Source organism: Mastigoproctus giganteus, chromosome 2 (genome assembly GCF_048544385.1).
Source record: "Mastigoproctus giganteus isolate SK-2022 chromosome 2, ASM4854438v1, whole genome shotgun sequence".
Classification (NCBI taxonomy): Eukaryota; Metazoa; Arthropoda; class Arachnida; order Uropygi; family Thelyphonidae; genus Mastigoproctus; species Mastigoproctus giganteus.
In genome coordinates, this window is record NC_143576.1 from 263,072,002 (window position 1) to 263,174,722 (window position 102,721).

Below are 102,721 nucleotides of genomic sequence, written 5' to 3' on the forward strand. Positions count from 1 at the left end.
TTCATCGAAGCTGTCCAGGAGATGGTGTTCCCGGTCCTGAGGTAAGTAAGTTAGTCTGGTGATTAGGATTCCACGTAGGTCGTCGTACAGTGGACATTGGTGCATCAAATGTTGCCAGCTCTCGCGTTCCCCACATGGACAATGTGGGTCCTCACAACCGAAAGGCTGCAAGTTTTTCATTGAAAGGTCCGTGACCCGTCAGGAGGTAAGTGGAGTGCAGTCCTGGGTGGAGCCAAGGCGGTGATTTAGGGTACACTTTGTGTATGTCCGGAAGAAATTTCCTTGTCACTTCTCCTTTGGTGCTGTTTGTCCAGCGGGTTTGCCATTCTTGTTTTAGATGCCCCAATAATCGGGTCTTTCCTGTCTTTCTGTCATTTGTAGGTTCGATTGTGTACCCCATGAATGTGACGAGCATCCCTTTAGATACATAGTATGACAGGCCACACGTGACAATCTCCAGGTCCAGCGGGAGAACCCCCGCCAGCACCTGGAGCGCATGCGTACTGACAGTCCTGCATGCGCGGGTTATTGTTAGAAGGATTGATTTATGGATTGAATCAAGAATTCTTTTATTTACGGCCATGGCTGTCTTGTGGAACCAGATTGGAGCAGCATATGAGATTGCTGGTATAAATGTAGCCTTATAGTAGAGAGAGAGTGTTCGCTTTTTCAGGCCCCAGTCACGCCTTGTAACACCGGCAACCAGTGCAGAGTAGTTTCTAATTTTTATTCTTAGTTGCTTGAGATGAGGTTGGAAGGAGAGATTGTTGTCAAGGATGACACCTAGATATTTCATTTGGGTGGTAAGCTTTATCGTTTTTCCTTTTATTTTAATTTGCGGAGGTCTTCTGATATTTAATGATCCTTTGAGAAGGATCGACGTTGTTTTTATCGGTTCAATTTGTAGGAAGTTTTCTAATGCCCATTGTTGTAGGATCTCTAGGGCATGGTTTGCCTGTATCTCCAGTTGGGCCCTGGAGTCTGCCGCCACCATCAGTGCAAGGTCATCTGCGAAGGCTTGACACTTTACTTCCCCCAAGTTGGTGTCAAGGAAGTCGTCGAAGACTATATTCCAAAGCAGGGGGCCAAGGACGGACCCCTGCGGGCATCCTCTATGGATATTTCTTGTTATTCTTTGGAAGGGCGCTACGACTTCAATTCTTCTTTGGGACAGGTATGCTTTGATAGTATTGTAAAGGTTTATGGGCGCATGCGCTTTGCGGAGTCTGCCAAGGACGCTTGGACACCAGAGAGAGTCGAACGCCCTATAGTGAAGGAAACTGTTCCTGAGTAAATGCATAGCAAGAAGAAGGCCGCTGCGATTGACAAAATAAACTGTGGTGTTCCGGTAATCGCCTTCCAAAATGAAGGTCACCACGACCCAAGGTTAGGCTATTAAGGGAGCCAGGATGACACCTAGGATGACCCCAGGTAAGGCTATTAAGGGAGCTAGGATGACACCTTAACGCCCGCAAAAATAGCAGTGTTTGGCCTTGTGTCACACATCAGCCGACAGTATCTTAACGCATATACATATCACATAGAAAAATTTTCAAATAAAGATTACTTGATGACAATCTGCATAATGTAAGTTGAAGGACGAGAAGAACACCCGATAAGGCATCTATTAGTATAAATTTAGATTTAATAAGCAAGAAGAAACTCTATAAATTTTTAAAAACTTGAAGAACATACAAATCACTTGATAACACACTACACGCGGACGCGCCCGGCCGTCTCCTTCGCAGACATAGCACCATACGTATATCTGGTCCTTTTACAGAGTGCTGTATTCATAACAGGGTACCATGGCGGAGTTGAACTAATGTTTAGGTGCAGCCGTACATAAGACACAACACAACACAACACACATGGGCGCCTCCGTAGCCAGGTGAGCAGGAGCAGCAGTGCGTAGCACACGCTTCTTGATTAGTCAGGGGTTCGATCCCGTGACCCCCAAATACGGAGGATGCGGAAAGGCCACCGCATATCCCCGGAGCAATATGGCCTTAGTTGCTAATGCTCCTAAAAACCAAATAACAAACAAACAAACACAACATACACCTCATTCGTGATGGACTATGCCGCATAGCTCGCAGTATAAAATGCCTAACAGCTTCGTACGCTAGATCAGTGCAAATGGATCTGGTCGTGCAAGCCAAAATGATAAAGTAGCAGGTATGGGATGTTGTAAAGATCACAGAGTTTCAAAATAGCATGATGGTGGGAGTTCATGTGTCGGGTTCTCTGTGAAGGTATCATCCATCTTGATTGATCACCTGTGGGACAAGAGGATCCGCGATTTCTGCCGTCCAACAACATACAAATCTGGCGTTATTTTTGAACAAATGCTCTCCTTTCTACTGCACATAGACTACCTGCAAATAAAGTTCTGTCGACTCCGGTGGATGATTAAACAACAACTTTTGCACGTCCATGGCCAGGCTGTTGGGTGTAGATACGTTAAGACGTGTATATCCGGTCATACTCTATGGCGCCGAAGTCCGGAGTCAACTGCTACGACGCATCTTAGACGGATTTTCGCGGAGGAATTCTTACTCGCCTTAGCCGTCAAAATGATGGTTGGCATTATTTCAGTACCAGATTTCTGGGCTAACTGCGAATGGAGGATCCCGGTCCCAAGCCTTAGGGCCAATCCAATCCTTCAGGCCATTTCAAACCGGTTAAAGTTATCTGATCGGTTCTTACCTGTGCGAATGCTGCAGGATATACACTCCTTGGACGGGACCTCTACAAGTTCGCAGTCGATAAGAAATATAGGCAGAATGTACTCGATTGACTTTCTTCTCAGAACCACGTCACAGGACATTAGAACCTGCTCCCGAGTATCTATCCATCACTGCCATGGATCATCGCTGCAGTGTTCAAACCTTTCTGGAGTCATAACGCTTGGGTTTTTTTTTTCATCTTTGTTTAATAAGTTGTGTAATTTCTTTTATGTAAACCCCTGGCTTGTAGCCATGAAGGGAGTTGTATACAGCAATGTGCCTTCTGTATACAATAAAGAGTTCTTCTTATAATTTGTAAAGGGAAGTGAAGCGAATGGACACGCAGCCGTCATCTATTCTGACACTGTGGAAAGCCTTGCAGACATAATGCAGATCCCTTCGGACATCTTCAGACATCTAGTGGAATCAATGCTTAGGAGAATAACGGCTGTTATCGGTGCGAATGGAGTCCCAACACAATATTAGGTATGTGGTCATAATTCAGTGAGGGCGCCTCCGTAGCCAGGTGGGCAGGAGCAGCAGTGCGTAGCACACGCTTCTTGATTAGACTGGGGTTCGAGCCTGTGACCACCAAATACGGAGGATGCGGAAACGTCAGGAAATGACCACCGCATATCCCCGGAGCAATATGACCTCAGTTGGTAATGCTCCTAAAAAAAACCAAATAACAATAATTCAGTGATCACTCAGTGCATATAGGTTTAAATCACTTTGTTTTCCAACGGACAATGAAAACATCAGTGTCTGTATGTTTTATTTTTCTGGTTTCCAGTGTGTTTCTAAATATGTATTGGTTATGTTCCTAGGTCGAGCAGGATACTGCATGAACTATAATATCATGCTTAGGACACTGATGAACAATATTTTTGAAATGACCCAAAAAAATAACAGGAAAGTTCAACTTTCTTTATTAGTATAGCATACAGCTAAAGAACGATAGTACATGAAAACAGCATTGAATTTAGAAATTAAATCAGTGCTTAGCCTTGCAATACATTGATCAATTTTAAGTATCATTCCGATTAGACTGAACTGACAGTTCCTAGTCGACTTGTAAATCAAGATATCTCTGAAGACTTGGGCGGACAGGAAGTTTTGTAATGCCTTCTGGAAGCTGCCAGCTATTGTACAGGGTACTCCGGATGACGCATCTACAAAGGTGGGTTAGTTCCGAGGGAATCATACATCGTCGTTTCAACATAGGAACCCATCGAATAGTCTTATCAAGAACATTGGCTGCAGAGAATTCCCAATCACATTTTCTTCTTCGCCAAGCCCAGATGAAGCTGTCATTGATAATTGTTTGTAAATTTCCGACTGTGAGTTGCTGAGTAACCCGCAGAAGAAACTGAGCGCACAAAGCTCTTTCCTGGAAGCGATTCTTTGCCTCCTCTTCCGGATTGTTGCCCTCGCTAAAAATGAGCTCTTCCACGAAGAACAAAATCAGCCAACATGGACGAACCTTGTAGGTGTTTGCGTTTAACGTACTTCCAAGCCTGAGAAGCAGTAGCAATAGATTGGGCTTAAATTTCAGGATGCTGTACAAGAATAATCCAGGCATACGATGGCACATTACATCAATAAATCTGTCGCTGTTGCCAAATATCATCTTATTTCTATTGGCAACACGATGAAAATAGGACACTGGAGACTCCTGGATACTCCTGACTTCGGGGAGATCTTTACCAGGCCATGTCCACAATGGCTCGATCTTCTCAGGATAACTTATCTCTTGAGAAGAAATTCCTAAGAAGTGATCGCAGTTGTATAAACTTCTTAGAACCTCTCCTACGATGCTCATGTTCTCAATGTTCTTCCAAAAACACACTTTAGCGGGAGTGTAAATCAGGTTTTCGAATTCAGATTCAACGAATTCTGTACCACTTTCTTTCTTCCATTTGTGATATAACTCCAAGAGTGTTCGAATGTTTTGTTCATCAGTATGGCTTTGAAAATATTCTTCATTTTTAGGATATTTTAGGAGTACCTTAACCGCCGAATGGATTTCCTTCTTTAAGTTCCGAATGTTTACTGAGCGATCGTTGCAACCTGGGGGTGGAGCCATTCTAGACTTGTATGAACAGCGTTCCCTGCTGCCAATGTATTGCTTGATATTCATTTTTCGAAATGGTCGATTGTCTGGAAATTATTTCGTAACAATGCGTTCAACAATACTGTCCTTTAAAATGTTCATGTTACTATTTAACAGTGTTCGGCTTACAGTTTGTTCTGAAATCCGTATCTAGAAATGTTTTGACTATTGCCAGAGATTTTCGAATTAATACCCTTTTCCCTTGCTTTTTAACAACTATACATGCCACTCATTGCACAGTAACAATTTCACCTCCCCCACCCTCCGAGACGAAAAGTGGTTATGCCACTGTGGAAATCAGTTATTTTGATAAAAATACAATAGTTCATAAATCATTTGGTAATATGAAAAAATTTAAAAATCCTTCACTGTTACCCTACCCTCTTGCTAATTCCAGCCCCTCTTCTGTGGATGCGTATCTAGGGAGGAATGAATCGATGCAGTTAAAAAGGGAAGTTAGTAGTTACTCATATACGAGATGCCAATGATGATTTCCAAGGCTAGGCTGTTTCTCCTTAGTCTGCGTTTTGCTTTTTTTTTTTTTTTTTATTTTCCGCTTAAAACACAAAAGTTAACAAATCCGTTATAGACGTGGTATATACATTTTTATTATATATATTTCTCCCTGAGTGGAGGATTCCACTTCGTGACGGGTACTGCTACCAAGTACACAGAGTGGTTGTAATGTTGATCGATTGTATTAGTATTAGTATTACTGCTGATCGAGGAAATCTCTGACTGACCTACAGGTGTTCAGGATTGCGACTTTCTGGAGTTACTTGTGGGTGTTCTCTGGGAAACCTATTGCTGCTAGGCTGCTATGAAGAGTCTTTGGTACCATACCGGTAGTTGACACGATGATCGGGATGGTCGATACATCTTGCATATGCCACATCTCCTTGACCTCATGTCTCAGGTTCGTGTACTTCCTAATTTTTACCTCATCGGTTTTCTGGACATTGCTAGTGTTGGGCATGGCTATATCAATCAAGTAGGTTGCCTTTTCCATCTTGTCCACAAGGGTTATGTCCTGTCTGTTGTGCGGGATGGCCTAATCCGTTATTATGGCGCGGTCCCAGTTCAGCTTGTGGGTTCGGCTCTCTAGTACTGCCTGGGGTTCGTACTTGTAGTATGGTACATTTCTTTGGTCAACTGGTATTTCCTCGCTAACTTCTCATGTATTATTCTGGCCACCTGGTCGTGTGTATGAGTGTACTCAGTCTGGGTGATCACCTTGCACCCAGCGGTGATGTGTTCGGATAGTTTCTGAGGCCAGGTGGCATCGTCGACATGTGTCATCTGACATTCCGAACTCCTTTGCGATGTATTTTTATAGTTTCTGGTATTAGTATTAGTAATAGTAATAGTAATGGCCGCATGGTGCAAGAACGCCTATGGCTTATGCTGTACTAGCTAAAAAAAGGAAAAGGAAAATTAAACCTATCATCCTATGCACTTCCCTCACCCGAAGGTACTGTCCAGATGACCTTTGAATTTCCCCAAACCTGTCAGCCTCTACCACCCATGTAGGCAATTGATTCCAGTAATCTATAACTCGCTGGCTAAAATAAAACTTCCTGCAGTCCAATCAAATCATTTCCCTCCATAACATGAATTTACGTCCCCTAGTTCTAGCATCATTTATAATCTTGAAAATTTCGTCCTCATTCATTTTACTGATGCCTCTCAGAGACTTAAACACCTCAATCAAATCTCCTCTAAGGTGTCTAGTTTCCAAACTCTGCAACCCACATATTCGAAGTCGTTCTCCATAAGGACGCCCTTTTGCCGATCTCACCAGGCGAGTTACCCGTCTTTGCACCCTTTTAAGAAATTCGATGTCTTTCTTTAGGTGCGGTCTCCATACTTGAACCCAGTATTCCAAGTGTGGTCTAACAAAAGCCTTATATGATGGGATTATCATGTCCCTATCTCTAATTGCAAAAGTTCGATAGATCATCGATAGGACACCATGTGCCTTCCTTACAATCTGTTTACAATGCTCAGAGAATTTCATGTCTGACCGTATCATAACACCCAAGTCCCTTTCCTCCAGTACTGGGTTTAGTTGAACTCCACCAAGTGAATAAGTTATTTTGGGATTACTGTTTCCCAGGTGTAATATCTTACACTTTGTTGGATTAAAGCATAGCTGCCATTTTTCTGACCATTCCTGAAGTCTATCTAGGTCTCTCTGAAGAAGCTCAGCTTGACAGTGATCATTAACTAGTCTACCAATTTTAACATCATCTGCAAATTTAGACATCACGCCCTCTATCCCTTTATCGATGTCGTTTATGAAGGTTAAAAACAACAGTGGTCCTAATACTGATCCTTGGGGAACCCCACTTCTTACCTCAACCCAATCTGAGGAACAGCCATTTATCACAACCCTCTGCCTCCTGCCCTGAAGCCATCCTGCTATCCATCTAAGGATTTTCCCAGTGATTCCAACATGTTCCAGCTTATAAAGCAACCGCTCATGTGGGACTGAGTCAAAAGCTTTGCTGAAATCTAAATAAAAATGTCGAAATTATTCCCTAAATCCAGCTCGTGAGTGACCCTTTCAAAATAGCACATAAGGACTCCTTAAAATATCAAGAGCGAACCAGATTTGTTAAACATGATTTTCCCTTTACAAAACCATGCTGAGTATCCTTGAGAATTTCGATTCGATCCAAATGATCCCAAATTCCACCCTTGACTGCAGTCAGACTGACAGGTCGATAATTTCCCACTTCACTCTTAGAGCCATCCTTATGTATTGGAGATACATTGGCACTTTTCCAATCCAACGGAATCTCCCCAGAGTCTAGTGATGCTCACATAATTAGCCTCAATGGTTCAATGCACTCACTTGCCGCCTCCTTTAAGATTATAGGGTATATTCCATCAACTCCAGGAGCTTTACTGGCCTGTAGGCTCGAAAGTTTTTTCATTAAATAATCTTGCGAAATTTCAGTATCATTAATTACATATTTTTCAACTTTGCTCCCACAATTTCCCATTGCCACAAAAGGTTTTCATTTGTAAATATCGATGCAAAATAACTGTTGAGTTCATCTGCAACGGCAGCTGGTGTATTTACTACTATCCCCTTTCCCTTATGTAAAGGTCCGCTCTGGTTTGTCCTGCTCTTCGTGGCATTTATATATGTGAAGAATTCCTTAATCCCCCTCTTTGCTCTGTTTGCTAGTGATTTCTCATAAACTGCCTTTCCCTGTCGAACATTTTCTGTGGCTCTATTACAGATCACCTTCTAGCTGTTATAGGCTTCAGTACTTTTTATTGCTCTGTAACCTTTCCATGCCACCTTTTTCTGCTCAAGTAATGTGGCAACTTCACTATTCATATAACTTGGAACCCTCCTCGTGGAGTATTTTTTTAATGGTAAATACGCATTCCAGGCATCTGTGATTATTGTTTTAAAAGCATACCACAGTTCAATTGTATTCATTCTCTGCGCGACATCTACCCAGTTAATAGAGGGCATGTAGTACCTTAAGGCATCGTAATTTCCTTTTCTGAAATTAAAACCCATTCCTTTGCCTTTTACTGCTGCTACCCCTCTCATCATCATCCACCGTAGAACTCCGTGATCTCTTCCTGATACTGGTTAGCATTAGCAGAGGCATATGATGCAAGAAAGCAAGCTTATGCAGCATCAGCCAAAAAAAAAAAAAAAAACAACTTCCACTTCAGCGGTCCGTTCGTTCGAAATACCTGTCCAGCTGCGCCTTAAATTTATTTAGGCTATCAATTTCCACAACAAGGGATGGAAGTCTGTTCCACCAACCAACTACCCGCTGGCTAAAGGCAAATTTCCACACATCTATCCTACATCTGTTTTTCCTCAATTTCGATTTATGCCCTCTCAGGTGATTATTCTGAGCAAGAGGCAGAATCCCATCAACATTGAGCATGCTCAAACGATTCAAGGCTTTATACACCTCTATCAGATCACCTCGCTGGTGCCTAGTCTCCAAACACTGTAATTTGCAAAACTTAAGCCTTTCTTCGTAAAAGCAACTCTTTGTTCCATTCACCAATTTTGTTGCCCTTCTCTGTACTCGTTCCAGCAGCTCTACATCCTTCTTGAAATGAGGCCTCCAGACCTGTATACAGTATTCAAGGTGTGGCCTGACCATTGCTTTATACAAGGGAATAATCACCTCCTTATCCCTGCTAGAAAAATTCCGGTATATCATTGACAAGACACCATGAGCTACTCTTGCAGCCCGTCTGCACTGCTCAGAGAACTTCTTATCTGTCTGCACAATTACCCCAGGTCCTTTTCATTCTCTACCACTGTCAGTGTAGTACCACAGAGTTGATACCTTGCTCAGGGGTTGCTGTTTCCCATATGTAGTACTTTACATTTGTCAATGTTAAACTTAATACGGAGCAATATGGCCTTAGTTGCTAATGCTCCTAAAAACCAAATAACAAACAACAAACAACATCAACTTAATTTGAAACCTCTCAGCCTATCTGCTCAACCTTTCCAGATCCTGTTGCACCAGCATAGCGTCAGTAGTGTCCTTAACAACCCTGCCAACCTTTGTATCGTTTGCAAACTAGGACATTAAGTTCGATATACCATCATCAATATTATTTATAAATACAGAAAACAATAATGGACCCAACACTGAACCCCGAGGGACTCCACTAATAACATTAGTCCGTGATGAGCAGTGTCCATTGATTACCACTCTCTGTCTTCTCCCCTTCAACCACCCCTTTATCCATAGCAGCAATTTGCCTCCAATGCCACACTACTCCAATTTGTGCAGCAGTCTCCCCTGTGCAACAGTATCAAAAGCCTTTATAAGATTCAAGTATGCAGGGTAATTCACTACCAGTGCGACAAACTTGCAAGAGGTGTAGGGGGGCACAAAGACGAATCGGAATCACATAGAATTGCAGGGTTCGAAATGCCTTCGTCATGCGGTAGAGGACGTCGAAAGGGAGGTCATGTGAACAGTGATCCCGCCGGAAGTCAGCATTTGCGATCCGGTTCCCGAGGCAGTAGGATGGATGAGTATTCAAACGTTGAACTGGCCGACATGCACATCGCGTATGGAGCTGCGGACTGTAACGGGCGCGCCGCTCTGCGCTTGTACCAGGAACGTTTCCTGCACAGGCGTGCTTCTCATCATATGATTTTCGCACGTGTGCACAGAAGGTTACGTGAGACTGGTTGTTTCATGAGAGGTACCATGAATCGAGAGCGAACGACGAGGACGCCAGACAATGAGGAGAATGTCCTACGTCTTGCAGAAGGCAATCCGAGTACGAGTATTTGTGCGATAGGCCAACGATTGGGTATTGCACAATCCACTATATGGAGCATACTGTCAACGAACCAAATGAGTTCATACCATCTGAAACGCGTCCAATCATTGGAGCCTGCGGATTATCCACTCCGCAGGACTTTCGCTACTTGGTTTCTTCAACAGAAACGGTTCGCAAATGCTGACTTCCAGCGGGATCGCTGTTCACGCGACCTTCCGCTCAACGTCTTCCACCGCATGACGAAGGCATTTTGGACCTTGCAATGCTATGTGTTTCCGATTCATCTCTGTGCCCCCTACACCTCCTGGAAGTTTGTCGCACTTGTAAGGAATCACACTGTATAATATCAAAGTTATTCTCTGCATCCAGCTCTTTTGTGACTGCATCATGGTAAGGCAAGACTTCCCCTTAACAAAACCATGCTGTGTCCGAGCTATAACGAAGTCTTGTCTAGATGATCCTTAAGTGCTTCTTTAACCAGTGCCTCATTAATTTTCCTCTAACAGAAGTTAAACTCACAGGTCTATAATTACTTGTGTCAGCCTTTGTGAATTGGGGTCAAATTTGCACATCTCCAGTCTCTGGGTACCTCCTCTGAGTCCAAAGAAGCTCTCATAATTATGGCTAAGGGTTTCCTTACTGCCTTTGCTGCCTTTTTTAATATAACTGGAGAGATCCCATCCACCCCAGGTCCCTTTCTTGTGTTTATCTTCAACAATTTCTCCTACCTTTTACTCTCAGTTATAACAAGATTCTCTAGCTTACTGCCAGAGTTGAATACACCTCTGGAATTCCCCTCGCTGAATAACTCCTCATGTGTGAATGTCGATGCAAAATATTCATTTAGTTTGTTAGTTACCTGAGCAGGATCATCAACAGTTGAACCGTCGATATCAAGTGGACCAATCTGATTCATCCTCTTCCTTCTAGAGTTTACATAAGTAAAGAACTCTTTGCTGTTTTTCTTTATGTCCCTTGCCAAAGATTTCCCGTAATCTGCATTCGCCTGCCTAACCGCCTTTGTAACTTAATTACAGATCAACTTATATCTATCATAGGCTTCCATGTTACCCATTAATTTATATGTATCCCATGCATTTTTCTTCTCTGCTATATGTCTCATTAGTTCATCTGACATCCATTTAGGCCTAAACCTTGAACGATATTTTTTAGTTGGTATGTTAAGCCTAGTAGCTTCCAAGATAAGTTCTTTGAATGCTTCCCATTTTGAATTTGCTGTTGGTAACATCATCAGTTGGTCCCACTGTATAGAATTTAAATATTGTCTCAGACCATCATAGTCGCCTTTACGAAAGCAATAACCCTTCCCTTTACCCCTGATGGCAGTTACCTCTTTGAGTAAATCCCACTTCAGCACACTGTGATCACTGCCACCTAGTGGTTCCTCTATCTGCAGATTCTTAATGCATGAAGAATCACTACTGATAATCAAATCAAGAGTATAACTCCCTCTAGTTGCCTCCCTAACATGCTGATGTAGAAAACAATCATCCAATAAATCCACAAAAGCCTTGCTAGTGTGTGAGTGACCAACCCACAAATTCCAGTCAATATCTGGGAAATTAAAATCCCCCATTATAAGACTCTCTGATTTACTGGCCCACTGTATTTCCCTGTACAGTTTCTTATTGTACTCATCAGAGTCATTAGGCCTATAGCACATTCCTACTCTCAATTTTGATCTCCCGATGTTTATGTCACACCAAACTGACTCGACACCATCTTGGCGACCTGGCCGTGTCTATGGGTGTATGGGCTATTGATAGAGCCATGACATGGTCAGAACCATGATGTTGGCGGTTCTGGGTCATCATTATTCTAGTCGATCTCATAATGTACCCTAGGTTGGTGCTGGTCCAATCTGTGATCCCAAAGAAGTGTGTTAGTATTATTCTGCAATTCATCTTAGTTTTTAGCAGGCTTCTCAATCCCTGATTTTTCAATCAGGTGAGTCTTGATCTCGTGTTCTAACTGTTGAGTCTCTCTCTCTGCATGGCTTCAACGTCTTCACCAGTCATGAGCTGGTAGTTTCGACTGACTGGATTTGCCTGACTAGGAAAAATTGCAACCCAATGTCAATACAGAAGTTTTCAGTGATCTGATGTAGCTGTTGGAGTTGATTCTCGGTTATCACATAGGGCTTGTTGTCCATGTACATCTGGTGGTAAAGGGTGTATAAGTTCTTAATTTATTTTTTAAGGGTATATCCATACTTTCTGAGCATGGTGGACAGTGGGTTGAATGCTACACCAAACCATAACCAAAGTGAACTAAGGCATCTCTCCAGAAGATTCCTCATCTGATAGGGATCGGTTTGGTCATGATGTTCTCAACCTTGATGGTAGTCACCACTTCCCCATTTTGCAAGAAGTGTCGGTGTAGGGTCGGCTTTGCAGATCTTTAGTGTCTTTATCAGCCAGCTATGGGGCATGGAGTAGAAGGCCTTGCAGTAGTCGATGTAGGTAGGTCGTGTACAGACTGCAATGCTTGTAGGCTTGCTCCATAAAAGATTTAAATAGATGAGCAAAGGATGCTCCTTGCATCCTTTGCTCATCTGCATAACCAAATATCTTCTTGGTTATGCAGCTAGTCTGGATCTTATATATCGTTGGGAGACTGGTGGCCAATCTGTACTTCAGAGGTTTGTGGTGTGTTTTTCCTTAACCCTCAGATAGGTGATTCCTTGAGTCATCAAATTATTATTATTATTTTAGGGTTACCCGTAATTAAATACATTAACCCGTATTTGTGTCTGTAAATTGCGTATGTTCTATGGTTGATTTGCCTGTTTTGCTGAACGAAAAAACCCCAGTTACTGGGGAGAAAAACCTTGCTATCTACGCCTGAGACCAACTAACTCAGCCACGGAGTGAAAAAAGGCCATTAAAGTTCCTCGCGTCATCGACGGGATTCGAACCCAGGCCTTTTCCACCCGGTGTGGGGAGGACGGTGACGATACCACTGCGCTACACGCGCAGACAAGGTTCCTTGAGTCAGAGACTCATGGATTGTGATAGGATTCTACTGGGTCTCTGCTCAGTATGGTATGGGTTTTTGTGGAGTCCATTTCCTCAAATTTCGCTGGGGCCTTCTTCCGCTCTTCTATTCTGGACATTGCCACCTTGTGTGTGTCCATTTCAGCTGCTCTGGGTCGTACTTTTTTGTACTTGCGTTCCTTCTCCTAGTTCTGGCTAAGTAGTGTCCATATTCTGTATTTATTGTAGTTGTTTGCTCACATCTTGTTTGATTTTTCCCGTTACCAGGAGGTATCAGTTTTTTGATTAAACTGATCCGTTTCTGGTCCGCTATTCGCTGTTCAATGATCTGAGGAGTCTGAAACCTTTCCGACCACTTGGTATGTAGTTTCATCCTGTACATTGTCATTTCGATCTCTAGCTTGGTTACTTCGTAGTAGGCTCGCATGACAAACGTGTTCATTTCGATGCTCCGCTTCACGCGTTGGCTTTTTCTTCTTTCCTGGAGGTAACTAGTGCAGTTGCACAGGAAGCACTTCCAGTTGGTTGTGCTAGATGGTATTCTCTTCCATTGTGTTAGCCCTATGGCGGGACTGCGTCACTTGCGCCGCTTTATTCCTCGGGGATATGTCTCCGACGTTTCGAGAGAACCCCCTCTGTTTCTTTCTCCCAGAAACTCGGGTTTTTCGTCCTACAACCAGAAAATCGGCCGCAGAATACGCACAATTCACAGACAATATACAAGCAGCAACATGGCCTTAGTTGCCGATGCACCTAAAATCCAATAACAAAAACAGGACCCCTCTGACTTTATCCTGCATCACATTCGGTGGAGTTTGTTCAATATTTCTATCTCTCATTTTCATCCAGCTATGGAGGTGGACCTGTTTAGCTTTGGCTTTTTGCACTAAGTGGTGGGTTATTGGTAGTGGGAATGACACCATATAGTGCTCACTGCCTCAGCCACCACTGTAACCTTGGGGTTGGTAGGTCAGATGAAGAGACTTTCGCTTTCTTCCTCTCGACTTTTTTCCCCCAGCAGGTTTCGAGCTCGGGTTCATCACATTAGTGGTCCGGCGTTATAACCATTATTATTAAATTCGCTGGTCATCATATCTCGAGTAACGGAGTATACTCCAGGTTGAGAAACATCACTAAAAAAATAATAATAATATTATTATTTTTTTTAGGCCACACGAATAATTAAAGTCATCTGCCGCTGTGTGTCATGTGTATGTTGATTGTGTGTATTCTATGGTCGATTTGTATGTTTTGCCGGACGAAAAACCCCAGTTTCAGGGGGGATACACCTTGCTATCTACGCCTGAGACCAACTAACTCCTCCATGGAGCGAAAAAAAAGCAGATTAAAGTTTCTCGCGTCATCGACGGGATTCGAACACAGGCCTTTTTCACCCGGTGTCGGGAGGACGGGGACGATACCTTGTGCTACCCCTCGCAGACGAAACATCATTGTAGTTCGCCAGATATGACGTGATCACACGACTGCCACAGTGGTTAAGGTAGTACTTTCGGTTCCTTTCATAGTCGTCTCCCACTTCGTCCCCCCCCCAATATTGGATGACTAATCCAAATACGGATGAAGTGTGTTTTGTATGTATGTACTCATAGGCCAGGTTTCGTGTTTTGCGGAAGTAAAGCATGGAATAAATCAAGGGGGAGGAACCTTGCTCTCTCTAGCTGAGATCGGATGATTATGTCCCTTATTGAAGAAGCCTAAAAAAATCATCTAGTCTCCGATTGGTATCGAACCGAGACAGGATCGGATTCTGATAGCTTTTCTGGTGGATGATAAAATGATGATGATATATTATTATTATTATTATTATTATTATTATTAGCTATATGGTGCAAGGAAGCCAGAGGCTTATGCTGCACCAACCAAAAAAAAAAAAAAAAAAAATTAGAGAGAGAGAGAGAGAGAAAGAGAGAGAGAGAAAGAGAGATTCAAAAGTAGAAGGAATCACCAAGAAAGAGAAGAATGATGATATCCAGCTGAGAACCCTGGGTGTGCCAAGCCCATACTCACCAGATGTGAGCCCCTGGGGTTTATGTGACTGATAGTAATTGAATTAATACCTCAGTACCAATTACACTATAATACTCTCCGCTACCGAACCCTGACGTCTTTAAATGAGTGACGGGGGTCAATGTACCACGCTGACTAAGGTGCATACGCCTATTCTGTTTTATTGAAAATAAATAAATAAACAGTCTAGATTAATAAATAAATAGTATAAATGACCCACGACTTCCTCCTTTAAAAGAAGTCGTAGGTAAAACAGAAAATATGCAATGTTTTAATGAATTTGGTGAGCTACAAAAATCTTTAATTAATAAAATGTTTCTTATGTTTTCAGAGATTTTTTAATTTAACGTTCATTGCATATAAAAAAAAAAGAAAAAAAAACTAACCTATTGGGGTCACCCTCGGTGATATCATCTACTCATCTGTGTTATGTGTGTTCTCTGGTCGATTTGCTTATTTTGCTGAACGAAAACCCCAAGTTTCGAGATGATAGGACCTTGCTATCTATGCCCGAGACTAGCTCAGCCACGAGGTTGAAAAACCCATAAAAGTTAATCGCGTTGTTGAGGGAATTCGAACCCGGGCTTTTTCCACCTGTCGAGTGGAGGATGGTGAATTTAACCACTGCGCGTACATGGTTTTTACATAAAGTTAATCTAAAATGACGCCTTTCCTCCCGCAGCCAGGTCGCATGGATTCCACCCCTTCTTTCCCATGTTCCATATTTTACCTATGCCACTATTATGTGAATTAGAATTTTTACATTCATTATTTTAGTGCAATTAATTGTGATATAAACGATCCAGACATTGATATATTTCTAAAAACAGTTTTCTATTGTTTTCTTTCTTGAAAAATTGGAACGTTTTAACCAGGAGGAAACCCTCTATTCGGTATTTGAGCTCGAGTGCACTAAATGAGATAAGATAGGATGAACGTTTGTAACTTATCAATTTTGAGAAACAACCAGGATTCATTGCGTTCCGGAGGCGGGTGTTGACACTTGCAGTTTAAAGCCGGTATGTGAAAGTTGTTTAGGAGGTATTTAATGTTATTATGTATTAGTCATTATAATAGTTTGAATCTCTCGATTTTATTCAAAATAATAATAAAAGAAAGAAAGGAAAAAACATCTTTCCTTAGTTGAAATGAAATCGGCCGAACGTCACTCGTAATAGAGTGAGCAACCAACTTTGAAATGGGTTTAGACAGGTGGATCGCACGTTGTCATTTTGTATTAAATACCGGTCATTACTTTGTGGGCGTGTAAATCCGTTTCGCTGCCTTTTCCGTTTTCGTTGATTTGGCTGACTTTATATTGTGGTAAATAATTTTTCCTCAAGAAGTTTCTGAAATTGGAAATTAGCACTTATACATTGTTTTCCAAAACAGAAATTTGTGAAATAATTTTATGCTTCGGGCTTATATTGTATATGTCTGGTAGCGAGGGAGGTAAGAGCTACACATTTAGAGGGGGGTGGGATTTTGTGTCGTGAGCTAGGGTGAAAGGACTAATGCAAGATGGAGACAATTTCTTTTGTCGAAGTTTTCATATACAGAATTAACCTCGGAAATTACTGCTTAAAATACCACAGTCGTAATGAATAAGGAGAGTCATAAACTTTGTCTAGATCTGGTATATAACCAATGAGCTGGACTCTGGCCATGGGACCCTTTTCATGTAACGTGTAATGACCTTCTAAGCCTTTATATTTTACCCTGAAATAAAACTTTGGTTTGCTACTTAAGTAACATTTGATTATCACGTGTGTGTCATTTCTCTTCATTTGGGAGCAGGACAAAATCTCCCCCATCGTCTCCAAAATGACCCTAATCAAGAGTGTTCATATATGAGCTGTTTTCAAAATTAAATGTAAAATCAAAAACAGAATAGAAGCTGACCGAGAAGGAACTTGTGAGTGATCACAACAAAACATTTTAGCAGACATTGATGCTACCAAAATTGGCCTAGTTCAAAAATCACCTTAATTTAATATTTTATTTCTTTATTTGGAGTGTTATCTAATAATTTGACATTGTAATTTTTATATTTCTTTTCTGTTTGTGGTAACTGCATTTTTAAATGTAGATTTCTTAATAAATTTCTAGTAATTACTATTGTTATTTAAAAAATCCTTGTGAAAATGATATATAAATGAAAACCCTTAATAAACAGCAAGTACTAAAAGTAGGACACTAGTGTGTATAATTTCATGAAACATTTGTCCCACCCACAATTGACAAATGCTGTCTCTCTGGTCTGAAGTTCAATGCCTACCTTGTGAAAGGGTCTAGTTCTCACTGACTTCATATAAGATTAGCTGTCAATTTTTATTTTAGTTATATCTCCCATTATTTATTATTCATACCTCTCATATTAATATTTTTCATATTGCTCAAATCTCATTAAACTCAATTTTTTTGTAAAATGAACAAAGGGGTGCTATTACAAAAAAAAGGCTTAAGTTTTGCAAATTACAGTGTCTGGAGACTAGGCACCAGCGACATGATCTAATAGAGCTCTATAAAGCCTTGAATTATTTGAGCATGCTCAATGCTGATGTGATTCTCCCTCTTGCTCAGAATAATCACCTGAGAGGGCATAAATTCAAATTGAGGAAAGACAGATGTAGGATAGACGTGTGGAAATTTGCCTTTAGCCAGCGGGTGGTTGGTTGGTGGAACAGACTTCCATCTCTTGTTGTGGAAGTTGATAGCCTAAATAAGTTTAAGGCTCAGCTGGACAGGTATTTCGAACGAACAGAGGGGTGAAGTGGAAGTGGTTATTTTTTTTTTTATTTATTTATTTTATTTTATTTTATTTTTTTTTTTTTTGGCTGATGCTGCATAAGCTTGCTTTCTTGCATCAAATGCTTCTACTAATGCTAATGAAGACCTCTTTATAAAAAAATAAATTAAAAAAAAATTTTTTTTTAAAAATATATACCTTAATTCTGATAAAATATAAGGTTTGGCCTTTATACAGTTTTTTTAAAATGAGGCATTTTATGTTTCAGTGGTAAAGGCCACACCTTATAGTTTTTTGGAATTAAGGTATATTTTTGAAAATTGTTTTTTATATATTTTTTTTTCTTATTTTATTTTTAATGAATAGAATTTTTCATACATTTTTATATAAATAAAGTATGATTACATCAAAAGAGATAATTTACAAAATTACACTCATCTAATCATATAAGAAGTGGGGAAAAGGTCTGAAATCTGGGTCAGGTATAAATCCAGGTAGCCAATATATGTATATGGCTGCACAGTGCACTGCTTGATAGATTTAGCTCAAATTTTGACACAATGCATTGTCACACAAATTAGGAATATGTACAGAATTTCAGCCTTCTATCTCTATTATAAGAGACTAAAAAAGCAAATGGCAGATTTGATGACAGAGCCAGTGACTTAAAATAAGGTATATAAAAATAAACAGTTCAAGGATCATTTCTATAGCAAGTAATGGACTGAATTGTAAGATTTTTGACAATAATTTTAATAATTAAAATTTGACAGTAGTGTTACTGTTTGTAATTAGCTATGACTCCTTTATATGTGGCAACTGAAGTTTAACATTGATAAATGCAAAGTGCTGCATATGGGTAGGAATAACCCCAGAGAAATTGTACCAACTGTGTGGTACTATGCTCAGGGTAGCAGATAATGAAAAAGACCTTGGGGGTAATTGTGCAGTCAGATGTGAAGTTTGCTGAGCAGTGCAGACAGGCTGCCAGGGCAAGTCATGGGGTATTATTAATGGTTTACAGGAATTTTGCTAGTAGGGAAAAGGAAGTGATTATCCCTTTGTATAAGGCAATGGTTGGGCCACCCCTTGAATACTGCATACAGGTCTGGAGGCCATTTTAGGAAGGATGTAGTTGCTACGAGTAAAGAGAATGGCAACAAGACTGGTGAGGGGATAAAGGGGTGCTTACCAAGAAAGGCTAAGTTCTACAAATTTCACTGTCTGGAGACTAGGCACCTGTAAAGTGATCTGATTGAGGTGTATAAAGCCTTGAATAGCTTGAGCAGGTTCAGTGCTGATGGGCTACTTCCTCTTGCCCAGATTACAAACCCGAGGGGAGCATAAACTGAAATTGAGGAAAGACAGTTGTAGAATAGATGTGTGGAAATTTGCCTTTAGCCAGCAGGTAGCTGATTGCTGGAACAAAATTCCATCTAAGGTTATTATTATATTAATACCATGTGAAATTAATAATATAGTTTATTGGGCTGTTCGCCTTCATTACTATACATTAAAGTGATGTTTTGAGTATCTTACCGATACCCATCATCATACCTGCTGTTGGGGAAATAGAAAAGATTAATAGTTGTAATTGTATGTAAAAAATTTGGTAATTGTAGTATTGGTAATATTCTGAAATATCTAAAATTTGTTTCTATTTCCCCAATGGCATGGTCTAATGATGGGTATCGGTAAGATACCCAAAACGTCACTTTAATGTATAGTAATCTAGGCGAACAGCCTAACTTTTGGAGTGAATGTATGGGAGAAATGGGAATTTTTTTTGGCTGATGTTGTATAAGCTTTTTTTTTTTATGAAAACTCCAAGCACAAGAGGCATTAGAACCTTTAGTACCGTGCTTGGGTTGGTGATTGAGAACATGAAAGAAGATATATGTTGATATTAGACTTGAACTTCTGTAGACTGTAATTTTCAGGAAATACGTGCGAAGGAAGGTTGTTCCAGAAAAGTGCAGTTGAATGATTAAACAAGGAAAATGAAAAGTTGGTTCTGTGAATTTGAAGTTGCACATTAAATGGATGTTGGCTGGTGGCAGCACGTGTTCAGACTGTTTTGAAAGAGATCGGGAATTATAGAAGCCAATTCTGAAGAACAGTGCCCATGGAAGTATCTGTAGAAAAGGCATACAGCAGAAACAGTACATCTATGAGATAGCGAGTGGAGAGACTGTTAGAGAGGAGTCATTAATTAACCTAACTGCCCTCTTCTGAATGGAATATAGAAGCCTGAGAGAGGTTTTGGAAGCACCGCCCCAGATGTGGGAACAATATTCCATGGTAGGGCAGATTTGCGATTTATACAGAGTGAACAGCTGTTTGGAAGAAAAGTGACGCTGAGAGCGAAAGAGAAAACCAAGTTTTTTTAGATGCAGAGGAAGCAATATTTTTAATGTGCTTGTGCCAAGAGAGATTTGAAGTTAGGGTAATCCCCAAAAGAGATGTATCATTTTGCCTAGAAATCGGAGTGTCACCAAAGATAAGCATAGGAGCAGAAGAATCCTTTTTGCAAGTATAAGACAAGAGTGAGTTTTAGAAGGATTGAAATCAACTAAGTTGTCTTTGCCCCACAGGAGAATTACCTGGAGATCGGCATTTAAGGAATTGGTAGCGGATATTCGAGAAGTTGAAGCTGATTGAGAAGGCAAATTTTCTCAAAATGGAAAGTGGAATGCATTGTGCTATCATCGGCAAAACTATGGATAGGATTTCCAGTCAATGGAAGGTCATTAATATACAAGAGGAAAAGAGTTGGAAAGAACTGAACCTTGGAGGACACCAGCATTAGTGGAAAACTTAGAGGATGGAGAGCCATCTACTATCACTCTCAGTGAGCGATTAGAGAGAAAACTGCATAACCAATTACAAAAACAGTTGGCAAACCATAAGATGGAAACTTCTTTAGGAGACCTTTATGCCAAACACGATCGAAATCCTTTGAGATGTCAAGAGCAACTGCTTATGTTTCACCGAACTTTTCCATTGAATTTCTTCATAAATGGGTAACGTAAGCCACAATATCACTAGTGGATCAACACTGATGGAATCTTTATTGCAATCGGCAAAAATAAGAAAATTTTACATGTATGCCTGATGCAATGCCCATAACAGCAAAAATGCTAGGGGTTGCTAGCACAATGCATTCCACTTTCCACAATCCATACTGGCAATCGTTGATCAGACAGAAGTTTTCTAGTTAGTTTAAGAGTTGGCAGTTAATTGATTTCTCCATTACTTTAGAAAGTGTAGAAGTCATTGCAATGGAACAATAATTGGATGGGAGGGATTTGTCACCTTTTTTAGGAACTGGCTGGATATGAGCAAATTTCCAAGCTTTTTGGAAATTTTCCAAAAAGGAAAAACAACTTTGGAATAAGAAAGTGAAAAAGGGCGGCAAAGAACAGGAGTAAGTTCAGGAGCACAGGTTTTGAGAACAAGTGGAGAAATACTATCAGGAACTGAAGCTTTCTTAGCATCAAGATTCGTCAGAATCCTTCTGACTGACTTTTGATGGAAGACCACAGGAGCCATTGAATGGAGTATGGTAGGAGGTGTTTTACCAAGATCATCAATACACAAGTTAGAAGAAAAATAGGATGCTAGCAGGTCAGCTTTATCCTTGGCTGAAGTGACAACAGAACTAACTGATTTGACAGAGGTGGGAGCAGAGATGAGCAAAAGTTGCAGCCAGTAGCTTTGGCAAGAGAACAGAATGCTCTGCTACCATTAGGGCAAGAAGCAAGTTTTCTACTCTTAGCCTGTTCAAAATCTAGTTTGGACTGATTAATAACTGCTTGATAATTGTTGCGAGCTTTGGTGTAGGCAGAAAATGAAACTGATTTGGAAACAAGCCAATTACAATATGCACCATTCTTCTCTTGAACAGCCTTAGCACATTTATTGGGAAACCAAGGTTTAGATAAAGGATGAGATTTTAAAGTGTAGTGTGGAATAAAGGATTCCATTCCTACAAGAATAATTTCACTGACACGATCTGAGCAAATGTTGACATCAGAAGTTTTGAAATAGTAATCCGACCAGGGAAAAGAAGAAAAGTAATCTCACAGGTCTTTCCATTTTGCTTTCTTGTAATGCCAAACAATACAAGATTGGGAATAGCCATGAGATAAAGGCTCCATTGGAGAAGAGACAATCACCAAGTTCTGGTTTGAGGTGCCTAATGGATCACTCACTTCAGCTGTGTACTTAAAAGGGTTGTTTGTGGAAAAAAAGATCAAGTGTGTTGGTTGCATGGTTAGGATTGTCTGGTATTCTTGTAGGTAATGAACAGTCTGTGCAAGGTCATTAGTAATTGCAAAAGCCTCAGCATCTCGACCAGCTGGATCGGTGTGACTAGAAAACGGAAGCCAACTGGAATTGTGAACATTAAAATCACCAAGGAAAATTACCTCACTGTTAGGAAAGTTTGACTGGAGAAAGTTAAGTTACAAAGAGGGGAAGTCAAAGAACTTCAAGTGATTAGTGGACGTGGGGGAATGGTAGAGACAACAGATGAATTTGGCACAATGAGGTGGAGAGATTTTAAGCCAGAGAAGATCGAAGAGAGGAGATTCTAAATTACCAAGTCTCTGACAGGGAATATCAGAATGGACATATGCACAAGTACCACCTTTGAGGTGAAAGGAATCGTACAGCGAATAATTTGGGCAACTGATATGAGCAGTAGTTGAATCAACCGATAACTGAGATTCTGTCAGAAAACGTATATGGGGCTTGTCAGACTGCAAGTGGAATATAAAAGTATTTGAAAGACTACTTCATAGAAGAATAATTGCCCACTACATAAAAGCTGGACTCCATGCCGCGAATCAGTTTGACTTCAAGTCAGGGACCTTGACAGTGGATGCACTGGAAACCCTACTCAGGATGGTGCAAGAATGTAAAAACAAGTACCTGCTCCTCATATCGGTTGACTTTGCTGTGACGTTTGACTCACTTTGGTGGCCAAGCTTCCTGGCGAGGTTGAGGGAGGCAGGGGTGCCAACCAACCTATTCAACATCATGGAAAACTATTTATCACATAGAAGAGTGGAGATCAATGTAGAATATCAAAAGATCACAAGAGAAGTGCACAGAGGCTGCCCACAGGGGTCGGTGCTGGGACCACTCCTGTGGAATATGGTCTTAGATGAGTTCTTGGTGATGGATCTGGGACCCGTCAGGACCCAAGCATTCGCTGATGACCTGATATTGACCATGGGAGTGGATTCCCGGGCCCAGTTGGAAACCCAAGCAAACCAGGTGCTGCAGAAACTCCAGCAATGGGCTGCAAAACACCAGCTCAAAATTTCACCCATAAAGACCTCTTCAATCCTGCTTAAAGGAACCCTGCAATTGCGGCGACCACCGCAAATCAAGATTGACAATGTCACCATTAAGTTTGTAAACCACCAACTTAAGTACCTAGGCGTGCTCCTGGACAACAACCTCTCGTTCCAGCCGCACCTAAAGTACATAAGAAAAAAAATCAGGAGCTATTCTGCACTGGTAGCCAGAGTTACTAGGAAAGATTGGGGACTCAAAAAAAAGAACACTGATGCTATATTACAAGACAGTGTTTCTCCCAGCAATTACTTATGCCTCAGCAATGGTTTCCAAAAACTGCACTGGCAGTGAATAGAAAAATCCTGGACATGATCCAAAGGACCATACTCTTTAACTATGACACGTGCATGTAGCACAGTGAGTACCCCAGCACTGCAGGTACTCACTGGAGCACTTCCTTTGGACCTGAAGGTTGTTTGCACAGGTCTGCTATACTTGCTATCCAGGGGAGTGGCAGCCACACATCTGGACTACACAACTGACCTAGCGAACAACCTAAAAACAGAAAAAACTAGACTACAGACCCACCTGCTAAAATTATGGCAGAGAACATGGACTGAGACCACCAAGGGCAAAATAACCAGAAGATATCTACCAGACCTCCAGAAAATCTACCAAAAACAGCCGACCTGGTACTTCCCAGGGTACCATATGACATCTATAATAACAGGACACAGACCCTACAATGAGAAACTGCACGGATTTGGACTCACTGAGGACCCCAACTGTACGTGCGGGGAGACAGAAAGCTGGAATCACAGTGTACGAGTGCCCACAATATGAAGACCTCAGATGGGTACTTATAACAAAAATAAGATACCTACCAAAAGGATTGGAATTCCATTTCATAGATACTGAGGATGAATATAGAGCATTATCCCAGTTTGCACAGGAGATGCATCGCATGTATGGGCAATACCAGAAGATGACCCCTATGGCATCCTCTCCGGAGAAGGACATTAATCACCATCTACAATGACTGACATCAAGTACCACTATTGAGATAATGTAAGAGTTGAGATAAGGACAATGTAAGGGTTGCAACTAAAGATGAGGGACACAAGCACAAGGGCGGAACTTGCCTCATGAGTGAAGAAACTTGTAAACAGAAATGCAGCAGTAGCTGCCAGTAACCATATGGCGATCTGAAGAGGGCACTCTAGCACCCTTCACTTTTATGCCTATATCCTTGGGGGACATTTTCGTCCTCTCCACCCCATATCTTCTACTCTGGTGGGGCAAGGGTATACCCCACTGAAAACTGGGGCCACCTACTCTATTGGCCCTATATTTCTGTCTTTCTTCCCCCTCTCTACCTAGGATAGTCATTCATGGGATGATGTCTCCTCCAGGATACGCTAATGAAAGCCCTACACACCAAAAATTTAACATGTCTAAATTACCTTATGCCCATAACTTGGCCTAGCAAAACCAAGCGATTCTACCCCTACGTCGACGTGCTTTTTTTTTTTTTTTTTATTTTATTTATTTTTTTTTTTTTAGGTCCTAGCTGCCGAAATCTTAGGAAATTAAGCAGCAGGACCTGCCAGAGTGAAACAGACTACTGGGTTCCTGGTCTGCCTCCACGGGGCATAAGTGGGGCAACGTTGGGCCTCATTAGAGGCCTAGGGGCTAAATGACCAGATGAACAGCGGTACAAGGCATTACACATATACAAAGTCCATACACTTTTAAATCTCTGGCTTTTCCAGTCAACTGGTTCACCCATAATGTAAACTATGCGGAGATGGGGGAAACCCCTGGTGCCGTTTGACCCTAAACACACTTTACATAAAAGGATTTCTAAAAAGCAGTTTTCTTGCCGGCTATTTCTTATGCTGGTGGTCTATGGTTTCGCAAGGCCACCACAGTTGTAAACAGAAAGAAATTGGAAACTACACAGCGATACGTACTTCTTACTATTTTGAGAGCTGTCAGCGCCCACGCACTCCAGGCCCTGACAGGGGCCCTTCCCCTAGATCTGGAGATCATCTGCCGTGGGATGCTCCAACTTTCAAAGGGCAGAAGTGTCACCTGCCTCGATTTCACAGCAGATCCCGCAAATGACTCTAAAATTGAAAAGAAACGTCTCTCCACATACCTCCAGCAGGCCTGGCAGACATCAACTAAAGGAGAAATTACCAGGAAATTTGTACCCAACATACAAGTGATTTACCCCAACTATCCTCCTTGGCTCTCCCCGTGACTTCTTACCTCCTGTCTGCTTACTGGACATGGGGCAATAAGGGATAAACTACAAGGCTTCAGACTCACTGACACCCCTCTGTGCTACTGTGGCCAGCGTGAAACGTGGGGACACTTAATGTACCACTGCTGCCTGTATGAAGATCTTTGCTGCCGACTTATTATGAACTATCAATGCAAGACCAGGAACATCTCTTCCTAATTGAAGAGGACATCTACAAAGCATTTACCCACTTCACCCAGGACCTCTTCACAAGAAGATGGACACAGCCACAACTGCAACAATAACCAATCAGTGGTTCAGTCATCACTGACTGAACCACTGGACTCTGGCAAACGACCAGCAAACAGCAAGCCTCTCCCTGCCTACAAATCATCCCTGATCTTGCACCTCAACAGAAACAACCCCACAGATCTACACCATGGACGAGAGTCAACCCCATGCACGTACATAAATCCTGGAGGAGACATCATCCCATGAATGACTATCCTAAATTCCTGGATGGGACACCATCCCATGAAGGAAGACATACCAATCCCAGACAAGGCTCAATCCTGGATGGGACACCATTCCATAAAAGACTTCACATCAACCCTGGATGGGACATCGATCGTGGACTGGACATTAAACAAAGAACTACTATTCTAAAATACTGGGTGGGACACCATCTCATGATGACTTCTGCAGCTCACTATACGCCACTTGGCAATCTGAGCCGGGTGCTCTTGCCTGGCTCGCTTTCACTCCTTTTCCCTGGTGGTGGGGGAAGGAGATGGCATCTACATCTCCTCCCTTTGCCACTGCCCCTCTTTCTCCTCCCCGTGGGACATGGGCTGCCCCATAGGCCACTCCTGGGAATGCCTTCTATATTATCCTCATATTTCTTACTTTTTCCACCCAGCCTTCAGTCTCTCTCCCCCACTTTAACTTCACACAAGCGTATGTCCCACACAGTGGAAATTATAAATATTCAAATCACTCACAACCCTTTCGGCCTAGCAAAATTCTAGCGTAATTCTCCCTTTTTTTTTTACATAGGTCCTAACCACTGAAATCTCAGAAAATTAGGTGGTTAGGCCTGCCAGAGTACTATTAATTCTTCATTGATTAACAACGGTACGTGGTGTCCATCGGCTGTTGTAGCCCATTTGCGACAAAGTTCGACTAGTGGTTTGTTGCGATATTTTGTTCTGAGCACCAAGGTTATATTCTGTGATGTGTGACATAGTGGCCCGTCTGTTTGCTTGCACAATTCTAACCATTCTCCTGTGACCTCTCTCATCAACAAGCGATTTTCTTCCACAGGAGTGCTGTTGAGAGGATGTTTTCTGTTCGTTGCACCATTCTCAATGTACCCTTGAAACTGGTGCGTGGAAAGTTCAGGAGAACTGCCCTTTCAGAGATGCTTTGTCCAGCACGTCTTGCACCTACTACCATGCCATGTTCGAAGTCCGTTAGATCACTCTTTTCCCCATTCTTGCTACGGTTTGTACGCTTAACTGATACTAGAAAGGTTGTTCTACTGAATTTATATCCACAACTGTGGTCATTTGACTTGCAACAAGTGGCAGCACAAGTGTGTTAGTTGTCTGATGGCACCAGGGGTTTCCCCCCATCTCCGCATTGTATTCTTTGTGAGTGACACAGAACTCTGTGGAGGCTAGAGATTTAAAGTGTGTTGGGAGTGGTCTGTTGTGTAGCATTATGTTCTGTTGTTTCTCTGACCATTTAGCCATTGGAACCCACTGTTGCCCACACTTTGCCACGGGGAGGCAGTTCAGGCACCCAGTAGATTATTTAAGTACCCTGGTAGACTCCACCACCTAATTTCCAAGGATTTCAGTGGCAAGGCCTAAAAAAAAAGAGGGTGTACACTAGAATTTGGCCAAAAGAGATTTACAAGAAAATGGTAGAATTTAGATGTTGGTTAGAATTTGGCGGCATTGTTAAGGGATGTACTTGGTCGGTTTAGTGAGAGAAGGGGGGAGACTGAAGACTGGGGGGAAAACAGACAGAAGAATAGGGACGATAGAGTAGTCATCCCCAAAGAGGTCAGTGGAGATGTGCCCCACCAGGTGAAGTATAGGGGTAGGCAGGAAGGAGAGGAGACAGAGAGCTGTTTTCACCTCCTCTGCCCAGGATGGAGTTTTAAAGAGAACTGGGTTAGAGTACCCAGTTCAGATCACCAATGGCATGTTGGCAGCAAAGCCACAGAATGTCTTCATCAGTGTCATGTCCAAGTAGTGTCAAATCCAGTAGGAAAGTCAAGCTGCCCATCCTGCTCCGGGGGTGGGATATTGTTAGTTGACAGTGGGGAACCCACCAGGTGAAGGGGTAGGAGAGAGACGCACATTTATTTCATTCATAATCTGCATTCTCACTCTACTTGCATTCTATTTTTATACTTTTTTTTATACTTTTTTTTTATACTTTTTGATTATATTTTATATATATATATATATATATATATATTTTTTTTTTTTTTTTTTTTTTTCAAGTTGTGTGTGTGTTTCATTCATCTTTTTTCTCACACATCGGGGGGGGGATGCAATGATGTGTAATGTAAATTTAAATACTAATTAAAACTAGGTTAGTGTGTACTTAACTATAGCATTAATGGTTTGTGTTCTTTTTCTCACACACTTACACTTTCATTCATCCTTCTGGCTTTCATTTCATTTATTCAACTCTTGCTTTCTGCACTGCACTCTCTGGGCATCTCAACTTACTGTTATTCTTCAGTTGTGGTGCAGGCCTAGCTGCAAGTTTTTTGCAGGCCAGGGGAGAATGCAGTGATAGTGTTTGTGTTGTTAGTAAATGTTTGTTTTTATATATAAAGGAATGTTGTATTCTTTTGGCCAATTACATTTGCTCTTCCACTCATTCCCATTCACTCTCTCTTTCCCTCATGCTACGTCGCTCTTTCTTTCACCAAAACTGCCATTTATTCCCTTTTACTATAATTCCTAGTTCACTCAGTGCCCAGCCCATTCATTCAATCTTTCATTCTCATTTATTCATTCTACATTGCATCCCTTTGCTACCAGCTTACTGATATTTTTAAGCTAATCTTCTTCTCTGGCTGCCTATACATCTCCCTCCCCTATGTGGTTACTTATTTGGCATGGGGCCCCAGGTTCCTACACATGGCAGGATAGTCCTGGGGAGGTTTGTCATGTCAGGGTGCAGAATACTGCTATCTTGACAGTTTTTAAGTCATCTGGGTGTGGTGGGAAACTTGGGTAATTTTAATTATTGATTAATTGCTGGGGGGCTGAATTGCCATTCTTTGGATAGTTCTGCACATTTCGAATACTTTCTGTGTGAAAGATGTAAAGGCTTTATAATTTGACTGTTCTATGATGAACAGATGTTCTTCTCCCCTGGGAAGGGGGCTAATCCGTGCTATTAGCTCTGTTCTGGGGATGTAATATATTATACATTATATAGAATGTGTGTCCAGTCTTCACTGTTGCCACAGGTGCAGTTTAGGTCATCAGTTAGGCCTAAGGAAGTTAGTTTTGTCTTTAGGGAGCAGTGACCTGTGAATATAAATGTTGCAAAAAGTCCAGGGGCATGCCACTTAGGTGGCTTTCGGCTAACAATTGCCATCCATGGTAGAAAACGTTTGGTAACCAGACCTCTGGTTTCCTGCTCCCACTTTGTTTGCCATAGCTCATGGAGCTTTGTGGCTATTCTTTTTTTTTTTTTTTTTTTTTTCCTCACCATTGAAGGTGTTGGTTGTATCAAGGGCTATTTTTTTTTTTTTTTTTTTTTTTTTTTTCCCCTCATCATTGAAGGTGTTGGTTGTATCAAGGGCTATCCCCAGAAATTCTGTGGGTATGCCCTTTTTAAATCTATAATATAAGTCGTTTTTGGCTACTTCCAGGTAAAGTGGGAGAACTCCGGCCAGCAACAGTAGCGCAGGTGGGCTTACTGTGCAACATGCTCTGGTAATAGTGAGTAGTATTGTCCTTTGTATTGATTTTAATTTATTCGGATTTCTAACTAGGGCCGAGCGGGTGAACCACGCACCAGCTCCATAGGTGATAACAGGTAGAAACATTGCACGGTATATGATTGCCAGGGTCCTTCTTTTGAGTCTCCAGCCTGCTCGACTGATCCTGGCAATCATACCTGCATAATATCTCACTTTCTTCGCCAAGTAGATCAAATGGGGGTAAAAAGTTAATTTTGAATCAGACTACTCCAAGATATTTTAGTTCTGTTATGTTACCAGAGTGTAGAAATAATTTAGTATATATGACACTAAGTATAATTAAATATTTTTTTTTCTTGTGTTTTTTTTTTTTTATATTAATAATGAGTGGCAGCACAGTGTATATTGCTTGCACATGACATCGGTTGATGGAATTCTTTGACTGCCTTATTTTGCAGGGTTTCTGACCTTACAAAATCTCTAACCTATACATTTCTATCTACTGGGGTTCACTTAAGAATAAGGCTAATACAACTCTGGATGAACTGAAGCCAAACAAACTGTACTCATGCCATTTGAACATATTCTTTGTGTGCTTCTGTTAGATGTGCAAACAAAGAAAAAAAAATGAATGCCTTCAAAAGCAAATTGGGCACCCTCTCCCAAGAGATAACAATTTCTTAATGAAATTGCAACTGTTCAATTACTGCAAACTGGGCTACATGTTAATCCTGTTGAAATAATTTTGTATATATAGGACACTAAGTATAATTAAAGATTTTTTTTTCTTGTTTTTTTATATTAATAATGATCCACTAATTATATATTCTGATTTCAGATACAGTTTTGAAAGAAATCTTTATTTTCCAGTTTAAAATGTCCAAACCAAAAACTTCTCAACTAGCATTGCACAAGGTCATCATGGTAGGCAGTGGTGGTGTTGGAAAATCAGCACTAACATTACAATTTATGTATGATGAGGTATGTCTAGAATTTTAGTAGTTTGATAAATTTGCTTTGTTTAAATAGCTTTTTACAATGGAGGAGATGGACAAGTGATGTGGGAAGTTTTTTTTTTTTTCTGATGCTTTATAAGCTTTCTTTCATTTGCCATTTGTACATCAGAAGACCGCTGTACAAATTGGAGTGGTATGGCATTAAGGGCAAGTTACTGCAATGGATAAAGGGATGGTTGAGTGGGAGATGGCAGAGTGGTAATAAATGGACACTGATCTTCGTGGACTAATGTTATTAGCGGAGAAAATGAAATGGAAAAAAAAAAAAAAAAAATGAGTTCCCCTGGGTTCGGTGCTGGGCCCATTGTTGTTTTGTGTATTTATCGATGAAGGTATATCAGGCTTAATGTCCAAGTTTGCAGATGATACAAAGGTTGGCAGGGTTGTTAATGACAGTAAAGACAGTATGCTACTGCAACAGGATCTAGAAAAGTTCGGCAGATGGGCTGAGAAGTGGCAACTGAAGTTTGACATTGACAAATGCAAAGTACTCCATATGTGTAGCATTAACCCAAGAGAAACGTACCAACTGTGTGGTACTACACTCAGGGAGGTGGAGGATGAAAAAAAGCCCTGGGGTCTTTTTTTTTCATCCTCTTTTTTTTTTCTGTAATCTCTCTACCCTATTCTCAAATTAATTTGTTGCTGCAATTGTTCTCCCAACTCAAACAAACACTCCTGAATTCTGACTTCATTTGAAACTTGACTTTCTCCAGTCTAACTTTCCTAACAGTGAGATAATTTTCCTTGGCAGTTTCAATGTTTACAACTGTAGCTGGCTTCAGTTTTCTAGTTACATGGACCCAGCTGATTGAGATGCTGAGGCTTTTGCAATTACTAATGATCTCACACAGATTGTTCATTTACCCTACGAGAATACCAGACAATCCTAACCATGCACCCAACATAATTGATCTTTTTCTCACAAAGCTTCAAAGTACATAGTCAAGATTGATGCTTGTCTAGGAACCTCAAATCATAACTTGGAGATGGTCTCTTCTACCATGGAGCCTTTCTCTTTTGGCCATTCTCAGCCTTGCATTGTTTGGCATTACAACAATGCAAAATAGTGATCTGCAAGATTTCTGATCTTCTTTCTCTTAGTTGGAATACTGTTTTAAATCTTCATTTTAATATGGCTTTTTTAAAATTCCTTTTTTGATTGAATTTAGTAATTGAATTACTTTTTTAAACTTTCTGCTGTTTTAATTCTCTCAATGTCTGTCAAACCAGGCCAAACTAGTGCTGCAACCAGTCAGGATCCATTTACTGTCCATCTTGGAGGTTTAGCTCTTTTCACACAAGTTTGTTCTTTTAGTTTAACAATTCATGATGTATTCAGTAGTAAGAAAATGTAGGGAGGATATGCTGTATGAAGTAACAAAGATTTCCTGTCCTTTTATGTAAATGTCATTTATCCAATCCTTGGTTTTCCAATAAATATGCTAAGTCTGTTCAAGATAAGAATGTTGCATATCACAATTGGCTTGTATCCAAATCTCCAGGTTCATTTTCTGCCTACAGAAAACTTCAACAATTGTAAAGCAGTTATTAATCAGTCCAAACTAGAATTTGAACAGGCTAAGAGTAGAAAACTTGCTTCTTGTCCAAGTGGTAGTCAAGCATTCTGGTTTCTTGGAAAAGCTATTGGCTGCAATGTTTGCCATCCTCTGTTCCTACCTTTGTCAAAACCAGATGATTGTATTGCCACTTCAGTCAAAGATAAAGCTGACCTGCAAGTATTCTACTTTTCTTCTAACTCATGTATTGATGATTTTGCACATTCCATTCAATGCCTCCCATGGTCTTCCATCTTTTTTTTTTGGCTGGTGCAGCATAGGCCACAGGCTTTCTTGCACCATGCGGCCATTACTAATACTAATATTATGTTAATGAATTGATGGACACTACACTATTATATCACTTCTTTTTTTCTTTAATTAATATATATCAGAGCTGCAATGGCTCAATATGTTCTACGTTATATATCAATTAGTTAAGAAAAGGAGAATTACTTCTGTGATGTCTTGTAGAACACTTACTATTATATCACGTGGTAGATTAAATAATTTTAAAAGAATTGAACCACTTCAACACCAAGCACTTAAACTATTTGTCCTCAGGCTAAAAAACAATGCTTCCATCAAGGGAATCATTGTCCTTCGTTGTGATTGTGGAGCATAGTGGTAATAATCATTTGTCCTTCGAAAAGCCGTAGGTTTGAATCTGCTCAATGAATCGAGAAACTTTTATGCGTTTTTGTTTTTTCCACACTTCAGTCGAGTTAGTCGCCTCGGGCGAGAGCAGCACGATTTTATTTTTATTTTTTTCTTTAAAAATGTTTTATTATTTTTAAATTTTTTATTTTTGGCAATAATTTAATGTATCCTATTCACCTAATGCTGAAAACTAAGCTGGGATATTGCTCTTCTAAACTGGGATATTGCTCTTCAGTATGTGACTATATTTCCTGAATGCTATCCATCCAAAATTTATTCTTCTCTTGACTTCCAGCCATTTATCATTATTACAGCTAATAACTTGTCCCAGATAAGTATATGACGCCACCTTTTCAGTTACTGCTCCTTCAATCATTATTTCCGTGGCATACTTGTTCATCAATACTTTTGTTTTAGCCATATTCATCTTTAGTCCAAAATCTTTACTAACTGTGCATAACTGATTAAGATTTTCCTCTAATTCTTTGGGATCGTGGCTTATAATCACAATGTCATCTGCAAATCGTAAATGGTTTAGGTACTCTCCGTTCACATTGACTCCCTTCTGCGACCAGTCTAATCTTCTGAAAGCTTCCTCAAGGGCAGCAGTAAACAGCTTTGGAGATATTGTGTCTCCTTGTCGAACTCCTTTCTCAATTTTAAATTTCCTACTGTCTTTGTCTAGTCTAATAAAGGAGGTAGCACTCTCATATATTTTCTTCAAAATCATAATATGTGGGGTATCTATGCCTTGTCTTTCCAGTGCCCGAAACATTGCCTTATGCTGTATGGAGTCAAATGCCTTTTCATAATCCACAAATGCCAGGCATAATGGTGTTTTATATTCATTTGCTTTCTCCATTAGCTGTGATATTATGTGAAGGTGATCCATAGTTGAGAATCCTGTCCTAAAGCCAGCTTGCTCTTTCGGTTGATTCTCATCAAGTATTCTTTCTAATCTGTTAGTAATGACCCTTGTGAACAACTTGTAGATGTTGGATAACAAGCTAATTGGTCTATAATTTCCAATTTCTGATTTATCTCCTTTCTTATGCAGCAAAACTGATTGCATTATTCCACTGCTTAGGCGTCACACCTTTTCTAATGCACTTTGTGAAGAGCCTTGCCAGTTTTTGTGTTATGTCTCTTCCTCCCAATTTTAACAACTCTACAGTAACTTCATCTTCCCCCGGGGCTTTCCGATTCTTCATTTTCTTCAATGCATGTTCTACCTCATCAGGAAGAATATCGGGTATGTCATATGTGTTGCTACTTTGCAATCCATCTTCCCCACTGCTGGTATCATTCCCTCGCTCCTTGTATAATTCTCTATAGTAGTCTTCTGCTATTTGAATTATGCCTTCTCTGCTGTTTATAAGTACACCATCGCTATTCTTCAGTTTCAGTATCATTTGTCTTTCTGTATTACTGCTCATGGCTGCTGATTTAATTCCTTTGTTTTCCCTTAATGCTTGTTCTACTTTTCTTGTGTTAAATCTTCTTATGTCCTCTCTGAGTCTCTTTCTAATGGCTTTGCATAACTCAGTATACTCAATTTTCTCCCTGTCAGTGTTTTTCTCGCTCTTCATTTGTCGTCTTCGGTTCATCATGACAAGTGTTTCTTGACTAATTTTTCTTCTTTGGATTTCTGTTTCCGTATAGGTTTCTTGGGGTTTATCACTTTCAGAAAGTTGTAATATTCCTTGTCGATATCTTGGTCCTCAGCAGTTTGCAGAAGCCCAAACTCGTTTTTAAGTTCCAGTACATACTGCTTTTTCTCCTCCTCTGTTATCTCCAAGACCTTTGTATTATTTACTCGAGTCAGTTTTTTCCTTTCCTTTCCTACATCTATATCAAGTGTACATCTTACCATTCTGTGATCACTTCCAACATTTACCTTATTCAGCACTGTAACATCATTCACAATATATCTTCTGTTGTGAGGATGAAGTCGATTTCATTAGTTGTTAATCCATTTGGACTCTTCCATGTCCACTTTCTGTTCACCCTTTTCTTGAAAAAAGTGTTCATTACTGACAGTCCTTGAGATTCTGCAATTCCTCAAGTCTTTCACCTCTTTTATTTCTTTCACCAATTCCAAAATTTCCTATAGTTCCTCTTTCTGCGCTGTTTTGCCTTTTTCCAAACTTGGCATTGAAGTCCCCCATTATAATAGTGTAGTGGGTTTTCTGCTCATCTAGAAGACTCAATTTCGGTGTACATTTCTTCAACCTCTTCATCATCATGGCTCGATGTTGGTGCATAAATCATTATAATCTTTAGCTTGTACCTCTTAGAAATCTTGAGTAGTAGTCGTCTTGACACCCTTGGTGATGTACTTTTGAATTCCAAAATGTTGTTTTTAAAATCTTTATGGACCAGAAACCCAACTCCACCTTCACTCCTTTCACTGTTTCCATTGGTGTACAGCAGATTTCCACTTGATAAACTTATAAATGATTCATTTCTTCTTCTTGTTTCAGCCAAACCGATGATATTCCAATTCACATTTTCTAATTCCTTTTCCAGCTCTAATATCCTGAATTCACCGATGAGTGATCGTACGTTATAACGTACGATCACTCATCATTAGATACTTATCATTAGTAGTGGCAAATGATGCAAGACAGCAAGCTGATACAACATCAGCTTAAAAAAAAAAAAAAAAAAAAAACCAACACTTCTGCATTACCTGTCCAACTCCTAAAAGTTTGTCTACCTTCTTAAATTTGTTCATACTACCCACTTCCATAAAATCTGATGGAAGTTTGTTCCAACAATGAACTTCCTGCTGGTGGAGGTCATTTCTACATATCTGTTCTGCAACTGTACTTCCTCGATTTAAATGTATGCCCCTTGTGTGTCTCTTTTGAGCAAAGGAAGGATGCCATTAGCATTTAGCTTACTCAGTCCATGCAAACTGAGACCCTTGAATCTGATCTCCTTGCAGGTGATCAGTTTCGGGAGGAGAAGTTTAGACTGGATTGCAGAAAGTTTTTTTATTTTAGCCAGCGAGTTATAAATTAAGAATAAGTTACCTACATGGGTGGTTGAGGCTGGCTGACAGTTTGGAGTAATTCAAAGGTCAGCTGGATAGTTATCTATGAGAGGAGGGAAATGCATAGGTTGTCTATTTCCTTTTCTTTTATTATTTTATTAATTATTTATTTTACAGTAGACTGTCGAAATAATGGCACCCCAAAGAATGGAACATTCGGGCTAACAACAGGTTGGGATCGGATTTTTACATACAGCGCAGATGTCTTGCAGTGGCGAAAAAAGAAAATGGCAAGTCATGTGATTATTACATTCGCCATTTTAAAAGTGAATTCTGTACTGATATCACAGATTATACCGCTTTTACATTTATTTTAAATTAATCCCTCACTTATGGTTCCTAAAGTTAATAAACCTCATACAGAGAAGAAAAGAACAACATTAAAGCTTAGTGACAAACTTTAAAATCCAAACTATTACATTAGGGTCACTTGGAAAGTTAATTCGTATACCTATTGTCTGTAAATTGCATGTGTTCTCTGGTCGATTTGCCTGTTTTGCTGGACTAAAAACCCGGTTTTTTGGGGGGAGGGAACCTTGGCAAGGTTTTTCTCCCTTGCCATCTACACCTGAGCCCAACTAACTCAGCCACGGAGTGAAAAAAAAGCCCATAAAAGTTACTCGCATCATCAACAGGATTCAAACCCAGGCTTTTTCCACTTGGTGTGGGGAGGATGGTGACAAAATCACTGTGCAACTTGTACAGACTAAAGAAAATATAATGGGGAGTAAGTAGGAGTGTATTAATGGCAAACTATAACATTGGATTGTCAACATGTTTGTTTTTTTTGTGCAGTTTAATAAAATTGCATTCTTAATCTATTTCTTATTTAGCCTCATTATTTCTGCATTAAATATATTAATGCAGAAATAATGAGAAATAAATCTACAACTTTCTGGATAATGGGAAAATCAAAATAATAGCACCTTGAATCCCCAAAGGTACCATTATTCTGAAAGTCTATTGTATTTAATTTTTTTATCATTTTTTTACTTTTTTTTTTTTTTTTTTTTGGCTTGTGCACCATAAGCCTTAGGGTTCCGTGCACCATATGGCCATTACTAATACTATTTCCTGATGATGAAATTTGCAAAACCAAAACTTATCTTGTCTCTGACTAATCTGGTTGCTCTGCTCTGCACCTTTTTAGCATTAATAGAGGCATATGATACAAGAAAGCAAGCTTATGCAGCATCAGCCCAAAAAAAAAAAAAAACTCCCATTTCACTACTCTGTTCATTCCAAATACCTGTCCAGCTCAGCCTTAAATTTATTTAGGCTATCCACAACAAAGGATGTAAGTCTGTTCCACCAACCAACTACCTGCTGGCTAAAGGCAAAATTCCGCACATCCATCCTACATCTGTCTTTCCTCAATTTGAATTTATGCCCTCTTAGGTGATTATTCTGAGCAAGAGGAAGGATCCCATCAGCATTGAGCATGCTCAAACCATTCAAGGCTTTATACACCTCAATCAGATCACCTCGCAGATGCCTAGTCTCCAGACACTGTGATTTGCAAAACTTAAGCATTTCTTCGTAAGAGCAACCCTTTGTTCCATTCACTAATCTTGTTGCCCTTCTCTGTACTCATTCAAACAGCTCTACATCCTTCATGAAATGAAGCCTCCTGACTATTGCCTTATACAAGGGGATAATCACCTCCTTATCCCTCTTGGAAAAATTCCTGTATATCATTGACAAGATACCATGAGCTACTCTTTCAGACTGTCTGCACTACTCAGAAAACGTCATATCTGCCTGCACAATTACCCCCAGGTCCTTTTTGTTCTCTACCACTGTCAGTTTAGTACCAGAGTTGATACGTTACTCTGGGGTTACTGCTTCCCATATGTAGTACTTTACATTTGTCAATGTTAAACTTCATTTGACACCTCTCAGCCGATCTGCTCAACTTTTCTAGATCCTGTTGCAGCAGCAGCATACTGTAATTAGTGTCCTTAACAAACCTGCCAACCTTCATATCATCTGCAGACTTGGATATTAAACTTGATATATCATTTATAAATACAGAAAACAATGGACCCAGAACTGAACCCCGAGGGACTCCACTAATAACATTAGTCCACGATGAGCAATGTCCATTGATTACCACAATTTGTTCAGCAGTCTTCCATGTGCAACGGTATCAAAAACCTTTCTAAGATCAAGATATATGATATCAGAGTTATTCCCTGCATCCAGTTCCATTGTGACCACATCATAGTATCCAATCAAATTGGTCATGCAAGACTTTCCCTTAACAAAACCATGCTGAGTCCAAACTGAAGTCTTGTCTAGATGATCCTGCCGGACTTCTTTATCCAGTGCCTCCATTAATTTTCCTGGAACAGAAGTTAAATAACTGGTCTATAATTACTTGTAGTAGTAGTAGTGGCATGTGATGCAAGAAAGCATGTGTATGAGCTTATACAGCATCAGCCAAAAAAAAAAAAAAAAAAAAAATCACACCATTCCCTCCAAATGCCTGTCCAGTTCATCCTTAAATTTATTAAACCTATCAACTTCTACAACGACAGATGGAAATTTGTTCCAGCAATTAACCACCCGCTGGCTAAAGGCAAATTTCTGCACATCTATTCTACATCTGTCTTTTCTTAATTTGAATTTATGCCCCCTTAGGTTCGTAATCTGAACAAGTGAAAGGATCCCATCAGAATTCAGCGTGCTCAACCCATTCAAGGCCTTATATACCTCAATCAGATCACCGCGCAGGTGTCTAGTCTCCAGCCACTGCAATTTGCAGAACTTAAGCCTCTCTTGGTAAGAGGATCCCTTCACTCCCCTCTCCAATCTTGTTGCCCTTCTCTGTACACGCTCCCCTCGACGTGGGCACCTGTACGTGTTGAGGGGACCTCCCAGTGACGCTGCTGGACTTCCAGACTAGCATCACTGGGATCCAACGCCCACAGCCTAGGTTCCGGGCTTACATCAATGGAATCCGACGTGTTTGCCGTGCGCTGCGACCCGTGGAAATTCGGAAAGGGGGATCCTGGTGGTTGAGGGGCCCAGCTTCAATACACCACTTTGGCCCCTGCTTCGACAAGACGGGTGGTCCTGGAAGGCCCGGCTAGGATCAATCGGCTAGTAGGTTTGCCTGCGAGGGTCAACCGTGTCAATGCCACGCCCCTACCCTCATGGTCCGAGGGACAGGATTCAGGCTGGCGGCGGTGTGGGTATAGTGTCTGGGTAGCCCTGGCGTCCCACTCCCGAGCGCATTTATTGCATGCTGGGTAGTGGGCGTCCCTTTGGGCTCCGTGGTGGGTGGGGAGCCCGGGCACTGAACAACTAAATAACCTTCATGAATCCTGAGAAACTTACTTCTTCAGGGGCCCCAACCCGGTCCCTATCTGAAAATATAGACGGAGAGGCAGATATTATTGCAACAAAGAGGCAGCGAACTGAAACATCATCATCAGGGCCTGTCCCAAGATTCCTAATTATTCATTCCACCAGTGAAAAACCGATTGGGAAAATGTCGCCCTTTTTTATTCAAAAAGGGTTAGATGGGTTAGTAGGTTCTCCCAAATCAGTTAAGAGGCTCCGTTCTGGAGACCTCTTAATTGAAACAAAAAATGACAGGCAATCCGAACATCTACTCCGAGTAACATCAATCGGAGGAATCCCTGTAACAGTGACACCACACAGAACACTCAATTCATCGAGAGGTGTCATTTCGGAGTGGGACCTTCTCGACGTGACCGAGGAGGAAATCTGCTCCGAATTAAAACCACAGGGAGTCATTGCTGTCAAGAGAATCACTGCGTGAAGGGATGGAAAAATTGTTAAAACCAGGAGCGTAATCCTGACTTTTAACACTCCTAAACCTCCTGACGAGATTAAAGCTGGATACATCAACTGTTCAGTGCGTCCATACGTTCCAAACCCTTTACGGTGCTTTAAGTGCCAGAAGTATGGACATTCTCAAATGGCCTGCCGTGGAGTCCTTGCATGCGCTCGATGCGGTGCAAAGGACCACGAAACAACAGCTTGTTCAGCCGCAAAACCCACCTGTATTAACTGTGAGGGCGAACATCCGGCCTACTCACGAGCATGCCAGAGGTGGAAAGAAGAAAAAGAAATTCAACGGCTGAAGGCAGAGCTAAATATATCATACCAGGAGGCAAGGAAATCGGTCAAACCCCTGAATATCAACAGACCTACCTACGCCCAGAAGGTAGCAGGGAGATGTTCCGTCGGAACTCAGACGGACATGATCATTCCTCCAAAGGAGTCTTTCACTCCCATCGCGCGGTATCTCTTAAATTCGCAAAAACCTACACAGAAGGACCAATCAGCTGCCACTCCTATATCGGTACCTCCTAATGCTCCACAAATTACAAAGGTAGTTATGAAAGAAAAGAATAAGAAAGGGGAAGTCCCCCCCTAGTACCCAAGAAAAGATGGATGTCGAGCAGAAGGAGGTACCCGAAGAGTCAGTCTTGGAACTCTTTGCGGAGGAGGAAATGGACACGGGACAGCGTCCTTTCTTCCCCAAAAAAGATAAATCCAAGACTGACAAAAGTAAGCCCTCAGTACCTCGGAAGCCGCCTGATGGACCCACCAAGCCAAAATAATGGCTAAATTCCTACAATGGAATTGTCGTGGATTCCGGCGAAATATAGATGACATCAAGGCCCTCCTGCAAAAGCACGAGCCAGTTTGCTTTTGCTTGCAGGAGACATATCTAAAGGCAAATGATGATCCCACCATGCACAACATCACAATTTTTCGAAAGGATAGAATTGCGGACAGCTCTGTACATGGGGGAGTGGCTATCCTTGTGGGTAACCATACCCCAGTGCAGCCCTTGCTAATTACAACCAGCATAGAGGCTGTTGCAATTCGCCTTTCAGTGGGATTCTTATTAACTGTATGCTCTATTTATTTGCCACCTGGGACTGACATCTCCCAGGCAGACCTTGATGATCTTCTAACGCAGTTGCCTCCCCCTTTATTACTTCTCGGGGATATGAATGGACATAACACCCTGTGGGGTAGTGCTAGCATCAACGGAAGGGGACGAGTCATAGAGCGTATGCTCAATGACAATGACCTTTCCCTTCTAAATACTGGAACAAACACCTTTTTCCACATGCCTACCCGTACCTTTTCTGCCATTGATCTCTCTATCTGCTCCCCTTCTCTGCTCCCTTCACTCACTTGGGAAGTGGAGGAGAATCCATACGGAAGTGATCACTTCCCTGTGATAACCTTGTTACACAGTGGGAGACCATGTCTTCCCTTCAGGTTACCACGGTGGAAGTTTGATCAGGCTGACTGGACTGCCTTCCAACATCAGGCAAATTTTAATCTTAGTACAGTCAGTCAAGAGCCTATCAATGATGCAGTTAAGTACATCACAGAAAATATTGTCCAAGCAGCTGCGAATACTGTTCCAAAAACATCTGCCCGGTTTCCACCATTTCCCAAACCCTGGTGGAATTCACAATGCACAGCAGCCAAAAAGGCTCAAAACAAAGCGTGGGGGATATTCCGCCGATATCCTACCACGACCAACCTTATAGCCTTTAAACGTGCACGAGCCAAAGCACGCTACATCCGTCGTCAGAGTCAAAAGGAATCGTGGATCCGTTTTACATCATCTATTAACCAGTCTACCAACTCTAAGGTAGTCTGGGATAAAATCCGGAAAATGAAGGGAAAATACACAGCGCACCCCTCATCGGTCCTTGAATATAATGGATGTACTATTGCAGACTTTACTGCAATAGCGAATGCTCTTGGGGAAACTTTTTCTAAAATCTCCACAACATCATCTTACTCCCCAGAGTTTCTGGTCCTAAAGCGCAATGCTGAAAAACAGGCCCTTAAATTCACATCGAAGGGATCCCACCCATACAATGGGCCATTTAATATCCATGAGCTGAAAACAGCACTCGCCCGTACAAAGGCTACCGCTGTTGGACCAGACAACATCCATTATGAAATGATCAAACATCTTTCACCAGAATCCATGGACCGTCTGCTCCTCCTGTACAACAGAATCTTCCTCGAGGAGCACTTTCCGGAAACCTGGCGCAAGGCAACTATTCTTGCTTTTGCTAAGCCAGGAAAGGATCCTAAATATCCAAAAAACTATCGTCCTATTGCTCTGACCAGCTGTCTGTGCAAAATATTGGAGAGAATGGTCAATGCTCGGCTCTTATGGTACTTAGAGTCGAATGACCTTCTCTCCCGCTTTCAGTGCGGCTTCCGAAGAAATAGGTCCACATTGGACCACTTAGTTAGACTGGAAACATCTATCCGAGATGCTTTCCTAAAAAGAGAACATTTGGTGTCGGTGTTCTTTGACATGGAAAAAGCGTACGACACAACTTGGAGATTTGGTATTTTAAGAGACCTATACAATCTCGGTCTGAGAGGCCACCTTCCCATTTTTATTAAAAATTTTTTATCCTGCCGTTATTTCCAAGTTCGTGTAGGATCCTCCCTTTCGCGGCCTTTTTGCCAAGAGGAGGGGGTACCACAAGGATCTGTCTTAAGTGTTACGCTTTTTGCCATTAAAATAAATTCTATTTCAGAACAACTTCCTCCAACTGTAAACAGTGCACTCTATGTCGATGACTTCAGCATATTCTCTCAATCATGCAATATGAGGGTTATTGAGAGACAACTGCAACAAGCTATTGACCGTGTTAACATCTGGGCCACGGCCAGTGGTTTCAGGTTCTCACCGGAGAAGACCGTTTGCGTCCATTTTTGTCGCAAACGTAACCTCCACCCTGAGCCTGAATTACGACTTGGACAAAGCACCATCCCAGTCGTATCAGAGGCAAAATTCCTGGGACTCATTTTTGACAAAAAGTTGACATTTGTTCAACACATTCGTCAGCTACGTACGAAGTGTACGAGAGGGCTTAACATCCTCCGCTCTCTCTCTTCTACCTCTTGGGGTGCAGACCGATGCACTCTACTACGTCTGTACCGTGCACTTGTACGCTCAAAATTAGATTATGGGTCTCAGGTGTATGCATCTGCCAGAAATAGCGCCGTTCGTTGGCTTGACCCCATCCATCACCAAGCCATTCGAATTGCTACTGGTGCATTCCGAACATCACCTGTCCAAAGTCTGTATGTCGAAGCAAATGAACCATCGTTGTCGCTTCGACGAATGCAGTTGCCTCTACAATATGCCTTCAAGCTGAAGTCCCTGCCGGACCATCCCACGTGGACATCCGTTTTCGAGCCACGATGGGAAAATCTTTATAACACACGGCGGACCGCCAATCGCCCATTCGGCATTCGTATTCAAGAGCTACTCAATGAGCTTAACATCTCGGTAGACAAGGTCGCTCGATCACCAAAGGAGCCCCTTCCACCCTGGCATGCACAAACACCAGCATGTGACTTCTCGCTCAAACTTGCGACGAAGTCTAATACTCCAGCCTCTGTCTACCTTCAGCTCTATTCACAACACCGTGCAGAACATTCTGACTTCTTGCCAGTTTACACAGACGGCTCGAAGTCAGAATCGTATGTGGGATCTGCTGCTGTCTTTCCAAATAACACCATATCAGAGCAGATACCCGTTGACTGCAGCATTTACACTGCAGAGCTGCATGCCATAGAGTTAGCTCTAGATCACATAAGAAAACACCGTTACCAACGGAGTATTATATATGCCGACTCAATGAGTGCACTACAGGCTTTATCAGCGATGTCACACACTAATCATCCAACCCTGTCTCGAATCCAGCAGATAATATACAGCCTCTTTGTAAGTGGATTCGATATCCGATTCTGCTGGATTCCCAGTCACATCGGGATTAGAGGAAATGATTTGGCTGACACTGCAGCCAAATCGGCAGCCCTGACGGATAATCTTGACCTGTTAGTCCCCTATACAGACTACAGGCAAGTGATCCGTAGTAACCTACAATCTCAGTGGCAAGATTCGTGGCATCGACTGATTACTACAAACAAACTATGTCGAATTAAGCCTATGATCCATCCATGGCGGTCCAGCTTACGCAGGGATCGCAAAGAGGAAGTTGTTCTTGCTCGGCTCCGCATAGGACACTGTCATCTAACACACTCCTTTTTGCTGAGGGCTGATGACCCTCCTATGTGCGAGCAGTGCGACACCATTTTATCCATCAAACATATTTTATGTGACTGTACCAATTTTAGAAATGCTCGTTATACCGCTTTTAACCATCTGACTGAGCCATATACACTCAGTCAGATTTTATCCGACAATGACCATGTGTCTGCTATTTTTAGTTTCCTAAAAACAGTAAACCTTTTTACTCGTATTTAAAAAAAAAAAAAAAAAATCTTATTATTTTAAGGTTTACTATTGTTACTCGTTTACAGATATTTGTCTTTTACAGTTTACAATTGTTTTTATACTCTGACTTAGTGACCTAATTCATTAGGTCACTGAATGTTTTACTAATTTTGTTGACAAAGTTTTGGCGCATTATAGCCTAAGTTGCTGATGCGCCAATAAAACTCAACTAACTAACTGTACACGCTCAAGTAAATCTACATCCTTCCTAAAATGAGGCCTCCAGACCTGTACGCAGTACTCAAGGCGTGGCCTGATCATTGCCTTATACAGAGGGATAATCACCTCCTTTTCCCTACTAGCAAAATTCCTATATATCATTGACAAAACCCCATGACCTACCCTGGCAACCTGTCTGCATTGCTCAGAAAACTTCATATCTGCCTGCACAATTACCCCCAGGTCTTTCATTTTCTACCACCTTAAGTGTAGTACCACACAGTTGGTACTTTTCTCTGGGGTTACTTCTACCCATATGCAGTACTTTGCATTTGTCAAGGTTAAACTTCAGTTGCCACTTCTTAGCCCATCTGCCCGAATTATCTAGATCCTATTGCAGTAGCACACTGCCATTACTGTCATTAACAACCCTGCTAACCTTTGTATCATCTGCAAACTTCGACATTAAACCTGATATACCTTCATCAATATCATTGATAAATATACAAAACAACAGTGGACCAAACCCTGTGGGATTCCACTAATAACATTAGTCCACGAAGAGCAGCACCCATTGATTTCCACCCTCTGCCTTCTCCCACTTAACCATCCTTTTATCCATTGTAGCAACTTACCCTTAATACTATTCTGCTCCAATTTGTACTCTTTCTTGCGCAACAGTGTCAAAAGCTTTCCTGAAATCCAAATAGATGATATCAAAATTATTTTTTTGCATCCAGTTCCTTTGTAACCACATCATAATATCCTATCATATTTGTCAGACAAGACTTTCCCTTAACAAACCCATGCTGTGTCTGAATTATTGCTGCAGTCTTGTCTAGATGATCCTGCAATGCATCTTTAACCAGTGACTCCATTATTTTACCCGGAAGAGAAGTTAAACTAACTGGTCTGTAATTACTCGTGTCACCCTTTGAATCCCCCTTTGTGAATTGGGGATACATTTGCACATCTCCAGTCCGTGGGGATCTCCCCTGAGTCCAAAGACCTCTCATAATTATGACTAAGGGTTTGCTTAGTTGCTTTGCCGCCTCCTTTAATATAACTGGATAGATCCCATCCACCCCAGGTACTTTTCTTATGTTTAACTTCAACAATTTCTCCTCCACTTTGCTCTCAGTTATTACAAAATCATTAAGTATCCTGCTACAATTTGATAACCTTCTGCCATTTCCAAACCTTAATAACTCCCCATGTGTGAATGTAGATGCAAAATACTCATTCAGTTTGTTTGCTATCTGAGCAGGATCATCAACAGTCGATCCATCGATATCAAGTGGACCAATGAGATTCATTCAGTTCCTTTTAGAGTTTATATAAGTAAAGAAATCCTTGCTGTTTTTCTTAGCATCTTTTGCCAAGGATTTCTCGTAATCTGCTTTCACCTGCCTAACCTCCTTTGTGACCTGATTACAGACTAGCTTATATCTGCCATAGGCTTCTGAGTTGCTTGATAATTTATATGCATCCTATGCATTTTTCTTTTCTGTTACGAGTCTCATTATTTCATTTGATAACCATTTAGGCCTAAACCTTGAACAATATTTCTTAATAGGTATGAAACTTTTAGTAGCTTCTACGATTAATTCCTTGAATGCTTCCCACTTAGAATTTACTGTTGGTAACATCGTCAGTTTATCCCACTGTACAGAATTTAAAAACTTTCTGAGACCACTGTACTCACCTTTACGGAAGCAAAAACCCTTTCCTTTACCCCTGATGGTAATTATATCTTTAAGTAAATCTCACATCAGTACACTGGGATCACTGCCACCTAGTTCCTTTATCTGCAAATTCTTAATACACGAATGATCACTGCTGATAACCAGATCAAGAGTATTACTCTCTCTGGTTGCCTCTCAAACATGCTGCTGCAGAAAACAATCATCCAATAAATCCACAAAAGTCTGACTAGTGTGTGAGACCAACCCACAAGTTCCAGTCAATATCTAGGAAGTTAAAATCCCCCATTATTAAGACATTCTGATTTACTGGCCCACTCTATTTCTCTATATAATTGTTCATTGTACTCATTCAAGTCATTAGGCCTATAACACACTTCTACTCTTATTTTTGCTTTAACCTTAATCCTATAACACACTCCTATTCTTATTTTTTGTGTTGCCCTTTGATCCTCCTTTGTGAATTGGGGTTTTACATTTGCACATCTCCAGTCCATGGGGACCTCCCATGAGTCCAAGGAAGCTCTCATAATTATGGCTAAGGGTTTGCTTACTTCCTTTGCTGCCTCCTTTAATATAACTGGATAGATCCCATCTGCCCTGAGTGCCTTTTCTATGTTTATATTCAACAATTTCTCCTCCACTTTCCTCTCAGTTATTACAAAATCATCTAGCTCACTGCCAGAGTTTTAATTCACCTCTGGAATTCCCCTCCCTGAATAACTCCTCATCGGTTAATGTAGATGCAAAATACCCATTTAGTTTATTAGCCACCTGAGCAGGATCATCAACAGTTGAGCCATCAGTATCCAGTGGACCAATCTGATTCATCCCTTTCCTTCTAGAGTTTACATAAATAAAGAACTCTGTTTTTCTTTGCATCCTTTGCCAAGAATTTCTCATAATCTGCCTTTGCCTTCCTAATCATCTTTGTGACTTGATTACAGACCAGCTTATATCTATCATAGGCTTCCATGTCACCCATTAATTTATATGTATCTCATGCATTTTTCTTCTCAGCCATATGTCTCCTTAGTTCATCTGACATCCATTTAGGCCTAAACCTTGAACAATATTTCTTAGTTGGTAAGTAAAGCCTAGTAGCTTGCAAGTTAAATCCTTTGAATGCTTCCCATTTTGAATTTGCTGTTCATAACATCATCAGTTGGTCCCGCTGTATAGAATTTAAATACTGTCTCGGACCACCGTAGTCGCCTTTACGAAAGCAAAAATCCTTCCCTTTACCTCGATGGTAGTTACCTCTTTGAGTAAATCCCACTTCAGCACACTGTGATCACTGCCACCTAGTAGTTCCTTTATCTGCAGATTCTTAATGCATGAAGAAGCACTACTGATAATCAGATCAAGAGTATTACTCCCTCTAGTTACCTTCCGAACATGTTGATGTAGAAAACAATCATCCAATAAATCCACAAAAGCCTTGCTAGTGTTTGAGTGACCAGCCCCCAAATTCCAGTTATTATCTTGGAAATTAAAATCCTCCCCCCATTATAAGACTCGCTGATTTACTTGCCCACTCTATTTCCCTGTACAGTTTCTTATTATACTCGTCAGAGTCATTAGGCCTATAACACACTCCTACTGTCAATTTTGATCTTCCAATGCTTATTTCACACCAAACTGACTCGACACTGCACTGTCCAGCCATGTCGACTGCTTTCACTTACTTGGATATTTTGTTTCTTAACTAATAGCATAACCCCTCCTCCCTTCCTATCCTGTCTATCCTTCCTGTACTCATTGTACTTCCTAAATTCCAGTTCTGCATTCCTTTATCTGTGTGACACGACCTCTCTGATATTCCAAAAATATCTGAATTTGTTTTGATCAATACCTCAAATTCATCATATTTATTTACCAAACCCCTAGCCTTGGTGTATATGCAAGTATACATGCACCTGTTCCTATTCTTAGCTACCCTAACACAACCTGTGTGTTTACTTGTACAGCAATGACTCCCAGCAGTCTCTGAAATACTGCGTCTTGTTTTCCAGGCTGCTGCTCACTCCAGTAGAAGCAGTGCAAGAATCGCTTTTATCTCTGCCAGTGGCTACTGTTAATCTATTAGTCCTTGTATCCCCCCCCCACGCTAGTAGTTTTTCAACCCATCTAACACTGCCTCGATTAGCATCAGAAAATATTCTTGCACCCTTTCTATTTAAGTGTATCCCATCTCTGTAGAAGCAGCCACTCCTGTTAACAAGTACAGACCAGGCTGGAAAAAATTCTACACCTTGAGCTTTCCACAATCTTTCCAGGGCCAAATTGATCGAAAAGGCTCTCATCATATACTCCCTCCTATCATGTCTGGGCAGAATTGCAGACACTTTCAAATTAAGCCCTAATTCACGATTTTTTTTTAACAGTGACCTGTACTTAAGTATTTGAGGAGATCCATCATTAAAATTCCATACCTTTTAGGCAGTACCAAAGGTGGCTAACCATTGCTTTATACAATGGAATAATCACTGTTTACTGAACTCAGAGTGCCTAGTGTTAGAATGGACAATGATCCCTAGGTCTCTTTCATTTTTCACCACTTTGAATATGGTACCACTCAAATGGTATGTTTATCCTGAGATTATTAGTGCCCATATGTAATACTTTGCACTTATTAATATTAAACCTCAATTGCTACCTTTCAAACCATCTGCCCAATTTTTCTAGGCAGATAGAGTGAAACATGAAATACACATTTTGTACACGAGTGTGCATTTCGCCACTTTGTCATTTGATTTCCTTTTTGAAAACGAGATATTTGCATGTCTCCAACAATAATTGCCTGTTTCCATTAACTCCCAAGACTTGTGGAAATCGAGTTTTTTTTTTTTTTTTTAATTTAAAGAGGAATTTTACAAATACTTGATAGAAATAAGTAAATGAAGAATTATCATTAGCAGAAGCATATGATCCAGGGAAGCAAGTTTATACAGTATATAATGTCAGCCAAAAAAAAAAAAAAAAAAAACACTTCCCATTTCACCCATCCATGCACTCCAAAAGTTGGTCTAGTTCTTTCTTGAATTTATTTAAACTATCAATTTCCACGCCGACAGAAGAAGTTTGTTTCAGCAATCAATCACTTGCTGGCTAATGGCAAATTTCCAAACATCTATTCTACAATTGTCCTTCCTCAACTTGAATTCAGGTTCATGATCTGAGCAAGAGGAAGAATTCCATCATCATTGAGCCTACTCAACACATTCAAGGTGTTATACATATGAATCAGATCACCTTGCAGTGGCCTAGTCTCCAGATGCTGCAATTTGCAGAATTTAAGCCTTTCTGGTAAGAGCACCCCTTTGTTTCCCCTCACCAATCTTGTTGCCCTTCTCTGTACTCATTTTAGCAGCTCTACATCCTGCTTAAAATGAGGCCTCCAGACCTGAATGCAGTACTCAAGGCATGACTTAACCATTGCCTTATACAAAGGAATAATCGCCTCCTTCTCCCTACTAGAAAAATTTCTGTAGGCAGCCTGTCTATATTGCTCAGAAAACTTCATATCTGACTGCACAATTACCCCCCCCCCCCAGGTCTTTTTCATAATCTACCACCCTGAGTGTAGTACCATAGAGTTGGTACATTTCTCTGGGGTAATTCTACCCATATGCAGTACTTTACATTTGTCAGTATTAAAATTCAATTGCCACTTCTCATTCCATCTTCCCAAATTTTCTAGATCTTGTTGCAGTAGCATACTATCATTAACAACCCTGCCAACCTTTGTATCATCTGCAGATTTGGACATTAAGACTGATATACCTTCATCAATATCATTGATAAATATACAAAACGAGAATGGGCCCAATACCGAATACGGGAATTTGTGCCAACTCAGATGCATAATCTGAGAAAGAGTAAGAATCCCATCACTATTGAGCTTGCTCAAGCCATTTAAGGCCTTATACACCTCAATAAGATCACCTCTGAGGTGCCAAGTATCCACACCCTGCAATTTGCAGAATTAAGCTCTTTCTTGTTAAGAGCAACCCTGTGTGCCCCCTCACCAATCTCGTTGCCCTTCTCTGAACTTGTTCCAGCAGCTCTACATCCTTCTTAAAATGAGGGCTCCACACCTCTATGCAGTATTCAAGGTATGGCCTGACCATTGCTTTATACAAAGGAATAATCACCTACTTATTCCTGCTTGCAAAATTCCTATATATATCATTGACAAGACCCCATGAGCTGCTCTGGCAGCCTATCTGCACTGCTCAGAAAAACTTCATATCTGATTGCACAATTACCCTCACATCTTTTTTATTCTCCACTACCCTGAGTTTTGTACTGTACTGCACAGTTTGTACTTTACTCTGGAGTTACTACCACTCATATGCAGTAATTTTTATTTGTCAATGTTAAACTTCAGTTGCCACCTCTCAGCCCATCTGCCCAACTTTCCTAGATCCTGTTGCAGTAGCATACTGTCATTAACAACTCTGCCAACCTTCATTTTGTCTGCATATTTGGACATTAAGCCTGATATACCGTCATCTATATCATTGACAAATATTGAACACAACAATGGGCCCAACACCGAACTCTGCTAATAATATTAGTCCATGCAGAGCAGTGTCCATTGATTACCACTCTGTCGTCTCCCACTCAAACATCCCTTTATCCAAAGCAGCAACTTGCCCTTAATGCCACACTGTTCCAGTTTGTACAGTAGTCTTCCATGTGCAACAGTATCAAAAGCTTGCCTGAAATCCAAGTATATGATATCAGAATTATTTTTTGCATCCAGTTCCTTTGTAACTACGTCATAGTATCCAATCAAATTGGTCAGACAAGACTTCCCCTTCACAAGCCTATGCTGACTGAACTATAACTGCAGTATTGTCAAGATGATCCTACAGTGCTTTTTTAACTAGTGACTCCATTATTTGCCCTGGATCAGAAGTTAAACTAACAGATCTGTAATTACTCGTGTCACCCTTTGATCCCCCTTTGTGAACTGGGGATATATTTGCACATCTTTAGTCTGTGGGAGCCCCCTTGCATATTTCCTTTCCTGCCTCCTTTAATATAACTGGATAGATCCCATCCACCCCAGGTGCCTTTCTTATGTTTAACGTCAACAATTTCTCCTACACTTTGCTCTCAGTTGTTGCAAAATCATTTAGCTCCCTGTTAGAGTTTGATAAGTTTATGGCCTCCACTTCCCTACAGAATTCCTCATGTGTAATTCCTCAAGTAAGTTGAGATTGTGTTTCTGGCAGTAATCTGGCTTATAAATGTAAACTTATTTCTGAGTCCCTGTTAAAATCATTTAGTTTTATGGAATTTGAATGCCTTAACTTTTTTATTATACAATTTAAATTTTATGAATAAAAAATTATTTTAATAAAGTATAGCACAACACTTGATTTCCATGATTTTTTTTATTACAGTTTGTGGAATGTTATGAACCAACAAAGGCAGATTCTTATAGGAAAAAAGTGATGTTAGATGGAGAGAATGTCGAAATTGATATCCTGGATACTGCTGGCCAGGAAGACTATGCTGCCATAAGAGATAATTACTTTCGTTCTGGGGAGGGTTTTCTCTGTGTATTTTCAATAACGGATTATGAAAGTTTTTCAGAAACCAGAGAATTTAGGTAATAATTATTATTATTATGGTTGTTTTTTTTTAGTGTGTGCCTATTTTGTGAAGTGCATGTGCACTTCACAAAATATATTTTTTTTTCATTTACTAAATATTTCTGTTTTGAAATGAGGTCAATATCAAAACAGCTTCAAAATTTGAAAAATATATATTATTCTTAAATCCAAGAGATTTGATTTAACTAATGACAGAGATGTTTAAAAATTTGCATTATGGTTAAAGTTTCAACTTCAAATATGCAAAACTTAAAATTAATAATTTGTATCTGCAAGTTGATTTCTCATTTTTTCCATCAAAGTTAGTTCATAAATAGTAATATCAAAATTCATATATTTCAGTACCTTACTTATTCATTGTTCCAGCTTCATGTCTGGTCAATAAGGAAAATACTCTCCATTTAGCTATATTTTTCCACTATTTCTCTCTCTCCCAGCTAACACCTCTCTTGGTCTTTTATTCTCCATTTTCATTTCTAACATCCTCTTTTGCAGTTTATCCTCTCTTTAGCATTAGCATTAGTAGAGGCATTTGATGCAAGAAAGCAAGCTTATGCAGCATCAGCCAAAAAAAAAAGTAACATAAATAAATAAAAATAACCACTTCCACTTCACCCCTCTGTTCGTTCGAAATACCTGTCCAGCTGAGCCTTAAACTTATTTAGGCTATCAACTTCCACGACAAGGGATGGAAGTCTGTTCCACCTACCAACCACCCGCTGGCTAAAGGCAAATTTCCGCACATCTATCCTACATCTGTCTTTCCTCAATTTGAATTTATGCCCTCTCAGGTGATTATTCTGAGCAAGAGGAAGAATCCCATCAGCATTGAGCATGCTCAAACCATTCAAGGCTTTGTACACCTCTATCAGATTGATTAGGAGTCTGAGGACGAGGTTGCCGGTGCGGACGTGCCTTTCTGCTGCTCTTCGAACAGAGAAGTTTTTTCTGATTTATTTTCTGCTCTTCTCTTTACATGTCCAAACCATCTGTCTGTTCCTCTCAATCATTCTTGTAATTGTTCTTCTCCCACTTTCTCCTGATGAATGGCCACAATTCTTATGCTATCTCTTCTAGTGTTTCCACACACTTCCCAGAAACTTCATTTGCATTACTTGCATTGTGCCAGACAACTTGAAGACTGTCTTGTACCTACACGACATTGGACTTAACCTGAACAAGATCACTAAAATGTCATTAGCTATGAAAAGGCTGAAGATTGATATTGGTGTTGTCCTCAGTGGGCATCCTGTTCAGAGATAGCAACAATACAAAGACCTAGGTATGATATGCGATGATAAACTCACCTTTGTCCCTCGCCTCACAGAGGCAAGAAAGAAAACCCTTGGGGCTCTGTGGCATTAAACGGGAACTGACAGGAATAAGAAGTTCTAATCTTGTAGCAAGCTATGTGGTGAGATGTTTCTCCCATCGCCCTATATGCTTCTCCAGTATGGACTTCCATGCCAGTTGACAATCTCAGGAGGTTCCTGACTGTGGAATACTAGATCCTGAGGTTGCTAAATTGCTACCTAGGAAACACATTTACCACCCCTAGAAGTACCCTTCAAGCAAACCTAGATTGGGTAACCTAGCAACTGATACTAATCAAAATGAACATATCTACCCTCTCAAAACTGGTCATCAAAAAGATAGAAGTCCCTAGCATAACTGAGATGGTCTTTCACCACCCAACTTCCAGCAGATGCCCTGTCAACATAGCCAAACCGCAATGCAGCCACCCAGGAACAGAATAAAATCTGTGGATGTTCCCGCTCAAACACTATAGGTATGTTCCTCATCCTAGACATACTGTGACTGATTGTCCAAAGAAAAGAACTACCAGACCAAGATTGCATCACATGTACATCATCCTGCCAAACAACTACCAGATTGACATTGGTAAAAGAAAGGTCCTAACTAATTAATCATGTGACATAATATGCATTTATGTAATATTGTCATATGCTATGTCTTGAACTGAGATTATTCCTTAAATGTCACTCCTTATGTATTAGTCATGTGACTGTTTGTATGTATATTTATTCTTTGACTATTTATATATTTATATTTACTCGTATCACATTTATGTATTCTTAATGATTCATTCAAGTAATATTTTAAAATACTATGTCTGTTGTCTCAGTTCAATCTCCTTGTATATTAGCAAGAAACCCCCTGGCTTCGTATGCCGTTTCCAGGGTAAGGTATACACCTTAATCTGATTTAAATAAAATAAATAAAAATAAATATTTATTTTTATAAATAATAAAAAATAAAAATAGTGTGAGGAAATGAGGCGACAACTCAGTGTTGTTATGGGCCTTCTAGCTGTTATGACAGCTGGAAGGACAGGGTGGATGCCCTCAAAGGATCTAAACTGAGGGCCCATCAAGCTCTCAGCTGCCCACATCAATGCCAGAGCTTGCACTTAATCACCATGCAACCCCAAGGCAGAATGCGCTGGTCCCACAGGAACTAGTGGTTGTTGGTGACTCTATTGTCAGGGAAACGGGGAACATGCTAAAAAGGCCCCTGGCAGAGCAGATATCATCTTTTAAGGGCACAAAAGGTGATATTGTTGTACATGTTGGCACTAATGATATTAAGAGTAGGAGACCAGCAGAATTACTTAACAAGTACAGGTCACTGTTGAAAAAAAGCCGTGAATTAAGGTTGAATTTGAAAGTGTCTGCAATTCTGCCCAGACATGATAGGAGGGAGTATATGATGAGAGCCTTTTCGATCAATTCGGCCATGGAAAGATTGTGCAAAGCTCAAGGGGTAGAATTTTTTTCAGCCTGGTCTGTACTTGTTAACATGACAGACTGCTTCTACAAGGATGGGATACACTTAAATAGAAAGGGTGCAAGAGTGCTTGCTGATGCTATCGAGGCAGTGTTAGGTGGGTTGGAAAATGCTAGCTTGGGGGGATACAAGGACTAATAGATTGGTAGCCAGTGGCAGAGGTGAAAGTGATTCTTGCACTGCTTCTACCGGAATGAGCAGCAGCCTGCAAAACAAGACGCAAGGTATTTCAGAGAGTGCCGGGAGTCATTGCGGTACAAGTAAACACATAAGTTGTGTTAGGGTAGCTAAGAATAGGAACATGTGCATGTATACTTGCACATACACCAATGCTAGGAATTTGGTAAATGAATTTGAGGTATTGCTCAGAACATCAAAGTCAGATATTGTTGGGATATCAGACACGTGTCACACAGAAATAAGGAATGCAGAACTGGAATTTGGGAGTACAATGTGTACAGGAAGGATAGACAGGATAGGAAGAGAGGAAGGGTTATACTATTAGTTAAGAAACACATAAAATCCAAGGAAGTAAAGCCAGTCGACGTGGCTGGACAGTGCAGTGTCGAGTCAGTTTGGTTTGACATAAGCATTTGGAGATCAAAATTGAGAGTAGGAATGTGTTGTAGGCCTAATGACTCTGATGAGTATAGTAAGGAACTGAACAGGGAAATAGTGTGCCAGTAAATCGAAGAGTCTTTTAATATGGGATTTTAATTTCCCAAATATTGACTGGAATTTGTGGGTTGGTCACTAGCAAGGCTTTTGTGTATTTATTGGATGATTGTTTTCTACGTCAGCATGTTTGGGAGGCAACTAGAAGGAGTAATACTCTTGATCTGATTATTAGTAGTGATTCTTCATGCATTAAGAATCTGCAGATAAAGGAACCACTAGGTGGCAGTGATCACAGTGTGCTGAAGTGGGATTTACTAAAAGAGAACTACCATCAGGGGTTAAAGGGAAGGGTTTTTGCTTTCGTAAAGGTGGCTATGGTGGTCTGAGACAGTATTTAAATTCTATACGGTGGGGCCAACTGATAATGTTACCAACAGTAACATCATCAGTTGGCCCCACCCGTATGAACTGGGAGGCAGCAAGGTTTAGGCCTAAATGAATGTCAGATGAACTAATGAGACATATGGCAGAGAAGAAAAATGCATGGGATACATATATATTAATGGGTGACATGGAAGCCTATGATAGATATAAGCTGGTCTGTAACCAAGTCACAAAGGAGATTAGGCAGGCAAAGGCAGATTATGAGAAATCCTTGGCAAAGGATGCAAAGAAAAACAGAAAAGAGTTCTTTACCTACGTAAACTCTAGAAGGAAAGGGATGAATCAGATTGGTCCACTGGATATTGATGGTTCAACTGTTGATGATACTGCTCAGGTAACTAACAAACTAAATGAGTATTTTACATCTACATTCACCCATGAGGAGTTATTCAGGGAGAGGAATGCCAGAGGTGAGTTAAACTCTGGCAGTGAGCTGGATGATTTTGTAATAACTGAGAGAAAAGTGGAGAAGAAATTGTTGAAGATAAACATAAAAAAGGCACCTGGGGTGGACAGAATCTATCCAGTTATATTAAAGGAGGCAGCAAAGGAAGTAAGCAAACCCTTAGCCATAATTATGAGAGCTTCTTTGGACTCAGCGGAGGTACCCATGGACTTGATGTGCAAATGTGACCCCAATTCACAAAGGAGAATCAAAGGGCAACACAAGTAATTATAGACCTGTTAGTTTAACTTCTGTTCCACGAAAATTAATGGAGGCACTGGTTAAAGAAGCACTGCAGTATCATCTAGACAAGACTTCAGTTATAGCTCGAAGCACAGCATGGTTTTTTTTTTTAAGGGAAAGTCTTGCCTGACCATTTTTGATTGGATACTATGATGTAGTCACAAAGGAACTGGATGCAGGGAATAACTTTGATATCATATTTGTTTGTCCATGTGCATACTGTTGCACATGGAAGACTGCTGCACAAATTGGAGCAGTGTGGCATTGGAGGCAAATTGCTGCTATGGATAAAGGGATGATTGAGTGGGAGAAGACAGAGAGTGGTAATCAATGGACACTGCTCATTGTGGACTAATGTTATTAGTGGATTCCTTTGGGGTTCAGTATTGGATCCATTGTTCTTTCCTGTATTTATAAATGATTTTGATGATGGTATATCAAGCTTAATGTCCAAGTTTGCAGACGATACGAAGGTTGGCAGAGTTGTTAAGGACACTAAAGACAGTACGCTGCTGCAACAGGATCTAGAAAAGTTGAGCAGATGGGCTGAGAGATGGCAAATGAAGTTTAACATTGACAAATGTAAAGTACTACATATGAGAAGCAGCAACCCCAGAGTGATGTGTGAACTGTGTGGTACCACACTGACAGTGGTAGTGAACGAAAAGGACCTGGGGTAATTATGTAGGCAGATAAGGTCTCTGAGCAGTGCAGATGGGCTGCAAGAGTAGCTCATGGTGTCTTGTCAATAATATATACAGGAATTTTTCTAGCAGGGATAAGGAGGTGATTATTCCCTTGTATAAGGCAATGGTCAGGCCACATCCTGGATACTGTATACAGGTCTGGAGGCCTCATTTCAAGAAGGATGTAGAGCTGCTGGAACGAGTACAGAGAAGGGCAACAAGATTAGTGAATGGAACAAAGGGGTGCTCTTACGAAAAAAGCTTAAGTTTTGCAAATTACAGTGTCTGGAGACTAGGCACCAGCGAGATGATCTGATAGAGGTGTATAAAGCCTTGAATGGTTTGAGCATGCATCAATGCTGATGGGATTCTTCCTCTTGTTCAGAATAATCACCTGAGAGGGCATAAATTCAAATTAAGGAAAGACAGATGTAGGATAGATGTGCAGAGATTTGCCTTTAGCCAGTGGGTAGTTTGTTGGTGGAAAAGACTTCCATCCCTTGTTGTGGAAGTTGATAGCCTAAATAAATATAAGGCTCAGCTGGACAGGTATTTCGAATAAACGGAGGGGTGAAATGGGAGTAGTGGTTTTTTTTTTTTTTTTTGGCTGATGCTGCATAAGCTTGCTTTCTTGCATCATATGCCTCTACTAATGCTATTATTGGCACTTCTCAGATACCTCCTTTCTCCATAGTAGATCTTTTACACAGTTACGAAACATTCTATCTTAGTCTACCTTTCTCCTTATCAATTCTTTTCTTTTTCCACTATACTGCCTAAATGGCTGAAACTGTCCACTTTATTATCTTTTCCTCAATAGAGATGTTAATCGCTCCTCTGCATTACTCTCAGCATTACCAAGCTTTAAATTGTATCTCTTTGTCTCCCCGACCGAGCTTTTCAACTGCTGATTCAGTGCCTTAATGATGGAAAATGCTGAAGTGACTTTCTTTAAATGCACAGTTACATATTTGTTATTAGAAATAATAGTTCAGATTTCAAATTAAAGTTCTGGCTACTGATGTGATGTTTGATTTCCTGCAGGCCCCCCCCCCCACACACACACTTAGAGGATATTTGAAAACAGTCGTGGTTGGAGCTGTGCATCTTGAAATGGACCATTATATTCAGAAACCTATTATCCTTAAGATCCTCACTAGTAGCACAGTAGCTGTGATCACTGTCTTTCTAGGTGGTATGGGGAAAAAAGTTCAAATCCTCATGAGAGGTGGAATTTTTGCAGACTTCAGTTTCATACTATGGCAGTTAATTTGGAATGAGTGATGATTGTACAGCTCTTTCCTGCTTAGAAATACAGGAGAGTTTGCATTAAAATAAACACTTTGTGGAGCTCTAATATTCTTGTGGATTATGAGAAGTGTTGGTTAGGCTTGTTAGTAGTTTAATTTTTTATTTTTAATTTGTTTTAATATCTTGTAATCTTAATTTCTATAATTTGTGGAAGTTATTTTCTGTAATTTTTTTTAAATTGAATTCTCACTTTTTGTAACTTAATTCTTGTAAGTTATAATCTTTTTGTTATCTTGCAACTTTTTTGCAAATGTTTTCTACAGCACCATATTAGAGAGGCAACAAGACAGCGATATTCTTTATCTGATTATCAGCAGTAATTCTTCATGCATTAAGAATCTTCAGATAAAAGAACCACTAAGTGGAAATGATCACAGTGTATGGGACTTACTTAAAGATGTAACTACCATCAAGATAAAAGGAAGGGTTTTTGCTTTCGTAAAGGAGACTGCCGTGGTCTCAAATAATTTAAAAATTTTGTATAGTGGGACTAACTAACGATGTTACCGACAAAGTCGAAGTGGAAAGCATTCAGGAAAATATTTATGGCAGCTACTAGGTTTTTCATACCAACTAAGAAATGCTGTTCAAGGCCTAAATGGATGCAAGATCAACTAATCAAACACATGGCAGAGAAGAAAAATGCATGAGATGCATTTAAATTATCAGGAAATACAGAAGCTTATTATAGATATAAACTAGTGTGTAATCAAGTTACAAAGGAGTCTGTCTTTTATGAAAATGAGAAACAACAGTAGTCCAAGTACCACTCCTTGGGTGAATATCCACTTCTGATGATCTCCAATCTGAAGAATATCCTTTAATTACAACACTTTTCTGACCCCTCTGCCTTTCAGCCATCCTGCAATCCATCTTAGAAGCTTTCCAGTAATCCCATGTTCCAGCTACCTCTCATACAGTAACCTCTCATGAAGGACTGAGTGAAATGCCTTGCTAAAACCTAAATTACTAACCTTATGAGAATAGCTGTGTTAAAATAGCTTACCAGGTTAGACAAACATGATTTTCCCTTAACAAAACCATGTTTGTCCTTCACAATGCCATTGCACTCTTAATAATTGCCTCCAAGATTTTCCCTGCTGCCAAAGTCAGACTTACTGGTATGCAGGGCGCCTCCGTAGCCAGGTGGGAAGGAGCAGCAGTGCGTAGCACTCGCTTCTTGATTAGACCTGGGTTCGAGCCCGTCACCACCGAATATGGAGGATGCGGAAAGTTCAGGGAATGACCACCACATATTCCCGGAGCAATATGGCCTTAGTTGCTAATGCTCCTAAAAACCAAATAACAGTAACAAACCTTAGTTGCTAATGCTTCTAAAAAACCAAACTGGTATGCAGTTTCCAACTCTCTTAAAACTGCTTTTATGTACTGACAATACATCGTCAGTTTTCACTTCTCCAATCCAAATTTATCTCCAATCCAAATTTATCTCCCCCAAGTCCAATGATATCCTCTTATCAATGGTTCATGCCCTCTCTGGCTGTCTTCCTCAAAATTACTGGGTATATGCCATCAACTCCAGGTGCCTTACTTACCTTTAGGCTTAACTATTTTTCTAATAAATAGTTATCGGTAATTTCAAAATTCTGAAATTCTGAATTGAAATTAAACCATCTGATTGTTATAAAATTAATTTTATTGTGTAGAAAGGAAATTAATTTTATTTTAAATAAGATTAAACTATAATACAATTAATTTACAATTGGACATATTTCTGGATTCCATATAGAGTCCTGGCCCAACCAAGAAAAAATGAAAGCTTAGAACAGTGAGATGGGGTAAATTTTCTTTTCCTTTCCTTTTTCTTTTCCTTTTTTTTTTAATATGAAAACCTCAAACACGAGAGGTATTAGAACCTTTAGTACCATGGTTGGGTTGGAGTTTAAAAAGACGAGAGAAGATATTTGTCATCATTAGACTCAAACTTCTGTAGACAGTAATTTTCAGGAAATGCGTATGAAGGAAGGTTGTTCCAGAAAACAGCAGTTGAATGAATAAATGAAAAAGATGAAAATTTGGTCCTGTGAATTTGAAGTTGCACAGTAAATGGCTGGTGGCGGCACGTGTTTGGACTGTTTTGAAAGAGAGCAGAAATTATAAAGCCACTTCTGAAGAACAGTGCCCATGGAAGTATCTGTAGGAAAGGCATGCAGCAGAAACAGTACATCTATGAGACAGTGAGTGGAGAGAATCTGTTAGAGTGGAGTCATTAATTAACCTAACTGCCCTCTTCTGAATGGAATCTAGAAGCCTGAGAAAGGTTTTGGTTGCACTGCCCCAGATGAGGGAACAATATTCCATGGTAGGGCAGATTTGTGATTTTTACAGAGTGAACAGCTGTTTGGAAGAAAAGTAATGCCGAGAGCAAAAGAGAAAACCAAGTTTTTTTGATGCAGAGGAAGCAATATTTGTAATGTGCTTGTGCCAAGAGAGATTAAGTCAGGCTAATCACCAAAAAAGATATATCAACTTGCCTAGAAATTGGAGTGTCACCAAAGAAAAGCATAGTGGCAGAAGGATCCTTTTTGTGAGATATAAGACAAGACTGAGTTTTAGAAGGATTAAAATCAACTAAATTGTCTTTGCAAATCTCCAGGAATTACCGGGAGATCAGCATTTAAGGAATTGGTAGCAGATATTTGAGAAGTTGAAACTGATTGAGCAGGGCAAGGTTTCTCAAAATGGAAAGTTGAATGCAATCTGCTATCACTGGCAAAACTGTGAATAAGATTTCCAGTCAATGGAAGGTCATAAATATACAAGAGAAAAAGAGTGGAGGAAGGAACTGAACCTTGGGGGACACCAGCATTAGTGGAGAAGTTAGAAGACGGAGCCATCTACCATCACTCTCAGTGAGCAATCAGAGAGAAAACTGGATAACCAATTACAAAAAAGAGTTGGAAAACTATGATGGAAGCTTGTATTTCATTGAACTTTTCCATTGAATTTGTCCATAAATGGGTAACATAAGCCAGAATATCACCAGTGGATCGACATTGTCGGAATCCATACTGGCGATCGTTGATCAGATGGAAGGTTTCTAGGTAGTTTAAGAGTTGACGGTTAATTAATTTCTCCATTACTTTAGAAAGAGTAGAAGTAATTGCAATATGATGATAAATGGATTGGAGCGATTTGTTGCAATGGGACGATAAATGCATTAGCATTAGTAGAGGCATTTGATGCAAGAAAGCAAGCTTATGCAGCATCAGCCAAAAAAAAAAAAAAAAAAACCCACTTCACCCCTCTTTTCGTTCAAAATACCTGTCCAGCTGAGCCTTAAACTTATTTAGGCTATCAACCTCCACTACAAGGGATGGAAGTCTGTTCCACCAACCAACCACCCGCTGGCTAAAGGAAAATTTCCGCACGTCTATCCTACATCTGTCTTTCCTCAATTTGAATTTATGCCCTCTCAGGTGATTATTCTGAGCTAGAGGAAGAATCCCATCAGCATTGAGCATGCTCAAACCATTCAAGGCTTTATACACCTCTATCAGATCATCTCGCTGGTGCCTAGTCTCCAGACACTGTAATTTGCAAAACTTAAGCCTTTTTTCGTAAGAGCACCCCTTTGTTCCATTCACTAATCTTGTTGCCCTTCTCTGTACTCGTTCCGGCAGCTCTACATCCTTCTTGAAATGAGGCCTCCAGACCTGTATACAGTACTCTAGGTGTGGCCTGACCATTGCCTTATACAAGGGAATAATCACCTCCTTGTTTGTTGTTTGTTTGTTTTTTTGGTTTTTAGGAGCATTAGCAACTAAGGCCATATTGCTCCGGGATATGCGGTGGTCATTCCCTGACCTTTCCGCATCCTCCATATTTGGTGGTGACGGACTCGAACCCCGGTCTAATCAAGAAGCGTGTGCTATGCACTGCTGCTCCTTCCCACCTAGCTACGGAGGCGCCAATCACCTCCTTACCCCTGCTGGAAAAATTCCTGTATATCATTGACAATACTCCATGATCTACTCTTGCAGCCCGTCTGCACTGCTCAGAGAACTTCATATCTGCCTGCACAACCACCCCCAAGACCCTTTCATTCTCTACCACTGTCAGTGTTGTACCACAGAGTTGATACGTTGCTCTGGGGTTGCTGTTTCCCATGTGTAGTACTTTACATTTGTCAATGTTAAACTTCATTTGCCACCTCTCAGCCCATCTGCTCAACCTTTCCTGATCCTGTTGCAGCAGCATAGTGTCAGTAGTGTCCTTGACAACCCTGCCAACCTTTGTATTGTCTGCAAACTTGGACATTAAGCTTGATATACCATCATCAGTATCATTTATAAATACAGAAAACAATAATGGACCCAACACTGAGCCCTGAGGGACTCCACTAATAACATTAGTCCACGATGAGCAGTGTCCATTGATTACCGCTCTGTCTTCTCCCCCTCAACCACCCCTTTATCCATAGCAGCAATTTGCCTCCAATGTCACACTGCTCCAATTTGTGTAGCAGTCTTCCATGTGCAACAGTATCAAAAGCCTTTCTAAGATCCAAGTATATAATATCAAAGCTATTCCCTGCATCCAGTTCTTTTGTGACTGCATCATAGTATCCAATCAAATTGGTCAGGCAAGACTTCCCCTTAACAAAGCCATGCTGTGTCCGAGCTATAACTGAAGTCTTGTCTAAATGATCCTGCAGTGCTTCTTTAACCAGTGCCTCCATTAATTTTCCTGGAACAGAAGTTAAGCTTACAGCACTATAATTACTTGTGTCAGCCTTTGATCCTCCTTTGTGAATTGGGGTCACATTTCTTAGTTGGTATGTAAAGCCTAGTAGCTTCCAAGATAAGTTCTTTGAATGCTTCCCATTTTGAATTTGCTGTTGGTAACATCATCAGTTGGTCCCACTGTATAGAATTTAAATACTGTCTCAGTCCATCGTATTCGCCTTTACGGAAGCAATAACCCTTCCCTTTACCCCTAATGGTAGTTACCTCTTTGAGTAAATCCCACTTCAGCACACTGTGATCACTGCCACCTAGTGGTTCATTTATCTGCAGATTCTTAATGCATGAAGAATCACTGCTGATAATCAAATCAAGAGTATTAGTCCCTCTAGTTGCCTCCCGAACATGCTGATGTAGAAAACAATCATCCAATAAATCCACAAAAGCCCTGCTAATGTGTGAGTGACCAGCCCCCAAATTCCAGTCAATATCTGGGAAATTAAAATCTCCCATTATAAGGCTCTCTGATTTACTGGCCCACTCTATTTCTCTGTACTGTTTCTTATTATACTCATCAGATTCATTAGGACAATAGCACACTCCTACTCTCAATTTTGATCTCCCAATGCTTATGTCACACCAAACTGACTCAACACTGCACTGTCCAGGAATGTCGACTGGCTTCACTTCCTTGGTTTTTATGTGTTTCTTAACTAATAGCATAACCCCTCCCCCCTTCCTATCCTGTCTATCCTTTCTGTAGTACGTTGTACTCCCCAAATTCCAGTTCTGCATCCCTTATATCTGTGTGACACCACGTCTCTGATATCCCAACAATATCTGCCTTTGATGTTTTGAGCAATACCTCAAATTCATCAAATTTATTTACTAAACTCCTAGCATTGGTGTACACGCTAGTATACCTGCACCTGTTTCTATTCTTAGCTACCCTAACACAACCCATGTGTTTACCTGTACCGCAATGGCTCCAAGCATGTCCCATCCAAATCCCTCCAAGGATGGGAGGGATTTGTAACCTTTTAGGAACTGGCTGGATATGAGCAAGTTTCCAAGCAGAAGGAAAAACACCTTTGGAATAAGAAAGTGAAAAAAGGCAGCAAAGAACAGGAGTAAATTCAGGAGCACAGGTTTTGAGAACAAGTAGAGAAATACCACCAAAACCTGGAGCTTTCTTTGCATCAAGATCTTCAAAATCCCTCTGACATCCTTTTGACGGAAGTCAACAGGAGGCATTGAATGGAGCATGTTGCGAATGGTGGGAGGCGTTTTACCAAGATCATTAATACATGAGTTGGAAGAAAAATGGGATGCTAGCAGGTCAGCTTTATCCTTGGCCGAAGTGACAACAGAACCATCTGGTGTGGACTGAGGTGGTGAGCAGAGATGGCAAAAGTTGCAGCCAATAGCTTTGGCAGGAGACCAGAATACTCGTCTCCCATTAGGGCAAGAAGCAAGTTTTCTACTCTTAGTCTGTTCAAAATCTAGTTTGGACTGATTAATAACTGTTTTACAATTGTTGCGAGCTTTGGTGTAGGCAGAAAATGAAACTGAAGAAAAGGAAACAAGCCAATTACGATATGCAACGTTCTTCTTTTGAACAACCTTGGCACATTTATTGGAAAACCAAGGTTTAGATAAAGATCGAGATTTTAAAGTGGAGTGTGGGACAAAGGATTCCATTCCTACAAGAATAATTTCCCTGACACAATCTGAGCAAACGTTGACATCAGAAATTTTGAAACAGTAATCTGACCAAGGAAAAGAAGAAAAATCTCTCAGGTTATCCCATTTTGCATTCTTTTAATGCCAAACAATATGAGTTTGGGAATAGCCATGAGATAAAGGCTCCATTGGAGAAGAGACAATCACCAAGTTGTGATCTGAGGTGCCTAAAGGACCACTCACTTCGACCCTGTACTTAGAAGGGTTGTTTGTAAGAAAAAGATAAAGCATGTTTGCTATATGGTTAGGATTGTCCAGTATTCTTGTAGGTAAATGAACAATCTGTGCAAGTTCATTAGTAATTGCAAAAGCCTCAGCATCTTGACCAGCTGGGTTGGTGTGACTAGAAAACAGAAGCCAGCTGGAGTTGTGAACATTAAAATCACTAATCAAAATTACCTCACTGTTAGGAAAGTTGGACTGGATAAAGAAAAGTTGCGGAGAGAGGAAGTCAGAGCTCAAAGTGATTAGTGGAGTTGGGAGAACAGTAGAGACAATAGATGAATTTGACAGAATGAGGTGTGCCTCCATAGCCAGGTGAGCAGTAGCAGCAGTACATAGCGCACACTTGATTAGACCGAGGTTCAAGCCCGTGACCACCAAATACGGAGGATGCGGAAAAGTCAGGGAATGACCACCGCATATCCCTGGAGCAATAAGGCCTTGGTTGCTATTGCTCTTAAAACACAAACAACAAACAAACAGACAGAATGAAGTAGAGTGATTTTATGCCAGAGAAGATCAAAAAGAAAAGATTCTAAATTATTAAGTCTCTGACAGGGAATATCAGAATGGACAAGTACCGCCTTTGAGGCAAAAGGAATCATACAGCAAATAATTTGGACAACTGAGATGAGTAGTAGTTGAATCAACTGATGACTGACATTTTGTCAGAAAAAGTACATGGTTTTGCAGACTGCAAGTGGAAATGAAATTGTTGAGATTAGAATCGAGACCACATATATTTGTGAAATGAACTAGAAGTGTTTGGGAGGTTTAGATCTTTTTGCAGATCTAAACCTCCCAAACTTTTTGCTTTTTGCAGCTTACTCTATCCTGCTTTCTTGATTGAGCTAGATTACAGGATTCAGAGTGCAATCTGGAAATGTTTGGAAAAAAGGCCTAAATGGATTTCAGATGAACTGATGAGGCATATGGCAGAAAAGAAGCATGCATGGGATACATACAAATTAACACATGACACAGAAGCTTATGATAGATACAAGTTCTTCTGTAACCAAGTTACAAAGGAGATTAGGCAGGCGAAGGCAGATTACGAGAAATCTTTGGCAAGGGATGCAAAGAAAAACAACAAAGAGTTCTTTACTTATGTAAACTCTAGAAGGAAGAGGATGAATCAGATTGGTCCACTTGATATCGATGGGTCAACTGTTGATAATCCTGCTCAGGTAGCTAACAAACTAAATGAATATTTTGCATCGACATTCACACATGAGGAGTTATTTAGCGAGGGGAAAGCCAGAGGTGTATTCAACTCTAGCAGTAAGCTAGAGAATCTTGTAATAACTGAGAGTCAAGTGGAGGTGAAATTGTTGAAGATAAACACAAGAAAGGCACCTGGGGTGTATGGGATCTATCCAGTTATATTAAAGGAGGCAGCAAAGGAAGTAAGCAAACCCTTAGCCATAATTATGAGAGCTTCCTTGGACTCAGGGGAGGTATCCACAGACTGGAGATGTGCAAATGTCACCCCAATTCACAAAGGAGGATCAAAGGCTGACACAAGTAATTATAGACCTGTGAGTTTAACTTCTGTTCCAGGAAAATTAATGGAGGCACTAGTTAAAGAAGCACTGCAGGATCATTTAGACAAGACTTCATCTATAGCTCGGACACAGCATGGTTTTGTTAAGGGCAAGTCTTGCCTGACCAATTTGATTGGATACTATGATGCAGCCACAAAGGAACTGGATGCAGGGAATAACTTTGATATTATATACTTTGATCTTAGAAAGGCTTTTGATACTGTTGCACATGGAAGACTGCTGCACAAATTGGAGCAGTGTGGCATTGGAGGCAAATTGCTGCTGTGGATAAAGGGGTGGCTGAGGGGGAGAAGACAGAGTGGTAATCAATGGACATTGCTCATCGTGGACTAATGTTATTAGTGGAGTCCCTCAGGGTTCAGTGTTGGGTCCATTGTTCTTTCCTGTATTTATAAATGATTTTGATCATGGTATATCAAGCTTAATGTCAAAGTTTGCAGATGATACAAAGGTAGGCAGGGTTGTCAAGGACACTACTGACACTATGCTGCTGCAACAGGATCTGGAAAGGTTGAGCAGATGGGCTGAGAGGTGGCAAATGAAGTTTAACATTGACAAATGTAAAGTACTACACATGGGAAACAGCAACCCCAGAGCAACGTATAAACTCTGTGGTACTAAACTGACAGTGGTAGAGAATGAAAGGAACCTGGGGGTGGTTGTGCAGGCAGATATGAAGTTCTCTCTGAGCAGTGCAAACGGGCTGCAAGAGTAGCTCATGGTGTATTGTCAATGATATATAGGAATTTTTCTAGCAGGGATAAGGAGGTGATTATTCCCTTGTATAAGGCAATGGTCAGGCCACACCTAGAGTACTGTATACAGGTCTGGAGGCCTCATTTCAACAAGGATGTAGAGCTGCTGGAACGAGTACAGAGAAGGGCAACAAGATTAGTGAATGGAACAAACGGGTGCTCTTACGAAGAAAGGCTTAAGTTTTGCAAATTACAGTGTCTGGAGACCAGGCACCAGCGAGGTGATCTGATAGAGGTGTATAAAGCCTTGAATGGTTTGAGCATGCTCAATGCTGATGGGATTCTTCCTCTCGCTCAGAATAATCACCTGAGAGGGCATAAATTCAAATTGAGGAAAGACAGATGTAGGATAGACATGCGGAAATTTGCCTTTAGCCTACAGGTGGTTGGTTGGTGGAACAGACTTCCATCCCTTGTCGTGGAAGTTGATAGCCTAAATAAGTTTAAGGCTTAGCTGGACAGGTATTTTGAACGAACAGAGGGGTGAAGTGGAAGTGGTGTGTTTTTTTTTTTTTTTGGCTGATGCTGTATAAGCTTGCTTTCTTGCATCAAATGCCTCTGCTAATGCTAATGTTGCCAGTTGCTGAGCATTGTAGGGGTGTTTTCAGCTTACTTATAGTAAATGTAACCCTTGGTTTACAATAATATTCACTTTATAATAGTTCACATGGTATAGCGTTATTTGTACTTCACATTTAATTCTTTATGAGCAACCATATAATGTCATTCTCAATGCAATTTTGTTACTATATTGCATGCTGAGCTTTGTTTCATGGTGGTGTGACTCATTTGCTGGTTTTTGTGTAAAGGTGTCGTGCTAGGCAGTCTTTGTTGCCTGTCTTTATTCAAACTGATGAATGAGAGTTACAGACTGTCTCATGGAAAGTTTTCCTTTGGCTAGCAAGATGTTAATTATTGGAATAAGTTTCCTCCATGGATAGTTGAGACGAGGAATTTTTATATATGTACACTTAATCCTCTATCAGTGCTGTTGTTGCATATCAGTAGAAAGAGTTTATCCATAAATTCTTCAAGTTGTAGCATCTGGAGACTGGGCACCTGCAAGGTGATCTGATTGAGGTGTACAAGGCCTTAAATTGTTTAAGCGGGCTCAATGCTGATGGGATACTTCCACTTGCTCAGATTAAGAACCTGAGGGGGCATAGATTCAAACTGAGGAAAGACAGTTGTAGAATAAATGTGTGGAAGTTTGCCTGTAGCCTGCGAGTAGTGATTGCTGGAACAGACTACCATCTGTTGTTGTGGAAGTTTGATAGCTTAAATAAATTTAAGGCTGAACTAGACAAACGTTTGGAGTGACCAGATGGGTGAAATGGTAAGGTTTTTTTTTTTTTTTTGGCTGATGCTCTATAAGTTTGGTTTCTTGTATCATATGCCTCAACTAATGATAATGAACTTACACATGTCCAATCAAGTTTATCCATATCAACAAACTGTCTTAATATTGCATTGCATTAAGAAGAATTAGTGCAGGGACAAACACTGTTAATGTATAATGAGTGTGTGATTTGTTACACTTGGTAGTATTGTTTTATAACTTGGTAGTAAGGTATAGAAGCCGTATATAGTCACAAAAGCATATACTACATATGCTTTAGCTGTCATGCCAAAGTAGGAACTTGGTTTCTGGTTTCTTTGGAGAGATTTTGTCCTAGAAATCTTTCTTACTTCATTAACTCAACTTTTTATATAGTGAACAATATTTAACTTTTTTTATTATTTTTTTTTAATAGGGAACAGATTCTTAGAGTAAAAGGAGATGATCGTATACCATTCATTTTGGTAGGGAATAAAGTAGACTTAGAAGATAATCGAAAAGTATCTGTGGAAGATGCTCAAGGAAGGGCCAAAGAATGGGGCGTTGAATATGCAGAAGCTTCAGCAAAAACAAATATCAATGTTGATAAAGTTAGTAACTACAAATGCTTATAATTACTGGAATATTTCTTTGTAAATGTTTATAGAACATAAAAATTTTAACCAATTATTTAATCTGAAATTGCAGTAGGACTACTGCATTGCAATCAGACAGTATATTAATAAAGTCATGTGAGATATTACAAACAGGCATGTATATACTTGCACACACTAGGGGTAAAGTTAGTGAATTTGAACTGAAACTCTGACGTAAGGGATGCAAATGACATGAAAGATTTGGAATACTATGATTAGTATAATGTATACAGAAACAATAGACAGGACAAGAGGAGAGGGGAAAGAATTATGCTCTTGGTTAAGGAATACACAGATTTTAAATGATACACTGAATTGACACAGGTTGCCAATTTAATGTTGAGTCAGTTTCATGTAACGTAAACACTGAGAAAACAAAAATGACAGTTGAGATATGGTATGGCCAGATAATTGTGAAAATGAAATTCATTTAAAAAAAATTAAAACCTATAAAACAAATCAATGTTGTGTTTTTTTGTTTTTGTTTTTTGACATTTTAATCTCCTGTATATTGATCAGAACCTTGTTGTTCGCACACTCAGCAGCAGTTAAATCAGTTATGGTATTCTCGTATTCTTTCTCTAACTTGTGAATCACTAACTGTATGCAACCATCCTGGAGTATAAACAGAAAATTTATTATGTACTTGCAAAACTACTGAGTTTTGCAACTATGTAGAACCCGCATTCAGTTTTTGCCAATCTATGCTGTCTTTTTTTCTAGGTATGGCCTGGCTCGATAGAGTATTCTTGTTGTGCAAGTCTCCGAGTTGCCTTATAATGGAAATACAATTTTTTTTCTGTTGTTAGTAAGTCTTTAACAGAAGAGATAAACAGATGATTATCTCATTATAAAGCTTTGGTTAGGCCATACCTTGACCACCACAAACAGGTTTGGAAACCTCATTTTTGGAAAAATGTAAATCTGTTGGAATGGATGCAAAGAAGGGAATGAGATTAGTGAAGGGAACAAAGGTGTTTTTTTTTTGTTTTTTTTTACCAAGAAGTCTTCAATTGTGCAAAGTGTAGAATCTCATTCTACTCTCCTTACAGGAGATCTGATTGACATGTTTAAGGCTTTTAATGGATTAATTTTAAAGGAATTTTTCAGGATGGTTGCAGAATAAGCTGGTGGAATTTTTTTTTTTTTTTTTTTTTGCCCAGCAGGTAGTTGATCGTTGGAACAAACATCCATCTGGTGTTCTGAATAAATTTACAAAACTAGACCAATTATTAGAGTGGTTGGTTAGCATTAGTAGAGGCATACAATGCAAGAAAGCAAGCCATCAGCCAAAAAAAAAAAAAAAAAAAACCTCCCATTTCACCCCTCCATTTGTTCTAAATGCCTGTCCAGCTCAGCCTTAAATTTATTTAGGCTATCAGCTTCCTCAAAAACTTCCACAAGTGGTGAAATCCATGTTTAGTCTCCAGAGCTAAGTTCCGGTTAACTCTTCCATCATGCAGTATGACTGATGACTTTTGAGGTTATGATGAACATCATGGAGAGATCCAATCTTTCTTACGTTTCGAGGGTACAGCTCTAAAATGGTGTTCTCAGGCCGGCCACTAGTTAGCACAATGGACCAAACCTATCGGTAACTCTTTAGGAGGCTTCCGGATTAGCTAGTGTATAATCTTGCTACCTGTACTCTGCCAGATAGTGACTGGAGGGAGTCCAAATAGTGTTTGTGCGGGGGGGAGGCATTGTCGAGGCCACATTATGTCAAGGATCTAGGTATATTCTTACCATGTGTACGCCATATCCAAAAATTTCATTACTTCATACACCAACAGGGTTAGCCGGGTGGGTAAAGTGCCTGCCTGCCAACCCAAAGGTTGCGGGTTTGAATCCTCCCTCAGGCTTGGATCACAGTAAAATGCAAAAAAATTTGGGAGGTGCATTATGGCCACAGAAGCCGATGCGCCAACAACTAACAAAAAAAAAAAAAAAAAAAAAGTCCCCCCCCCCCCAATTTTTCTTACTATTGAATACACCATGAATTTTCAAACAGATGGAGTAAGCTTATCTGCGAAAAAATCTAAACCTCCCAAACACTTCCTACTTCACATCACAAATATATGTGGTCTCAATTCTAACCTCGACGATGACCATTTCCACTTTCAGTCTGCCAAACCCCATGTACTTTTTCTGACAAAATCTCAGTTATCAGTTGATTCAACTTCTGCTCATCTCAATTGCCCAAATTATTTGCTGTATGATTCCTTTTGCCTAAAAGGTGGTACTTGTGCATATGTCCATTCTGATATTCCCTGTCAGAGACTTGGTAATTTGGAATCTCCTCTTTTCAATCTTGTCTGGCTTAAAATCTCTCTACCTCAGTCTGTTGTCTCTACTGTTCTCCCAACTCCACTAATCACTTGGAGCTCTGACTTCCTCTCTTTCCAACTTTCCTTTCTCCAGTCCAATTTTCCTAAGAGTGAGGTAATTTTGATTGGGGATTTTAATGTTCACAACTTCAGCTGGCTTCCGTTTTCTAGTCACACTGATCCAGCTGGTCGAGATTCTGAGACTTTTGCAATTGCTAATGACCTTGCACAACTTGTTCATTTACCTACAAGAATACCGGACAATCCTAACGATACAGCCAACACGCTTGATCTTTTTTCACAAACAACTCTTCTAAGTACACGGTCGAAGTGATCGGTACTTTAGGCACTTCAGATCACAACTTGATGATTGTCTCTTCTCCAATGGAGCCTTTATCTCATGGATATTCCCAACCTCGTATTGTTTGGCATTACAAGAATGCAAAATGGGATAACCTGCGAGATTTTTCTTCTTTTCCTTGGTCAGATTACTGTTTCAAAATTTCTGATGTCAAAGTTTGCTCAGATTGTGTCAGGGAAATTATTCTTGTAGAAATGGAATCCTTTGTCCCACACTCCACTTTAAAATCTCAATCTTTATCTAAACCTTGGTTTTCCAATAAATATGCCAAGGTTGTTCAAAAGAAGAACGTTGCATATCATAATTGGCTTGTTTCCTTTTCTTCAGTTTCATTTTCTGCCTACACCAAAGCTCACAACAATTGTAAAACAGTTATTAATCAGTCCAAACTAGATTTTGAACAGGCTAAGAGTAGAAAACTTCAGCCAAGGATAAAGCTGATCTGCTAGCATCCCATTTTTCTTCTAACTCATGTATTAATGATCCTGGAAAAACACCTCCCACCATTTCCCACACTCCATTCAATGCCTCCTGTAGTCTTCCGTTAAAAGATGTCAGAAGGATTTTGACAAATCTTGATGCTAAGAAATCTCCAGGTCCTGATGGTGTTTCTCCACTTGTTCTCAAAACCTGTGCTCCTGAACTTACTCTTGTTCTTTGCCGACTTTTTTCACTTTCTTTTTACAAAGGTGTTTTTCCTTCTGCTTGGAAATTTGCTCATATCCAGCCAGTTCCTAAAAAGGATGACAAATCCCTCAAATCCAGTTATCACCCCATTGCAATTACTTCTACTCTTTCTAAAGTAATGGAAAAATCAATTAACTGCCAACTGTTACTACCTAGAAACCTTCTGTCTGATCAACGATCACCAGTATGGATTCCGACAATGTCGATCCTCTGGTGATATTCTGACTTATGTTACCTATTTACAGACAAATTCAGTGGAAAGGTTTTGTGAAACACAAGCAGTTTCTCTTGACATCTCAAAGGCTTTCGATCGTGTTTGGCTAAACAAGCTTCCATCTTATGGTTTGCCAGCTGTTTTTTGTAATTGGTTATCCAGTTTTCTCTCTGATCGCTCACTGAGGGTAATGTTAGATGGTTCTGTCTTCTAACTTCTCCACTAATGCTGGTGTTCCCCATGGTTCAGTTCCTTCCCCCACTCTTTTCCTCTTGAATATTAATGAACTTCTTCCATTGACTGGAAATCCTATCCATAGTTTTGCTGATGACAGAACCTTGCATTCCACTTTCCATTTTAAGAAATCTTGTCCTGCTCAATCAACTCCAACTCTTGAATATCCACCCTCCCAATTCCTTAAATGCTGATCTCCAGGTAATTCTCTAGTGGGGCAAAGACAACTTAGTTCATTTCAATCCTTCTAAAACTCAGTCTTGTCTTATACCTCGCAAAAAGGATTCTTCTGCTCCTTTGCTTATCTTTGGTGACACTCTGATTTCTAAGCAAAATGATATATCCCTTTTGGGGATTACCCTGACTTCTAATCTCTCTTGGCACAAGCACATTACAAATATTGCTCTCCCTGCATCTAAAAAACTTAGCTTTCTCTTTCACTCTCTGCGTAACTTTTCTTCCAAACAGCTGTTCACTCTGTACAAATCACAAATCTGCCCTTCCATGGAATATTGTTCCCACATATACGGCGGTGCACCCAAAACGTCTCTCAGGCTTCTGGATTCCATTCAGAAGAAGGCAGTTAGGTTAATTAATGATTCATCTCTAACAGAATCTCTCCACTCTGGAGAGATTTTTTTTTTTTTTTTTTTTTGGCTGATGCTGCATAAGCTTGCTTTCTTGCATCAAATGCCTCTGCTAATGCTAATGCTCTGTCTCATAGACTTACTGTTTCTGCTGCATGCCTTTTCTATAGATACTTCCATGGGCACTGTTCTTCAGAATTGTCTTCTATAATTCCCGCTCTCTCTTTCAAAACAGTCCAAACACTAGCTGCCACCAGCCAACATCCACCTTACTGTCCAACTTCAAATTCACAGAACCAACTTTTCATCTTCCTTGTCTATTCATTCAACTGCTGTTTTCTGGAACAGCCTTCCTTCATACATATTTCCTGAAAATTACAGTCTACAGAAGTTAGTCTAATGTCAACAAATCTTCTTTCATCTCAACCTCCAACCCAAGCATGGTACTAAGTACTGTAGGTTCTAATACCCTTCGTGTTTTCATAAAAAAAAAAAAAAAAACACAACAAATTGAAGTCTGTTCCACCAATCAACTGCCCACTGGCTAAACGCAAATTTCTGCACATCTATTCTACAACTGTCTTTCCTCAATTTGAATCTGTGCCCCCCTCAGGTTCTTAATCTGAGGAAGAATCCCATCAGCATTCAGCTTGCTCAATCCATTTAAGGCTTTATACGCCTCAATCAGATCACTTTGCAGGTGTCTACTCTCCAGGTACTGCAATTTACAGAACTTGAGCCTATCTTGATAAGAGAACCCCTTTGTTCCCCTCACCAATCTTGTCCTTTGTACTGATTCTAGCAACTCCTCATCCTTCCTAAAATCAGGCCTCCAGACCTGTACACAGTACTCTAGGTGTGGCCAGACCCTTCCCTTGTATAATGGGATAATCACCTCCCTGTCCCTGCTAGCAAAATTCCTCTATATCATTGACAAAACTCCATGACCTGTCCTGGCAGCCCATCTGCACTGCTCCACAAACTTCATATTTGACTGCACAATTATCCCCAGGTCTTTCCACTTTCCTGAATGTAGTACCACACAATTGGTATATTTCTCTTGGGTTTTTGCTACCCATGCACAGTACTTTGCATTTGTCAATGGTAAACTTCAATTGCCACTTCAGCCCATTTGCCCAACTTATCTAAATCCAGTTGGAGTAGCATACTGCCTTTACTGTCATTAAAAACCCTGCCAACCTTTGTATCATCTGCAAACTTGGACATTAAATTTGGTATACCTTCATCAATATCATTGATAAATATACAAAACAACAATGGGCTCAACACCGATCCCTGGGGATCTCCACTAATAACGTTTGTCCATAAAGAGCAGTGTCCATTGATTACCACTCTATCATCTCCCACTCAACCATCCCTTTATCCGTTGTAGCAACTTACACTTAATGCTATAGCTCTCCAATTTGTACAGGAGTCTTCTATGTTCAACAGTATCAAAAGCTTTCCTGAAGTCCAAGTAATTGATATCAAAATTATTTTTGGCATTCAGTTCTTTTGTGACCACATCATAGTATCCAGTCAAATTGGTCAGATAAGTCCTATCTTTTAACAAACTCATGCTGTCTTAACTATTACTGCAGTCTTGTCTAGATGATCCTGCAATGCTTCTTTAACCAGTGATTCCATTGTTTCCCCTGGAACACAAGTTAAACTAAATGGTCTATAGTTACCTGTGTCACCTTTTGAACACCCTTTGTGAATTGATGATACATTTGCAAACCTAGAGTCCATGGGGACCTCCCCGGATTCCAAAGAAGCTCTCATAATTATGGCTAATGTTTTGCTTACTTCCTTTGCTGCCTCCTTTAATGTAATTGGATAAATCCCATCCACCCCAGGTGCCTTTTTTATGTTTAACTTTAACAATTTCTCCTCCACTTTGCTCTCAGTTATTACAAAATCACTTAGCACCCTGTTAGTTTGATAAACTTCTGGCACTTCCCTTATTGAATAACTCCTCATGTGTGAATGTTGATGCAGAATACTCATTCAGTTTATCAGCTACCTGAGCATGATCATCAATAGTCAACCCATCTATGTTAAGTGGTCCAATCCGATTCATCCCTCTTGAGTTTACATAAGTAAAGAAATCTTTGCTGTTTTTCTTTGCATCCTTTGCCATGGATTTCTCATAATATGCCTTCGTGTGCTTAACCTCCTTTGTGACTTTATTACAGACTAGTTTATATCTGCCATAGGCTTCTGTGTCACCTGATACTTTATATGCATTCCATATATTTTTCTTCTCTGCCACAAACCTCATTAGTTCAACTGACATCCATTTAGGCCTAAACCTTGAACAGTATTTCTTAGTTGGAATGAAAAGCCTAGCAGCCTCCAAAATTAAGAATTCAAAGTTGGTAACATCATCAGTTGATCCCACTGTACAGAATTTAAAAATTATCTGAGACCCCTGTAGTCACCTTTTCGAAAGCAAAAGCACTTCCCTTTTGTTAATGGTAGTTATATCCTTAAGTAATTCCTACATCAGTACATTGTGATCACTGTCACCCAGTGGTTCCTTTATCTACAAATTCTTAATGCATGAATAATCACTGCTGATAATCAGATCAAGAGTATTACCCTCTCTGGTTGCCTATCGAACATTTTGCTGTAGAAAACAGTCATCCAATAAATCCACAAAAGTCTTGCTGGTGTGCGAGTGACCAAACCACAAGATAGATTTGGAGAGAAGGATAGATGATGTGGGAAGTAGTTTTTTTATGGCTGATACAGTATAAGCTTGCTTTCTTTCATTATTTACCACTACTAATGCTGGAACACTATAGGACATTATTTGATGACTGTGTAGAGAACGTCATCTCCATCTGAATTCCTTTTCTTCACTGCTGTTTCTAACTTCCCCCACCAATGATTTTAGTGTTTCTTTCCCAAAGTATAAAACTTTCCATTTTGCTTTATTAAACAGCTTTCATTCATCTGACCATCCCTAAATTTTCTCCAAGATATACTGAAAGAGCACTGCCTGGTGCCAATATTTACCAATCTATCTTTGCTTCTACAAATTTTGACATCACTCCATGTTTCCCTTCATCACTGTTATTTAAGAAATTGGAGTGGTCCCAGTATGTATCTCTGAGAACCCTACTTTTTACTCTACCCATTTCTGAAGACTAACCATTAATTTATAACCCTTTGCTTCCTGTCCCCTAGCCATCTCACAATATGTCTAAAGGTATTGCTTGTAATCCTAATATGTTTCAGATTGCATACCAGTCTCTTGTGCTAAAGTACAAATAAACAACATTAAAGTTATTTCTTGAATTAATCATGCATGGTAATGCATGACACTTTTTTTTTTTTTTTTTATGTGTATAATGAAATTCCAACACAAAAGGGTAGTAGAACCAATAGCCCACAGTACTGTGCACAATTTGGGAAGACAAGATTCTTGTTGATGTTAGACTTAAATTTTTGAAGATTTTAAATTTTTTAGAAAATGTGGGTAAAGGAAAGTTCTACCAAATAACAGAAGTAGAAGTGATGAATGAAGAAAAGTTATTGTGAGTTTGAAGTTGGTAGTGAATGCAAGTTGACTGGTTAGTGCACATACTTGTAGAAGACAGTGGTGAAATTACAGATGCCAATTCATGGGAACAATATTTCATAGTAGGGTGGATATTTGAGATTTTTACACTGTCAGTAGCTGTTTAGAATAAGTTTTTTTATGCAGAGGAAGCAATATTTGTGATGTGATTATGCCACGAGAGATAAGTCGGGGTAATCCCTAATAGAGATTATTTGGTAGAACTTTCCTTTACCCACATTCCTAAAAAATTTAAAATCTTCAGAATTAAGTCTAACATCAACAAGAATCTTGTCTTCCCAAATTGTGCACAGTACTGTGGGCTATTGGTTCTACTACCCTTTTGTGTTGGAATTTCATTATACACATAAAAAAAAAAAAAAAGTGTCATGCATTACCATGCATGATTAATTCAAGAAATAACTTGAATGTTGTGATCTTATACAGAAATCTCAGGTCATTGAAGATGAGAATGGGAGCAGTAGACTCTTTTTGTCCCATTGGAGAACTACCTGGAGGTTGACATTTAATATTTAAGAAAATTGGTAGTGGATATTCGAGAAGTTGAAGCTCTGTGTGCAGTGCAAAGTTTTTGAAACTGGAAGGTAGAATGCAGGACCATGCAAAGGGGAGGGGATGCATTGGATGCAGTGCATCCGGGCCTTGAGACAAAAGAGGCATCAAACATTTCTTGAATGGTTATAGTTTAAGAAAAGAAAGGGGCTTCACAAAACAAACAATATATCTTGGTCCCCCCCAGATACCATCACACAGTCCTGGTGAAATTTTGTGTTATCAGAAAAACTGTGGGAAAAAAAAAGGTCATTAATATACAAAAGGAAAGAGTGGAAGAAAAACTGAACCTTGGGAACACCAGCATTAATTGAGAAGGTGAAAGACAAAAACATCCAGCATCATGAGCAGTGGGTGGTCAGAGAGAAAACTGGCTACCTAATTGCAAATACAGGTGGTATTCTATAAGTGGCAGCTTGTATAGTAGACCTTTATGTCAAATGTGATTAGTAACCTTGGAAGTGTTGTGAGCAACTGCTTGAGTTTCACCAAACTTTTTTTTCCATTGAATTTATCCAAAGATGAGTAATATAAATCCACTATCAGTGAATCAACACATGAAATCCATACTGGTGATCATTGATCAAATAGAAGGTTTTGAGATAGTTTTAAGAGTTGTCAGTTGATGGATGTTCCATTACTTTCAAAAGAGTAGAACTAAGCACAATGTGGAGATGGTTGGGAGGGATTTGTTTCCCTTTTTAGGAACAGGCTCAATATGAACAAATTTCCTTGAAAAAGTAATAACACCTGTGGAATGTGAAAGTGTAAAAGAAGGCAACACAAAACAGCAGCAAGCTCTGCACCATAAGTTTCTCCAAGTGGAGATATGACAGAACATTCACAACAGTTGTCAGCAAGATACCCTTGCATCCATCATCATTACAAAAAGAGCTCATCCAGGCCAGGCCATCATTAGTATCCCACCAACATCATGCGCTGGATTTGATGGGATCCCAGAATTTATCCTTAAGAGCGTAAGTTTTTCATCATAGATGCCCTTTTAGGAATCCTAAATGGAATTCTCATAACTCAAAGTTTCCCAACAGCCTGGAACCAATATATAGTTCAGCCAATTCCAAAAACACATGAAGCCACCTCACTATCACAGTTCAGGCCAGTTATGAAAGCATCATGTAATGATGTATCCTCAAAGTCATGAAGAAGCGCCTTCTTCCCATCTTAACCAACCAGGTTCTCCCATGTGATTAACAATTCATCCATTATGCACTGAAATGCAGGTCCACCATCACCAACCTGCTGGCAACCACCAGCACCATTCTGGAGGCTCCGCAAGATAGAGTGGAGATGGCAATTGTTTATCTAGATATCTAGTCTGCCTTCAACTGCATTGACATCTGCCTCCTCCTTCAGCTATGCGAAGAGGGATACCAGATCAAAGGCAATATCCTTGAATTAATGTTGGTTCTTATAACCAAGGCTCTTAACCTGACTGTGAATAAAAAAAATCTTTCCACCCTGGGGAGCCCAGAGAGGACTCCCCAGGGTGGAGTCCTCTCTGGGCTCCTCTTTATGGCTGCCATCCACCCATTCCTGTGCTAGCAAATGGATTTTCTCAGCTAACCAGATAATTTGAAGCTCCTCTATTGGATTCATGAGACCGACCGACCTGGGACTGCTTCCAAAACAGTCAACAGCTTAAAGAAGCTTGTTACATACCTAGCATAATTCTCTCTTAAGATTAATCCAAATAAATCTGCACAAAAGGTGTTCTCACTCGAATCACACACAACTCAACTAAACCTGAAAATCCATGGAGCACAGATCTCGCAGTCATCTTCCACCCTAAACTGAGCTTTAAACACTTTGTTGCGGATATTCACAACAAGGTCTGCCAATCCAGATGGCTTCCACAACAATTCTTTGTCACAGAGTCTGAGTACACTCTTCAGTATATTTACTGGTTTCTTCAGCCAGTCATCACCTATGGATCTGAAATCTGGGTGTTGGAAATGAAAACCACTCCAAAAACCATTTCATCTGTTGGCTTCTTTGTTGGGTGCTCTTCAAGCAAACTTTCACCCCTTACACACGCTTCAGATATTACCAAACTTCTAAACTACAGAAAAGTCACAGAACAGATCTTCACCCTCTGCTTACTCATCTCAATTAAAATGACAGCCCAGATCTTTTTCATTTTCTACCACCTTAAGCGTAGTACCACACAGTTGGTATGTTTCTCTGGGGTTACTTCTACCCATATGCAGTACTTTGCATTTGTCAAGGTTAAACTTCAGTTGCCACTTCTTAGCCCATCTGCTCAAATTATCTAGATCTTGTTGCAGTAACACACTGCCATTATTGTCATTAACAACCCTGCCAACCTTTGTATCATCTGCAAACTTCGACATTAAGCCTGATATACCTTCATCAATATCATTGATAAATATACAAAACAACAGTGGACCTAACACCGAACCCTGTTGGACTCCACTAATAACATTAGTCCACGAAGAGCAGCACCCATTGATTACCACCCTCTGTCTTCTCGCACTTAACCATCCTTTTATCCATTGTAGCAACTTACCCTTAATACCATTCTGCTCCAATTTGTACAATAGTCTTCCATGTGCAACAGTGTCAAAAGCTTTCCTGAAATCCAAATATATTATATCAAAATTATTTTTTGCATCCAGTTCCTTTGAACCACATCATAATATCCTATCAAATTTGTCAGACAAGACTTTCCCTTAACGTGGGTTTGTTAAGGACAAACCCTTAAGCAACCCTTTGTTCCATTCACTAATCTTGTTGCCCTTCTCTATACTCATTCCAACAGCTCTACATCCTTCCTAAAATGAGGCCTCCAGAACTGTATACTGTACTCAATGTGTGACCTGACCATTGCCTTATACAAAGGAATAATCGCCTCCTTATCGCTGCTAGAAGAATTCCTGTATATCATTGACAAATATCATGGTCTACTTTTGCAGACCGTCTGCACTGCTCAGAAAACTTCATATCTGTCTGCACAATTACCCCAGGTCCTTTTCACTCTCTACCTCTGTCAGTGTAGTACCACACAGTTGATACCTTACTCTGGAGTTACTGCTTCCCATGTGCAGTACTTTACATTTGTCAATGTTAAACTTCAGTTGCCACCTCTCAGCCCATCTAACTCAACTTGTCTAAATCCTCTTACAGCAGTGTAAGTGTCATTAACAACCCTGCCGACCTTTGTATCGTCTGCAAACTTAGACATTAAGCCTTATATACCATCCTCAATATCATTAATCAATACAGAAAACAATGGTGGACCCAACACTGAATCCTGGGGGACTCCACTAATAACATTAGTCCATGAAGGACAGTGTCCATTGATTACCACTCTGTCTTCTCCAACTCAACCATCCCTTTATCCATAGCAGCAATTTGCCTCCAATGCCACACTGCTCCAATTTGTGCAGCAGTCTTCCATGTGCAACAGTATTAAAAGCCTTTATAAGATCCAAAAAAATGATATCAAAATTATTCTTTGCATCCAGTTCCTTTGTGACTACATCATAGTATCCAATCAAATTGGTTAGACAAGACTTCCCCTTAACAAACCCATGCTATGCCCGAGCTATAACTTAAGTCTTGTCTAGATGATCCTGCAATGCTTCTTTAACCAGTGTCTCCATTAATTTCCCTGGAACAGAAGTTAAACTAACAGGTCTGTAATTATCTGTCTCCCCCTTTGCTCCTCCTTTGTGGATTGGGGCCACATTTGCACATTTCCAGTCCATGGGTACCTCCCCTGAGTCCAAGGAAGCTGTCATAATTATGGCTATGGGTTTGCCTACTTCCTTTGCTGCTTCCTTTAATATAACTGGATAGATTCCATCCTCCCCAGGTGCATTTCTTATGTTTATCTTCAACAATGTCTCCTCCATTTTATTCTCAGTTATTACAAGGTTATCTAGCCTGCTGCCAAAGTTTAATACACCTCTGGCATTGCCCTCCCTGAATAACTCGTGTGAATGTAGATGCAAAATATTCATTTAGTTTGTTAGCTACCTGAGCAGGATCATCAACAGTTGAACCATCGATATCAAGCCCAAATTACTACAATAGCAATTATATAAACACGTTAAACACTGTGTGTGCACAGTAAGGCTTCAGGCATTACATCTCTGTATTGTATACCAGTACTTCAATTACTTGCCATGTTGCATTCATCATGGAATAAATGATTGCTTTGCTCTTTGCAAAGGTTAATAAATAGCTGTCCTACACCTAGTAGCATAAATTCTAACTTTTCTATGCAATAATGTAGATTATATTTCTAATTTATTCCATGCCTAATTGGCATTAATATCCCCCAAGCATGCTCCATTACCATAATACTATGTCTGTAAAAGTGTCCAATTGCAGATTTGCATGTTTCACAGATTGAAAAACCCAGAATAATTTGGGAGAGAGGGCCTTATACCCTCCATATGAAATCTATTAACCACAGTTTGCAATATGAAGAGGACTAAAAATTTCTCCAGTTGTTGACAGGAATCAAAACCAGACTTCTCCAAACAAATGGCAGACCAATGTATCATGCCCACTAGGCTACCACAGAAAGTTGGACATATAGGAATATTTCAAAATTTCAGTTCTTTCCAATAAGTGCTTTGAGAGATATGAGACCTTGAAGTCAGGAAATTATTTTATAGTTGCTATATATGTATGTATCTTAGAGTGTCGATAATTCAAACTAATTGGGACCAGGGTAGTTCGGACTTCAGATTTGTTCGGATTTTTGAACTTTTCAAAAATACTGTTTGCAGACTAAAAAAAAAAAAAAAGTTTAGTAAGTAACACTGAGTTATTGTACTTACATATTTCAGATTTATTCATAGGTAACAAAAAAAAAAAGGAACTTTCAGCCACAATAACACATGTATAGGCCTTTAACGAAAATAATTACTTATTTTTTTCAAACTTCATTTCATTGCTGCCAGATCTCTCACTGTTTTCAGCAAGAGTAATTGAGTTGGACAGCATTCAGTTTTTTTGTCGATTTTCATGTATCATTTAATTTTGTTAATTGATAATGTAATAAAAGTATAAATTTGTGCTTTATATCTTCATTTTTATAGCCTCAGGATAATATTCCTCTGATTTTTCGCTTAATAGAATCAATATTCAATTTAAAAATGATCACAATAACCGGCACTTGCTGTAATTATTTTATGGCACCAGCATAAAAAATAAGTGCTGGCTCGTTCAGATTATTGGCATTTGGATTTTTGACTCTACTGTATTTATTTTACTTTTCATGTGTTTATAAAAATTCTCCAGGTGGGGTTTCAAGATATTTATTTTATGAATCTTTACAATTGTATCTATAAATAGTGATGCTTGACATTTATTTAGTATGCTTATTTTATTTGTCTAGGTCTTTTATAGTCTTCTGCATGAAATTAAGAAATCCAAATTAGAAGAATCCAAAAAAACAAACAACAGTACCAAAAATGGACAAACTAGAATGAGGAAATGTATAATTCTATAGGTCTACTTTTGGAATGCCATCACTATGTATATTTGTTATTTTTCTTTTTTTTTTTTTCTTTTCTACAAGCTCAAAGCTCTTTCATTCCATTATATGTACATGAATTTTACTTTTCACTTAATCTGAAGGAATGAAGAAAACATTATTTTGAGAATATTGGTATGTATAAAGTGGAAAAAAATATGGATATGTCGGTACATTTATTTACAATTTGTTAATAAGACCTGGTTAAACTCTAACTATTTATTTTCAAAATTAATAATAATCTCTATATATCTTTACTGTGTCCTGCAGCATAATACTTGAATAGCATATTACAATTTCAGATTTAATTGATTTCATTTATGCTGCATTTTTAATTTATTAAAATTTATTATTCATAAGGTGCAGATAACAATTTCTATTTTATTAAAAAAAAAAACTTTTAGTGGCATTTGCTACTATTTAAAAACTGCATATGCAGTCAGTTTTGTGATGTTTGATATAACAAAAGCAGCTTTTTTTTTTTTTTTCCCAGTTTTGCATTAGTCGTATTTTGAATAATTATTCATTTGATTGTTCTAGGGTGGTTCATAGCTCATTTTGTATTTAGTCCCTCTCTGCTAGGAACCTTTATATTAACTTTTGTGTGTATATTTTTCAATTAACTTTAAACAAAACTACTTTTATATTAAAAATAGTTCTTTATATAGGCATAAATTTTAGGTAATGCAAAATACTTTTGTTAGGTTGCACCAAACCAGCATGGGACTGCACTAACTTCACAAAGACAAAAGAAAAAAAAAATTTGAATAGCACTTTACAATGAGTTCAGAATTTTTTTTTCATTGAGAATGAAAAAAATTGATTTCATTTTTAATTTATTTTAATAAGATAATAAGGTGTTTAAATTTGTTGTTGAGGAGGGGGATGGAATATTACAATTCTTTTGTTTATCTATTTTGGCATGGTGACATCCTTGGGAACTTTCTTCCAAGTTTTCTTTCAACTTTTTATTTTTAATTTCCAGTTTCCAAGTGTAATGATCCTTTTTCATATTAACTGTTATCCATGATATTCAAGTGATTTTTATTTATAATATCTTTTGCTTTTTATTCAAACCCAGCAAGCTGGAATACCATTTCAGGTTTAGATGTAAAAAATTTCAGCAGTTTGTGGCCACAAGTAAGGAAGTTGCAGATTCTAGTTCGTACAATGGCACAAAAATACAAAGCCAATTATGAACTGTAGTGCTGAAATTTCTGGCTATTCTATATAATTAAAATATATATATATTTATTTATACAATTGCAGTAAACTCTTATGGCCTCAGCCATCTTGCAAGTAAATGAAAATTTTATTTATAAATTTCCCAAACAAAACATTTCACAAAGGATTAAACAGTATTACTTGAATGATTTTAACTACTGACCCATGAGAGAGAGAATTGCATGCAATTACATGACAGCTATGCCATTTTCATTATGAAACGTAAATGCTGACATTAGAAGTTTATCCTGATGATATTTCTCCACTACTTAAAACCTTTCTTTTAGCATTAGTAGAGGAATATGATGCAAGAAAGCAAGCTTATGCAGCATCAGCCAAAAAAAAAAAAAAACAACACACTCCCATTTCACCCCTCCACCATTCGTTCGAAATACCTGTCCAGCTGAGCCTTAAATTTATTTAGGCTATCAACTTCCACAATAAGCAATGGGAGTCAGTTCCACCAACCAACTACCCACTAGCTAAAGGCAAATTTCCATATATCTGTCTTTCCTCAATCTGAATTTATGCCGTCTCAGGAGATTATTCTGAGCAATAGGAAGAATCCCATCGGCATTGAGTATGCTCAAACCATTCAAGCCTTTATACACCTCTATCAGATCACCTCGCCGGTGCCTAGTCTCCAGACACTGTAATTTGAAAAACTTAAGCCTTTCTTCGTAAGAGCAACCCTTTGTTCCATTCACTAATCTTGTTGTCCTTCTCTATACTCATTCCAGCAGCTCTACATCCTTCTTCAAATGAGGCCTCCAGACCTGTATACAGTACTCAAGGTGTGGCCTGACCATTGCCTTATACAAGGAAATAATCACCTCCTTATCCATGCTAGAAAAATTCCTGTATATCATTAACAAGACACCATGAGCTACTCTTGCAGCCCGCCTGCACTGCTCAGAGAACTTCATATCTGCCTGCACAATTACCCCAGGTCCTTTTCATTCTCTACCACTGTCAGTGTAGTACCACAGAGTTGATACGTTGCCCTGGAGTTGCTGTTTCCCATATGTAGTACTTTACATTTGTCAATGTTAAACTTCATTTACCACCTCTCAGCCCATCTGCTCAACCTTTCCAGATCCTGTTGCAGCAGCATAGCGTCAGTAGTGTCCTTAACAACCCTGCCAACCTTTGTATCATCTGCAAACTTGGACATTAAGCTTGATATACCATCATCAATATCATTTATAAATACAGAAAACAATAATGGACCCAACACCGAACCCTGAAGGACCCCATTAATAACATTAGTCCACGATGAGCAGTGTCCATTGATTACCACTCTGTCTTCTCCCCTTTATCCATAGCAGCAATTTGCCTCCAATGCCACACTGCTCCAATTTGTGTAGCAGTCTTCCATGTGCAACAGTATCAAAAGCCTTTCCCTTAACAAGACTTTCCCTTAACAAAACCATGCTGTGTCTGAACTATAACTGAAGTCTTGTCTAGATGATTCTGCAGTTCTTCTTTAATCAGTCCCTCCATTAATTTTCCTGGAACAGAAGTTAAACTCACAGATCTATAATTACTTGTGTCAGCCTTTGATCCTCCTTTGTCAATTGGGGTCACGTTTGCACATCCCCAGTCTATGGGGACCTCCCCTGAGTCCAAGGAAGCTCTCATGATTATGGCTAAGGGTTTGCTTACTTCCTTTGCTGCCTCCTTTAATATAACTGGAGAGAACCCATCCACCCCTGGTGCCTTTCTTGTGTTTATCTTCAACAATTTCTCCACCACTTTACTCTCAGTTATTACAAGATTATCTAGCTTACTGCCAGAGTTGAATACACCTCTGGCATTCCCCTCGCTGAATAACTCCTCATGTGTGAATGTCAATGCAAAAAATTCATTGCTAACAAAAAAATTCATTGCTAGCAAAATATTCAGGTAGCTAACAAACTATGTTAGCTACCTGAGCAGGATCATCAACAGTTGAACCATCGATATCAAGTGGACCAATTTGATTCATCCCCTTTCTTCTAGAGCTTACATGTAAAGAATTCTTTGCTGTTTTTCTTTGCATCCTTTGCCAAAGATTTCTCATAATCTGCCTTCGCCTGCCAAACCTCCTTTGTAACTTGGTTACAGACCAGCTTATATCTATCATAGGCTTCTGTGTCACATGTTAATTTATATGTATCCCATGCATTTTTCTTCTCTGCCATATGTCTCATTAGTTCATCTGACATCCATTTAGGCCTAAACCTTGAACAATATTTCTTAGTTGGTATGTAAAGCCTAGTAGCTTCTAAGATAAGTTCTTTGAATGCTTCCCATTTTGAATTTGCTGTTGGTAACATCATCAGTTGGTCGCACTGTATAGAATTTAAATATTGTCTCAGACCATCGTAGTCGCCTTTACGAAAGCAATAACCCTTCCCTTTACCGTTGATCGTAGGTACCTCTTTTAGTAAATCCCACTTCAGCACACTGATCACTGCCACCTAGTGGTTCCTTTATCTGCACATTGTTAATGCATGAAGAATCACTACTGATAATCAGATCAAGAGTATTACTCCCTTTAGTTGCCTCCTGAACATTCTGATGTAGAAAACAATCATCCAATAAATCCACAAAAGCCTTGCTAATGTGAGTGACCAACCCACAAATTCCAGTCATATCTGGGAAATTAAAATCCCCCATTATAAAACTCTCTGATTTACTGGCCCACTCTATTTCCCTGTTCAGTTTCTTATTATACTCATCCGAGTCACTAGGCCTATAACACACTCCTACTCAATTTTGATCTCCCAATGCTCAAGTTCCAGTACATACTACTTTTTCTCCTCTTCTGTTATCTCAAAGACCTTTGTATTATTTACTCGAGTCAGTTTTTTCCTTTCCTACATCTGTATCATATGTACATCTTACCATTCTGTGATCACTTCCAACATTTTCCTTATTCGGTACGGTAACATCATTCACAATATATCTTCTGTTAGTGAGGATGAAGTCTATTTCATTAGTTGTTAATCCATTTGTACTCTTCCATGTCCACTTTCTGTTCACCCTTTCCTTGAAAAAAGTGTTCATTACTGACAATCCTTGAGAATCTGCAAATTCCACTTGTCTTTCGCCCCTTTCATTTCTTTCACCAATTCCAAAATTTCCTATAGTTCCCCTTTCTGCGATGTTTTGTCTTTTTCCAACCTTAGCATTGAAGTCCCCCATAATAATAGTGTAGTCGGTTTTCTGCTCATATAGAAGACTCAATTTCGGTGTACATTTCTTCAACCTCTTCATCATCATGGCTCAATGTTGGTGCATAAAACATTATAACCTTTAGCTTGTACCTCTTAGAAATCTTGAGTATTATTCTTGACACCCTTGGTGATGTACATTTGAATTCCAAAATGTTTTTTAAATCTTTATGGACCAGAAACCCAACTCCACCTTCACTCCTTTCACTGTTTCCATCGGTGTACAGCAGATTTCCACTTGATAAACTTAAGTGATTCATTTCTTCTTGTTTCAGCCAAACCGATGATATTCCAATTCACATTTTCTAATTCCTTTTCCAGCTCTAATATCCTGTCTTCACCGATGAGTGATCTTACGTTATAACAGGCCAAGTTCAGTTTCCGTGCATGGCAGCCTGGTCATACCCAGAGATTCTCAGCACCCTCTGTTTCCACTCTGATCCTCTCGCTGCCGTAAGAGGGGGAGTGAAAGCTGCTGGGGACTGAGGGCCATTTATTTTGTTGTGCTGTCATATGCTGGAGGGTTGTCTTCACGCTGACCAGGCATCTTGAAGAGAACCACTCTACACGTTCATTGCCACCTAAGTGACATAACAGGGCTTACCATCGAGAAGGTGTGCATGAGTGGATTTTAGGGAGGCAGGCCAACCAGACTTCTCCTAAATCTTCTGTAATAGAAAGATATTGGATCCATCAGTGTTTTAGACTTGAGTGTCTGATAACACACGGGATACCTGTTCCCCTCTAAGCCCCTAAACATTTGTCTAATGACAGACTGACATCTGTCATTAGGTAAATGTTAAGTAAATATCAATAGACAATCTTGTTTTTAGGCTATCACTTTTGCCCTGAAATGGAACACAGTTGCTTGTTCAGTGCCTATTAAATAACAGGTTTTTAAAATTTTTTTTTTTTAATAAAAAAATGCAATTTTTAGCTTTTTTTTTTTCAAATTGTGTTCTTTTATTTATTGTGATTTTAAAATTTATGCCATTCATTCCTTGTTGCTTGATCCTGTGATATATATTTTTATTTTTTCTGTGTTTCACTTGTTCCTACATATCTTCATCCTTTCAACCCACAGCTTTGTATGATTAAAAGCTGGAATGAAAATATTGAAGAAAAATCTCTACAATGAGTCCAGTTATAGAGGGCATATTGTAGAGGAGATGGCTTATTTGTCCATTGAGGATCATTAGCAGGGATTTCAACACCAAGGTCTGTTGTCTGAGCCTAAGAATGAGCAGATTTGTCTGTTAACAGATGTAAGTTTGTCATTAGACAAATGTTAATGAGTTGACATTTGTTAAAATTAATAGATCAAAGCATTGTATTAGTTTTTATTGTCAAAGAACACTTAGTCAATATCTGGTGATGTAACTTCTGTTGCCTATTGGAGGAAGAAATATCACTATAGAAGGAATTATATAATCATTGAAAAATCCATTTTTTATTTCACTGTTTAGTCTAATTTTGCAGCCTGTTTTTAAAATGTGCTACCTATCAATATAAATTTATAGGATTTTGAATCTTAACTGGTTCTGAGTGATTAACTTGAATTTGTTTTCATTAGATTAAATGTAAGCGATTAGCTTCTCAGTCAAAATACAAATTCATAGTATTACATTTAAACTGGACTACATAGTGCAGTATAACCTCAGCAGTCTAGTGCCATTAAGTCTTTAAATAACAATAGACAATTTTGCTGGAGTTCTCTGGCTGAGATAGTTTTGTAATGAAGGGCGTTGTATAGGACTAGAAATAATTCATTTCTTTGCATAAGTATTATTCTGAATAAATGTGTACCATTATATGTTTGCAATATAGTCATGACTATATAATTAATTGCAAACATTATCATTTAATATTAAAACGATTAACAAATAGTTTTAATATTAAATCTTAATGTTATTTGTCTTTAAGTTAACCATTTTTATATCCATAAATCAGATGGGTCAAATCTGTGTCTGTTGATATATACCACAGTCCTATTTGTATTGTTACCTATTGTTTTATCAGTTCTTATTAAAATATTCTCATATTTTATAGGTATTTGTACTTCAGACATATTATAACTTATGCTAACTGGGTGCCCATTTAGTGATATGATATGACCCAACAATAACAATTATATATGTAGAGCAAGCAATATACCAAGATTGTCTACTTTATGCATGTATGCATAATGCCGAACATACTATTATTAACTTATGATGGGGCGGGGGGTTAGCTTGAACAGCCAACCTTTAAAAAAAGAAATTGGAATTAGTTTCAGTTGACTGATCCAAATGCAGAGTTCTGCATTTGGATCAGTTAATACTATGCGGGGATCTGCTTTGTAATACTTCCAGATCTTATGTAAAATCTGTTATAACTGTACCATATAAACTTCACATATCTAGCAGTTCATCTTTTTCTTTTTGACTTGGTGCATTTTGGCCTAAGCTGCCAGTGTGCCATTGAACACAATCAGCCAACTGACCAATCTTTTACTTCAATTATGTTGACATTCTGTTGAGTTGCCTGATTAGTCTGTTTTCATTTCCTTATTTGGTCCGCATCTTCTTTAGCTTGTTTTATCATTTAGCTGTCAAGTAAACATATTAGAAGCTTTATACATTTAAAAAAAATGATGAATTTTAGTATTTCTACTAAAATTCATTTGATCTGTATCATTGTTATATAACTCAAAAAAAAAAACTCTTGTTCAAAGTACACAAATATGCCTGCTTTAACTGGATGACCAGTTAAACTTTAATTTTTAAATATAAATTTAAATTTCTATTTAAAATTTTAAACAGATGTTAAAATAATAAGCAATGATCTATATTTCAATTGGTTTATTTTTTTTTATTTATTATTTTTTTTTTTTCCAGAAATATATTAAATAGTGCCATGTGCAGCTTCATGTAAAACTGCTTGTGCCAAGTATAATTATATTCCTTATGCTAAAATGATGGTTAAAGTTTAAAATTACACAATTTTAAAATTTCTAAAATTTCTAAATTTTAGAAATTAAAAAAAAAAGACTTTGAGCAATGTACACCAATGTGCCTGCTTCTAATGCTTTTTAAGGCATCTATCTGAGAGTTAACTGCCACCTTTAGGATTGGAAATTTTCATGATATAGTCATTTTTATTATAGGTAACTGTGATGATAGCTCTGCTGCTTCACTGTGTAAAAAAAAAAAAAAGTTTACTTTCCTGTGCTAATAACACTAACTAATAGACTGCTTTTGGATATAAACATGGATGTTTGGCTCACTGAGAACTAATTAGCCCTTAAAAATATGTTCATTCCTTATTTTAATGTGTATAATCTACTTTTGTAACAATAGTAATTTGACATTTGTTCAGTCATAAAAACAAATTTCCAAAAATCTGTCCTCATAATAGCTCAAGGGTCATTTTTTATGGTAATTATAAAACTAAGGATGAATTTTATGGACTGAAATTAACTTGAATAGAATATGGCACGTTTTTTGCCGTTTTTTTTTTTTTTTTTCTTCTTGTGACTGTTAAGTTCTAAATATTCATTTTTCAGTAAGAATGTTTTGGCAAGGATAACTGTATAAAGAATGAAATTATGTAAATACTGTATTTAATTTGTCTTAGTAATGGTGTACAGCATCATATAATGCTTGTTGCTCAGACCTTTATTTTTAGGTGATGTGCAAAGAATTTAATTTTGTTTTATTGGAACTTTCTTTGAGATATCCTATGTTATCATAAAGTATTAGATGCCACAGTTGTTAGAATTTCTGTCTAAATTAAATTTAAAATGAAGTTATAGTCTAACTCATATACTATATTATTTCTATTATTGAATATTGATATATTATTTTGTTGGGGATATTATAATTATTTATTATTTTTAGTAATTTTATTAGTAAATGTTCAGGAATTAAGGGAATAAACTGCCAACATATTATTCTTCAATCAGATCCACAAGTATTAAGTTTGGTGCTATTTACTTCATCTACAAGTATTTGTATTATTAAGTATTAATATATTGTATTTATTTGTATAACTAGTAAATAGATTTTACTAGTAGCTGTTCAGGCTAGGATTGAATTCCTTATGTTGTCAATTGTTAATAGCATGTCCGAGTTTGCCCTATTTACCTCTTCCATTGAATCTTGAATTGGAATAAACTGCTAACAAATTAGCTACCCAAGATAACTTGCTATCTTTGGAGATTAAAATAATGAACTATATGCATAGTTCATTATTTCCTTATTGTAATGCCTTTTTTTCTTTGTATTAAGGGTACTATCATGTGGAATTTGCATTGAGTGGTTAGTTTATTAAGTACACTGACCTAATAAGTAGTATCCCTTTAGCCATCAGAATAGCCTCAAGTTGTTAGGGAATGGGATGCCAAAGGCATTCTAAATGGATTCTGACCCATACAGGTTCATTTACATCCTGTAGTTGTTTTAGATTGGGTGGCAGTAGATCCTACCACAAAGCTTGTTTTACCTCCTCCCACGTGTTCAGCAGAGTTGATTTGATGACTGAACAGGCTAATGAAGTATTATAAAATTGGTCCAAATCTGTGCTTTGTGACTTAGTGCATTAATCCTGCTAAAAGTAACCATTACCAGATAGATAAACTGAATATGAAGAGATACATGCAATTGACAATAACATTCAAGTAGATTTGTGGCATTCAGACATTGATCCACAAGTTTCATGAACCCCGTCACACCAAACTTCTACTCTCAGCCTGCATTGTTGACTTTATCTTGATGGTTTCATTGATTTCATTGATTCATGTTGCTGTCTTGAGGGAACAACTAGAACTGGGATTCATCAAACCAAATGACTTTTTTCCCACTCCTCAAATGTGTACTATTGACATTTCTGTACTCACCCTTAGCTGCTGCTTCTTAATTGACAAAAGAGGAAGCTGGTGTGCTACTGTGCACAACACATGACTGTCCAGTGCATTCTATATATCCCTTTGGATACCACTATTATAGTTTGCTATCATTTGACTATTGTTAGACTGCATAATTCTTTTCACTCTGGCCTCTCACATCAGGCCACAGGCCTATCATCGGTTGATATCTTGTACATGTCAGCAGGGTGGCTGTGTCCGTGATATTGGTTACCAGCACATCTGGAGACATCACTATGCTCAATTGCTTAGGTTGTGCCATTGATCCATTCTCTTACTGTATTGTGTGTGTATGTACATGGATACACAATATTATAGTTAGTACTATGGAGCATATTATAGCTGGTGCCAGTTAGATTACTATGCTCAATAATTTAGGATGCACTCTTGACACATTTGCTTGTTGAATGTATACACATTTGCTTGCTGAATGTATGCATCTATGTGGTGCACACCAAATTCCTCTATATCTGACATCCTCCTTTATTATAGCCTGGTATGGATATGACATTGTTGGAATAGCTAATTCCTTAGATTGGTTTTTTTCAACTGGTGTTTTTTGTGAGAATATCCCACGTATTCTACGAAATGTTTTGCCAGAATAGTTATCTACACAGAACTTTTCTATATTTTGATATTTGATGCACTTTAAAATAAAAAGTAAATACACTTGTTATAGCCAGTGCTTTTTTTTTTTTTTTTTGGGACGGTATGCAACAGCATGGTGTACCGGCACCTTTATTAACAGTGACGTGACATGTGGAGGCAGTGCACTTGGAAATTTGTAATATTCCATAAATTTTTTTCACATGTTTCCCTACTATTCAAATAAGCTTCAAATTATTTAACTAAATTTGCATTTTTCACTGTCTGTTGTTAAGATATTTTCTATATAAAACTGTATAATCATTTTTATAATTCTAAATTACTCAGTCGGACCTCTGTTTAACGAAGTCCTTTTATAGGGAATTGTTTTGAATTCCCTTTGGAAGTTACTTTTAAAATACTTTCCGTTGAGCGAGAAAATTTTCATATAGCGAAATGGATTAGGAGAGAATTAACTTATTACACGCTGTTTGCATTTCTGGCCTTTAGGCAATTAGTGCTGCTGCATGAATTAAGAGAGCTAAAGGGATTACCATTCTACAACTTAGTGGTACCTGGTAAAACCTATCCGACCGTCTGTCCCACATACGGTGAAGTTGTGCTGGTCAGCAGTGAGCAGATCAAGGGGTATTCCCAATGGGCTCTAGTCCACCTTCTACTGCAGTGGTGTCCAAACTTTTCCTGTACAGGGGCCATATTAAAAAAAAAAATTCAAAGTTAGATTTTTTTAGCGTTACATTTTCCATATCTTGTTGCTTGTAAAAGTAAAATTTAAAATTTTTTTCAAAAATTTTATTAAATACAATACACAATTACATTTGCTGAACAAAACATTTAATGAGAAAATCTTTTTGATAATTAACAAAATTTAATGCTGTTTTAGTTCACTTTCTAGGTGGACCATAGATTGGACACTGCTGTGAATCAACTGTTCAAGAATTAGGAGAGAGTGATTTTCTTTTACCCCGACAAATCATCTGTTGTTTCGCGGAAGCGTTATATACATTTTTCTGTAAATTTTCCCTATCTCTGTTTACATGGTCACAGTACCTGAATATCTGAATGACACTGACATTTTGGACAGTTTCAAAAAAAATAAAAGAAAAAAAAATTCAAATTTAAAACTAACGACAATACTGATGACGAGAACTCAAAGGTATTAAACCTTCTAAACGTGAAATGTAGGCATTTGGTGAAAATGAAGTTAGAAAATTGTCAATTAGGTTGCAGTTAAATGAAAGAGATACAATTCATGGATTTTAGGAATACCTAATTGAAAAGATGGTTTCAGAAGAATCAAAGCATTTGATTCTTCTGAAACATTCACATTCGTTCACATTCACTCAATTTCATTGAGTGAATGTGAACTACGATTTTCACAAATGAATCTGATCACTAGCCCAACCAGAGCTTTGTTGATGACAAAAACAGTTTCTTCACTACTGAATTGTAAGCTCACCGCTGACCCGCTTCGATCCAGCAAAATATGTCGATTCGTGGCTGCTTTGGAAATGTCATTCAGGAAGGGACACACAAAGAGGAATAAAAGAAGTTGGCATAGGGTGTTGGATGAGAACTTAATAAAAATTTGGAATATTCTACAAAAACTTTATTATGAAATTATTTTTACAGTACTTATTTTTAGGGGCCATAGTCTAACCCTTATGTCACTCGGTTGTCTGTCTGTCTGTCAACAACAACTGGAAAGACTCAAATGGATAATGTTTTCATTAGTTGTGAGTTCCTCAGTTTTAGGCCAAAAAAACTTTTACTAGAAACTTTTTTTTTTTTTAGTTACGATAAATCTCTTTATTTGAGATAGACTATTATCTAAAGATAACTAATGACCATTCATGACTACAGACCCTTCATCCTGAATTTAGCCCTCTAGTTGACCAGTTTATTTACTTATTTTACTCACATTTTACTTATTTTTTTATATACTTGAATAATAAATTTTATGCTTAATAAACTGTGTTAATATACTAAATTTTTTGTTATTATTCCTAAAACATTACTATGAAAGTAACAATATCAGGAAAAAAAAAATTAGAGTACTTTTCATATCCTTTTAATTTTCAATTTTTCCTGATAGCAAAGGATACCGGCACCTATTTTTTTTTATAAAAAAACCACTGGCTATAGCTATACTAAAAACAAATTCTATTGATGTAATTAGTTTGAAATATTGTATTATAGTCATGAAGACAGTTTCTTTTTTTTTTAATTGAATTGAGTGAACAAAATAATGTTAATATAAATAAAATTGTAGAGATTTAGTATTCTGTTACTCAAAAAAAATTGAAAAAACACTGCCATAGTGATGATACCTAATAATCAACTGTGATGATACTTAATAATGAAATATACCTAATAAACTGGTCATGCAATGTATATAAGCCAAAAAAGGGTACTATAAAAAAAAAAAAAAAAAAAAAACAAAGTTCCCCAAGTGGTATGTTCTGTTTAATTTCAGTGTAGAGAATGTGTTCCCATACCCTATACTGAAATTAAAACTGCAAGTTGTGATATAGCTTTTGTAGAGAATATGTGAAATTCTAAATAAAACTGTAAAAGGATCATGTGAAATTTAATTTATATGGTTCTTTCTATGGTATTTAACTAAATAACAAAAAAAAAGTTGTCCTGGACAACTATGATGTGGTTCTTTTCAGTTTTGACATTGATTTCCAGTTGTTTCTAACTTTTTTTTTTTGTAATTATATATTCTACCAAATGATCCTAAAATCAAAGTAAATATTCAGTTTGAATATTATGGACATATTCAGGCAGAAATAAACTTTTTTGCTTTAGGTAGATGAGTGTTAATAAATTTGTTTTTATACATATATAATTGATATTTAATTATTCCATGAGAAATATATTCATAATGTATGATTCTGCAAGTACTTGCGTTATTTGTGGATTTAATTTCTTGTTTTGAGAGGAATGTAGTCTCCTGATGTGTTTTTTGATTGAAGTGATGCCACCAAGCACAACTGCTGTCCCCTTAAGTATTAAGAATTTTTAATTATGCATATAATTTGAAATATTATCACTTTCATATTTTAAATAATTGCAAGTAAGACTTTTTATTACATATAACTTATTATTCATTTGGTATAAGCCCAACCGAACACCTTAATCAAGACTCAAATCCAGACAACGTTCCAGTTGTTATATTTTGTGTAATTCAGAGAACTTTTGTTGATAGAATTTGTTACAATTGTAATAATAATTATGCAAAATGATTATGAACCAGGTTACAAACTGCAAGTTTATGAACTTGCAGTTTGTAACCTGGTTCATAAATATATTTTATATATATTGTATATATGTATGTCTCTTAATTTAAAGCAGAGTACTGAGAATTTGTGATTTTCCCTATTTCTGACAATGCTGATTGGAAGACTCATAATGGCATGCTGTAGATAAGCTTCTTTGGATGCAAGCCTTTCTCTAAAGTATAAATGAAATTATTTGTAAAACAAACAAGAATTACTGTCTAAGTTGGGATATTATGATTGACCCTGTTCTAGCTAATTTGACGTGTGTTTTGAATTTGGAAGGTATTTTCAAAACCACCAGTGTGTATCTTGCTGTTATGTGAAATTCAAAAGTACAGTGATTAACTTGTTAAAGCAATGTGATTCCTGTTTGAATTTAACCATTTAGCTGGTGCACTTTTGTATACCAACACACACCTGCTTTTGTTATGGCTTTTGGTGCACCAGCTAGATGGTTAATAATAGCATTAATAAAATGCTTCCTTTCTTTCCCCCTCTGTAGTTATCCATATTTATAACAATATAAAACAATTTTCTAGTTACCTGTTAAACAGAACAAAGTTCTGTTCTTAATTATCTTGAAAAATTCCTAAGAAATCTGCTCAATATGTACAATTTCTCTATTTATTGAACCCTTTCATTTTAAATATTGGCCATGTAAATACAGCTTTCATGTGGCATAATTGCTTTTTAGAACAATGAAATTTTAGATTCCATTTCATACTTTTGTATGAGAATCATTAATATCAATAACAAATTTTGATATTCAGCGTACTGTATATCCAGGTGGTACCACCTGTATTGTCATGTCACAGTAACTGTCAGATCAGGCTTCTTTTTTTTGACTGTGCCCAAAAACCACAGAAAGAATTCAATAGTATTTTAACAGAATTAGATTTTTGACTTTGAGAACTAATTTTTAGTATTCTCAGGTACTCTAAATTTTTAACTTGCAGCTAAAACATTATTACAAAACTTATGTACTTTTAATATAGTTGAAGGATGTTACATGGTGGTTTTCCACGGAATCTAGATTTCTGTAATGGCCACTCTTATACCATGTGAATATTGAGAGAGTTTGTTTAGCATTAGCAAAGGCACATGATGCAAGAAAGTTAGCTTATATAGCATCAGCAAAAAAAAAAAAAAAAATCTAATTTCATCCATCCACTCTCTCCAAATTGTTTGTCTAGTTCCGCCTTGAATCTATTTAAGCTATCAACTTCTAAAATGACAGATGGAAGTTTATTCCAGCAATCAACTGCACGCTGGCTAAAGGCATACTTCTGCACATCTATCCTACAACTGTCTTTCCTTAGTTTGAATTTATGCCCTCTCAGGCAATTATTCTGAGCAAGAGGAAGAATCCCATCAGCATTGAGCATACTCAAACCATTCAAGGCTTTATACACCTCAGTCACCTAGATCACCTCGCAGGTGCCTAATCTCCAGACACTGTAATTTTCAAAACTTAAGCCTTTCTTCGTAAGAGCAACCCTTTGTTCCATTCACTAATCTTGTTGCCCTTCTCTGTACTTGTCCCAACAGCTCCACATCCTTCCCAAAATAAGGCCTCCAGACCTGTATACAGTACTCAAGGTGTGGCCTGACCATTGCCTTATACAAGAGGATAATCACCTCCTCATCCTTGCTATTAACTAAATCACTATACATTAGGGTAACGTTTCAGGAATCCATCCTCAGGCAACACATAGGCTGTTGCCAACCTCTTGCTTGCTGAATGTCTCAATTCCAACTGTGCACATCCTGTCATTCCCACTAAATTTCTGGAAAACACTTGTGTGGCAGTAAATGCACGTGGAATTGGGACATGCAGGAAGTTGGCAATATGTATTGTTGGCCTATGAATGGTCTGAGGATGGGTTCTGGCAAGATTCCCAAAATGTTACCTTAATGTATAGTGATTTAGTTAATAGCTAAATACTGTCTTAATATTCACGTGGTATAAGGGTGGTCATTATAGTTATCCACTTGTTTTCTAAAAATTTTAGGAAAAAGTATGGAATGTCAAGAACCTTCAGTTTGGAGTATAAATAACCCACACTAAAGGTCTCTGCATTGCTAATGCTGCTTTATCAACAGTAGGTTGACAGCATACTTCAGATCTACAGCATCTTGAGCACTGAATTCTTCTTGCACTTCAGGAAAATCAGTTTTCATATTCTATCACATATGCACAGATGTATTGTCTAATATAATGTAAATTTTGCTTTGTAGTACAAAAATTTTCATTTATTTTGAAATTAATCTGAAATTACATTGTTGCCCACTACATTTATATAATAATAAATCTTAAATTTTGGGGTATTAACTCAAACATAGCATATAGATACCTGGTCTGCACAAATGTAATGAAAAACAAGTTTACTGTAATAAATATATTAAGTATCAAGTAGCATTGGCTATTATGTTAAAATTAAATTATTAGTGGAAAAATATAAAATCTATAATTAAGATTTATTGTGTAAAGCAAGTAATTTTGTTTTAAGATCAACTCGATACTTGACTAAAGTCCTTAGCATCATCAATTTATTTCGCTCATCTCTGAACACAATTTTTAAACATGAGATATGATACTGTCCAGAATAAACAGAAGGAAATCAGTAATCAACTATTAAAAATTGCACTAGCAAATTATGTCTAATTAAACAATTTGCTAGTTGGCATAACATTACATGTATTGTATGAACTTGTGTGGCAGTAAATATTATATTTACAGTAACCTTTTACATTCTTAATCTTTGGTTACAGATTTTGACAAAGCTTTGTCAACTAAATCATGCTCATTGTGTTAATTGGAGGTATGTTGTGGTAATGGCCTGTATTTCTCTGGTATGAATTTGGAACAATTGAAATAGTAGCAACGTTGGTCATTATTGTGTGCTATTTAAACTTTAAAAATAACATTTAATTGTTTGAGATGTAGGTGGTAGGACATTATCACACTGTTTTCTTGGTTTTTAACAATAATATGTATTTTTAGTTGCGACTTATTATATCTTAATGTATTGTTTTGGGCTCTTAATTGTCTGAGAGTAAAATTTGAATCCCATTGATAGCTGAAGAAACTTTTTTTTTTTTTTTTTCAAGGGTATTTTAATATATGCTAATCTGTTTGAGACAGAAATAATTGGATTTTTCTCTACAGTAACTCCCCCCTCTCTTTTTTTTTTTTAAGGACTTATGACTTCACCTGCACATACAATGCCCTGTCAGAATAAGATGGGAAATCTTGAAAATGGCTAAAGTAGCCACAACGTATGGCTTGTAAGGTTAGCATTAGTAGAGGCATATGATGCAAGAAAGCAAGCTTATTCAGCATCAGCCAAAAAAAAAAAAAAAAAACCCTCTCCCATTTCACCCCTCCGTTCGTTCGAAATACCTGTCCAGTTGAGCTTTAAATTTGTTTAGGCTGTCAACTTCAACAACAAGTGATGGAAGTCGGTTCCACCAAACAACCACCCGCTGGCCAAAGGCAAATTTCCGCACATCTATCCGACATCCGTCCTTCCTCAATTTGAATTTATGCCCTCTGAGGTGATTATTCTGAGAAAGATGAAGAATCCCATTGGCATTGAGCATGCTCAAACCATTCAAAGCCTTATACACCTCTATCAGATCACCTCGCCGGTGCCTAGTCTCCAGACTCTGTAATTTGCAAAACTTAAGCCTTTCTTCGTAAGAGCAACCCTTTGTTCCATTTACTAATCTTGTTGCCCTTCTCTGTACCCGTTCCAGCAGCTCTACATCCTTCTTGAAATGAGGCCTCCAGACCTGTATACAGTACTCAAGATGTGGCCTAACCATTGCCTTATACAAGGGAATAATCACCTCCTTATCCCTGCTAGAAAAATTCCTGTATATCATTGACAAGACACCATGAGCTACTCTTGCAGCTCGTCTGCACTGCTCAGAGAACTTCATATCTGCCTGCACAATTACCCTCAGGTCCTTTTCATTCTCCACCACTGTCAGTGTAGTACCGCAGAGTTGATACATTGCTCTGGGGTTACTGTTACCCATATGTAGTACTTTACATTTGTCAATGTTAAACTTCATTTGCCACCTCTCAGCCCATCTGTTCAACCTTTCCAGATCCTGTTGCAGCAGCATAGCGTCAGTAGTGCCCTTAACGACCCTGCCAACCTTTGTATCATCTGCAAACTTAGACATTAAACTTGATATCCCATCATCAATATCATTCATAAACACCGAAAACAACAATGGACCCAACACTGAACCTTGAGGAACTCCACTAATAACATTAGTCCACGTTGAGCAGTGTCCATTGATTACCACTCTCTGTCTTCTGCCACTCAACCATCCCCTTGTCCATAGCAGCAATTTGCCTCCAATGCCACACTGCTCCAATTTGTGCAGCAGTCTTCCATGTGCAACAGTATCAAAAGCCTTTCTAAGATCCAAATATATAATATCAAAGTTATTCCCTGCATCCAGTTCTTTTGTGACTACATCATAGTATCCAATCAAATTGGTCAGGCAAGACCTGCCCTTAACAAAACCATGCTGCGTCTGAGCTATAACTGAATTCTTGTCTAGATGATCCTGCAGTGCTTCTTTAACCAGTGCCAAGGTTTACTGCCCTTCTGTAATAAATGCCTATTTGCAAAACAATCCAACCTTCAGGACACAATATATTAATGTGGCCTCAGTTGCCTTTGATCAAATATCAGTCTCTTCATATGTCAGCATGGTGGAATGAATGAAAGTTCATTAATTTGATTTTCAAATAATTAACCATCGTCACTTTTGTTTCAATTTTCTTTCAGTTTTGAAATTGACTAGTAATTATGCAATTCTGGTGTTCAACATTTGAACATAAATCAAGTTTATGTTCAAAAACTGCACAGAGTTCACTTGACAGCTTTGTTTAAAACAGTGTTATAGAGATTAAGTTTCAAATATTACATTAATGTGTGTAGCTTTTTATATTTGTAAACAAATTATTTTTGAGCAATTTTTCTTTAAAATGGTAGGGTGAAATGTGTCTATTTTTATATGATTTGGCAAAAATGCCAAAATCTTTGTATATTATAAAAATTAATTGTACATGAATTGTTTTATGAGACTTTCAATTTTGAGATTAATACTTGCTATAATTTATACTTTAGATGAAACCTCATTTTAATGGTTGCTGAACTGTATAATATTTTTATATACCTAAAGCATATTTGCTATGTGCATACAATTAGAACAAGGATTATGAACATCTGATGTTACACTTTTTGTGAGTATGTTACATAGTTAGACTTCTGTATTTAATGCAATAAATACTGATGGCAAAATGCTATGTATTAAAAATTTTCCATGCAATTGAGTTTGGATGATGAAATGTAGTTCACTATTAGATCATAACTTTTCTGATGATCTAATTGTATATTTGAGAAATATTTCTCTAAATAAGAATAAAGTTTTCAAAAATGTTTTTTCTTTATTTTATAACTACACAATTACTCAAGTTCTAATTAATGCCTAGCATGAATAAAATTTCAGCACTTACTAAATCAGTGGTTTTCGACCTTGTTTTTATAACGGCACCCCTAAGTATTTTATTTTGTGGCACCCCTACTCAATTTTCTGCTTGTTAGATCTGATTCTCTTGTGTGTGTGTTATAATTACTATTATATATTATTCTTTATATAGAGGTACTTAAATGAACAATTATAGATCACAAAATTAAAAATATACTGTACACCTTTTTATAATGAAATAAATATATTAGCATTAGTAGAGGCATATGATGCAAAAAAGCAAGCTTATGCAGCATCAGCCAAAAAAAAAAAAAAAAAAACACTCCCGTTTCACCCCTCCATTCATTCAAAATACCTGTCCAGCTGAGCCTTAAATTTATTTAGTCTAGCAACTTCCACAACAAGGGATGGAAGTCTGTTCCACCAACCAACTACCCGCTGGCCAAAGGCAAATTTCTGCACATCTCTCCTACCTCTGTCTTTCCTCAATTTGAATTTATGCCCTCTTAGGTGACTATTCTGAGCAAAAGGAAGATTCCCATTGGTATTGAGCATGCTCAAACCATTCATGGCTTTATACACCTTGCTGGTGCCTAGTCTCCAGACACTAATTTGCAAAACTTAAGCTTTTCTTCATAAGAGCAACCCTTTGTTCCATTCACTAATCTTGTTGCCCTTCTCTGTACTCGTTCCAGCAGCTCTACATCCTTCTTGAAATGAAGCTTCAAGACCTGTATACAGTACTCTAGGTGTGGCCTGACCATTGCCTTATACATGGGAATAATTGCTTCCTTATCCCTGCTA

The 102,721-nt window shown here is 38.8% G+C and overlaps 2 protein-coding genes across 2 annotated transcripts; one reads left to right on the forward strand and one right to left on the reverse strand.

The window, feature by feature from the left end:
• Positions 1–3,792: 3,792 nt before the first annotated feature.
• LOC150090445 (uncharacterized) lies at positions 3,793–4,815 on the reverse strand. The gene has a single exon (XM_090390315.1). The coding sequence runs from the start codon at positions 4,813–4,815 to the stop codon at positions 3,793–3,795; it is 1,023 nt and encodes a 340-aa protein (XP_090246441.1).
• Positions 4,816–16,461: 11,646 nt separating this feature from the next.
• Positions 16,462–83,141, forward strand: LOC150090446 (ras-related protein Ral-A-like). Its single transcript, XM_090390316.1, has 5 exons — positions 16,462–16,505; positions 30,315–30,425; positions 51,352–51,560; positions 68,865–69,039; positions 83,028–83,141. The coding sequence occupies exons 2-5, from the start codon at positions 30,321–30,323 to the stop codon at positions 83,139–83,141; spliced, it is 603 nt and encodes a 200-aa protein (XP_090246442.1). The 5' UTR covers positions 16,462–16,505; positions 30,315–30,320.
• Positions 83,142–102,721: the final 19,580 nt, after the last annotated feature.

What these genes read in the sequence shown, in the direction of transcription:
- LOC150090445 (XM_090390315.1), bottom strand. Translation starts at nt 4,815, where the DNA reads ATGGCTCCACCCCCAGGTTGCAACGATCGCTCAGTAAACATTCGGAAC.
- LOC150090446 (XM_090390316.1), top strand. Translation starts at nt 30,321, where the DNA reads ATGTCCAAACCAAAAACTTCTCAACTAGCATTGCACAAGGTCATCATG. An exon ending in TCAGAAACCAGAGAATTTAG is followed by an intron (nt 51,561 to 68,864) that starts GTAATAATTATT and finishes TTTTTTTAATAG; the next exon opens with GGAACAGATTCTTAGAGTAA. An exon ending in CAAATATCAATGTTGATAAA is followed by an intron (nt 69,040 to 83,027) that starts GTTAGTAACTAC and finishes TTATTTGTCTAG; the next exon opens with GTCTTTTATAGTCTTCTGCA.